This window comes from Microchirus variegatus (assembly GCF_963457635.1).
Source record: "Microchirus variegatus genome assembly, chromosome: 16".
NCBI lineage: Eukaryota > Metazoa > Chordata > Actinopteri > Pleuronectiformes > Soleidae > Microchirus > Microchirus variegatus.
The window spans coordinates 24474700-24618878 of record NC_139817.1 but is presented as its reverse complement, the minus strand read 5'-3'; the positions used below and the strand labels follow the sequence as shown (position 1 = coordinate 24618878).

At 42.4% G+C, this 144179-nt stretch overlaps 7 protein-coding genes across 8 annotated transcripts; 3 read left to right on the top strand and 4 right to left on the bottom strand.

Annotated features, from left to right (window-relative positions):
• Positions 1-8141: 8141 nt before the first annotated feature.
• klhl22 (kelch-like family member 22) lies at positions 8142-15873 on the top strand. 2 transcript variants are annotated; one of them, XM_083902543.1, is made up of 7 exons: positions 8142-8884; positions 10873-11038; positions 11132-11443; positions 12466-12875; positions 12970-13162; positions 13310-13543; positions 14171-15873. In XM_083902543.1, the coding sequence occupies exons 1-7, from the start codon at positions 8640-8642 to the stop codon at positions 14504-14506; spliced, it is 1896 nt and encodes a 631-aa protein (XP_083758669.1). In that variant the 5' UTR covers positions 8142-8639; the 3' UTR covers positions 14507-15873. The 2 variants fall into 2 exon arrangements, with proteins under 2 accessions (XP_083758669.1, XP_083758668.1); XM_083902542.1 differs by having other exon boundaries at positions 11132-11455.
• A 5638-nt stretch (positions 15874-21511) lies between these two features.
• tbx16 (T-box transcription factor 16) lies at positions 21512-23967 on the bottom strand (the record flags this gene model as incomplete). Its single annotated transcript, XM_083902142.1, has 8 exons — positions 23813-23967; positions 23615-23717; positions 23131-23295; positions 22872-23018; positions 22711-22781; positions 22550-22632; positions 22238-22457; positions 21512-21959 (listed from the first exon to the last, which is right to left on the bottom strand). Exons 1-8 carry the CDS (start codon positions 23929-23931, stop codon positions 21512-21514), a joined length of 1356 nt encoding a protein of 451 aa, XP_083758268.1. The 5' UTR covers positions 23932-23967.
• Positions 23968-29489: 5522 nt separating this feature from the next.
• cabin1 (calcineurin binding protein 1) lies at positions 29490-70880 on the bottom strand (the record flags this gene model as incomplete). The annotated part of the gene is made up of 39 exons (XM_083902408.1): positions 29490-31077; positions 32627-32829; positions 32925-33083; positions 34697-34958; positions 39185-39259; positions 43102-43782; positions 43856-43952; positions 44041-44204; positions 51764-51877; positions 53356-53756; positions 54153-54332; positions 55044-55109; positions 57262-57473; positions 57563-57723; positions 57838-57927; positions 58483-58653; positions 58872-59133; positions 59215-59360; positions 60147-60353; positions 60980-61141; positions 61515-61630; positions 61726-61879; positions 61968-62207; positions 62336-62524; positions 62665-62802; positions 62918-63105; positions 63290-63356; positions 63945-64162; positions 64251-64384; positions 64467-64644; positions 64754-65061; positions 65996-66145; positions 66258-66387; positions 66483-66663; positions 66773-66907; positions 67405-67518; positions 67734-67826; positions 67960-68017; positions 70813-70880. 39 exons carry the CDS (start codon positions 70878-70880, stop codon positions 30934-30936), a joined length of 6816 nt encoding a protein of 2271 aa, XP_083758534.1. The 3' UTR covers positions 29490-30933.
• A 57-nt stretch (positions 70881-70937) lies between these two features.
• On the top strand, positions 70938-73120 carry neflb (neurofilament light chain b; the record flags this gene model as incomplete). Its single annotated transcript, XM_083902407.1, is given in 5 exon segments — positions 70938-70961; positions 70963-72075; positions 72172-72296; positions 72387-72810; positions 72923-73120. Coding segments are annotated over 5 exon segments (1884 nt in total).
• An 8562-nt stretch (positions 73121-81682) lies between these two features.
• Positions 81683-113973, top strand: dock5 (dedicator of cytokinesis 5). The gene is made up of 51 exons (XM_083903296.1): positions 81683-81816; positions 89981-90064; positions 90277-90317; positions 91166-91221; positions 91441-91537; positions 91695-91843; positions 91986-92121; positions 92226-92383; positions 93581-93662; positions 94247-94376; positions 94999-95071; positions 96132-96274; positions 96438-96563; positions 96675-96799; positions 97476-97574; positions 97762-97834; positions 97962-98065; positions 98910-99090; positions 99426-99523; positions 99615-99704; positions 100914-101014; positions 101148-101282; positions 101374-101485; positions 101886-101956; positions 102149-102255; positions 102412-102548; positions 103832-103927; positions 104141-104239; positions 104544-104714; positions 104814-104914; positions 105003-105061; positions 105643-105797; positions 105894-105979; positions 106277-106433; positions 106525-106565; positions 106645-106735; positions 106824-106943; positions 107474-107563; positions 108050-108154; positions 108402-108543; positions 108948-109029; positions 109145-109229; positions 109370-109456; positions 109558-109734; positions 110044-110127; positions 110220-110357; positions 110594-110766; positions 110932-111055; positions 111263-111413; positions 111549-111667; positions 111789-113973. The coding sequence occupies exons 1-51, from the start codon at positions 81774-81776 to the stop codon at positions 111888-111890; spliced, it is 5586 nt and encodes a 1861-aa protein (XP_083759422.1). The 5' UTR covers positions 81683-81773; the 3' UTR covers positions 111891-113973.
• A 4005-nt stretch (positions 113974-117978) lies between these two features.
• tas2r202 (taste receptor, type 2, member 202) lies at positions 117979-118962 on the bottom strand (the record flags this gene model as incomplete). The annotated part of the gene is made up of 1 exon (XM_083902406.1): positions 117979-118962. The coding sequence occupies one exon, from the start codon at positions 118960-118962 to the stop codon at positions 117979-117981; it is 984 nt and encodes a 327-aa protein (XP_083758532.1).
• Positions 118963-123950: 4988 nt separating this feature from the next.
• On the bottom strand, positions 123951-128646 carry vsig8b (V-set and immunoglobulin domain containing 8b; the record flags this gene model as incomplete). The annotated part of the gene is made up of 7 exons (XM_083902405.1): positions 123951-124194; positions 125631-125769; positions 125853-125975; positions 126053-126205; positions 126418-126619; positions 126963-127132; positions 128574-128646. 7 exons carry the CDS (start codon positions 128644-128646, stop codon positions 123951-123953), a joined length of 1104 nt encoding a protein of 367 aa, XP_083758531.1.
• Positions 128647-144179: the final 15533 nt, after the last annotated feature.

Sequence of the window (144179 nt, the reverse complement as noted above, 5' to 3'; positions counted from 1 at the left end):
GCAGCCCCCCCACACACACACACACATATCCACTGTTTGACAGTGTTTGTGGAGCAATTTGTTGTGTGTATTTTTAAGTGCAAAGTCTGTCATGTGTATTATTTATTTGGTCTTGAAACTCTCCTTTGGACAGAATGCTCCCATCTATAAATATGGGCATATGAGGCCAAAAGGCTTATGCAACAGTAATTAATGTAAATAGGACAGAAACTCACCGACTTCTCACAGTGAGCACAACCAATGGGAGTCGTAAATATAATGGAAGTACATTGTACATAGATAATAATGACGATGCTGTATATTGATAGGAACAGTGTAGTAAATTACAGTACAGTTAAGTACATTTAACTAGTTCCTGTATTTGAGGTCAAGGTCCACCTCTGCTCGTACGGAGTAAAAAAGGTCCGTATGAAAAGATTTACAGCCGCTCACCACCGCGCCACGAACGTGATATTCTGTGCCAGCACACACACACACACACACACACAAGCATATGTCAGGCAGCGATAAGGAACATTGTGCACACATGTTTACCTGTATGTGCAAACTGTATTAAGCAGAGGACGTGATTAAGTGCACTAATCAATCAAAGAGGCTTCACATAATGTTCCTGTAGCTCAGGGGTTCTCAAAGTTCTGATACCTGAGGCCAATTTAGGAACCCAACACTGGACTGAGGGCCGTCAAAGGAAAAAAACTGAAATAAATCCCATTTGTAATAATTTTAAAGACCAGATTGCAGTTCTACAGTTTAGCGTTAAGTAATATAAGCGTTAATATAATGTCATTTATAATTTACTGGGTAATTACCCAGTATTTTGGCCATTGTTCTTACCTTCTAATTACAGGTTTATACCAAGTAACACATTTCTGTTACCATATATTTACTGGGTAAATAGCTAGTAATTGGGGGCTGTAGCAACCTGCTTATTACCAGCTTATAACACAATAATACACTAAAATTCACCATATAGAAACCAGGTAAATACCCAGTATTTTTGTTTACACTTATTGGTCTGTATCCAGTAATGAATTAACAATCTCCTGGATTAATACTGAGGGCCACCAGAAATGTTTCTGCGGGCCGCCATTGGCCCCCGGGCCGCACTTTGAGAACCAATGCTGTAGCTGATGCTGGTGCAGGAGTCTAATTATGTTTTTTGAGGACGGGTGACACATTCACATCTTTTGAAACTGCTGTGACTTCCTCTCCTGGGATGAGAATATGGAAAAAAGCTGTATTTATAATGAACGATCACGATGATGTGGTGCACTTGACATATTCTGTTTGGCACAATGATAATGAATGAAAGAAACGTCCTAAATCATTGCAAGTTAGAAGTTTGTAGGAAAACTCAACAGAAAGGTCAACAAAAGTGATCGATCCACCCTTCAGATTTTTAGGTCCATTATAAGCAAGCAGTGAAACCCATTGATCAAGTGTCTCATTTATACCTTGAACTAAATCCATACGCGCTGTGTTCACAGAGAAACTCAATGAGTGAAGGACAGCCCCCCCCCCCCCCCCTGCAGTATCTCTGTCCTCACTATGAGCCAAACTGAAGTGATCCTTGACACTGTCACAGAAACACAGGCCTATAAATCCCAGAGGCCTTAAATAACCCCGGCTGAGAACAAATGCCACGCCGCCTCAGGTAGTCGTGATGACAAACAACCCGCAGCAGTTGCACATATCACATCTGACGCAGGAGCTCGCCCTCGTGCTCTTCTGTCTGAATGTGAGTTTGGGGAGCGGCGAGCGCCGGCGACCGTTAAAGAACACAGTTCACGGAAAGGTGCAGCGAACATTTCTTACAACGTTGTGCTCGTTTTCTCTCAGCACTGTTTTGTTTTTGCTCAACGCGCGATAAGTTTGTGAGTCAATAGTCACCACTTAGGGAGACAAACAGGGTCATTCCTGAATGAGGACACCACAACGTCAATCACCGGACTCTGCACTTCCCTGCAGTTGAGAGCTTATTAGTGTCATTCAGTTCATTGTTTTTGGTTTATGGTGCACATTTTTACTGCAAAACCGCGTCGTCCTTGTATCAGTGGAACGCAGGGGAGATGCTGTGCTGCACCGACTACATTTGCACTGACAAAAGAAAGCAAATAACGTTGGCATTCGCTGCAGCAGAGCTAAAGATAGAAGTAGATCTTTACCTCATTTGGCTAATTAGTGGAGACTAATGATGGGAAATCAATAAATTCAGGTGGTAAACACAGCTTCGTGTCACTGGTGAAGTTAGTGATTGTAAGATTTCAGAGGCTAAGGGCGCTTTCACACCACTAGTTGGATTATCTGATCCGCACCAGACAATACAATTGTTATTATGTAACATATGACTCCAGTGTGGTCCACTTTCACACCAGCAAACCAACCAAAATTGGCCCGATTGATGTTTCATCAATGTGTTTATATCTTCCGGTAGAAAAGCGCCAATTTTGACTCACTATGGAGCAACACGTTCGCACATTGCTACTTGCTCTGATCTTCGTTTATTACATTCTCTGTATTGGCCATTTTTGGCAAAATATACAATTTGAGAATGAGTCGCGGCTGCGTCTGGAGAACAATCTGCTGATGCACTGGAGTCGGCGAAGACGTATAGCGCGTCATTTCGGGCAGAGGAGACGCGCTAGGTCTTCTTGCTGCAAAGGCAAGAGCGCTAACCACCAAACCAACCGTGTGGCCCTATATGTATTGTATTTTATTTTACTCTATTTTTACTCTTATCTTTATCTTTTTACTTATTATGGTGCACATTTCTGCACCTCTTCTCACTTTAACTGAGCTGTTGTTGTGTTATGATATAATTATTATATGCAATTAAAATTGGTTATTTACTGAACACAGTATGAAATATTAACCGAATAACCTATACAGCCAATAAGCATATAATATAGTTATTAATGGATGGGCGATGTCGTAATAGGGCAAAACCTTTCATCGATCACAAAAAGTGTGTTTGTCTCAGAAAGATATAATATAGATATAGCAAATTGATCTTTATTACCACTGAAGGAAATGATATTGCAAGAGGCTAATTATTGTTGTTGTTTTATTGCCAGACCTTAGATGAGATTAAACTCCTGTATGCATATTTCCCAAATGTCAAAACCATTTCTTTAAACCAAGTAAATGCCTGTATTTATACAACACTTGTATGATTTACACTACAGTTTTGTGCAGCAGATTTTTCTGGGGTTTAGTGTCTTGCCCTGGGAATCGCACCCGCAACCTTCAAGTTGAAAGATGACGACTCGCTCTCTAGCACTCAGTTACCGTCGTCACCTCCTCCCCCCGAGGTTCACTGGTGAAGTTATGGACCATAAATGTAAGTGCTACTTCAGAATGACGTGTAATAGAATAGACTTTCTGAGAAACGTCCAGAGAGAAGCCGAGCAGAGAGGAGCCCGAGTCTGTGGCGGTTTATTAAAACACAATCGCATTAGCAGCCCAAGTGGTAGAATCAATCCAGCGTGCATTAGAGCTGCTGAACCTTCTCTTTTCATTCTTATAAATGTTCCTCATGTCTGCGCTGCTTCGTCGAGCAGCATCTGTATTCTCCTCAGGCTGCAGCACCAGGCCACGCTGACTGAGGCAGACGATTCAGAGTTTACACTGACATTGTCACGGCGGATAAGACGGTGGATGTTTTTCATATTGATCCCCAGGAGCGTTGTTCAGTCAGAGTCCAGGTCCGCTGCTGACATCAAGGCAGAAAGGATCAATCATCCGAGCAGATTCTTGGCCTCTGTGACGTCATACAACTTGAAACGAGATCCACTATCGGCCCCATTCTGCAAGGGTGGCGGTTACCGTGGGTTACGATATTTGGCTATTTCTGAAACCTTGAAAATGAGCGCCGTCGTGGAGTGAGAAACGGTTTCATGCCGGCGTAAAAAAAACAAGAGAGAACAAGAGCAAAGTGCAGTCTAGAGGCTGCAGGTTTCATATTCCAACTAAACCTCTCCTTTGAGAGCAGCTGTCAAAGCACGGACCGGCCGAGCTATACTGTGCGTCAGGTCTCTGCATGCTCTCTTGTATAATAGTTTCCATGAGGCGATGGCAGGTTCCTACCATGTGGGGGGCATGTGAGAAAGTGATGTGCCTCCCTTTGTCCTCCGCCACAGTCTGGGGAACATCCACAAACAAACACATGTGGAACACACTGGTGGGAACACTTGAACACTGGGTTTGTTTCCTCAAAGTCCCCCAGAGAGGAGGGAAAATCTCTCAGACCATTTCCAAGGAAGGACTCTGATTGATCTATGAGACCAGGGACTCACACTTTCTCTCTCTTCGTTTAAACCGTGGAGTCCACGTTTATTTTCTCACAAAATGACTCACAATCACAACAAAACAAACGGAGGCAGTATATTTTATTAATCATCTTCAGCCATCCGTCATTGTGATACGGGGGTTTTGGTGCAGAGGGAAAATTGCGTCACAATCACCGAACGGTATAATTGCACCTGGCAGGACAGCGACTCAATGACTTTACCATCATCCATTCAACATGTGAATCACAGAGCAGACACAGGTTTTCAGCTCTTATGTCAATCAACGTTTTTCTTTACCAGTCAAATCTACTGTGCAACACTTTGGCAGTTAGTTGGCATGGAAACCATGTTAAATGGGGTATGAGCAGATTGAATGACACCGCTGGAGCTCTGCTGTCCCAAACTAATCAGACGTATTGTGCTTTCATTCTTTTCTTATCAGATCTACGATATGGGACCCGTGATTGCGGAGCGTTTACCCCTTTTTTTTCCCCGAGCAACAGGCTGCAACTGCACTCCTGAGCCTTAGAGCCACAATGCACACACAGCCTGTTTGTTTGCTCATACACTCATCATACAATGACCAGTTATACGAATGAAGGTGAAGAGTGTGACACTGTTTTATGTCCTGTATGTAATGGTCCCTTCTGTAAAGTGTGTTTCGTAGCACAGGTCTGACAGTTCATTTATTAAATGCAGTCCACTTTATTGTCATTTGTTGCCGTCGTGTCCCCTGATGAGAGGAGACGGTCCGAGGCTAAGGTGTCGAAATGCTCTCATCTCGCCCGAAACCCGCCCTACGTTCAGCCTTTCACACACACTGACAACACAACAGCAGCACTAACGCAATCGGCGCGTCTCCACGTCAAGGACCCTTCCTAAGTATAGAGGGGACTTCCAAGTCCGGTCCCACAGAGACAAAAGCAACGTTCATTTTACGAGCATTATGACAGCTTGAGTTAGAAGCTTTCAGCTGGGTATTCATGTAAAAGCTGTTTAAATGTAAACAAAGGTGCATTCAAGGTCAACTCAAATGAGATGAAACAGACTCTCAGGATTGTAGATGAGTGTTTAGATCAAAGTGATGCATTTTATATTAAGATGGAAGCAACAACAACAACAACAACAACACCAGAGTGAAGCGAGACGACACAAACATTTTGTCAACATAAAAACACAAACATGCACCAAGTAAATTATACTACTAAAAAAAACATATTCTCTTGTTTATGATGCCCAGCGAATAACGCTTTATTTTTATAATAAATATAAATAATTATAAGTTTATAGATTTTTCGATTATTTAAAGGTGCCATATGTAAGAATGTGGCCAAAAACAGTTACTACATTCAAATTCAAAATACCAAGGTCTTTTAGGTTTCGTTTTCTGACGTAACTGGCAACCCGTGGTTGCTCGGCAGCTGAGACTCTACTGACTGCAATGATTGGTAGACGGCGGTAGGTGGCGCCACATGACGCCAAAACATGATTTCAAAACATAAACATGATTTGCAGTCTGCAAAATATTGTTATATGAACATTATTCCTGAGTCTCTGTGACATATTAGGAGGATTTTATCATGTATTACATAATGCACCTTTAAGTGTTGTATTTATTGAGGTCATAATGCCTTCATGTCATTATTTTCTAAATCAGACGGGGCGCCGTTGTAATGCGTCTGCGTTGTCTGCAGTCACACAATAACGATAGAGAAGAATACTGTTAGAAAATAAAATAAAAAATAATAATGCATATACAGCACCAGCAGCTTTATTGTCCCTGGCTGATGAATAAATCTGCTTTATGTGTGTTGCTCGTTGTAACACAACCATAATATTCCTGTCATTGTGTGGTTATAAGTGCAAAATACAGCTTGTGCCGATCGGGTTGCAATCTGCGTACGGTCTGCACTCTACTCTCTATAACATTGGCAGAAGACGGAAGGTAAAAGTGGAGCTAAAACACTCTCAAACGTGTGATCAATTCATAAAATATTAGTGCTATGTCACTTGCTGAACATGATGTAGAGCAAACTAACTAAAAGACGCTGTAAACGATGATCTGTAAAGGTCAACCGGTCATCGATCACGACGCCCAACTTTCTTACTATCTTGGAAGGAGCAGGGAGTCGATATTAATGCAACGAATTATACAAGTCATGTAATATTTAGACATAACTGTGCATGTAGTGAAACAGCACGGTTTCTGTCACGGGGAGTGAAGGAAGGAGATTTCTGCAGCCACGTCAAAGTATAAACAAAAAAAGTGTCACAGCACAACTGGGGAAAAAAAGAAAAGAAAGTCATTTGGGGAGAAGAGAATTTTCTGCACCCAAAACAAAAACCCGCTGGGAATTTTCCCCTCATCAATTTCCCCAAAGCTTTCCACCGCAGTGTATATGAGAATAGAGAATACATCAAATGATGGATGATTCCAGGGCTGTTTTTGCAGGTGGAAAAATCTCTTCTCTTCATGTCAGGAAATTATATATGCAAATGGAATCCTTGGCATGAAGATGAATGGTCTTATAAAACCTGGGCAATAATATGGAAGCTTCAATTTGATTGAAAATCGAAAAAAAAAAGAAAAGAAATCATAACTGCCTGCCAGAAATCTAGCTGGGAAATCTATTTGGCAGCTTATGAAGTTATCAAGCTGGTCAAATCAATCTGGATTGTTTTTCACCAGGAGATGGTAGTGATATTATTATTATAACAATACTGTAGTAGTAATTATAATAATAATTTCAGACTGATTATAGACACCCCAAATTATTCTGATTAACTTTTTCTTACACAAATGTGTTAAATACAAAGATATTTCATAGATTTGTTTTAAATAAACACAGGTTTAAGTATTTAAAATAAAAACTACTTTTAATGTCACATGTTCAGCATGATGTTGGAGACCCTGACAAATGCAAAGAAGAAGTAAATTGTGTAATTATCAATTATCCAGTGAAGAGAAAAAAGAATATAGCGTTCGGTAAGTTACACGTTGAATCAAAGTACAGGTCTGTGGTACAAATGTAGAACAGAATATAAGTGATGTCGGTGTATTTTTAATGTACTTTGTGATATGCAGCGACTCAGCAGTCACAGGGAGAACTATGAGACGTGTCCCTGCAAACACAGGAAACAGGAAACAGCCTCCTCTTGTGTTAAAAAGAAAGAGTCGCAGCATCTAGAACATTTAACATTTTAAAAGACAAACTAAAGCTATTATGACAGTTTTAATCACACCTGGGTTTTATATAAACTCCCACTTTTTTTTTTTAGTTCAAAACTTTATTAGCTCATGTATTTCATTTATTATTTAAGAGATAACTTTCATCTTTAAGTTGTGGTTTTATTTTGAATGAATCATTTTTACAGATGTGGTGAATATTCACATTTTCATTTACACGTCGTATAAACTCAGTTCTGCATAATGTGGTCTCATGTCCTTAGTTTAGTTTTGTTGTCATTCAGGGGGTCAGAGGGCATGACTTTCTTTGCTTTGATGCCTTTTTATTTTTATATATTATAATTATATATAACATGTTACATATTGGATTGTAGTCCTGCGTGTAAGTCTAATTTATTGTCATTATTACGATTATATGTAGTAGTAGTATTATTCTTATCAATGAAAATACAAAATATAAAGGAATATTATTTTGTGTTATTATTGTATTGTTATTTCTGTTGTTATATGACGTCACCCCTCCTTTGACTCAAAGCAGCACGTGATTGGCTCGTTTTCCGATGTGGGCGGGTCAACGCGAGCACTTGGACCAATAGGATCGCAGGTCACCTGACTCCTGACGGCAGAGACGTAAACAGACTTGTTGTTTTGATCTGTCACAGAATCAGGCGCCTCGTGTTCGTCCGTGTCATTGTGACCAAACCTATTTGACCATGAATTCTGCTTTTGTTTGGGAAAAACGCAATTTGCTCGCTCATTGGAGCCGTTTCTGCCTTTAAAAACGTGTTTTTGAAGCGCATTACGTCAGCTAACACTGACGCGGTAACCGTGGGTAGCTAATGTTTCCGAGTAGTTAGACTCAACATTAGCTCGCGATTTAGCGGCGTTTCAGCGACTGACAGGACGTGACATTTCAGGGGTATAAATGCTAGTATATTGTTTCACGTCTGTTTAAAAGCTCCGTGTATTTAGTCGCGTTATAATTGTGTTATACGGAAGCTTATCTCCCTCAGGCAGCCGTAACTCTCCAGCGTTAGCCGTAACTCTCCAGCGTTAGCCGCTAGCTTGTCCCTGCTCCATCAGTGAGACCCGCAACTGCTCTTTAGATTGACGCACATGTGAAGAAGAGAGCCGATGTTTGCACTGGAGACGTAATCGCGATCATGCCTCAACACCAGTGTCTGTCCACGGCGGGCGGCGGAGAGCTGAGTCTCGCGGGAGGACGCGCCGCCTCCTCGGGCTGCCCGGGCCGGCAGACCTACCGAAGTTCCGCCCATTTCCGCAGCCTGCTGGACGGCCTGATGGCTCTCAGACAAGGGGGCATCCTGTTCGATGTGGTGCTGCTGGTGGAGGGGCGACCTATCCAAGCCCACCGTATACTGCTGGCAGCCTCCTGCGATTATTTTAGGTAAATAAATGAAACGGCACGATATGATGTTATCGCGCACGTCGATAACACACATTCCCAAATGTGACATAATCGGTATTATGATGACAGGAGGATCACAATACTTGAAAATACACTCCCTCTATGAATTTACACCACACTTCCTCCTTGTTTCCGTATGTTAAACTTACTTACAGTATACACAGACAGTTGGAAAATAATGACTTTAGCAGTCGAGCAGTTCAACATAAACTTTAATTTGATTCCTGTGGTCTATTTACACGCACACACTAAAGCATTGGTTCTCAAAGTGCGGCCCGGGGGCCAATGGCGGCCCGCAGAAACATTTCTGTCGGCCCCTCAATGAATAACAGTTGATAGTTTTAATCCAGGAGCGACTAAGCTTGTTAAATGTTTATTGGACATTACTGGATACAGACCAATAAGTGTAAACAAAAATACTGGGTATTTACCTGGTTTCTATATGTGAATTTTAGTGTATTATTATTGGGTTATAAGCTGGTAATAAGCAGGTAGCTACAGCCCCCAATTACTAGCTATTTACCCAGTAAATATATGGTAACAGAAATGTGTTACTTGGTATTAACCTGTAATTAGAAGGTAAGAACAATGGCCAAAACACTGGGTAATTACCCAGTAAATTATAAAGCGTTATTATATTAATGCTTAAATTACTTTATATTAACGCTTATATTACATAACGCTAAACTGTAGAACTGCAATCTGGTCATTAAAATGATTACAAATGGGATTTCTTTCTGTTTTTTTGTCCTGTGGCGGCCCTCAGTCCAATGTTGGGTTCCTAAATTGGCCTCAGGTATCAGAACTTTGAGAACCCCTGCACTAAAGCATAATCTAATCAGTGAGCTCATGTGTCTCTAACCCTGGTCACAAGGCTCAACCACAGCCTGGTGTCGAGTCCAGAAAGCCATTCATCCCCTTTTTTTTTTATCAACGTTGACACATGATCAGTGACCATTTTCAGTGATTTATGTTCTTGTGTTCCCTTGTATTGCCTGTGCCGTGACGTCAGTCAGCCTTTATCTTTTGTGTATAACATGAAATCTGGGTACAAACAGTATATATATATACAGGTGTACTGACTGTGGGATGTCAATAAACCTAGTATGCATACAATCGTGATGGACTGTAGCTCACAAAGTCGTGGGAAAAATGCTTCTCTTGTGTTCTGGTAAACCAGAGCTCCATGTGTGGCTGTGTTTGTGTTATGATGCTAAAAGTAGGTAAGGAAGAGGCACAATATGTTTTCTTTCCACCTATACCAACTAAAGTTAAAGGTGCATTATGTAATAAATGATAAAATCCTCCTAATATGTCACAGAGACTCAGGAATAATGTTCATATAACAAACTGAACTCACCAACAACAACAGTACAGACAAAATATTTGCATTAAAAACATATTTTGCAGACTGCAAATCATGTTTATGTTTTAAAAATCATGTTTTGGCGTCATGTGGCGCCACCTACCGCCGTCTACCAATCATTGCAGTCAGTAGAGTCTCAGCTACCGAGCAACCACGGTATTTTGAATTTGAATGTAGTAACCGTTTTTGGCCACATTCTTACATATGACACCTTTAATTACATTCAATACAGAGTTTGGTTCATTTATTTGTTTACTCAATGTTTCCATACAAACGTTTAATGGACAAACTTGTTTATGACCCGTTTCAAGTGTTGGAATTTAGTTTGTACATTTTTAGGGTTGTTCAAAATCTTTTCAAAAAAGTTTATGCAACCTCCTGTTTAAATAATTATGGATATTTTATGATGGGTACAGGAATCTTATCTTCAGAAGCAATTTGCATTTCTCTGGACAACATACAAGCTTTCCCATAGATGGACCCTCAAACCACGAGGAGACTCTTGCAGTAATACTTTAACTGCTGAAGAGAATGTTTGTCGTCGATATAATATATTGTATTGTTATTTGTATAAGCTAATATACTATCCTTTTCCCACCAGGGGAATGTTTGCTGGTGGCCTGCGGGAGACACAGGAAACGGAGATTCCAATTCTTGGTGTTTCCTACATGGCCATGAAAAAAATACTGGACTACATCTACACCTCTGAGATTGAATTAGACCTGGAAAATGTTCAGGAAGTCCTGACAGCTGCCACGCTGGTACAGGTAAGCATTCTTTTTGTTGTTTTTTTGCTTTAAGTGAAGCCGTTTAATGTTTTCTTTTTGTTCAGCTGCCTTTTGTCCCCGTGCGTTTTAAAGCTGGAGAACGTGATCGACTTCTGCTGTGACTTCGTCTTCTCCTGGCTCGATGACACCAACATCTTGGAGGTGCATCACCTGGCCCATCTGTACGAGCTGCAGCAGCTTAAAGACATGGTCCACGGCTACATGCTCACGAACATTCAGACTCTGTCTCAGACGGACGTTTACCGACAGCTCCCTCAAGACGAAGTCTTCAGAGCGCTGAGCAGTGACCAGCTGGCGGTGAACAGTGAGAATGAGGTGTATGAGGCGGCTCTTCACTACCACTACAGTCCTGAGCAGGTGGAAACTGATCAGGTGTACTTGCAGGTCAGTACCAAGGTGTGTACTCATCTCTCCATTTCCCTCACGTCCACAGCATTTGTTGAGAGTGAAAGGTGTCATTTGGGCCCTGTTCAAACCTGGTGTTGTGTACTTGTGGTCAGGTGCTGTCGGATCACAGAAACTCTTGAATACATCCTGAGGACAGATTGCGGTCATGCAGCTCAGGAATGTAGACACATGAATCCTCAAACCATCTAGTTGTGATGTGATCAGATCACAGATGACAGATGTTAAAACGGAACTCGACCGGAAGTTCCTATTAAGGCTGTTTTTTAGTGTGTATCTGCGTCATTACCTTGTTTATGAAGCCCTGAAGGTTCTAAACAAACAGTTCAGCCACTGCTGAGAACGCTGTGTTTAATCTCTGAAAAAACCCGGTCCGGTTACGTAAACAGTGGTTCTCCTGAACAGCAGATCCTCCTGCTCCGGGCACTAGTCCGGGCACATCCGGTTGCGTTTACATTGAACCGCAGAAGAAGAATAACGTCCGTTGTGGAGGTGTTTCACGAGCGACAGTGTCTTCTGACTCTGGGTCTGACTCCGGGTCAAAGGTCGTCAAAGGGACTGAGGCGGGGAGTCGTGAAGAAGCTATTTTTAAACACTGTTAAAACAATGTTTTGTTAATGAGGAGCAGTGCATCCACCGTCCCAGAGGGGGGAGCTGTGCTTCTGAGAGCTGGTGTGCTGAATATGTCACTTCCGGGTACTGGCCAATCACAAGACTCTGTCTTCTGGGGTTGAAAGTTCACTCTGAAACATCGCGGCTGACGAACAGTGTCAGAAAAGAGGATTTCAATCGGCTCATTTACAGCAACTAGGAGGTTTTTGAGCATAAAAACAAGTTAATGTATGGAAGTAGACGTCCATAATTAACATATATGTGCAACAGGACCACTCTATGTGAGCTTTAATACCAGGTGTGAACAGGGTCTGTTTATACCTGTTCAGATCCACTGTGCTGTAGCTTCTTCTACCCTCACCTCTCCCTTTATTTCTCTGACCTAAAAGGACAATCTCAAGATGTTGGATGCTGTGCGCTTCAGCCTGATTGAGAAACAAGTGTTGCAGAAACTGTGCGATCGCCTGGACCCGTGTCCGCTAAAGGACTCCGTGTCAGCTGCGCTGCGTTACCATGAGCAGGAGATCTGGCAGCCCGTCCTGCAGACTCCTCTCACCCAGCCGCGCTCCAACTTACACTGCCTCCTGGGCTTTGGTGGCATGTTCTCCTCCACCTCCCACACGGACAATGAGTACTTCTTTCAGGTGTTCCACCCGAGCTGGGACGAGTGGAGGACTCTCGACGCCACGTCCGCTCCCCGAATGTCCAACCAGGGCATTGCCGTGCTCAACAACTTTGTTTATCTCATCGGAGGAGACAAGAACACGAGTGGGTGTCGCGCCGAGACGCGATGCTGGAGGTGAGAACACAGACCCGACCTCTGCTGGTGCATGTGTAGGGAGCGTGAATGGTTTCTGGAGTATTTCTTCTTGACCGAGTCCTTCTCTTCTCAGGTACGACCCTCGCCGCAACGCCTGGTGTGCGATTCAGCCTCTGCAGCAGCAGCACGCCGACCACTGCGTGTGTGTGGTGGGAGGCCACATTTATGCCGTCGGAGGAAGAGACTACAGCACCGAACTGGACTCGGTGGAGCGCTACGACCCGCACACCAACACGTGGGAATTTGTATCGCCACTTAAAAGAGAGGTATGGGGCATACGAGTGGAAAGACATATGGGTGTAATACTGATACCGACCACACGGTGTTGCTACATGCTCACCTTCCTGCTTTTTATGACCAGGTAATCCCCATTCCATGGCATTTCTCTCATACTAGTCTAACCTTCTGTTCAGGTGTACGCACACGCTGGAGCTGTGACAGGTGGCAAGATTTATATCACGTGCGGCCGCAGAGGAAGGGCCTACCTCAGAGAGACCTACTGCTTTGACCCGGCGGCAAATCGCTGGACGGCGTGCGCCGATGGCCCGGTGGAGCGCGCCTGGCACGGCGCGGCAGGTGTTAACGGATGCGTCTATGTGATCGGGGGAAGCAAAGACGAGCGCGGGCATCGGCGCGATGTCCTGAAGGTACGAGGTCACGAGTCATCGGTGCCGCACAGCGTAGACTGATGTCGTTCAAATATGTTCTTTGTATAGTGACGTCTGTTCCATCGAAGCATATGTTCAGAAGCCTTAAGAAGCCACGCAGAGGATTTCACAAGCTTTAAGGCCCAGTGTGTAACATTTAGGACAGGATTAGCGGCAGAAATCGGATGTACAACCCATCCATGTGTAAATATACGAGTTTTGAGATTAAACATCTTTGAATAAGCCTTGTATGGAAGGACTTTGCGTTAAGAAGGCTTCCATCTTTCCCCCCCACTATGTTTCCACAACAGACCAGCCAGTGGGTAGTTCACATTGTGAGAAAATTGCAGTGAGATTGCACATTGTAGAAAATGGATGACTCCTGCTCACCCCCCTCTTGAGGACACTACTGTGGTCTCTGTGTACGAGGGAGGATTTTGTTCTTTTCATATGTGAACTAAGCAGAAAACAGCAGCCTCCATAAAGCAAGCTACATATGCAATACTTATTCTGAGGCTATGAAGACAAATAATCCATAAAATGTTACGCTCCAGACCTTTATAATCCAGTGGAGCAGCTGTTTAACAGGAGGTTTTCCTTCTCTTTTCTCTATTTGATTTTCTTCAGGTCGCCTGCTACGACCCATCCGCCAACTCTTGGTCTTTAGTGTCCCCGCTTCCCGGTGGACACGGAGAACCCGGCGTTGCCGTGCGGGACAATCGCATCTACGTCCTGGGCGGACGCTCTCACGACAAGGGCAACAGGATGAGACACGTCCACGCGTACAACGTCGACACGGACGACTGGGACAACGAGCCGGAGTTTAAGGAGCGCGTGTCGGGCCTGGCGGCCTGCGTGGTCCTCATGCCACGCGCGGTCGTCGCCCAGGCCAGGAGTTGGGAGTCGCGCGTCAAGGCCTCGTGGGAAGACATGGAAGACTCCGAGGACTCGAGTGACGACTGAAGAGGAATGGAATATATAAGCACCGGAGACTTTCACTGCACTTTGTAAAAAGCAGCATGTTAAATCTGTTGCAGAAGCACCAAAGTCTTTTTTTGTTTGCATGCCGATCACTTTGAGTGCCTCTGAGTGTCTTCAGAATCTTTGCACAGCTTTTTTCCTAGATACGAGACCACTGAACAACTCTTTGTTAATGCTCCTTCATTATTTGCTCTCACTGAGTCATTTGTAACAGACAGGAAACTAGTTCTTATCTTTAAGATTACTGGCTATGCAATAACACGGTGGTGTGGGCTACGTTTAGCTGCGTGTGTGTTTCATGACTTGGTGGGAAAATAACTGCGATCTTCTGGCAGCTCTCACACGTTTTATGTGATTCTCTATCGAAGTGAAGTGTCTTTCGTACCAGTTTGGTTTTCCCCCCTATTGTTATAGCGAGGAAGTCAACGTGTCATCTGTGAATGTTCTAGGTCAGGGGTCGGCAACCTTTAGAATGAAAAGAGCCATTTTTGTCCACTCTTCACCCAAATAAAATTAATCTGGAGCCACAAAACCTATTTGATCCTTAAAATGAAGATACAATGTAAAGTTACATAAATACATATATACTCTATTTAAAGAACTACAATTTTCTAGTTGATACCCAACCTCTAAAGTGTAGGAAAACGACTTTCAAATAAAATAAAAAGATTTCATGTCGTACTTTAATAGCTTTGGGGTAGGTTTTTCAACTAGATGTGACATAAAACGTCAAAACATTTTTATTTATGCCTTTATCTTGACAAAAAAGTGTAAAAAACACCGATAGTTTTTTCTTCAAAGTTAGATGGAGCCGCTACAGTGAGGCTGAAGAGCCACATGAGGCTCTAGAGCTGCAGGTTGCAGACCCCTGTTCTAGGTCACTGTAACCTCAGGATTATAAGGTATAAAATAATCCAGTTGATTTATTTATTCAATTCTAATCACATCACCCCAATCACTGAAAAACATTTGTGCCTTTTATTGTGTCTATGTGTGAATTTGAACGATGATTTTCTCTGTTCATTCTGTGCCTCTGATATTATTTTGTTCTTTGGTGATTTTCTGTATGTTTTAGGTTTGTTTTGTGGAAGTTGGCACACTGGTTTGACACCACGTCGATCCCAATTCACAATATGTTGCCATGTCTGCGTCTTCTAAACCAAACCATTGAGCCACGCAACCACGTGTAAAATACTGTGATTTGCCAATTCCAGCTATAAGCTTCTGTTTGACTTCTTCTCTCTTGATTCATTCACGTGACACAAATGAATTCTTGATTGTTTCAAGAAGGAACGTGTCGACACTCTGTTACACAAGAAACGCAAAAGTTTTCAAAAATAAATAACATCTCATAGTTGACGGATGTCGTCATGTTCACTGTTGCCGACCATCACACAGACACAAACAAAAGGGCTCCACACTGTGACTGCACTCACATTTATGACGTAGGTCACTCCTACTTGTCACATGTGCTGGTGATCAAGGTGATTAACCTGCACCTGTTGGGGAGCAGCAAACAATCAAGGCTGGTTTGGTAGTTTAACGTGTACAGAAACAGATGATAACAGCATAAAAAACATTTAGAAAATATTTAAAGACAAGGTTTTAACACGACTGAACTGTTTTAAAACATTACAGCGATACACCAAAGGACACAATGGCCAGTTAAAGGGATACTTCACCGATTTGAATGTGGCTTTGTTTTGCTAGAATAGCAGTAGTATTTTTTAGAAAATGTGCTTCACTCCCTCAGTTTTTCCCTGACTTGTAAAAAAATCTGTTTTCCATTTTCAAAATGTGCCCTACTGTGATGCAAAACGCGTCATTTGACTCACAGTAGGGCACATTTGGATAAGGGAAAACAGATTTTTTTACAAGTCAGGGAAAAACTGAGGGAGGGAAGCACATTTTCTAAAAAATACTACTGCTATTCTAGCAAAACAAAGCCACATTCAAATCAGTGAAGTATCCCTTTAAAGCCCAATTTATACTTCTGCGTAAAGTGCTCTGCGTAGGTTACGCAGAGTCCTCTGCGTCGTCTCCGACTGCACGAAATATTTTTTTAGTGTCCGTCACTCCGTCAAGAGACAACGGAGACGGCAAGAGCTGTGATTGGTCCTCAGGACAGGCCGAGATAACGCTGCTCTGTGCCGGCTCACAGTGAGCACCGAGCGTCCACAGAGGTGGAGCTGATCCCCGCCGACGACGTCGCTGCCAAACTATAAATACGTCATATCTTAACACACACAGCACATGTTTAGACTCTAAATGGACAATTTCTCGCCTCAAATTATCTTAAAACTGCGTTCAGTGACACAGAAAAGTGAGAAACGGCCACTGTTTCAACAACAACAGTCTTTCTCTCTCTTTCTCTCTCTCGGACGCCATTGCTCACTGTAGCCAGAAGCACAACAACCTTGCGCAGCGACCCCTACTGATCGGGCGGGAAATTGCAGCGCGTATCCGCCACGACGCAGAAGTATAAAGGCTCGAGGCGTCTCCGTGGTGATGCAGTCGGAGAAGTATAATGTGGCCTTTACAGATCATAGTGGATCTACACAGGCACAGGAAAAACCCATGGAAAAGACAGTGTTTTCATTTCCAGAACTTTCACAAATGCATCACACGGGCCGGGATTAGACCCTGTGGTGAGCTGATTCTGACCCTCGGGCCGTACGTTTGACACCCCTGATCAAAAGAGACTTAACATTGATCCCTGATGGAACTGTTGCTGCTGTAGATGTGAAGGAATAAGGAAAGAATGAGGATGTGAATGAGAACTTTGACCTGCATTAACTGTGATTACTGACTTTAACATGTGTGCAACAGACTCTACAACTGTGCAGGGAAGCATTTTACACCTCTCACTTTACACAAATGTAACTTTCAACTATTAATCTCCTAAAATACAAACACATGAATGATGTACATTTGTTTAAAAGGCTTGTCCAAATAAAGTTTCAAAATTGACAACTAGGCAGTTAAAATTAGTTAAAATAAATAAATAAACAAACCTTAATTATGTCAAAAAGTCAGGTTCCCTGTGCGTCTCGACTCAAACGTCCTCACAGACATTCCCACAAAAAGAATTCTGTCGTGTACGACATCAACAGAATGTCTGTCTGTTGTGTGTACTTATATTAAAACGTCCCTTTTTATTCTGCTTGAATGTGTTCACATCACCCTTGATTGTTTGCTGCCTCCCCACAGGTGCAGGTTAATCACTGTGATCAGCAGCACACGTGTGAAGAGGGAGTGACCTACGTTATAAATGTGAGTGAGTGTCAGTGAAGCTCCAGACGTCGTCGTTCTTGGTGAAAGAAATGTGTTTCACTGCACTGAGGTCATGCTGACCATATGTTATTATTATTATTATTGGCTTTATGTGGGAGCTTTAGCAACAAGGAGTCAGGAAGATGTTTTATAAAGATGATAATGTTGTCATTTTGTGGGTCCAGACTTCCTGCAAGTTATAACTAGTTCTGTGGAACTTATCTCTCTCCTTCACTTTATGAAAGTCTGTGTCGCTGTCTGGGACATAAGGGTTCAGAGTGAAACCTGAGGTTTAACATTCAGTGTTTTTTCTCTAAATGTTGTCTTCATGATTAATGAATTGATTGATGTGCAAAAGAAAAGACAAATCAAATATTATTCAGCTTTAAATCAGGTTAAATACTAAAGGTGCATTATGTAAAATCATAAATCATAAAATCCTCCTAATATGTCACAGAGACTCAGGAATAATATTCATATAACAAACTGAACTCACCAACAACAACAGTACAGACTAAATATTTGCGGTAAAAATTTTTGCCTACAGCCGTCTACCAATCATTGCAGTCAGTAGAGTCTCAGCTGCCGAGCAACCACATGTTGCCAGTTACGTCAGAAAACCAAACCTAAAAGACCTCGGTGTTTTGAATTTGAATGTAGTAACTGTTTTTGGCCACATTCTTACATATGGCGCCTTTCATACTGATTCAAATGTGTTTAAACACATTAGCATTAAACAAATGAAAGGTCGTATCATTTATAATCGTGGAGATTCAAACACGTTTCGCTCCCTGAAACACTTGTTGTGTTTGCAGACAAAAGGGCAAAATATTATTATATTATTATATATTATAAATATATGCCCTTTATTCCGCCCCATGTCTCCATCAGTTCCTCTCCATTTGGCCTCCACTCCATCAGCTTCATGAAGGCTGTTTCATCTGCATCTGTTACCCCCCCCCCCCCCTCCCACAGGCCCCTAAGTGAGCCCCCCCCCCTCCTCTCTCTGTTTCACACTATTGTGTCAGGCCCTGCCAGAGTCTGGACATAATCTGCTGACACCAGCACTGGACGTCCGAGCGTCGACAATCTGCCTCTGTGTTTATGCATCGGCCTTTTCATTCCAGAGCTGCACGACCACCGCGGGGATACTTAAGACATATGTGCCGGCACTTAACCCGACAGTCAGCTGCCCTTAACGAACATCTGAGTCCAGGTCGATGTTGCAGCTCTTTGCGGCTCCATTATCAGAGCAATTTAAAGGCCCGAATTACTCACTGACACTGAGCTATGAAGATTAAACCCAGTGGAGCTTGTGGCTGCGTGTAAGGGAAGTGCTTTAAGTGCACACTTTAGATTCTTCTTCCTCCTGCTGTGCAGAAGACCAGGAGGTCCAGAGGTGAGTCGGTGAAGAACAAAGAATGAACACCTGTGGATGAGAACAAGGTTCCTCCTGAAGGTGACACAGCAGCACATTTTAGGCGTTTAACACGTTTTAATCATAGCTGCTGTAGTCATTGGCTTCATTGGCGTAACTTCTATCATTTGAGCAGATGTTGACTTTCTAACATTGCAAAATACCAGCGAACAGCTGCTCACTGGAAATATTCAATCCAATCCACTTTATTTGTATAGCACATTTTTTATGAACAACACAGTTACCAAAGTGCTGCACAACAGATACCAGATGATACAATAAAGAACGTTAAAGGGACACTGTAGTATTTATGGGTTTATATAACCCAAAATCCACTTTTTTATACATATTATGTGCTCCTGCATTGTCTAGTCGCTGTATAATAAATAATTTTGGGGGAGGGGTGAGCAGAGGAGCAGTTCTTTGTTGTACATTTCAGCCTCTCCTCTAGATGGCACTATAAACTACTTACTTCACCTTTAAAAGTTAAAATACAATAAATTAAAAGCATATAAAAGGCAAAAACCATAATCATAAGATCAGATAAAACACTAAGAAATATAAAAATACAGTAAAAGACAGACAGAGATCACACAACTCTCACGCTGTATTAAAAGCCAAGGGGTAAAAATTACTTTTCAGGCGAGATTTAAAAGTATCCAGGGTGAGGGTCATTTTGACATGGGTGGGTTAGCTCATTCCATAACTTAGGAGCTACCACTTAAAAACCACGGTCCACCGTGGTTTTTTGGCTGCTTTTTGGCACAACAAATCATAAAATATTTGCATTTTAAACCTTTTAAATGCCACTGAAACTCAAAGTCCTGGGTCTGCACAGTACGGCTTTACCTCGTAATAGTCTGAATTATATAATATGATTGATCATTTAATGATGTAATCCAGTTTGTCTATGACATACTAATGTATCATGTTCATCAGAAAATAACAGTGACATATTCAGATTATTGTGAAAAGGAGTCACTGATCAGATTAGAGCAGCAAACTAAAGAAAAAAACAAAATACACTAAAACACTAACTGGACAAGATCAACCAAAACTTTAAATTAGGATCCAGGGACACATTCATTTATTTTAAAATATATAATAAAGAGATGAGATTTTTTTTTTTAAATGACAAATGGTGTCATTTTTGTTGCTTTACTAAAATAATCTGTAAAAAAAAAACTGTTTTCTACAGTACAGTAAAACGTTATAAACGAAATAAAACGACATCCTGTGTCAAACACTCTTTAATATCTTAAATAAGGTTTAATTCTCCCAGTTTCTTACACTGTGGTTTTATAGTTACTTTAAAAAAAAAACACAGGTGTATATATATGTATATACACCCATAGACACATTTTCACCAGCTCTAATTAAACCTCCCTGCTAATAAAAAAATAAAGGTTGTAAATGATTGAATAAAATCCACATCATGTCAGAAATGATCCTCAGGGATGTCCTTCCTCCTCCTCCTCCTCCTCCTCCTCTTACACCTCCTCCTCCTCTTACACCTCCCTCCCCCCGTGCACTTTTACAGCAGTCATTAGCGGCTCATATCCACCCAGGGTGGAGGAGATGGGCCCCCATTTACATGCTTTTTAAGGCTCTTTGAGATGGAGAATGAGAGTCGTGCAGGGCTTTACGACGTCGGTGGGTAAACCTCAGCAGGTGAGCCAGAGTCAGCGGCGTTACAGCGTCTTTAATGCATGCTGAGCCTGTCACAACTACACAGCGACACTCGTTAGATCAACAAAAGAGCAAATACAAACATTCGCCGACGACAGATGTGATCAGAGCAGAGTCTGCTGCAGAGCAGCGAGGACGTGGATTAGAGGAAGTTTGTGTAAAATGTTGTCTAATCGCGAGGGTAACTTATGTTTCATTTCAACTGTTTTTGAAAGTGTTAATTGTATATAATGACACTGGAGTCTGAGCTGATTTTAGCCTTTTATTTTCAGATCACGTCACAACTTGAAGAAGCACAGAAATTGCACACTTACATTTTCATCGTTTTGTTTCTTTTTATATACAAAAATAATATTTACACTTGAGCATGAGATGAAATACAAAATAAATAGACACTTAATTAATCAGTTCATTCATCGTTAGTTAATTCAGCATGATTAATCCCTCAGCCTGAATCCTGTCAGGACAGCGACAGTGGGTCTCTTCTGGTCTCGGGGCCCTCTGGGGCCCTCAGTCTTTTGTGGAAACATGCATTCTCAAAGCTGTGAACACCGACTCGGCACAGCAGCGTCATTCTGAAGTCACTCTCAGTCACACCGATGCGCACTTCACCAGCACGAGTAAGAGAACAGCGGGTACTGGCTCCACTCGGCCACGTTGCCGTGGTGATAGCCGTGGTGCACGGCCTGTGTGGCGTAGTCGGCGGTCAGGTGGTGAGGAGGCGGGTACTGGGCAGCAGCGGGGCCGCTCCACTGGCCCAGGGGCTGCTCGGAGTTGTAGGGGCTGTAGATGTGGTGGCCGATGACTCCCGGTTTCCCGGCCTGCACCGCGGTCATGTTGAGGACCCCGGGGTAGTCCTGGGGGCCCGGCGGGTGCTGCGGGGGGCCGCACGGCGAAGGGCCGACCTCGTGCGGCTTCGACGAGTCGTGGTCGGGGACGGTGGCGACGTCGGGGACCCTGGACTCGAAGCCGCCGCCGCCGCTGCGTTCCGAGCTGCCGTTGCTGCTGCTGCTGACGCTGGAGGACGGAGACGGAGACTTCCCGTAGTCGTGGAACCTGAGGGGGGGGAAAAGGAAGGGTGGTGGTCGGTGTTTGGGTCACAGAAATGATGTGGTATTACTTGTACGCTGCATCCGTCAAGCAATACTATCAGACCTGGCCGATATGGGGGAGTTTGAACTATGGAGCTTTGTGTTTTCAGTCAAACTCAAACCTGTTTGCAGCTGTCTCGCTTTACTAACACAATGTTGCTGTTGCCTCCACCTTTGCTGACATGAAACGAATCAGTTACACACTCCGGCTTTAACCGTGTGACAGGTTTGAGCAGATCGTACCTGTACAGCTGATAAGAAGCAGGAGCAGGGACGAGCTGCTCTGCGTTGTACAGATCCCTCGCCTCGACCCCGGCAGGAGACTCGGTCCTCGCCCTGTGCTCCCTCTCCGCCGTCCACGGGGAGTAACGCTCCTCTTTGACGTCCTCCGCCTCTTTCTTCTTCGCAGGCAGCTGCTCCGCTTCTTCTCCGTCGTAAGCCTCGTACGACGAGTGGAGGAAATCTGAACGAAGAAGAAGACGCCAGAGTCATTAAAAAACAAGTACAAGAAAAAAAGAGAGATGCATTAAAAGACAACACGAGAAGAGTTTGTACCTTGTGGATTTTCCTCCTCAGAATCCCTGACGTCTGACATCTTCTGTCTCTTCTCCAGGCTGGACGGGCTCTTGTTGGAACGCCTGGAGCAGAAGAACATTTATTTAATACTTTACTCTCGCTTTGATCCACTACATGTGAACGACTGGCGCGACGCATACCTTTTTTTATTGGTGCCTTCCTCACGAAAACCCTTCGCGAACGGGTTGTGATCGATCTTCAGTTTAGTGATCTGTAAACGAGGGAAAACATTCAGTTAGAATCTCATGTGTCGTGTGTGATGGTCCCACCTGCAGTGAGAAGTGGTTTGAGCTGAGCTGACCTTGGTGTTCTGGTAGGCGGTGACGGCTGTGAACGAGGTCTCGGGGAAGGTGAACGTCTGAAAAACACTCCAGCGGACGCTGAACAGGTCGTCGGCCTGGACGATGTGGAAGCGAGGGTGGTACCGGTGCATGGAGTGCAAGATAATCTGCACGGAAGAGGCAAAGAAAAATGAATTTTTTTTGGAATGTTTTACAGACACTTTGAGCTCCAGGGGGAGCATGTGAGACGTGTGATGGAAAACAATGAGCATTATTTACATGGCCGTGCTGATCCAGGGTGTTGTTGGTGAGCTTGAGCTTGAGGAAGGAGACGGACTGCTTCATCCAGTGGCTCCCCGGTGCCGGAGAGTCGGGGTGGAGGTAGGTCCTGCAGGGAGGCTGGGGCTCCGCTTTTCCTGCCACCTCCCATTTCTCTTTATTCCACTGTAAGGAAAAAAAACAAAAAAGGGCAGAGCACACACACAGTCAGCTAGTGTCAGGGGAAGAGGAAGGTGATTTACAGACTTTTCCCTTCACTTCCCACAGTGTGTGTGAGCGTGGAGTGGCGGCTGGCAGGTACCACCCACAGAGATAGGGGGGGCAGAGTCACTGGGCTCCCAGCAGGGGATAGAAAAACAGGAAGAGATAGCAGCCCTTTGATGTACCCTGTCACGGGGGGGGGGGGGTGATAAACACGGGGATGTGTTGTCTGAGGAGAGCGGTGACCGTTTTTTTAAGTGAAAAAGCTGCCGTCTTGTCTTACCTTGTACCTGAAGCCGTCCTCTGGCACCATGTCCACCAACAGGATGTACTTGGCACAGGGAATAAGGCCGGTGAGGTTCACTTTACAGTGTGGAAACATCCTCCTAAAGAACACACGGAGAACAATGAGCAAATGCAGACGTAGAGAACACCGTTTCCCAAATATTTCATATTTAGTCGTGCTTTTTTTTTCTCCTACCTTCCCGGTTTAGTGATGATCATCTCTGTCCCAATGCCATGGAAGGTCCTCCAGAGTTCAGGGTCCTCCAGAGTCATCCTGATGTTACCCTGGAGGTAAGCATCAGGCCCGGCAGCCATGGAGGACGGAGGAGGCGGGCAGTTGAAATTGGGCTTCAAGTCTAGAGGATGAAAGAGAAGTTTATCATAGCACAATGCTTCAGGATTAAGAGAAAAAAAAAAAAACTCCAGAAAAGTCTGCTCGTCACTCACCGATGATGGACTGCATGGTTCAGGTTCGGCACAAGAAAAGTTCACCCAAAAGATTCAGAGTCAGTAAAAATCCATGTATCAGTGAAATCCAAAGATATTCTTCAACTCTCTTCTCCCTTTTGTCAAGAGTTCCAACAAAAAACCAGAGGGAAAAATCAGAAATCCAGCAGCAGATCAGGGCGTCACAGGGTCACACAGGACTGAGTCGCTACAGCATCTCAGAGGTCTTGACTCCTGCAGGTCACAGAGACCAGGACTTTTAAGGGGAGACCTGGAGTGGGTGGGATCAAGAGAAGCATTCCCAGGCTTTGAAGTGACACAATCCTGAGTCAATGTCCCGCTGTGATTGGAGGGCACTGGAAATCAAAGAGACTTAACAGAGCATTGATACCATCCCCACAGGAAGGGCTGCGGAGGAAACGCTTCTTTATTAACTGCTAAGAGACTTTAAAACAAATACGGAGCGAGTTCTCTGCTGCAGAGCGGCTCCACGGTCTGTGCAAATATCATCCACGCCGATGGAACTACACTAAAAATGCTATTTAGTGCGTTTGTGCGACGCGATAAATGATAAATGATCCATTTGACGCGGCTGAGAGAAATGCAGTGGAATAAGCCACCATTTTTATCTCAGAAACAGAGTCAATACAGTGTTTGAATATTATTTCTGCCTCATCTTAAATCTTTATATATATATATATATATATATATATATATATATATATATATATATATATATATATAAAGACATATAAAGACATATAAAGACATATATATATATATATATAAAGACATATAAAGACATATAAAGACATATAAAGACATAAATAAGATATTTTTATATATATATATATAAAAATATCTTATTTATGTCTTTAAACTGTCTGTCAGAGACATGACATGGTGGGTGGGAGACGCTGTGTAAACCCATAATGGTGTGATGATAACATGAACTTCTTCTGCAGGTAACTTTTACCTGGGGGGCGTCTTCTGAAGGCAGAGGAGAGGGCGGTGGGTTGGGGGGGGGGGGGGGGGTGTTGTGTATTGGGGTGTCTAGACAGGCCCCTGCTCTGATAGATAATCTCATTAAGCTAGTTTCCCTTCAAGGAGCTGGTTTCTGCATGCAGAGAAAGCCCCCGTGTATAGAGAGGCAATTAACAGCCAGTTAGCACCACGGGTCCAAGTCAGCCGTGAATGGGACGGGAGGAGGAGGCGCGGAATAAAGACACGCAGGGACGTCCTGCATGCACCGTCCACACATGTCCAGCTACAATCCACTGAGTTTGACTTGGAAACATAGATTTAAACTGTGATATTCAAGCTTTCTTAAAAGCTCTGTTTACTTACAGACAATGAGACTACAGTGATTGTCTTTTCTTATCCTTTTATTATGAAACACACACACCATTTCTTTTAATGTGCGTTTAAAATAAGTGTATATGCTGAAAAACCCTGTCAATTACAAATATTCCTATTATATTTTTATAGTTTACATGCTGCTGAGCGGCTCAAGGACCCTTTCATGGATTATTGTGGACAGGATAGTAGTTTAAAAAAGTTTTTAGCATGATTTTCAGTCTGCAAAATATTTTTTTAATGCAAATATTTAGTCTGTACTGTTGTTGTTGGTGAGTTCAGTTTGTTATATGAACATTATTCCTGAGTCTCTGTGACATATTAGGAGGATTTTATCATTTATTACATAATGCACCTTTAAAATACAATATATAATAAATCAGTAATAAATCAATAATAAATAAAAACAATAAAGTAATAGTGAGAGCTCAATTTAAAACTAAAATTAGAATAAAAACAAATCAACTTTAAAGGTGCCATATGTAAGAATGTGGCCAAAAACAGTTACTACGTTCAAATTCAAAATACAGAGGTCTTTTAGGTTTCGTTTTCTGACGTAACTGGCAACCCGTGGTTGCTCGGCAGCTGAGACTCTACTGACTGCTATGAATTGTAGACTGCGGTAGGTGGCGCCACAACATGATTTCAAAACATAAACATGATTTGCAGTCTGCAAAATATATTTTTTAATGCAAATATTTTGTCTGTACTGTTGTTGTTGGTGAGTTCAGTTTGTTATATGAACATTATTCCTGAGTCTCTGTGACATATTAGGAGGATTTTATCATTTATTACATAATGCACCTTTAAAATACAATATAATCACACACAACATAATAATAAATAAAAACAATAAAGTAATAGTGAGAGCTCAATTTAAAACTAAAATTAGAATAAAAACAAATCAACTTTAAAGGTGCCATATGTAAGAATGTGGCCAAAAACAGTTACTACGTTCAAATTCAAAATACAGAGGTCTTTTAGGTTTTTCGTTTTCTGACGTAACTGGCAACCCGTGGTTGCTCGGCAGCTGAGACTCTACTGACTGCTATGACTGGTAGACTGCGGTAGGTGGCGCCACAACATGATTGTAAAACATAAACATGATTTGCAGTCTGCAAAATATATATTTTTTTAATGCAAATATTTTGTGTACTGTTGTTGTTGGTGAGTTCAGTTTGTTATATGAACATTATTCCTGAGTCTCTTGGGCAACAACAAACCTGGCAACCTTAACCTTAAAATATAGAATAATTTATAAAGGATATTTGCAGCGTTTATAGAAAAGAAAATGGGTCTATTTTAAACAAATATTTACAGTGTATAATAAAAAGTTGAGTTTATATCAGAGCACATTCTCGTGTTGTCTCCTTGTTTACTGCAGGCAAAACAAATGCTAAACACAGAGCGTTAGCATTGAGGGAGAAAAAAAGTTCCTGTTCTTGTTTCCACTGACGTGATCATTTGAATTGAGGCGATTTTTTTCACATCTCATTTAACCTCCTTCTTTCTTTCTTGCACGACAACACTTCCACTTTCACTGCTTTGCGGCGCGTGTGCTGCATACAGTCCACTCTGTGTGTGACTGTATGCGTGTGCGACGACAGAGAAGAACTCTGTGGAATCAGCAGTTAAATGGACATAAAGAGACGTTTTACTGCGAAAAAAAACAAAAGTCACTCCTGTGAAAATATTGACCGGCTTCTTGGAGGCTCTCTTGTTGTGGGTCGATGTGAAATAAAAAAAAAAGGACAATAACACCGTTGCTTTAATGATGCACTTAAGAACGCACTCCACTGTTAACTGCCCTGATGCCTGATGCCCTCACACTCCGGTCCTGCTCTAAATGCGTTGGTGCCACAAACATTGGCCTCGACGATGTTTTATATTCACCTTATGTGAAAAGCAGTTGTTGAGGAGGAGTTATTCACCACAGGTTGAGTGTGGTTCTCCTCACCAGCTCCACATGTTCACGAGAATTCATTCTGACGATGAATTCTCAAAGCGCAGTGTCAGTGTCAGAGCTGAGGTGAGGTGAGGAGGTGTATATTTCGGCAGCAGCCGCGTCAATCCCATTATGCACCGGGCTCTAAAGGTGAAAAAGGGCCTGAGGACAAAAGCAAGTCAGGGAATGACGGGGGGGAGAGAAGTCAGCGTGAGGGCGATCTGAGGTCTGCAAGACTGTGCAGCGTTTAATTCACAGACTTCATATGAAAAGTGATCCTTAGTAAGTGTAGAAAGTAGACTGGAAGTAGCAGTTAAACACCAGGGGGTGAACTCTTTCTATTTCTAAGTCTTCTTCACTAGAATATAATGTAGATCTTGTGAAAAGATGTCACACGAGCAGACACCAGTGTGACCAACGGCTTCCACAAAACTGACCTGGCATCAGTCAAACTCTCAAATCTCGAGGCTTCACAATGAGTTTGTTTTGCAACAACCAGAAGAGCACGTTGCCCACTTCTTATGTTGTTATTTGTTTTTTTTATGAACGGTCCAGTGTATGTAACAACTTCTGACACCCAAGAGTGAGACTTGAGATTGACTCGATCTGCCATGTCAGGTAAAGAACGTTGTTCTCTTCCATTTTGTGCAGCAACACTGTGGTCGCTGTAGAAAGACGGCAGCTTCTGTAAAGTAAGGCCCTCGCCTCCAGTACAGTAAGAAAAACCTAATTCTCTTTATTTTCCAAGTGATTCTACGCCCTAGCAACTGTTTTAAGATCCCAACGTGTTGTATGACATGGCTTTTGTCAGAACAAAATGACTCATCAGAGATCTCCTCGGTCGTTCCTGCCGATCCACCTTCAGCAGAGATGTTCCTCCTCTCAGGTGTCAGTCTTTTGGCCATTTGCTTTAACTGCACAGCTCCTTGTGCTCGACAGTTAACAGCTGCCAATATACAGCCAGGGCCCGGGGATCAGACGGCTCTGCGGCAGCCCAATAAAGAGCCCCCGGAGTGGGCTGACGAGAAATCTCACACCTTTCGCTCACATTAGCCATGCAGCATGCTCTTTTGATGCTTAATTGGCCACTCTGAGGTGGTTTGTGGAGAGATAGCAGCCCCACGGCTGCAAACAACATGGAGTCACAGGGGATTTAACAAAATCACATGGCAGGGGAAAATGAGGATATTAGGATATGACTTCGTCTGCTGGTCTTACACAAGGCACTAAAGCCAAAATATATTAGACTTCTCTCCAAACTTTTATTTGTCTGATTTCAATAAAACACGATGCATCATTTAATTTTTTAAAAGCTGCAAAGCAATAACATCCTCTGCTGCCAATGCCTCCGTCTCTGAATGCAGAGCGAGCGTGATCTCACGTGCACAGACGAGGGGGCCGGGCGCTTTCACATTTGGTCGACCGACCATAAGAAAACAAACCTCACGTCGAGCTTGCCTGGTAAAGGGGGCAAATGACAACTTCACAGCACTTCATAAGAAACTCCTGGAAGTTGCTAATGAAGCCTAATGACTTCCCTCGTGTCGGAGACTTCACACCAGAGTGTACAAGCCCTTTGACCACAGAGTCTGCGGTCAAAGGGTGGTCCTGGAGTCCAGAGCTCCAGCAGGAGCCTGGTGACTCGACACAGAGACTTTAATATCACTGTTATAAGACAGTTTTTTTTGTCTTATTTTGACACAAGAGTTGATGAGTTATTGTGTTTTGGTTGCACTTAAAAAGGGTCGGTAACATTTTACATTACTGGCAATAAACATGGAAAATGTGTGGGACATTTAAATTTAAATGAATTTCAGGTTAATGATGTGGTAGAAATGTATAGAACTCTCATCGACACTTTCTTACATCCTTATTAAATCACATTAATAACTTTGATCTATTTATCCACTCTCATTTTAAATGAAAACAGAGGTTTAGAGTTTTCGAAAATAACAAGAACAAACAAACAAAAAGTATCATGTTAAACCTGTGGTTCACACATTTATTCCTGTCGTCTGGAAACTCCCGATTTTTCAACTGAAATCTTATTCACGAGCCGTTAAACTGGCAGTTTTTTTTTCTTTTTAAATACAGTGATATAAAACATTTTGTAGTGTCTGCTCATGCATTACATCGACTTTCCTGGAACACTGTACAGGTAACAAGTGAGTGTGCTTCCATTTTTATAAATAATCCGGGGGGGGGGCTGCAAACACACAACCACCAATTGTACATTTTTCTGGTATATAAGTGGGAATTTCTGGCATCCGTGTGAATAAACGTGTTCTCAGGACTCAAAGTACAAATAATTCATACGTATAGCAGTAACAGACGGTTACCAGAGATGAGACCGGGTTCACAAACACAGTCTTATCTGATGTTCACACAGAACAAATGTGTGTTTTGGTTTGACATCTATAATATTGTGTTCAGTCCAACATAGAGAACAGTTCTCTTTAAGCAGTCTGAGTTAAACCCGCTCTCCTCTGAAAACATGGTTACATTCACTGAAGCTCTGCAGAAAACCTCTTTTAAATCAAGGGTGATGGTTGATGGGGTTTTTTTTGTTCTGTAAAAAACATTCTCTTGTTAAACTATGACAGATTCACCAAAGTGGTTGGAATGGAAAAGGCATCTATTTGTATCAGAGACTTTGGCCCAGCATGCATCTCATTTCCACCCAAGTCAGGAAAGATTGCGTAAAGTGTCTGTTAACGGCGAGTCGATTCCTGAGTTGACTGGAATCAAACGTGGCCCTGACCTTTAACCCTCTCACACATGCGCACACGCACCAATACTCAACCCTTTACAGCCCAAATATAGCGGGAAAGATATTTGTATCATGATTTGTACAAAAAGCCAATTTGAAATAAACAAAACTTATTTTCGTATATCATTCAGATCAGTGCTGGTGGCCCCGGTGAGAACTGTTGCACTTGGCTACTCAAAACAAGCAAAAGTGTGGAGAGGACAAATATTATTACAGGAAATACAGTCGGTACAAAAATAGCACACAATCAAGTGCCAACAGAAAATATCCCAAATATTGTGTAAACATTTCCAATCTGCTACAGGTCGTGTGGCTGCACAGTCCATATTTCACCTCTGTGTACATAGAAATATATCACTCTATTCATTAATTCAATACAATTTATGTTGTAAATAAAAATCTCATGCGAGTGACGTGGAGGAGAGCAGCTCGGTGCTGCTGAAGCTACACCGAGGCCTCACGTGGGTGAGATGTGAAGGATTTAGCCGCAGCTTGACAAACAACACGGATAAAGATGCATAAAGAGGCGAGCGAGCGCGAGCGGCTGCTTCTTTCCCGTCAGTCGACATGGCGCGTAATGTGCAGAGATGGCGCGTTAACAGACGTGCTCACCATGCACACCATCAGTGGTGACGAGCACAGCCGCACACAAACATGACGGCCAATGACAACACTGCTTTTATTTCAGTCACACGTGAGGATACAAAAGCATAGACGGAGAGAGCTGCGGGGACACAAGAGTCTGACGGAGTCAGGCCGGGTTGTGAAAGCGAGTTCAGTTCAGACGCTTAGCGGACGCTCAGATGTCCATGTAATCGTCCTCCTCGTCCGACTCGCTCTCCAGAGACGACTCCTGGCTGGACGTCTCCTGCACCTCCAGCGCTGGCTGACTCAGAGTGTCCTTTTTGACTGTGGCTGCTGACTGAGATGAGAGGATGACATTCTGTAAGGAGCAGACAGCAGGGGTCACTGTTGACACTCCACAGTTCAACAGCACTGTGTATATACTGTGTGCTTATTTACACACACACACACACGGACAATCACAAGTCACATTCAGACCTGGTATTCACATCCATCCTCAGTGATTCAGTCGTTCACATAGGTATTGTGGTGGTTGCGTCATGGTTGGTGTGCCATTTGTGTATTATATTTGTAACTTACCTTGATATGTTTCTTGAAATCCAAAGGTGAATTTGTGAAGGCCATTATTTCAGAATGATATGGGAGGCAGAGTAGGCATTTCCTTCGATATGAACGGTCTTTTACGCCCACAAATGAAACCATAGACTCTAAAGTCCACATTATACTTCTCCGACTGCGTAATGCGTTATCAGACTGCGTCACCACGGAGACGCCTCGAGCCTTCATACTTCTGCGTCGTGGTGACGGATAAGCGCTGCAATTTCCCGCCTGATCAGTAGGGGTCGCTGCGCAAGGTTGTTGTGCTTCTGGCTACAGTGAACAATGACGTCGAGAGAGAAAGACTGTTGTTGTTGAAACAGTGGCCGTTTCTCACTTTTCTGTGTCACGGAACGCAGTTTTAAGATAATTTGAGGCGAGAAATTGGCCATTTAGAGTCTAAACATGTGCTGTGTGTGTTAAGATATGACGTATTTATAGTTTGGCAGCGACGTTGTCGGCGGTGATCAGCTCCGCGTCTGTGGACGCTCGGTGCTCACTGTGAGCCGGCACAGAGCAGCTTAGCTCGGCCTGTCCTGAGGACCAATCACAGCTCTTGCCGTCTCCGTTGTCCCTTGACGGAGTGACGGACAACTAAAAAATATTTCGTGCAGTCGGAGACGACGCAGAGGCTCTGCGTAACCTACGCAGAGCACTTTACGCAGGAGTATAAATTGGGCTTTAGTAGGGCTAGGGGTGTATCGGAGTAAAAGTATCAAACTCATCGAAAATATGTAGTGAAGTAGAAGTGGAAGTAGGAGAAAAAAAAAATACTCTAGAAAAGTACAGATACAGCATTTAAGTACTTAGTTCTGCTTCGTTATTAGCCTGTTTGCAAGAACAAAATTATGTTTTTAATGGATCTGAATGTACCGATGTGTCTGATGGCAGCTTGTTTGTGTGTGTGTGTGTGTGTGTGTGTGTGTGTGTGAGTCCACGCAAGTGAAAGAGAAACAAAGAATGGAGAGAAGCTCCAGTGAATCAGGCGATACAGAAACCAAAAATGCATTTTCACCATTCCAAAAGCAAATGACACACAACAATCTGTGTTAATATTGTGGTAGCAGCAGCAAAGCAACAGACATACGAGCGCTGATTAGTGTAAAAATAAAAGTGCTGCGCCTCTAATCCATCCTGAGGACAGGATTGTGTTCATGCAGCTCAGAAACGAGGCCACATTTGAGTTCACACCATCTCTGTGATCAGGTCTCAGGATGCATTCAGACTGGATCGGGCCTGAACTTAGCACAACCTGCATGTGACGGGACCATTCAGAGGAAAGGTCAGTCACTCACAGGCAGATTACATACCTTCAGTCTTTGTTTGGTTTCCTCTGAGATGCTGCCTTTGGGGGAGAGAAGTGTGGGTGTCGGAGGCGTTACTGTGATTTCTGGCGGGAACTTGGTGACTGTGGAAGGGATGAAAAGCTTTGGCATGTTGGGCGGGACGCGGGAGCGAATTCGGCTGGGGTCTGGAAGCTTTGATGGATCACTCATAGAGTACTGCTGCTGGTCTGTGAAAGCAAAAAAAAGAGGGCATTTTTGATTTAATGACGAGTTTTGCAGGCATATGAAGCATTGTCACACTTTTCAGTCAAAAGTTGCAGACCTGGACAAGGCTGTGCGGTGCTACATGTGGCAGTTTCTTCCTGGAACCAGCCTGCTGCTGAGTCCTGCCCATGTGATACAGTGGCAAGTTTCATCTGCTGACAAAGGTGCGACTCCTGATGTCGGTAGGACAGTCCCTCTGGGAGCTCCTCCCGCTCTTCTGTAGGCAAAACCACCCAAAATAATAATTAAACTTCCTCATTTGCACAGACAACACTGCTATCTTGCTATTTATCTGCATTAATTTCTATGTAATCAAGATCTATGATTAGGGCTGATAACAAAACTGTTATCCAAATGAAAGGAAAATCAGTCAATATTGATATATTAACAATTCTATACTTTCTGACTCCTCCACTGAGGTTGCCTTGGAAACAAAGTATAGACTTTGATTGTTAATATCAATATTGACTGATTTTAACCATTCTTCCATTGAGGTTGCCTTGGAAACTGTTACATAACACATACATACACGTGCGTGTGTGTGTGTGTGTCTAAACCCAGGTATCTGCATAAACCAAACAAAAAAAATGTGTATTCTGCATCAACTTCATGATCTTTTCTCTCTCTCTCTTGATTACAGAATCAAAAAAGGGTTGCAGTCGGTGTTTCAGTGGGTGCAGCAGCTGAACACATCTGTTTTTGCACAGGTGTTCTTACTCAATTTTGCCCAGTCACACCTGTGTTTACTCTGCTACTGTTTTATGCTGTGACTAAGATTTATTTACTATAACAGTGAAGATGCAAGAGGTGATGAATGGACTTTCCTCAACATATGTTTCCAAGTCTTGTTTCTTTCCTTTCCTTTTGAAGAACAAAAAAACTATAGTGTGGTTATCAAATGTATCTTAAGATTAACATGACACTTTTTTTTTTTCAGTTTGAAGAGAGCAGACTCATACTCACAAATGTATAATATATCAAATGTGAAGACCATTTCTCCAAAATCAAAACATCAAGACATAATCTTGTTGGTTGCTTTAAATAAACAAGTTGACAGCAGGATAAACTGATCAGGAGGTACATGAGCAGGCTGGAGGACAGCGCTGGTTACCATGGAGATGACTAAAAACCTTCCTCCGGAGCATAAATTGACATCCTGCGACTCACTGTGTTCTGTCGAGCGACAAATATCAAAAGTGTCAAGTATAAACCAAGGCTTAGGTGGTGAACGTTTTCCCTGTGTCACAGAAGTGGCTTTTGAATATTTGGGGGTAAAATCCTCTGTCAAGTTTGAAACAACAAGCTCGGTGAAGATATCGATGAAATAAACTGCATTGAGATTGAAGTAAAACAGAAAAGACATCTGAATGAAGCCAAATCAATCGCTCCACTTACTGAGCACTTACTCCGTCTAAGAGAAAACGCATGCAAACAGCCTGCACAACAACAACATCGCTGAATCGGCTGTTGTTTACCACCCACTAATGGCCTCATACAAAAAAATAGCCCACAGTTATAAAAGCATGTAAACACCATTTAAATTGAACAATAAGAACATCACTAAAAAACTCCATCACAGGCTGATCTGGTGTCAATGTTTTTCCGGTTCAAACCTAAATGACAGAGCAAATCAGGAGGAAGACACTGATTTCTAAAAGGCAATTTATAACTAGGGCAGAGTCTGTTATTATGCAACAGGCCTGGTCTACAGGCGCCCCCTGCTGATCACTCCTGGTGCTGCAAAGCTCCACCTCAGCAATGGCACAGTAACTGTGGCAAAAACACTGAACAGCAGCCATAAAATAATGCAGAGGACGCCGGCGACTGTACCTGTGTGTGGGAGGAAGGCCATGGCGGCGGCAGCAGGGTGACCCGCTGCTCTCCTGTGTTGCTGCTGATCGTGGAAGCTCGAGGCCTGAGGTCTGGACATCTTGCTCAAGGGCTCATACACCACTTTGGCTTGGCCATCCTGGGCGGACAACGGGTGGCACGCGGAGTGGCTGAGCAGGACGGGCGTCGGCAGGGAAGCGGGGAAGAAGATGTCTCGGTGCTCCTTGGTGTACTTAGGAGTGGTCGGGGCATCGCCTGCAGACTGTTGGAAACGGAGGGAGAGAGAAGGTGGTTGGACTGACCTCAGAAATCCATCTGCAGCACTCACCGTCATCTGCTCAGGTGGATTTATGAGAAGCACGCATCCTCATCGCTGGAGCGTGAGCCTCCGTTGATAGCAAAGCATTTTTTTCAAACAACACACATTAGCGATATTAGTCTCGGCTGTTTTTCAAAAAGCACTGATATCCTTTAAAGGGGTGTGATGTCGCTCGTAGGCCGACTCTAAGTGATGGGCTCAGCTCTACACCACACTCATCCCCTCTGAGCCACTTTTCTGGATGTTGGTTTGAGGACCACTTATAAACACAAGAGCAGCACAAACAACCCGTGACAACAGCCGCCCTGCTCCCACGGCAGCTGTCATGGCAACACAGAGGAATGCAGTTAAGGCGAGTGAATATACCTTCACTGCTTTTCAGTGTTAAAATGAAAGTCTCCCCCAGACCAAATCAAACAAATAGAGAGGTAAAAACTAGCCTTTCTGTCCCCTAATAATACATTTGCTTTTTATGAATTTAGCAGCTCTATACTATTTTCTGAGAGGAGCACATGGAGACCGAGTGGCACATTCCCTCTCTGTGCTTTGAAGATGATCACATCAGTGCATGTGGATTCAATGTTTCGAGGCTCTTTTCACTGGTCTCATTCTCACCCAACTGTACAGGCAACACATTTGTCCACATACAGAGAGAAGGTGAGGTTTGTTTTGGTCTGCAGTGACGGTACTAGTGCTCCACCTAGTGGCAGTCAGTGTTTTATATCCAATGAACAGTATATGTTAACATTAACAGACTGGAGAAATAAATGACTTAATATCCAGTAAAATGCTTTAGAGAAACACACACTGCTGTGTTTTGTCAATATTTCCAAAGGTAATACAAGGGCGGCAGAAATAACAAAACCTGTGAAACTATAGTGTATAGAACTAAAATTTGCATTTAAAGTTTTGTTGAGGACTGCACCACTTCATCATTATTAACAGATAACTAAATTATTTTAGACTAGACGAGAGTCTTTGTTCAAAACAAGCCTTTCATCTTATGAAATATGAATATTTTCTGGTTTATTTCCTCCATATAAAACTACACTTTATATTTAAGGATAAGGAATATTCTAAGGAATTTGAATATCATCATTTTGAAATTTGGGAAACACCAGTCGACATTTTACAAACCAACCAAGTAATTATTTTAATTTAATTAATTAGTTTTGACCCCCAAAGGTTCTTCTTTGTTCTAAAATAACACATGGTTTATACTTTTGTCTAGTGTGACACACATGGACAGAAACACATGATTTCTTCTCATGTTGCACTCCTGTTGAACACAGCATTTCCCTCAGACTCAGCTGGGAGTAGAAGTCAAATTGTGCTCAGAATCAGAGCAGAGTATGATGCAGATCCCTGAGGGATTCACACAGCAGAGGCAACATAGGCAAAATCAAACAAACAAGAGCAGCCTCCAAAACCTGAAACTGCAACGGACCATTCTGCTCAACGTGGATCAACAAGGCAGCTTCAAGCATCGAGTAACTCCAATGGCTGCTTTGATGACATGATTCATATCATTAAACAGGAAACAGAAACAAAAAAAGATTAAAAATCAATCATATACATATATAAATATATACATATATACATGTATATGATTACGCCAGATTTATTCAAGACACACACGTTGCATGAGTTAAACTCATTGACAGCTCGCTAATATATAAGAGCAGCTTTAAGTCGCATCACTTCATTCCAAATTCACAAACAAACGAGATGTGCTTTAACTGCACACTTTCAGCTTTAATTTGAGCTTATTCACAGCCAAATCCGGTGAACGTGTAGGAATTACAACACTTTCTATATGTGCCTGCCACGTTTTAGGGGACCAAAAGCAATGGGACAATTGACTGAAAAGCAATTTCATGGACACGTGTGGGCTATTCCCTCATTATGTCATCTTCAATTAAGAAGGTAAAAGTTCTGGAGTTGATTCCAGGAGTGACATTTGCATTTTGAATCCGTTGAGGCTTACTTGTGACATGGGTATCTTATTGTATCGTGCCACCCCTACTCTGAGTGACAGAGTGAGAGAAGAGAGATGCAGTGGCTCCAGCTTCATGAGCCAAAGTGGTGTTAAACTTTTGAAAAATAAGTGAAAAACTGCTCAATATCAACTCTATTTTTGTTATTACAGAAATTGCTACAGAATTTAAGGTACCACTGTCAATGTATATGAGGTACCAAACCCTGGTTGCACTTTAGCACACACAGAAATCCAGGGTGTGCCTCTGCTACTTTGCCCACTGTCACCGTCTCCCCCCAGTCCTTCAAAGGATAAGTGCTACAAGACAGTGGATGAATATATTAACTGAAATTAAAACACAGTTTGACACTGAAGGATTTTAATTAAGTACCACAATCACGTCTACGTGTGACGCTATAACCCTCTCCCCGAGGAAAGCAGAGTCAAGCCAAAGAGAGTCAACAACATTACACACAAACACTCCTGGACAGTAACAATGAGCCCGATTATTAAGGAACATGAGAATGTGGAAGAAGATTGGCTAAAACATGTAATGTCCACTAACTCACCTACTCACATTTCCCACTACATACAAGTGCAACTAACCACAAACCCCAACATAAGCGGGTGACACTATAATTACACATAAACAGAGGTTCAATTAGAGTGCACTTGCACAAAGAGGTACCCTGTGTGCCTCATCTGCACCATTATCTCCGTGTCGTGGCTTTCTGCACCAAAACTTTGACAATGAAATGAAAAAAAAGAGAAGAAACCGATCTATTTAGCTCGCAGCCATTTCTCATGAGACGGAGGTTTTTGGGGAACATCACCGTGACAACAGGATGTGGGCAGAGAGACCCTTGATGACTGTGTGTGGGCACGAGGCAGGAGGAGGGATGTGAGGAGGGGGGAGAGGGGGGGGGGAGTCACGGAGAGGATGAGCAATTCATGTTTCAATAACAAATATGAAAACTAAAGACGGAGCATTAGCTTTACACATTTGCTGTAATTGGACAAACAGTGATCAGCCCAAACATGAAAACATCGGTGGTCTATTACACAATGTGCAATTTATTTTTGGTGGTTCAGATATTCTCCATGTTTTTATGGCTTGTACAAGCCAACGTTAGTCGAGTTACTGCATTTAATGTCATGGCTGATCAGCGTAGTTGTTTAATGTATAAATGCGTGTTGTTCTAAGCAATGCACAGACACCAATGCTCATTTAAAGATGATGACAAGCTAGGAAAGTAGCAAGTGAGGCTAAAGGGACAACAGGGACCCTTGTGGGCTATATTTAGTCCTGGCAGACTGGAGTAGGACAGACCAGAATAAGTCTGGGAATTACTGAGTTACTCATCAGTTTTGGCATATTTTACAACAGATGCTGCACGACGCTTCCATATTTAAACCAAACTGGCTATTATGAGCTCCACCAAAGACAACTTAGCATTTACTTCATTTTGACTGGCAGATGAGTGATGTGTAAATCAGGACAACTTGGGCAAATCATATCGTCTAGTCAATGATTGCAGCTCCGAAATATTGGCTTAGAAACATTTTTTGACCTGCTGCAATTCAAAATGATACGTTTGCCAAGATAAATACACAAAGTATTTGGCTATTTGTTCAAAGTCTACACAAGACGGTGTTTATCAAGTCACTTTAAGTGGATATACGTGTGTAAAATAGTGTTTAAAAAGGTTACTTAATGGTTATGTAATGTGGTTACCAACGTTTCCGGTAGACAGAAACATGACATTTACGGAAATGCAGAGCTGCACTTGTGTGCACTGTGTTCTTGCACATTCACATACAAAATCTGTACAACCGCCTATTTTATTCATTTATTCACTTGTGTTAATAGGTGGAATCTGGAAGTATCTGCTGCAGGCAGCACTGGAGAATTGTCACATGATAGTAAAAACATTATATACTTTAACCTATATACTATTATATAGTAGGTCAGGGAAGGGAGGGGGTGAGCAGAGGAGGAGGAGGTTTGTTGTTGTAAATTTCAGCCTCTCCTCTAGAGGTCACTATAAACCACTTACTTCACCTTTAATAACTGAAAGTTTACTGAAATTGAGAAATTTAAAGTGTTTGTATTTGTATAAACCAGGTGACGTGTGTCAGAGAAACACAAAGAGGAAAGGTGAGCATGCCGAGTCGCATGTTTTTTTTTTACCTGTCTTTGGGCAGAAGCGGCCAACTGTATCTGGCAGAACTTCACAGCTTGGTCCAGCGCTACATCCTCATCGACCTGAAGAGAGAACATGACAAACAAGGGCTTAAGAGGAGAGCGACATCATTTCACACGTGTGTGGTTCTCCTGTCCTGTGTACACATCAGGTTCATCTCCACAGTGACACTGAAATTACAGCACACACGATCCTGTTTCTATATTAGCTAGCAGGACTTTTCCTTGGAGCTTCTGCCTCTGATCAAAACACTGGTAAATACAGACTCACATTAGGGCTCAGTTGGGCGAGTTGGTGTGTGGGAGTTGGTGAGCTTAGCCACAGAACAACATCATACACTGAGCTGTAATCTTTTTCACACAAATGTTATGTTCCCTTTAGCAGCTTGTTGTATGCAGCCGTTTAGGGACCACCAAACAGATCTGCCTCGTTCCTGCTTCCAAATAATACTTCAAAAGGTACATGAGCCGAGTCAAGCTTCAGTGCTTCAGTTGCAGGACAGCCCTCTGCTTTCAATTAATTCTGGCTTGCAATAAAGTTTCCCTTTCAGACCACACACATTTTCCACTGATGACTTCTCAATACAGCACCGCTATTAAAATGAAACTTACATCACCCTTTTATTCCACAAAAGAGAGTTCCTCTGACTGTATCAGAGGGAGGGTTGAGACATTTGTCAGTAACAGACAGTGTTTGACGACACCCGCGAGCTGTCGTCTGAACACATTCCGAGGTTCAGCTCTGGGCTGGAAAATGTAGAGGATGCTGGCATGACACTTTGCAGCTCAACCTTTTTACGGCCCTAACGGAGCAGCATTTATGCTTTACTTAAAAAAGTTAAGAAACACGTTGACGGCGGCAAATGCTCTGACCATCTGTGTGGCTGGAACACACAACTTTGGCGTGGCTCTTTTATTTCATTTTACCAACATAATCGTGAGCTGAACGGAAAAACTCATCACCGGCAAACATAAACCAAAATGAATATAACGCGAGGTACACATTTACGTGGTGAATATGAGCAGCAGCAGCAGCAGCAGCAGTGCAATGCAGCGGACCATAAAAACCACAAAGCATCTGCTGTTTGTGCGAGTATGTGCATACTCAGTTTGTACTGGAAAACGTCCAGGCATTGAACTGCCAAACTCCTTTGGATATAGGAAACATGTCATGGCTGGTTCTGGTTACTCTCTCAGGGTGCGTCTTAGACGATATTATGAAGGTCTAACACCTGAACAGAAACGGCTGTCTCCCTCTTTTCTGTCCTACCAGTGCAGCTACAGCTCACCGACAATGACACGGCAGCTTCAGTAAGGCGAGCATTGATCCACATTTCAATGAGTCTATGTAAAAGTGATGTGAGCTGCTGTGCAACTCTATAAACAGTGTCATAAAAAAACCTGGTGGTCTTTCGACAACAGTGGAGCAATGAAATATATATAAATATCACTTATAATCATATGTATACATATAACAGCACTTTCCCTGCTTTTACTGTATACTAGTGTTCGTCATAATTTAGGACACAATTATAGTAATTTAAAGAGTAGGTGTGTTTGATGGAGCCCAAACAATAAAGGATTTGTTGGGTATGATGCTGATATTTTATATGATATTTGTACCAGTATATTTTCCTAAAATCTCAGTAACCTAACCTTCAGCTTCAGGTAGGTAGGTAGGTAGGTTTTTTTTGAAGGTTTGGGAAACAACAACAACCATATTGTCACCAGCCTGAGATCAGATCACAAGCAGACAACTCTAAGTTTGTCAATTCACACCTGGCATTCTCTAAACAGGTCTCCAGAGAACACTTGATCACACAGATGAACCTGGTGTCGTAGTGTTTGTGTCTGTGTGTCAGTGTGAGACAGCGGAGAACAAAGCCAGCATGGGTTGAGCAAATCAATGCACACTGCACATAGCTTTACAATGAAACAGGTTTTTAGCCATTTCAAAATAAAATAAAATCAATATGTGGTGGTCAGTGTTAATATTGCTGTCATGGCCACAAATAATTGGTGCATATCAAACATTTAGAAGTATAAAAATACTTTCAGGGCATTTTGAAACTTGCTATAATTCAGTCTAAGGGTCAATTGTGTAGTATTTACACACTTATTATTTAAAGGGTTGGAGGCTTCCTTTACACCTCTTCACATACACGTGGAGTCTTTTAGGAAACAGAAAATACCTGGTGTTTCTACATTTAGAGACAGTCGGTAACAAGTAGCAGTTGAAAGACCAAAGTCACAGACATAGAGCTTGAATTGGTAACTAAGAGTCAAAGTACAACCACACTTCATGAGCTGGATTTGCTGCACTGTTTGAAAATGGAACTGGGGGAAGCCCCTGCTCTAACATGTGTGTCGTGTTACTAATTCAGTTAGAAGAGGGGTTTCCCCAATCGTATCAAGCTCACTCTACTACGCAAAAATTGTAATAGTAAGTAATAGCAGTAGTAAACGCGAAGTTAACCAAAACATGACAAGGTCAAATACCTAGAATATGGCAACGTAATAGGAGCAAAGCGTTAAGTGAGGACATAGTTAAAAACCACAGCAATACAGTCAACATATTCATGATGTTATTGCAATGTATTTGCTGTCAGTCTGGCATTAGCATGTTTCAGCCTGGTATCTGTTTGTACATCAGCTCTGTCTGACATTACACAAACACTGTACTAGAGAGCTGGCAGGGTAAAGTCTGCTTAATGTCACGTTCAAGTGACGCGTTCACACATGCGGCTCCTCCTGTTAAAGTCTCAGGGTTGCAGATAGTCTACAGTCTGCATCTGCTGTAAATATACATCTACTTTGATGTATTATGTATAATATATCAATATAAATGTATCACGAACCATTCAATGTCCTGTCTTTTAATGTTATGAATTGGTTTGATGAAGCTGCTGTGCTGTTGCTTCCTCACAGTGTCTCTTTAAAATCTTTAAATGAGTTGATAACAACTACCGTGGGTGTTTCCTGGTCTTAGTTCCAGGACCGTGGTGAGGAAGCACAGGGGAGGTTGTTTCTCCAGGGCCACAGCTGTACCTACTTCAGGCTAACAGCAAATGGACTTGATCTGGAAAAGTACGGGCATTTATTTTGTCCCACTAGCACAGAACATTACACATTAGTGCCTTATTTTATCTCTGCTAAGGTAAAATCAGTGCAATACCCGGCTTCTCATGCTCTACACATACTGCTCCCTCGGTGCACAGCCTACCACATACACTTAGGTTGGTGCAGCTGTTCTTTTTAGGACACTGCATTAAATTCTATTTATTTGTAAATAGAAAAATAGATATCCATAATTATATCCAGACCTCAATTTAAATCTAAGCCATAAACTTAACCAGTTCCTCCTAATTTCTGCCATTATTGTAATTATTTTGTTCTCAGATAAGAGGCTTTTCAATGTGACATGACATTGCAATGTTGGGCTAAGAAGAGCAAAGGCTTTGGACTGTTTTTTCCTATTTCGCCACTTAATATTTACAATGTCAGGAATGTTTCATATATTAGGCCACGTGTTTCTGTCTGTGTCTCAGTGATAAACACAATGATGTGTGGGTAGTTCTAAAAATCATCGCCTCTAAATAAAAAAAATTGATTCTGGTTCTTTTATGAAATATCTGGCAGCGATAGGTTTAAATGTTTGGCTTCTCCCTAAGCAGAGCGTCGTGCCTCTGACGAGCTGGGCAGTTGGAGTGGTACTCGAGACTCTCTCTTTCTTCTGTGGAAAGCAGCTTAAGTTTGTCCAAAAAACGAACGATTGTTTTGTGTCAACTCTGGCAGCTTCAGCCACTCATGCAGCATTCATCACTCATTCAGTCACAAAAAGAGCTCTTGCTACTTGCAACAAAAATTCATTATACTTAAAACGTGAATCAAATATTTGTGTGTACCTGTTTTATGAGCATATACGTCTCTGACATGATCTTCTCAATCCGTCCCAGGTCGTAGGTCATGACTTTCTGGCCTTGCTGCCACACCCTATAGGCATCAAGAAGTAAAGTTTTTCCAGATTCCACATCCTCTAGAAGCTTCCTTTTCCTGTTTGGCCTTCGTATTAAGCCCTGATCGGTCCCACTGGCTGCCAAAGTGACCTTGGGTGCTGAGGCCTGTGGTTGCTGTTGCCTGGAACTGATACTCAGCTCCTCCAAAGACAGCTCTGTTGTCCGGTTGCTGTCAGTCACTCTCTGCTGAGGCTCAATGGTACTCTGGGATGTCCCAGCCTCCATTTTATTGCCCTGCGAATCCATGATGGCAGAGATCTTCCAGTGTCCAGTGTCCAGCTCCATGGGTTCCTCTGGTGCCGATTTGTGCTCTTCACTTCCAGCAGTCTCCACCTTCACAGGGAAGCTCTCCAGAACTGTACTCACTCTATCTGTGGATGATGGCGCAGGGGTGAGTTGTGCCTGTGAGGCATCCCTGGGCACTGTGTCATTGGCACTAGGTCCCTCTGTGAGCACTGCCGTCTTAGGCAGTGCATGCTTGCCGTCTTCTGAACTGGGCCTGTTGGATGTGTCTGTTGTGGTCATCTCCCCCATGGAGGGTACAGGCGCTTTGGGAAGCTGCTCAGATACCTGAAGGAGAACAGAACGTGTCAACAACTAAAGAGGTTGCAAGGCACGTGTACAATGAGTCGTGTTTTCTTACCCCAGTGAGACTGTTCAGAGTGTCCTCCAGGACTTTTACAGTTAGGAAAAATGCTTTCTTAGCCAAAACCTGGCGATCAACATCCCGTAAATACTTCCTTCATAGGAAAGAAAGAAGAGAGGAGAAATGTCACGGAAGAAAAACATTAAACACAGAAACAGAAACCACACACGGTTAGTCCTTACTTTCCCTGGTCAGGGGTTCTCTGCAGCATCAAGGAGACTTTCAGCAGAGTATCGTGGTCCTTCAGCTGAGACAGCACCTCCAGCAAGAGGACAATGGATCGGTTCATATGAGATGCAAAACTTCCTGGGCGATCAATCTCATCTACTGGGATACGCCAGATTCCCTGGAAGGGACAAAGGGAAAAAAATAAGGATATAACTGAAAATCTGCAACAAACAAGAAACCTTCTTTTTTTCCCTTTCAAATCACTGCTAATGAGACATGGTTCAGATTCTTTGACTTTAGATCATCACCAACCAGATTTCAAAGTTCAGTTGGAAAAGATTGTCACACACGGACACACATGACGTTGAGGAGAGTCCATCTCTCTGGTCTCCTACTAGACATTAATCAGCCGACAGGCTAAATCCTTAGTTTTTATAACTCATCTTTGCTGCTCCACCAGATGTTCAAAGGCTGATGGTGTGAATGACAAAGAAACAATAAACAGGGAGACATGGAAAAAGTGACACAAAAGCAAGTGACAATTAATGTGAGTTTAAAACATGGCATTCAAAGAAGAAAGTCTTAATGAGCAGAGAGGCTGCAGGAGAGATGTCGAGGACTGGCTGGAAGGCGGGGTGGGAGCTGTATCTGGACACGTAATAGTCAGCCTCATTAGTGTTCAGCTCTGTCCAAGCAATGCAACAGACCAGCAGCCTTGGCTACCAACAAACAGAGAGAATCAGGAGGTGTTTTCTGATGGGCAGATCCACCTTTTCCACAAGCACATGTCCTCTCAGCAGGTGAGGCGACGCTAGGCTCTGCACTCTGAAGTTACTGATGTGAGTGCAGATGGTGGCCAAGGCTGTGTACAGTCATACAGCACATGGCACAGTACGGCTAGCCTCAGAAAACATGCAAGACTAAATAGAGATGACCATATCAGGAAGGAAAAATACAAATGAGATGGCTCTGTCAGCTGCACACGAGCAGAGTGATTCTCCTTCTATACAAAACACATTCCTTAGGACATATTTAAAGCTTGATCGATGTGGCTACTCGTTTTAGTTTAAACCCATTTTAAGATAAATATACTCAGACTTTTCCATCAAATTGTCATGTTATATAGTCTAAGCTGGTGGAATGATTCCAGTTCACTAAGCCAGTGGTTATGAATAGTTCCAATGCTTGTATGAACAAGATTTATTATAATGTGATGCAATCAGACTGGGCTTCGGGGGTTTTAACCTTTCAATGCACATATTAACAAAAGCCTCAAACAGGTGTGGGTCAAGTCTGATGAGAGAGTGGGCTACACTAACTTAGGCAGATGTCCCTAATGGAAGAGCACCGTTCTTCTGCAAACAACAACTCAACCACAGCAAATCTGTTTAGGGAAAGCAGAGTGACAGCTTTACACAGATTATGTTGTAGCAAAACAGCTAAAGCAGATTTATGACTTTAACTTCAATGAATTTAAGCTCATGTTTCTGTACTTCCTTGTGTGCCAAAACAATGTTGCCCATTGTTTGCACCTCTGCAGGAAGGACCTTGTCAAATCTACTTCATCTACATATGAGTTAACGTGCATCAGTGGCAGGAAAGGCACAGGCCCAAAATATCAACTGGGGGAAGTTGCGCACTGTGTTAATATGTGTTGTAGTAAGCAGCACTCACTCCTGTAAACATCTGTACTGTAACTCACCACAACTAGACTATTTTATCAGCCAGCTACAACTTCACATTAACCATCTAACCAACAGAGATATCTGGTTCACTGCTAATGCTATGAGCATTTGGCAGGTGGGTGGTGTACACCCTACTACACTCTTCTCTACAGTAATGTCTCCAACATGTAGAGATGAAAAGACATTCAAGTCTACTCAAGACAATCAGAAATATGACACAGGAAATCTGCTCAGATAAAAATAAACACAAAACTTGTCTGATTCTGTAAAAGTCAGAAACATGAAGGAGACTCACCATCACCAAAGAAGGCTACTCCACAGCAACTGTGCTAGTATTCTTGTGGACACTTCCCTGCTGGTGGCAGCAGCACCAGCAGCCCAAGCAGCGCCTCCACCCTGAAAGAGGATCACGCTCTGAGAGCAAAGGGTGGGCTGCATTTGGCGGCTCGGGCAGCGAGAGTAGCAAGGGAGGAAAGGAGGGAATCACAACTGCACACAGCAGGACAGAAATAGAAGAAGCAGCAGAAGAACAGAACGACAGCTGCCTTGGGAAGAGGAAGAACGGCACTGGAGTTCGAGCCTGTAAGCTCAGTATGCCACTGATGGACAAACCGACGTGTTCTTCTCCTGCTTTCAAACACTGCCATCTCAAAACAAAAACACCCACACACTATCTCCGCTCTCTCTCCTGACCCCAGCTTGCCTGAGTTCTCCCCTCCTCCTCTGCTTTCTCTCCCACTATACACAACACACCAGCCCAACCCTCTTAGGCTTCTGCCAGCCAATCGGAGGCAAGCGGAGAAACTCCCGCCCATTAGTGCACACCCACACAATACACACACACAAACAGAAGTGTGAGAGAGAGTAATGAGGAAACCGAACAAATGCAACAGAGAGAGGAGATGAGCCGGGCGAATAAAAGCCAGGGGGAGGGGTAAAGCGTGATCACCTTGAAGACTGAGCAACAGGAAAAGTACATGAGCAAGAATTGGCTGAAAAAATTAACTCCGAGCAAGTCGATGTAGTGGGGTGCATCACGGTGAAGTAAGGAAATAACCATAACAACTCAGACAGGTTTGTACAAATAGTCTCCAATAATGACATAAAATGAGCAAAAGAAGAGTCAACAAAAAGGATTGTGTTTTCCCTTAGTTGTCAGAAAACTGATCTCTTCCAACTCCAGTCATGTCTGTTCCACTGGTCAACACTAAAAACACAATGAGAAAACACACCTCGTCTTTCCTGCTTCCTGTTGTGTGCGTAAGGGAAATTAAAAAAAAAAAAAACAGCTGAAAAATGTCAGGCCCGACCAAACACAGAGCAGGTAACAAGAAACACACTTGCCGCCAAGGTTACACTCCTCCAACATGCAAATCAAACTATCAACGTTTACTAAATATATTCATTGGACCAACACACCTCCCTTTAGAAAAAAAAAGAAAACATGGTTCTACTGAGTGTAGCTCCACCCACAGCAAACTGCACAGCTGAACACATGTGTTTCACAGTCATATTTTAAACTGAGGGAAGTATGCAAATCGAACAGTTCGCCAGAGGACCAGCTTATAACTTAAAAAAACAAGATGCCGAGGCATACGAATGAAGCAAACCTGCATTCAAGCAGTCAAACCGAGCATGAAAGCCTGTTCTAAACAGACCACATCGTTTAAAAACAGGTTCCATGCAAAGTTAAGACAGTTAAGTTGGACTTAAATGCATCAATAAAGACAACTACAGTATTTTCCACAAAGCTTTTCAGAGAGCGGACGCTTTAGTGGGTGGCAGAATATGAAAGCAAGAGTAATGGGGGTGGATTTGGTCTCACAAAGCCTGTGCCTGAGTGGATACATGGGAACTCCTCACCTTCACACAACACTAGTTTTGAACTGCTGCATGATCTGATTTAATGGCAACATTATAACTAATCATATTCATTCTTGACATTCAGTTACAAGGGGATAATTGTGATAATTAGAGCTGCACAATATACCAAATATATCAAATGTGTTTGTCTGCAGGGTCTATGCTACATCAGCTTTAAAGTTTCAGAGAAATAGATTCAATTGATTTAAAAAAAATACACAGCCAAGAAGCCCATCATGCAGTTTGTAAGTAATTACTGCATGAGGGTGCAGTGAGCACAGTTTGGACATTATATCCATTTTGAATCCATCAGAAAAATAAGACAATGCTGTTTACCTAAAAAATCACAAGGTGCCTCACGATACGATACATGGTCCATGACACCAATAAAGTCACGATACAACTACAAATCTGTGGTAATCAATATATTTGTGATGTAGCGATACATCACGATATACGTCTAACTGAAGAAAACAAAGACTGTCAAACACTGGACTTTCTATATTTATATTTATAACATAGAGAACAAAGTGTATAAAGTCTATGTATTGAACATGGATGGAGCATCTCTTAACGTAGCTTTCTCCGCCATTATCCTGCTGTATCCCTATTTTTCACTATAGATGAGAAAGTAAGCAACACATCTGCAGACTCAACTATTAGCTGAGTGAAGTGGAAAAGGCATTAGAGATGGGCAGCACAAAAAGGGATCAACCTTGCATGACTAATAGTAAGTGTAATACTAAATAATGTTATCATATTTGTGTGTGCAGGTGGGCAGGTGGGGAATATCCAAACATATAATAATGTCACGTAATATTGGTCTGAACTTGATTTCTGGAAAAAGTGACAGTCCGACTATGCGGGATTTATTTTCCACATCAGAACAAAACTACAACAACTACAGAGTCAAATTAGGAAATCATGTCTATAAGAAAACAAGGAAAGATATCAGCATTTATCTGACTGTAAGTATCAGCCACAGTTAATCTACATTACTTAAATGAGACACTGCATGACTATTATCAGTTTACGGCTGGTCCTACTGAAAAGTAGTTGTTCCAACAACCACGCTAATAAATTACATAATAGTTATGCCACATATTCCTTCATCTTGATTGTATTTTAACAGCAGTATATAGGTTGCTTAATTTAGGTCCTAGTTAAAGTAATGCAGCCAAAGCAAGACAGAAAAAGTAGGGCATCACGACCTAGATTAAGGGACACACTGTTCACCAACAGGCTCTATGAGGTGCACACTCAGCCAACAGTCAAGTCTCCTTGACATCAAGCGCCATGCATTGTGCTGTATGTCTGAAGTCATTGACAATGTGCTAATTAGCAGAAAATCATATGTACAAATTCTGTCAATAAAGAGACTCAATACATGTATAATTACACACACAGTTCATACAAATGAAGTTACAAAAAAAACCATATATATATATAGTGTTAGTCTGACTAAATTGATACAAAATACATGTTACTGAAACTGTACTAAATCAAACCCTAGCAGATAAAGCAGTTGGGTCAAATCACTATTGCATGTATACGTCCACCTGGACCCAAACTGGCTTGTGCATGCTCCACAGTTACCATCCCTGAGTTTTGACCCCGGAAATAATAGAATATAGAAGCCAGCGGTTACAGAGAAAAAGAAAACAATGGTGAGAAAACATGGCAAAATCCAGATCAGACTGACAAATACATCAAATTAGTGCTCTGTCAGTTTAAAGAATTAAATATTTTAAACGGATGGTAAATAGGATTTATTTTGGTCTGTGATGTAAATGGTCAATGCGAAAATGCCCAATACCAACAAGCTGAAAGTGGGTATATTGCCACCCAGTGTAACTGATGTGGCCACACATTAGTCCAATTAAATGGTGTAGTTGGGTTTTAAATGAGCACGGAAAGTACTGAGTGAGTGATTGTTCATGTTCAAATGCAATTATTGGCTTGAGAGTAAAGTTGGGGTCATGACCTGACAGCATGAAGGTTTAAATAATAATGAATTGGATGCACGATATTGGACTTTTTGCCTATATGCCAATATATTGGGATTGCTTGGGACTCCACTGAAGGGGCACTAGTACAGAAGTCAAGGAGGTAGCAGCTTTTGCAGCCTACTATTTTAGTCATTAGTCCTATCAGCGGATCTTGGCATGTTTGCCCATATCCAATAATACATCATAAAGCCAATAACTGCAGACACCAATATTGTGCATCCCTAGTTACTCTCTGTTCTATCATTCGGTATCTACCCCAATCTCATCTCTACTCCAAATTCAAGTCTAGGAAAACAGGCATGTTCAAATATTTTTTAAAAAGGTTTGATTTGTCCTATGGTGGAGAACAGTAAAGCTCCAACAGTTGGTATGGCAGGGTGGCAGGTTTGCCTCCAGAAGGGGCTCAGTGAGAACCCAGTGGGAGCCAGAGCGCTGCAGAGTTCTCCTCCAGCTCAGACCTGGCCCACCTCACTTCTACAGTCTGTTACAGGGAAGCCTGCTGGAGCTAGCTTTTGACTCTACTGCCTTTTTGACCATCAACATATGTTCCCTGACAAATGATACGACTTTCCGATTTGGTCTGACAATCAGCTTGTGCTTTGGTTTAGCCAATTCTGCCCTCGTTGAAAAAACATTATGCCAAAATGCAAGTGGAAAAAGGGAAATAAACCGACATGCAAAAGCTCACAGATGCAGAGTGTGATTTATTCCTCTGGAGAGGCAGATAATTCAACAATCTCACACTGTATGATTTAAATTATTGCAGCACGTACATCTCGTGATCCATATTCAAGACTGAATGTTGTGAATAATGTGTGGAAAGGTGTAAACCTAACGTAGTACACTTACAGTGAGCGTACAAACCGATGATTAGTCACTAATATGTGGACACTTTTCAGGGCCTCACAGCTTATATAAAGCTAAACTTTAAGATACAGAACACAACATAACAGTCCATCAACTCAAAACCTTCAACTAGAAATTATTCAATATCTGTTTTCTGATAGGCAGCAAGAGGTGGTCAACCAACGACTTAATTGTGGACACACACACTTACCCAGATAATCGCTATGTTTCTGTCATGTCTGCCCTGACACCAGAGTACAAAAAACATAAGCATTGTCAAGGAGACGTAGTTGAGAAAAAGCAGAGGGTGAAAAAGGTCAGAAGAACAACTGGGAACTAGTTTTGTGATCAGGGGGGTGGAGCTTATGAAAACCCAGTGAGTGGAGGGGTTTGCTGTTCAGTTCAAAATCCTTAATTACCGTCTCTCGGGCCCACGGTTGGGTGCAGTGGTTAGCGCTCTCGCCTTTGCAGCAACAAGACCCGGGTTCCCTGGGTTTGAGCCCCAGTTGGAACAAGGGCCTTTCTGCAAGGAGTGTGCATGTTCTCCCCGTGTGCGCGGGTTTTCTCCGACTTCCTCCCACAGTCCAAAAAACATGCAGATTTGGGGATTAGGTGAATTGGTCACTCTAAATTGACCGTAGGTGTGTGAGTGAATGGTTGTTTGTCTCTAAGTGTGGCCCTGCGATGGACTGGTGAGCTGTCCAGGGTGTATCGCGTATCGCCCTATATCAGCTGAGATAGGCACAGCACCCCCCGCGACCCTCCAGTGGAGGATAAAGAGCACTTGAAAAATAGCTGAATGTTGAGTTAAAATATTACCCGTTTGGAATTGCCTCTCTCTTATACAGTGGAACCCACTCTCTGAACTGCCCTGCGAGCTAAAAAGTTAAGGCCTTCAGTCAGAGTACAGATTTAGTTGTGAGGCTTTTAACAAAGCCCTGGGGAGGAGCAGAAGGGTGCTCTCTCAGATCACTTGATTTGCATTATGCTGAAATGTTATGACATCACTGACCAACAACACCAAAAACACCTACCTACTGATCCTTAAAAGTACTGTATCATGATTACAATTGAAAGAGTTAAAAATGAAGCATTCCTTCTAGAATATATGGAGGGAATTTTATTATGTCCGTTCCTGAATTTTCATGACCGTGCCATTTCTTTCACTCAATAAAACTGTAACAGAGGCCTTAAATTTCAGTAGTTATTATAATGTAATGCCAATAAACCCAAGGATGACAGGTGTCATTAAAATGTATGAAGCAAAAATATGGTGACATAATGATTTATGGAGAGCAGAAAAAGCGCCGTGGGTATAATGAACTCTGACTTACATTGAACAGGTTTGTCTTGTTTCTTTCACAGAAAAGTCCTTGTGCTGGCATGTGCTTCAGCTGTTGCCATGGGACACTGCTTCCTAGCAACACATCTCGGGCCCACTGTAGGTTCTGTGTCAGAAATAAATAAATAATTGAAGAAAAACCCCACATACATTTGTGCGTACATTTTTTTTATACAAAACAGAATGACTAATGGAAAAACCAAGGGGACATCCCTCCTCAATCTAAATAGATTGACAGTAAAGATAAACTAACAGCTCTGTGTTGGCTTATGGGCAGTATTTAATTTCTGCAAAACAGGAAGAGAAAATAATGCTCATTTTCAATCAGGAAAATGCAGAGCTCTCCTCACAGCACGATGACTCACAAATCCTTACTAGTGCTCACTCTTGAAAGATTCAGCAAGCTAACACCACTTGATTTTATCTTCACCAGGATTCCCAACAGCCTATCGCATGAGATTCCCGGCTCCTTCCACCTTCCATGATTGGTGTGGGAATGAAAAATGTCCAGTCATTGTGAGTGGGGTATTTATTCTAAAGAATAAAGTGGAAACTCAGGTTGTATGGAAGCACATTAAATGGCCCCGTCATCAAATCCCTAGCAGAATGCATTTGCTTAAATGCTGAAAGGCTGCTGGAAACACCACTGGAGGGTAAAACTTGAGAAACAATAGCAGCTGTGTAAGCCTCTAGAACATTTATTTCACTGAGTTTCAAGATGCTCATCATTCTGAAATTTAAGCCAGTGAACTCTAAGAGAAAATAACAGACAAATCTTTGCATGGGCCATTTTCCTCTGAGTTAAAGTGGAGACAAATGCTGGATTTTAAAGGTTGACAGAAGGACGCTACCACAGTTAAGCTCAACACACCCTCCCTGTGCCAAACTGGCGTAGAGAGAGCACTGCGCTACCACCCACACATACCTCTGCCCACTGAGCCTTATAGCCAACACAGGCTGTTTCAGAAACTCGTGTATCACTGCAGAGCACAGAGTTCTCCATGAGTGCCGGCTGTCTTGTCAGACGGCCAGAAATGACTTACTACTTTCTTACAATTTCGTCACATCACTGTCCCATTTCATAACCTCCTAACCTTTGAGCGGATAAAATATTTGATTCACTGAGGATCTGGATCTAAGGCTGACTTAACAATAACTCTCACAGCCCCCCTTGACTCCGAGTTTTCAAAATGATAATCATTTAGTTAGTGTTTTACTGGTATTTATTACTGGGTTTCCCAAAAATAAACAGCAACAAGTTTTTTGGGTTTTTTTTAACAATGAAGATGACAAATAATTAAAAAATAAACATTCTCAGACCTCACAGGTAAGAAACTTCAAGAGAAATTTATAAAAAAGGCCCTGATATGCTTGTCACTAAAATACAAAGACTCATGTGCCTTCCTGAGTAGGGAAGGGATTGTAGGGATGTTTTCGGACTCATCCTCTGTAAAAGTCACCATTAATGGCGGACAGCAGCAGATACTGATTGTAGAAGTTTGGCTTGGGTTTAATGGATGGCTTGACCTCCGAAATGCCACGAGAAAAAAGATTAAAACTATCAGTTAACAGGGGCAGACTGACCTGATGTATCTTGCTGTTGGTGTAGAAGTAGGCTAGTCGATAGAGACTCTTGTAGTGCTGAGGGAAGCGGCTGAGGCAAAGGAAGAGCGCACGGACACACATTTCCACCAGCATCTGCCTCTGGTCAGCACGTTCTGTGGGCAGGGCCTTGGGTACCTCAATCACCTCAGGGGGGGGCTCTGGCTTCCTCTTTCCTTCACTCGCCGGGGTCTGAGGTGTGGCCTGTTGAGAGGAGGCTGGCTTTGGAGGAGTGACTGGGACTGCAAGAGGATTAGCACCAGGTTCCCCTGAGACCTTGGGGGCTGAAGCCTCAGAAAGAGTCACCACCACAGCTTCCACTACTTCTAGTTCCTGGATAAGCCTCTCTTCGCCCTGGATGCCAGTATGCTCGCTATGTGATGCTGGAATTAGATACAAATTGAATGGGGTTGAAAGAGACGGCAATAAACATAACTTCTAAAAGTGAAACTACTGTAACTGGAGCTTGCACATGACGTGGTACACATAAGACCTAAGGAAAGAGTAGTACTGATCAATGAGGAGGTGGTGGTGCAAATGATGTCAGTTTTAAGCTCAGACAGATCATGAGAAAGAACTGAAATGAAGGTTTGTTTACTTTTGTTCCACTATGACACTTTGTTATTGACAGAATCAATTGTTATCTCTGTGAACATAAGTCACATTTAAAAAAATATTGCATTTGGACTCTGTGTTAGTGTTCGATCAAGACACCGATTTACTGCGTATGTCACTCCAGCCAGAATAAGGACTGTTCTACTACTAGCAGCTGTATGTACCTGTGTTCTCAGACGTGTGCTGCCCGTCCTTCACAGGAGTTGTACTTTCTGATGATATTGAGCTAACTTTACCAGAGGTGGGTTTGTGGCTGCTGTCTTGTGAGCTGGTGGGATCTGTGAAGGCGTCCTGAGTGGAGTTGGAGTCAGAGAGCATCACCACCTCGCTGTCCTGACTCCGCTCTGCCAAAACAAAGGACAACTTGGTGAAGCCGCCAATGTCATGGGCAAAAAAAGATATCACCAACACTGGAATTTAGGATATCAATGAATAAACACACACACAGATTACACATGACATTACAATAAAACGTAAAAAACATATTAAACTTCGGGATAACTTCTGTTTATCCAGTAAGTTGAGATTCCAGTTAAGTTACTGGGTAAATGCTAACCAGTTATTCAGGATGCGTAACTTCATACAGTATTCTGCGTCAGCCTTTTCTTTTTAAGGTGGTGACTTGTTTTTAAATGCCAAAACTCATGTTGTGTCTATGGTGGTTGGGTGGAGGAGGTGATACAATAGGTCATGAGCCACACATGAATACATTATGACTCTGTGTTATGAAGGAAAAGTGATTTGTTTTTGTATGCGGTCCAAATTGCCAACAATCTTTTGAATTGCCGTGTTACGCAGCATCAGCAGAAATAAATGGTCCTTGACAGGGAATTAAGAATTATAAAATAATGAGGACAAGGACATGGTTTTCTTTACAGAGAATAAAATAAAACACACACTTTTCAAAAAAAATCACAATCATGAGTTCACAGCAAAGTAACAACGGTGCTGGAAGATTTGTGTTAACTGTGTATTCAGTGCTTCCTATTAGAATACACAACCTTTGGATTAAAACATAGCCTCTTAAAGAGTCTGGTGGGTTTGAAGTTCAGTACCATTCAGGGAAGCCAGCCACATTGAAGACCTGGGCAGGCAGTAATCATGGTCAAACTCTGGTGAGGCTGTTGGAGATATGGGGAGCTGGTTTTAAAATATAATCAAGCACAACTGCACCTCCAAACGTATTCAAAAAATTTGCAATTGTCTTTAAAAAAATTATTGACTACTCTTGACAGAGGAATTAAGATTTATTGCCACTCCCTTAAAACTGCAGAACCTGATTGAGACAGACAATTATTTCTGTGAGAACATGATCATCTAAAGACTGAAAAGTAAGACTATACTGATATGATGTTCACTGAATAAAACAACAAGCTGCTTTTTCAGCAATGTGGCGCGTGAGACACACTGGCTACAGGTGTCCTGCCCAATGACTGATATTCTGTTGTGCTTTAAACACAGCAACAACTAGCAGGAAATCTATGATAACAGTCAAGAATAAATATCTCTATACATTTTCCCTCCTAACAAATACATGAAAAATGCATGTCTGAATCCGGTCCTGCAGTCTTGCCACCCTGATGTGCTTTAAGCAAGATTCAAGCCAGAGAGAGATTAGACACCAACAAGCAAATATGTGCATGGGGATTTTTCTTATTGCACTTGTACGCCAATAACAGGCAGCCACATTCCTCCTGACTTGACATTTTCTCACTAATTGCTCATAATTGGAAATTATGTTCAATTAGTGAAAAGTAGCAAACACAATTCAGGCGAGTTTTTGGTATATCTCCAGGGAGTTTGACTTTTTGTCAAATTAAGCCCACACCAGTCAAATAAAATGCGACCACATGATACACCAGACAATTTAGTGGATTGTGATTAAGGGCTGACTTTGTCCAGTCGTGAAGACATTCACCCCCTGTTAGAACTACATGCATATAAATGGCAAAGCAGGTGGTAAAAGCAAGCAGGCAAAGAGGTAGCAGGCAGGTAGGTAGGTAAGGTAGGGAGGAGTCTGGAAAGGGTGACAAAACTGGCAACATGGGCAATATGGCTGCGTTATTTGCACATTCAAGCTAAACATAAAAAAATGGGGTGTGTGAACAGAAGTCACTGTTTTTGACGTATGGAAACAACAGCCAGGACTGGTTTCTCTAAAAAGTGTGACGGCTATGTGAGGACAGTTATAACGGTCTTGAGCTCAAAGTAAAACAAAGACAGTTATGGCTGCAACACTGCAAAAACAATAGCTCACATAGAAAGAAAAAAAGAGAATACATCATTGTCTGGTGGTTTGTCAGACACAGATATTTTGTCAAATTATGAACTCAAACCTGTTCAAAACATACACATCCTACATGTGTCATAAAAGCTGCTTACAGATGAAACTACTTAGATCTCTTCCCCTGCAATTGTTGCTAAATTACGGACCAACTTTACTCTATATTAACGGAAAGAACTGAATAACAATTACTTCAAACCTCTAATTTGTGAGATCTGGGTCTGGGTTGTGTGTGATGCCTATGGTAGAATTTTATGAATTTGCCGTGTGTGTATGTGTGGCTTTACTCTGTCTTGTGTGTGTTGTTTTCTTTTACACCATACTCCAGGGTCTCTTGCAAGAAATCTGGATCTAAATAAATTACCTACTTAATTTAAGGTTGTAACAAGATGCTGGCTGATAAACAACAAATGGTTGTTATTATTGGAAAAACACTCCTGGATAGCACCTGGGATCCCTGAAATTATGTTAAACACTCACTGTAGCAACTGTACGTTCATCAAGAATTTGCTCTATTTTGGCCTGGTGCTAATCAACAACAGCTGATTAAAGCTAGAAATAAAACACACAAGCCAAACATATTGCACACACGTCCCCATGAGGTTATAAGGAATAAAAACATTAAGTGCAACATATAAGGAGCGGGAGAGGCAAGATGATTGGTAAGGAAAGGAAATAAGATCAGCAACAAAGCAGCAACAAGAAATGGATGTTAATAGAGCGCGCGCGCACACGCACACACAGGGCTCAGTGCACACAGCAAAACTTACATTTCTACTCAGGCATAGCACGTTAGTCAAATAATCAGTAGCCATATTGCCCATTTCACCACATCCCAATCACCCAGTGCACGGGGATCATTGGAACTAAACGGAAGCCATTAAGCATGGTGATTAGCATTTGGAACACTCCCCAGTGGGCTTTCTGTCCCAGTGCAAATAGATCAAAGAGCCCAACCCCAGAGACAGTGTCTAGGACTGGGACTGTACCATCAGCCTGCTGCTCCTCATGCCGCTGCTCCTGCCACTGCTGGCGTCGAAGTGTTTTGCGCTTGGCATAATCGTGGTCAAACGGCGTAGCCACATAAGTAGGGCATGCCAGACCTGGGGTGGTAACTGATGGAAGAGAGGAGCTGAGGATGTTCCCTATGCAGACTGACGCACAATTAAAGTCTTCATCCATCATGGAGGAGGGTTTATCCCTGCAACGAATCAAGAACATTTTGAATATGAATGCTTGGCCGCAAAGTGAAATGTTTCATAACTCTTTTTTTTTTTTTTCAAAACTTACTTTTCACTGGACCTTGGCATGCTTGGCATACTCTTCTCTTCCCCCCTCGCAAACGGTCCTGTAGCTGCCTCCACGAGCATAGTGAACAAAACCTCATGATCCAGATCAGGCTTCAAAGCCTCTAGAAGCTTTAGGATGGTGGCACTCAAACGGAAATGTAACTAGAAGAAAGAAAGAAGTTAGAGACAGGAGTTTAATGGTCCATAGGTGTGTGGATAATGGCACTTATCTTGCTAAACAAACAAAGTGAGAATCTTGCACTAGTTGTGTTTTACCTCCAGGGCCTCCATGGCCAAATCAGGGGGATTATGGTAATGAATTTTCCGGGGGTATCTGGCAGCTTCTTCGTGCAGATAGTGTGCTGCCTATAATTACAAAGAGAGTGGGATGAGGAGTACGGGGCATATATGCCGACATCAAGGATCCTACGTTCACACTGACTGAGGATCCCCCTCACTCTCTACTGACCTCCATGACACCGTGTTTCGTATGAGCTCATCCGCCTCCACTGATTAAATCAGAACAGATGAGCTATGATTCATTTATAGGGGGAAAAAAAAAGGCACTGAACTTTTTTCTGTAGATTATGGAACAGCTCCAGGTAGTGCAATCATCTGCAACCAATCCGATTACTCCAATTCATCCAGTGAAAGATAGATGGTCTAGTCTTATCAAGGAAAGTTCAGATAACTAAGAAGCATAGTGTTCAAAAAGCACATGAACTCAATTTTAATCAAGACGTCAACTATTAGGAAACTGACTCATTGGAAAGTCACCATGGGTATATCGTTGCATAATATGTTATATTGTATTTCAAGTGTGTAGTAAATCACCTGTTAAAACTTTATAACAGCATTTGTGGTCAGATTTTACCTGCGACCAGAGCAAACAGGACACCTGAACTCTCTGCCATTGTTTACCTTTTTGTAAAGCTGCATATATTCCACCGGAGGCTGTTTGCGTTTCTCTGCGATTTTCCCAAGCATATAGTGAATAAGCCACTCTTCTTCATCACTGTCACCCTCACAACGAGACGCACCCTGGAAACACTGGGACGCCGTCTCCAACATGGAGTCTCTCCTTTCTTCCATCTGAAACAATACACACAGTGGAGCCCTCATGAGTAATTTAGCTCACGGCAAACTGATTAATTGAGTCAACAACACATTTGCATGCGTTACAAGCTTAAGTGACAGAACGTGACATTTGTTTAGCTCACATGGAAACTGGAACATAAAAAAGCCAATTTCATGTAAACTGATGGAGAATATAGACAGGATAATTGTACTTGTGTTAAAATGTCTGTCACCTGTTTAACCACTTCTGGGGGGAGCTCACGGCGCCACTGCTTCAACTGCCGTGAAGCAAAGGAATGCAGAGAATACGATATGGTCCCGTACTCGATCCACAGAGACAGGTTGGAGACGTCAATCTCCAAGGCCCTCTTGAAACAGTTCAGTACAGCCTGGGAGTGCTTCCATATCGGAACGTCACTTTTCAGCTCGTTGGAATTGAGTTTGTCCTGTATACGGCTGGCCCTCGCTAAAGCCATGCCAGCCCAGGAGTCAAACCTGAGGAGAGACACGAGCATCAAGTAACACACTGCACTGCTACACAACATAAATTAAGTTAACGAATGTGGACTGATTTACCTGTTGGGACACACACAGATGTCATGCATGTAGAACTTGACGGCTTTGGACTGCTCTTTGTTCTTGAAGTGGTAATCAGCCAGCAGGTAGTAGATCTCATCAATGATTGGAGGTGCAGGAGAACTGCCCTCAGGAAGGCACGGGGCCTTAACAATAAAAATAAAAATTAAACTTTTATTTAATAGCCAACAAACCAGCAAATGAGGTTAGGCATCAAACAAGATGAGAAATCATAACATTTGATAACATTAGTGTTAGAGATGGAACAATACCCCTTTATTGTCTGATACCGATATCTCAAACTCAATATTAGTCAGATACAGTAATTTTAGACCATTTATGAACTATGAAGATATTAACAACACATTTGTGCCGAGGAGTCATTTCAAAGACAAATATTGTTTGCCTAAAAATAACAGGGAAAAAAAACAGCCCAAACATGACTGTGCTAGAACGCTGTATGTGCATAGCGAAGCATGCAATATTGAAATTTGCATCTGTCCGATATCTGATCCAGTGATTTTGACCAGTATTGGACCGATACCGATTCCCATCCCTAATGAGTGTACATCTGCCAACCATTCAAATTCACATCCATGTCCAGACTCATATAAAATGACTTCAAAAAGAAGGTGTTAGTACAGGTACTACTTTCATCCTAACAAGCGGACACATATTTCCAAAAAACATGTTTTGACACAGCGACACGAACATTCTTTGGCCACCGAATTCAATTCATTTAATCCTTAACTCCACATGAACATGTGCCAAATAAAAAAAAATGTTGGCCAAACCCAGATGGACTTAAGAGAAACCCAAGCACATAACGCCTCAAGCCGTTACTCTTTGCCAACGCAGAGGCAGAGAAAGAACATGGAATTAAATAAGCCGTTTAGCATGTCTGAGTCATCGGTGAGGCCCCAGTGACTGACCTTTTCTGACATGCCCTCAATGTAGGCTGCCACTTCATCCATGGTGAGCACAGGAGTGTCACTCGAGGGGGCAATGCCAGCAAACCTCCTCAGCAGATTGGCCAACTCTGCAGACACCGTGCTCGTCTTATAGCTGTCAAACTCAGGCAGCGACTTTGGTTTGAAATACTGGAACATGAAGAGAGCATCACTCCACAGCAGCTCGACCTGCAAAAACACAGTCATTCCACAGGAAACATGAGTGTTGTAGTACACTGTGTTGCGAGTGCAGCGGCGCCAGAACAAATTAGTGGTAACAAGGTCTCCTGAGGATTTTCCCCTTGCACCGTGGCGTTACATAATAACTCTGAAATCTAAATTCCACTCATCTAAGCGCATATGCACGCAGTACGTGTATGACTCCCACCTGCTGGATGGACACAAGCGTTACAGTTATATAAAAGACCAACAGCTGTAGGCACATGGCTTCACAGTACTATGAGTTGTTATCAGAGATTTTTTTTATACCAGTACAAATACTACATTAAAGAGAGTTAGGTGATGCTAAACCGTGTTTCAAGCTATTAATGGATAAAGTAGATGCATTGTGAAGTTGAATATGGGTTCACATGGGTTTCTATGAAACGTCATCCTGATCTTTTTGTTTTAATTCCAATGACATATTGGTTAGAATTATGCCAAGCAAACAGCCTTGATTAACCTTATTAACCTTTGTACTGTAAGACTAAATTATTCGATTTCTAATTGGCAGAGTCACTTCGAGTTCATGTAACAAATTATAATAAATGAAAGGAACGACAAGAGAGAGTTTTAGAAGCACTTGAGCATTTGACCTGTGGAGATGAGTGGTCCTCGAGGTAGCGGGCCTTGCTTTTCTTACTGGGGTAGCCATACAGACAGTAGAAGCACTGCTCCAGTGCCATTTCCAGCTCCTCTTTGTAGGGATGAGAGTCGGTACTGGAAAAGGCTGCAAACTCCTTTTCCAAAACTCGAACCTACACGAAAAATATAAAAATTAAGTTCTGTAAGTTCTGTAATTAATTTCCTCTCACTTGAAAAATTAATTCATGTCACGTCTACTGCTTCACATCTTCTATTTAAGACTGTAGTGGCCCACAGAATTTTAATTTGCACTACCACAGTCTCATAATGAAACAAAAATAAACATTACACTTCTTATAGAAGCAAGTGTTTTGCCTGTGTTGAATACAGGAATGGACAATGCAAACATGCAGGCCCAACTACACCAGAGAGTTCATTAATTCTGTGAGAAACACCATGAATTCACAATATATAGGACAACTAAAATATATCTAAAACGTATGCATTGGTCATTTAGCCACTGCGAAGAGAAGTATACGAACTTACAAAGAACTTGGGGAGTGCGCCGCCTGAGCTGCAGCACATGGAGCGACGGCCAAGATACTCGTGGGCTGTGTTCAGAAGCATCAGAGAAGAAGGCAGCATGGGAGTGTCTGAGTCATCTGAAAGTGAGGCATTATAGGGTCACTCACTGCAACAGCTACGCTGGCATAAATGCCAAAGGGAAAACAGAAGGCATGAATACAAGTCAACAAACCTTCATCGTCCCCAACAGACATATGCTGTCGAAGCATACAGTCAAAAGCAGCCTCCTCATGTTTGATAATGCGATAAAGCGTAATCCACGGCAGCACCGAGAAGAAATAAGGCTCCTTTGGATCGTCAGAAACCGACATGCTGAGATCGATCAGCTGCAAACACACAACATTTATTTTCCACATAGGTTTGTCAGTGTCATGCAATAGTTCATACATCAGTTGCCTCTAGCCCTCTCCTCACCTGAATTAGGTTGTTCGCCAGTCGAGCCATACTTGAAAAGTGCGGGACATTGCTTAGAAGTTTTGAGTCTTTGGTGAAGCAGACCTCGATGCCGTCCAGCAATGTTCCAATGGTGCTGACCCACTCCTCCTTACTGGGAGGAGAGCTGTTTGAAGAGTTGAGTTGCTGCAGGGCTTCATTCAGTGCCAGCTCACTGCACTCCACACACTGCTGATGGTCCTCTAGCCTCAACAGTGAATTCTAGGACAGATCATTAAAATTCAGGGAACAAGAAATCTCTACACTCGCACATTAAATGAGTAAATGTAAATGTAATACATTTTAAAAAGATACATTGGCTCAATCAGTATAAGTAAGACATATCTAACCTGAAGAAGCATTAGCTGAGCAGGCCGCTCTGGTGTTGAGCTCACAAACTCCAGGGGTTTAGTCCTGCTGCCATAATTAAGAGTGGGCTGCAGCAGACGCACAACAGACTCAAAGTCTGCAGATTCAAAGAGTCGCTGGATCTCCTCCAGAGACTGACAACGCTCCAGAGACTTCAACCTCTTATTGATCTGTTAGTGGGGACGGAGAAAACCCAAAATGAGACACAGGCTCAACATACACTCAGAATAGGGACTTGCTAATAGTTCATTTTTAAAAAATATATCATATCATAGAGCAATGGTAGTATTTATCTGTTGGTTGTTCTGACCTCCTCCACAGAGATCACTGCATCTGTTCGTAGGTTCGGCAGATTGATGGTGTAACATTTGCCTTCAGGTGACTTTGGTTTGCTCTGCAACAGACCTGTGCAGACATCATAGCTCTCCAGTGCCAAATCCATGTCACCCTGACAAAAGACAACAAAGACAAACGTTCAAGTCACACCGAGTGGTAAGATCTCAGGAAATAAAAAGGTTCACAAAAAAGAAAATAAAAATGGGAAAGGAAAAAAGACATCCTACCTGTAGGGCTAAGAATCGTGCTTTTAGCCAGTAGACACGCACCATTACATCCAGCCAGTCATCCTCAAAAAGGTCTCTTTGGGATGAACCCAGGGCCAGGAGTAATATATCACCCTGAAAGTTCTGCCCAGGGAATTCTGAGTCAGCTGCATCATTGCCAAGTCCAATGCTGCTTCTTCTTGGAGACACTAAACAACCCAAGTGTAAACATGCGTGACCTTTTATTATTGAACAAATCATTGTCTTTGCAACCGCATTACAACTGCTGTAATTACAGTGCACCTTTGAATTAATAATATAACAGTAACATGTTGAAAATTAACACATTGCCTCCATGAGCCAATCTTTTTCACTTAGATCTCTGATACTTACCATTCTTTTTGAGTAACCATTGCTCCAACTGCAGCTCCATACAGGCCAGACTCATTGCCAACATTTCCTGTACAAGTAGCAGATGAGCGGAAGATTTAACCTTTAACAAGTTTTCATGGATGTGCAAGACCAGCCTAAATTAGTCTAAAAGTATCAGAATTATCTGGAACAACATTGGAGTTATAATTTACAACATACAGAAAAACAGTTAATGGTACATTTCCAAAAACATATGCCAAAAGGCAGAAGCACATATAATAAATACATTTTAAAGCTAGAAACCCAGTGTCAATGCACTCAGGTGGTGATATTTATCAATACCAAAAATGTAATAATCTATTAGTAAGGCCATAACTACACATAACCTTCTTGACGGCAGTAATTAAACATTCATACAAAAATGTTTTTAAATGAAAATAAAACCCATATTAGCAATTAATATTGTGTTCAGAAATCAATAGTCTGAGTTGATTTAAGGCTATTTTGACCCAAAAAGGCAGGAATTCTTAGTCATGTCTCGAAGATCCAAGGGTCATCTGTGGCTCATCTGTACACAGTAAGTAATTTTTTACTGTCCAGGAAGTACATGTATGATGGGAAATCTATCTTAAACCATTAATATTTAACAAATAAATAAAGCTGCTATCTTATTTACCCTGATGTGCTGGTTGCTGCAGTCCCGAAGCAACGGGTTAGGAAGGCCACTGCTGTGCTTTCTCCAGGTCTGATGGACCTCCAGCACCACAGCAGTCAGCCCCCGGGGCCACTCCTTCATGAACTTCAGACCCACCGCTTTCAGGTAGCGCATCATCAGGTCCAGTATGCCACCATTAGTTATATTATTGAGCAGGAAAGTGTGCACATCCTGTTGCTCTGCAGATGAGAACACTTACTTTTTCAGCACAACAGGAACAGCAACATAGCACACACTGTACTGTAAATGAATAACCACGGTACGTACCAGACTCCATGTATTCAATTGAGTCTGCAGGCAAGAAACTCCCATGGAGAGGCAGTAAGTCCTCTTTCCCATCACACTGTGCCTCAAGATTACTCAGACTCTCATCATCATTGTCAGGATCAAACTTCCTGAGCCTAAGACATAACAGTAAAACAGCAATTAAAGCTAAATTACAACGTTAAAATTAAACTATTCTTTAGGTTTAATGTAAACTACCTGGAAGGTAGATATTTATAAAGCAGTTCCTGAAAATCAATCTTCTCCTCCTTCTTGCATTTTGTGTTCCGCACTCGTGCTGAACGTCGCTTGGCTGTCTCTCCACTGTCTTCTATGCAACGTTTCCTTTTCGGGGCTTTCTTCACTTTATCTGTCAGTGAAATGTCCATTGTTGTAGCTTTGAAAGAACATGTGAAATAATAAAGTTTAAAAAGTCATCATACAGCAGAAAAACGGCTTTTGAAAAGCAAGCAAATGAGAACTTCCTTTAAATGAACTCAACTCACCAACAGGGGGAGCAGAAGTGGTGATCTCCACAGTGGTCTGACTGGTGATGATCTGATGTTGCATGCCGGGCTGAGTCAAAATGACTGGCTCAGAGAGAACAACTGGCGGCAGGGATGAGCTGGGACTGCTGCTCAGCGTGGTTATCGGACCCACACTAACAGGACTGCTGGGTTGAGGGAGATTCTGGAGGAAGTTTGGGTCCGAGTACTCTGACAAGTCAATCCTGTGGCCAAGACTTGGGCGTGGTGGCTCACATGTGGTCTGATGTCTATACATTGCAAGAATGCACTCACCAACATGCTTCCATCTAAGAAAATAACACAATTGATTTATACCAGCTCAAACTGCAGAACAGAAACATATTACGGACAAGACAAAAAAAAGTGGTGAGCAAGCTGCATCAGAAGGTTACACTGGAATCAATGCATCAACCCCTGACCACTCCTCAAAACACATAAACAAACACTCCTTGACAACAGCATCTCGTTAGCTGCTCCTCTTAGCGCAACTAGCTGTGAACCCTGCATTACTTTCACTAACTCTCATGCTCTCAGGTACATCAGCTTACATTCAAATGAGATATTTCCGGCCACTATCCTCGGGCCGGGCCGGGTCGGGCCCTTGATCAAGCATTTGTGTTTTTTATCCCTTGTCGTGTTCGTGTGGTATGTTATAGCACGTCGTATTGTGTGAAGGTGTAAAAACCTGCAGCCGTGAACGCATCATTTAAAAACCAGGAAGTGTATCCTCATTAGCAACATATGCGTTCATGGAAGCGGACCTCAGCGCCTCTGTTATTGTTGTATATTAGACTGTGGCAGCAGGTACAACAAGCTCCCGCTGTCAGGAGGACGTGTATGTACGTGTACGGCTCACGCATTAAAAAATTGTCGGGCCTATCTGCAATTTATCCGGCTCGGGCTTATAATTACAGTTAATGTCTCAGGTGGGGCTTGATATTTTGGGCCCGATTTACGCTCTAGTGTAAATACACCTGAGACGCAGTGACGACGGATTGTTATCCGATCTACCAAACCACTTCAGGAGGTGGTCAGAGATGCATTGTGACCACATTCAACAGAAGTATAAATGCAATCAAGCTTTGCGTGCAAATTAATACACATTAATACAAACACAGTATGCTCAAATTGTTTGTCATGTTTTAATTAGAGTGAAAAACTAATTTAAATAAATAGTAAAAACCAAAACATTTGACAGAAGCATAAGAGCTCAGCACTCACGAGAGGCGGCGGATGGGTTTAACCAGGACCAGGTCAGGTTTTGGTTCACAGTGAGAAAGAGCCCTTCTGCGTTTCCGTATGTCCAAGGCCTCCTCTATGATAGATTTGCGCTCCTCTTCCTCCACGTCCACATAGTGAATAGACATATCACTGCAAACAACCCACATAACAACAACAAAGATTTGTCAGAGGTGTGAAAGTATGGACCTGCAGCTAGAAGACAGTAAACAGAGAGAAAGAATGAAAAGTGGGCTAGCTTCACCATTTCATGAACATCTGCATCGTGTCCCTCTTCAGACACGGCTGCTCATCAAAGATTTTCTCCTTCAGCACCAGACCTTTAGTGTAACAATGGTCCTTCTCTAGGGCTTTAGCAATGTAGTACAAACAGCCTAGAAAAATGTACACGGGACACAGTTAACTTAGCTCCCACACTGGTAACAACAGCGGACGCAGAGCAAAAAGCTCCTGATGACAAACAACATACATGTGTAGTCGCTGAGCGTGTAAAGAATTGTTATGAGGTTGTCCAGGCAGGGCCAGTGATCTGGATTACAATGCAATCCCTCCTCAAAGGCATGTCGGGCCAGAGGAATGCGCAGCAGTCGCACAGCCAACTGACCAATTTTGTACCACATGTTCACATCAGTGGAATCCAACATAACAGCCTGACAGAAGAAAAAAAAAAAAAAAAAAGCAGAACGTGAGAAAACCCACCACCATAGTTATAATTTAGTGATAATTAAATATTAACATGGTACTGCTTTGTTGTTTTACCTCCAAATAAAACTCCATCGCAGTCTCCAGATCATCCCGTGATGCAGCCATACTGGCCAGGTTTTTAAAAGTAGAGTATTTCAACATCAGCCCAGGATGCTTGAGGACCACTTTCTGATCATCCGACGGCATGGCCTAAAACATTAAAAGACATTAAAAACACATCAAACTGGACACTGTGGGCACCAGTGTGTAATGCAGATTCACCTTAGGAGTCTCTGTGACTAGGGAGGTTTTAAGCTTTTCCTCATCTAAATTTGACTTTTAAATTGAGGCGTGCGAACTTCAATTTGATCTTTAGTGAGCGAACTTTGGTGCAGCATTGTAAAACAGAACTTTAAGTCAATACTAATTAACCAAACAAGTGATTTAACATGTGTATAATTAATAATAATTAATAATAAACACCAGTTCCTGCAATAAATGCACATTCAAAAGTGTTAATGAGCATTTTTTTTAATGACAATTGTTTTCTTGAGTTGTCTGTCAAATGTTAAAACTGTCATTTTATTATCTATTTCTCATCATATTATGCACAATTAGATTTGCTCATTAGGCACAAATTGCATTTGCACAACAATATTAAATATATATGAATAACTATGAAATAAATCATCTGTGTGACAGTTTACCTCTTTGAGCAATGGAGTTTTGAGAAGCTTGTGATAAGCTTTGCTGGACTCCTCAAACTTGTCATGTTTTTGAAGATCTAAAGCTTTGTGATATAAAGCAAAAGCCTCAGCTTCCTGTGGACAAAAATACAAAATGACAATTAATTTTCTCAGGTAAAAAAATGATGATGCTATGATATGTTGCTGATTCATTACATTCAGATTTTTATTCAATATTTTAGGATTGTAGATCTCGATCCATAGGAGAAATTGTAAGATTTTGCTGGTGATCTAAAATATTTTAAACAATTGGAAATGGTGTGAGCTAGGGAAGTGCAGTGACTCTGTACCTGAGCCTCTTTAGTCTGACTCTTGCTACTTCTCAATGGGTCTTGGGATTCATCTGCAGCTGTCAGTGCAGCATTCAGTGCTGCTATTCGAATCTGCAAAGAAGACAGAAAAGGGAAGATCTCTTCAACAAGCAAGTACTTGCACATTCGTCTGCATCTGTACAATCACAAGCTGTAATAATACAAAAAGAACGAAAAAAACAAAAACACAGACATTGCCACTTACCATTTTGATATCAAACGACAAAGCTTCCACTCTCACGGTGTGAAGACTTTGACAGGACCTGTAGAAATGTAGAGAAACCAGACAGTGGCAGGTAAGACATCAATTCAGCAAACATAAATGACGGGTAAGTGGTTGTAATGATGGCCACACGGTCGGTGTGGTGGTTAGCACTCTTGCTTTTTGCAAGAAAACAACAGTACAGCCAAAATATTTGCATTTAAAAAAAATATTTTGCAGACTGCAAATCATGTTTATGTTTTGCAAATCATGATTTGACATGTGGCGCCACCTACCGCCGTCTACCAATCACTGCAGTCAGTAGAGTCTCAGCTCCCGAGCAACCACGGATTGCCAGTTACGTCACAAAACGAAACCTAAAAGACCAATTTGAATGTAGTAACTGTTTTTGGCCACATTCTTACGTATGGCACCTTTAAAATTGGGGAGACAGACCAAAAGTGTTTTTCAATGCATGTTAACTATATAAGTGTGTATATATATTACAAATTACTTAGTCAGCTTCTTATGGAAACCAAACTGTCTTCTGTGGTGTTTAACAGCAGCTTGTATTCATAATATTGCCTGACTGTCATTCTTTCTAACCATTTATTCCGTGTGTGTCTTACTCTGAGAATCTCGTGTTTAGCAAGACGCTAACTCAACAAAGCAACAAAGAGAAGTGACAGGTAACGCGGTGTAAGGAAGGATTTGGACGGACTAAATAAACTTGTCACGCAGAACTTAGCCCGTTAGCTTTGCTCTGGGAGTAAATAGCTTCGCCGCGAATGAACCGTTTCCACCACCGTAGCGAGCAGCGTGTGCTGACTGTATTTACCCGGCGAACGAGCACATTCGGCTCGTTAACAGCCTACGTTACAAGCCTCCGTTAGCTGCTTTTAGCTAACGTTAGCTACTGTTTCGCCGGGTGTCCATCACCTGTGAAAGCCGGACGACTTACCGTTCGTTCCCGCTACTGCTGCATCTGCTGCTCCTCCGCTGCGTTCTCTACCGCGCTGCGAGAGACTGACAACAACCTGCGGTCATTCGTGTAAAATAAAGCGCGGAGCAAGTTTGAAACTTCATTAATTCATTGCCCTTTGTTGTTGTCAACTCCAGCGACGTGTGTGTGTGTGTGTGCTTACGTCACAACATGACACTTTGGTCCCCGCCAAGCAGTAAGATCAACCCTCATTGGTCCAAATGTTACCATGTGACCAATGATGTATAAGGATGTTGGCTGATACCCACACTATTAATGTCACTGACCAACAGTTTTAACGTGAGTTTTAATACATGATTACATTATAAAAAGATTATTGTTTTCAACTGGTATCAACTCTGTCAGGATTATTTTAATTGTGAAATCATAACTTATTAAAAAACAGATAACAGCCTCCTTTGTTATGTATGCGCAATAGAATAAAATGCTAACTTAGCTACTTAAAATACATAAATATGTAATAATTATTAATTATTAAAGGTGCCATATGTAAGAATGTGGCCAAAAACGGTTTCTACATTCAAATTCAAAATACCGAGGTCTTTTAGGGTTCGTTTTCTGACGTAACTGGCAACCCGTGGTTGCTCGGCAGCTGAGACTCTACTGACTGCAATGATTGGTAGATGGCGGTAGGTGGCGCCACATGACGCCAAAACATGAACACGATTTGCAGTCTGCAAAGGATTTTTTGTAATGCAAATATTTTGTCTGTACTGTTGTTGTTGGTGAGTTCAGTTTGTTATATGAACACTATTCCTGAGTCTCTGTGACATATTAGGAGGATTTTATAGCCAGTTGCTTTAGATTTATTACATAATGCACCTTTAATTATAAATGTAATAGAAAATAAATATAATGTAATTATAAATACATGTAATATAATAAATAAATACAATACATTTGATTTGATGACATGAATTCTCCCTCAGTAATGCTCAGGGATTGGTCCACTATCATGCAGTTGTCTTTCTTTCACAGTTGGTCAGTGCAAAATGTCTCTAAAGATGCTTGTTTTGTCCCAGTCACATTCTGAGCTGTCATTATCACCCATTTCAGAGTCTGTCCTGTGCAGATGCCTCTTTGTGGTTAAGGTAGGTAACACGGTAGTATTAGTAAAGTAGTAGTAGTAGTAGTAATACACATTAAAGTTTCAATAGTGTCCTCACACTCACTGTGTGTAGTAATAATAATAATGAACTGCTTATAGCCAGTTTAAACCAGAAACATTTCTCTGTTGAGTGGGGGTTTGTACAGCAATTCACCATTTAATGAAATTAAATAGCTTTGGCCTTTTACTGTGATAAACTAATCAGGAAAACTATATCATGTATTGTAGATTGTCTAAAGATCCACCGTGTCTGTACACGAGAGACAATAGCACAGGACATAATGTAAATATACATTCATCAGAAATAATGTCGGAAAGGTTACAATAGTCTGAGCAAATTGCATGGAAAATATGTGACCACTAGAGGGCAAACTTTTATTATAATCACTACACTGTAGGTACAGTGTGATTCCACTTAGAGTGATGTGGTTGTTTTTATTCTCAGGATATTCTTCAGGATATCTTCATCTGATTTGCCAGAATTGGCAGCATGTGGGATATTTATCTATAATATTATCTTTATTATTCTTAAAAAGAGTAACACAAACACACACACACACACCACCATCATGCGGCAGAGACATTGTGTTTCCGTTGGGTTGTATAATGGCAGATTGCAACAACTTTCTGCAGTTTTCAGGAGTAACAGTATACTGTCTCACTGTTTCTGTCCTCAGTGACCCTGTCTGTTGCAGTCCCTCCACTGCTTATCCCCACCTCCTCCGCCTCGCACACTCCTTTTTACCACACCCCATCTTTCCCTTTGGCTGAGAGTGGCTGCCTGGCACCATTATCAATTCCATTTGTCAGCATGCCTGCAAAAAAACTGCTGACGTCACTGTCATTACTGGGTCTATAAAAGCCACAGTAATGCAGATTCTCTGTGCAGTCAACCCCAGCTACATTCCTCGACACAGAGCAGCCTGTTTCTGAAGTCATGACTTCCGCCGGCTTTGACCCTTACTTTCCCTCTTCTTACAAGAGGAGAGTGATGGTGCGCAATGCAGGATACGGAGCTGGTGGAGGAATAGCATCGAGGTCAGCCTACTCCAGCCACTCTGCCCCAATAACTTCCTATGCATCCTCACGCAGAAGTTATCCAGCATACTCACGGGCTTCCTCCGGCTACTCCTCCATGCTTTCTGCCCCCATGACTGCAGCTGCTCCCGAGCTACGCCTTGAACAAGCTGCCCAGGTTAGTTCTGAGTTCAAATCATTAAGGACCCAGGAGAAGGCTGAACTGCAGGGCCTGAATGATCGCTTTGCAAGCTTCATTGAGCGGGTCCATGAATTGGAACAGCAGAACAAGTTGCTGGAGACTGAACTTCTGCTGCTGAGGCAGAGGCAAACAGAGCCATCCAACCTGCGGGCCCTGTATGACCATGAGATCCGGCAGCTCCACGCTGCTGTAGAAGACGCTCGCCATGAGAAGCAAGCAGCCCAGGATCACAGGGATGAGATGGAGGATGTGCTGAATGACTTGCAGAAACGCTTTGAAGATGAAGTGCTCTGCAGAGCAGATGCAGAGGGCAGGCTCATCGATGCTAGGAAGGGAACAGATGATGCCGCACTGGGCCAGGCTGAGCTGGAGAAAAGAGTTGAGACTCTGCTGGATGAGCTGGCCTTCCTGAAGCGCCTCTGTGAGAGTGAGATTGCAGAGCTGCAGGCCCAAATACAATACAGCGCTGATGTGTCAGTGGAGATGGAGGTCATCAAACCTGACCTGTCTGCCGCTCTCCGCGACATCCGAGGGCAGTACGAAAAACTGGCACACCAAAATCTCAAGTCAGCCGAAGACTGGTTCTGCAACAAGATGAACGTGGTGACGGTCGGCACTGCGCGCAACACAGAGAGTGCAAGAAATGTCAAAGACGAGGCCGGAGAATACCGCCGACTCCTCAAAACCAGGACGCTGGAGATCGACGCTTGCCGTGAGATGAACCAAGCTCTGGAAAACCAACTGCAGGATGTGGAGGAAAAACAGAGTGCTGAGATCTCTGCACTGCAGGTGAGACACACAAAACACTGAAGTATCAGGGCTGAAAGTATTGTCTACTAAGTTCAAAGAATGAAGACATTTCTAACATGCCACTTTATCCTGCAGGATACGATAAGTCAACTGGAGGATGAGCTGAGGGCAAACAAGAATGACATGGCTCGCTACCTGAAAGATTATCAGGACCTTTTGAATGTGAAGATGGCTTTGGATATAGAAATAGCAGCCTACAGGTCAATAGTGGTTTGTCTGTTGTATCATCATTTTGGTATTTTATTGTCAACCAATCTCATGAAGGTTCCATGTGTGTTTTACTCCATCAGGAAGCTTCTCGAGGGAGAAGAGAACCGTATAAGTGTGGCAGGCCCAGCCTCTGTCACCTCTTACTCTCAAGCCATGTACGCTGCTCCACCTTACGGGAGAAGCCAGTTCTCCATGCAGTCTCAGCTGAGCTCTGCACCGCCCTATCTGCTGAGCTCCCGCTTCTATACTTCATCACTCTCTACTGAGGAGACAATATCTGCAAGCCAAGCACAGCAGGCAGAGGCAAGCCCTCCTCAAGAGGAGGAGGAGGAGGAGGAGGAAGAGGAGGAAGAGCAGGTGGAAGAGGAAGAGGAGAAGGAGGAGGAAGAAGAGGAGGTGGAGGAGGAACAGGTGGAAGAGGAAGAGGGAGAAGAGGAGCAGGAAAAAGAGGCAGAGGAAGAGCAGGAGGGTGAGGAGGAAAACCAGGAGGAGGGAGATGAAGAGGCAGATAGACAAGGTTAGTGCGTGACCATTGTGTTAAATTGACATATGTGTGTGTGTGTGTGTTGTACTGATCCTACTGTTTGTCCCCTCATCCGTTTGCCGTAAAGAAGAGGGCGAGGCAGAGGATGAAGGCAAAGAAGAAGGAGACGAGGAACAAGGAGAAGAGGAGAGTCAACCTCAGGAGGAGGGTGATGGGGAACAGGAAGAGAAAGGTGGTGATGAAGAGGGCGACAAAGTGGACGAGGAGGAAGAAACTGCAAAGGAAGAGAAGGTGGAGCCCGAGGAGAAAACCACAGATAAAAAAGCTTAAATCTACACGCTTAAAAAATAGCAGCTGCTAGCAGGTATAGCTAAAGGATCTGTGGTGCTGTTTGTCTCATTCAAACATAATGAGGATCTCTTGAAATCAGCATTATCTACCATGTGTATGATCAATGGGAGTAAAATATTGCATGTTTGCAAACATGCACACCAGCCAAGACAACCACTTAGAAGCGAAACTGATTCATTCATTGACAAAGATAGGATGTGTGTGGAGTAGAAATTCTGCTTTGTGTGCATTACTGCCACCAAAACATGCCTGTATCACTGTGTGTGTATGTGCAACACCCAGTTTGAAATGCCTTACGACAAATCCTCACTCTGTGCTTTCTGCCCTATTATATGCCTTGAACTCCAATAAAGCCTTGAAGCCTTGTGAACCTAATGCTGGTGCAGAGTCTTTCGTTCGCAGTCATGAAAACGTGTGTCTAGTCAATTATGATTAAGCAAAAATAAACAGGAAGTGTTAGTCAATGTCGAAGCTCTGCGACTCACGTTTGTCATTCAGGGCTCACGAAAACTTTTTTTTCCTTTCTCAACTAAATGTTAATGGGGGTTAATGGAATAATATTGTGGCAGCCAAAGTGCTTTTATGGTTCTATATCCGTATTGATGAATCAAAGTGGACGAGAGCTGCAGCAAAGTCAGCAAGTCTGGATTGGTTGAAATGGAAAACTTACCAAAGTGGTTATATTATACAACTGATAATGAAATATAATTTTGCCTATCAGAATGTGGCTTCTCATCGTCGGTATGCTCTGCCAATAAAGTCTCATTTTATTCCTCTCGACTTGGCCGAGCTGTCTGAAAGAAGTGATTTACGGCAGCGTTTTTGACTTTATTTAGAGTCAGCAGGTCATCACTGTCCTGATGTGCCGATACAGTCTCTGCGTGATGGGCGAGCTGACACTGGTGTTTTTCCCTGCACGTCTCAACCTTGCCCACATCACTGTCCATAAATCAGGAAGCGCTGAAACCTTTATGACTCAGCGAGTCTGCTGCGCCAAGGAATCTGGCCAAGTGTCAACTCATGCAGTAGGATAGGGAGAGAGAGAGAGAGAGAGAGAGAGAGAGAGAGAGAGAGAGAGAGAGAGAGAGAGAGAGAGAGAGAGAGCAATTTCATGATTATATTAGAGAGTTAAAGAGAGACTGAGGACAAATCAGGGGAAGGTGGTCTCAGTCTCAGCACTAAACCTTGAAAGAGGACAGACTATTTTTTACCTAACAAAGTGGTGGAGGGACTGCAGGCACACACACATGCACGCACACACACACACACACACACACACACACACACACACACACACACACACACACACACACACACACACACACACACACACACACACACTCAGACAATCTAAACAAAGCATTATTCCTAACCTTAGCCACAACCAGTTGCTGTCAATCCCTAACCTTCACCAACCACAGTTCAAATCTTAGTTACCACTTCCCCAGAAATGAAATTCTGCCTCATTAGGACCAGGTTTTGGTCTCCATGAGGATTACCGGATGTGACAATGTAAAGTATAAGTACACCTGTGCTTTTCCAGAGCCTCAGAAATGAGTTTTGTTTTGGTCCTTATGAGGATTATCGGTCCTGAATTTCACACACACAAACCTGTTAATGAATATATACTAATAACTGCATTTTTGGCACACAGTAAATGCTCTAGCCAATCTCACATGTGACAAGGAAATGCCCTGATGATTGCACACTGTGCAGCCTCCTCCTCTTCCTCCTCCAGTCCCTCTCCCTCCTCCTTGTCCTCAGTTCACCCCGCCCTGAGCTACCCTGTACATTATCCCCCCCCCCCCCCCCCATGCTGTTGCTTTCAGATGCTACAGTAAGAGTAGAGAGCCAGTCCAGCAGAGCACTCACTTTAATCATTAGACACGCAACCTTGCAGCGGACTTGGCTCCACTCACGCATACCTCTCACCACTCAAAGACAGAGAGCAATATTGTAAGATGTTTTCTTATTGATTGAAAGTGCACTAATGCAGGATTTAAATGCACAAACTGGCTGCAGAGAGAGCGCCGAAGCAGAGAAGGTGCTCCTCGCAGTGCATTTGTATATCACCAGCAGGATCTGTGGATACTCCCTCAGGTGCACGGAGCACTTGTGTCGCATACATTTAGAGGAATCTGCATTCTTTTGTGTGTGCGTGTGTCAGGGCACAGATCACCTGTAAACACTAAAGCAAAGCTGTATTTTTTTAATCTGGAGATATTGAGATTCATCTCCTGTTCACCTGTCACATTTACAGTGGTAACAGACTGGTATATAACTCTCTCTCCTCTCCTCACGTGGGCATAAACACCGTGTCAGAGAGAGCACTGAGACCCACTCAGCTCTCCCAGATGCATCCTTCTTCAGATGAAAAACAAAAAGCTGAGGGGAGGCAACTGCTGCAGCCTCCTGATTCCTGGGAAAAGATAACACAAACGAGTGTCTGTACTGTACACTCACACTAAAATAGCTGTGGTTATTTAAAGTGTAAAAGCTCCTGGGTTTGACTCCATACATCACAAGCTTGAACCACCTCACCTACATATGACACTATGTGTTCCAGCTATTTTTAACATTGTTAAAATAAGCTGACATTGAACTCGCTGTAGATATTACCAGCACACCTGAAGACTGGCATCTGGTCCCACAGTTATAAAGCACTGAGGAAGAGAATATCAGCTTTACATTACATTTCAGGTGGATATACAGAATACGCTGTAACACGGCAATTATGGCTGTGTCAGAGGAAGAAGAATTCATTTTTACTGCAGACAAGATATTCAGGATGTTGTGGTTTAATGTATATGCGTATACCAGCACAAGAAATACTATACATTCATGATATTCATTCATAAATGTCCTCATTGTTGGATTAATAAAGCACTATGTTATGTTATCTTATGTTATCTTATTATCACTGCAGCCCTTAAATATCCTGATGAGGTTTTTTTTTACACTGAAGGTGGAGTGTCCTGCTCGGGCTGTGGTCCAGACTGCAGATTGGGTGGTCACGATGCAGCAGTTTGCCTCTCTGGTTGTCACACAGCCGCGCTTTGTCTCCACGGAGAAAAGGCAGCCTCTCAGACAAGAGTTGTGGCTCCCTCTGCTGATTTCAGAGCGCCACCTAATTAAAAGCCTCTGTCAAATGAGCCTCTGCATTGGCCCACAAGACAAAAGACATCAGATGGTTTCATTTAAAGATGTGGCACTCTCCTGCTAAAAATAGATAATTGCTTTTCCTGGGGTCCATACACACACACACACGGTGTAACATAGGATGCTTTACCGCATTAGATGGAGACAAATGGAGGTAGAGGCTCCTCAGGGCACATCCTTTCTCATGCATCACAACCTACAAATTGGATGTTAGACGTGAGGATATAAATATGGTAACCCTGACTTACCTGCAGGATACTTCTCTGATCACATTAAACGTGTCAAGCCGTCTGTGTTTCTGCAGGCTGCACGTGAAAACTTTCTCTGAAGAGATTACGCAAACAAACCACAACCGACAATGCAACGTGAGATAAGTAAACTCACTATAGGGGTGTTGATATAACATTTGCAGACACAGCAGAAAAAAACATAATATTCTGTGAAAATACAAAGGTATACATGTGATTTCCTGCACCAGTAATCAACTGCAAAACAACCTCTGCCGTGGCATACTGAGTGTTTGTGCAGTGACCTTTGAGAACAGCATCACCTCACTGTTTTTTACCTGGTTCTACTGTCAGACAGCCAGGTGGACGCTGAGGCGCACTATGCCGCTGGCATTATGTGGTGCTGGCAGACAACTCATAAATCCATTAGGCCTTTTGTCTGCTTTTATTGTAACAAACTGAAAACCTCAGTGGGGGCTAGAACATCCCACCACTCAAACGTCTTTGAAGAGGCTCCGATATGTTGATGGCTTTGGCTCAGGAGCAGGATGTTCACCAATCAGAAGGTCGGTTGTTTGATCCCTGGCTCCTTCTCTGCCGCCGCCAGTGTGAGCAAGAGTGCCGGACTCTAAATGACTCCCCAGCTCCTCAATGTGCGGATGTGATTTGTGGCGTGAAGATGGTTGTTAAGACTATAGAGCAGTTGTATAAAGATGCAGTCCATTTACCTTTACAGTCCACTGACTTTACAAATGTTAGCCACAGAATAACGGCGGAGCCGGGTCAAGTTTTATTTATGTGGTGCATTTCATGAATATGGAATGCGTGCTGTGCTTCATCTTTTGTGTCTCCCATAAAAATAAAACAAACAGAGAGAAGCACATGCAGTCAAGCCTGCACACACACACACACACACACACACACACACACACACACACACACACACAGTAAACAAATGCTTTTGAGTGCAGGATGGCAGGTGGACTTTACTCTTTTCTTTTCCTTTTCATATTGCTATTCATTATTACTACGCCTCACCAGGGAGATTGAATGAACAGTGTCTGATATGATATGACAATCAATCTGACACGAGGACTGGGCATTTCGTGATAGCATGCTGAGATGGACTATACTTATATTGCTTATGGAGCATTCAACTCCAAAATGAATAGGAGCTCCACTTTGCTAGTTAAGCTGTCTGTCACACACTTAATCCAAGGCAAACAAACACAAACCACAATCACGACGCTATCATGTGATACTTCTATAGCTGGGTTTTTCAATCCTGGTCCTGGGGAACCACTGCCCTGCATGTTTTAGATCAGGGGTCACTAACGTGGTGCCCGCAGGCACCTGGTAGCCTGCAGGCAGCCAATATGGTGCACCTTACTTATTATATCCATATGATCACTCAGTAAAATATCATTGATATTGTTAGGAGTAAGCACTGGAATTAATGTGTATGCAATCGAATGCATAATATGAATCATTTAAATGGTAAAAAAAAAAAATGGTGCATAAAATGTTTATATGGTAGCCCTCCATATTATTCTTTACCCTTCAGGTAGCTCTCGGTCTCAAAAAGGTTGGCGACCCCTGTTTTGCTCCACAACACCTGATTTAAATGGTCAGCTCATCAGCAAGCATTGCAGACACCCGATAACGAGCCATTTATATGAACCAGGTGTGTTCTAAAAAACGTGCAGGGCAGTATTGAGAAATGCTGTTCTATGGAGAGAAGAGTCAAGTGTGAAGTTATTGAAACATTTTAAAAAAAATCTATGGCATAAAAACAATAACAGTCCTCTGTATGCAATAGCACTATGCAGTCAGATGATGGCAATATTGTCTTAGAGATTTGACTTTTGTGTTGTTGTTTTTTTTTTTACTTTGGACAGCTCAAATCTGAGATCTGAGAGGGGTGAATGGGTATGAGCAGATCTGAGCCCCCTTAAAATAAAATAAAATGAAATATTCACCACTGACAAGAACCTACAGCTCCTGCAGAAATACATGTGGTTAACTAAATGCCTAATTCTGAAAATTCTACACATATTATCAAAATGCATATCTTGCTGATTTATGAGACACACTCTGAAATGCTTCAGTCATTTAGCTGTGCACAGTTTGTCAAAAATATGCTGCATCAAATTTCTGTGTTTTATTTTTGTGATGGGGAAGAAGCGCAGTGTCATTATCTGCAAGCAGAAGTTTGGAAGTTTTGCCCTTACTTTTATTTTTAGCCAGAAACAAAAAGCCTCTCGTGATGCTCTTTTGCGATGGCCATATGCTCAATAGATCTATGCTGCAAAACAGCACAACAGTATCAGCTTCCAGTCAGACTGATGTGTCGTGCATGTACTAATTCACCACGTACTGTGTTTTGAAGCAGCCAAAAACACAATAGATGGGAGGAAAACATTGGACATCCTCCCCTCAAAGGCAACAACAGTAAGCGTCGGATGGCTGCACGTTATTGACAGCACCATTTGGCCGACCAGTGGCAGCAGAAGACGCTTACATGCATACACCACGGGCAAACGCGAAGCTAAGTGGGTTACCAGATCTCAGCCAGCAGCTGTAAATTACTTTACTGGGCAGAGAAGGAAGGTGGCGAGCTCAAATTATGATATACCGACCATGATTAAGTGACGTTTAAATTAAAGCCAACACCCGCATTGATGAATCTGGACACAGTTGTTTTGGCCATATGTTTTTTTCTCAGTAAACAATAATTTGTGTTGCTTGCATAACACGAGTCTGAAATCATCATCTTTTCTGGATGATATGTCCCACTCACAGCCAGGTCCAGTCCATTTGTACTCCCCGAGGCTACAGTGCAGGGGCCCAGTAAATCAGTCAGTGTGAGAGGCAGCGGTGGAGTTTGCAATTCAATCTCATTTTAAATTAAAAACAATAACCTGGTGATCATTTATTTATGACACATGTGTGATTTATAACCCCGGTTTGGAATAATTATACCCTGCTCCCTCTGTCCATGTCTGTGTCAGGAGTGGTGCAAGTGAAGTGAATGCCATCAGGAGTCCTTGAAGCAGAACGAGGACTAGTTCAGTCACTCGCACTATAATTTCTCTGAATTCAATTTAAGCTCATTGGAGGATTTATGGGGAATTATTACAGGTATCGATTGACTGGTGTCTAGGGCAGAATAAGCTTCTCGGAGACAATCCCTTGATGAAATGAGTGTAGTGTGTGTGTGTGTGTGTGTGTGTGTGTGTGTGTTGTGTGGACATGTTTCAAGCTTGAAAGCATCTTTGTAAGGACAGGTTGACATTGTGAGGACACTTTTTTTTTGCATGTCCTCACAACTTCACAGGGGGTTTATGAGGGTTAAGACTTGGGAAGGAGCCATTTTGACATGTTTTAACAGGTGTTACTCACCACATAAACTATTGCTCTGGTCAGGACAGTGAGACAGTGAACCAGTGTGAAACTGAAGAAGCTCAACACAACTCAGAACCATTAAATCGATCACTTACACCTGTGATTTGTCTACTGTGACCTGTCAAAATGGCTGCAGTGGGTTAAATGTGGTTAGTTGAGATAGTTGAGGGGCTAGGAAATACAGTAGTGTCCTCACAATTATAGAGAGACGTTGTGTGTGTTTCTATGTGAGGACAGGTTGACATTACGAGGACATTTTTAGCAGGTCCTCACAACTTTATGAGGGTTAAGGCGCAGGCTGGAGCCATTTTGACATGTTTTAACAGGAAAAGGTATATTATTAGCATAGTAGTTTTGAAAAATGTGAAAAATGCTTCACCATTCTCAGTCGAGAAATATTGTCATTCTTTTTTTTTTGTTACATGCCCACCAGTGACACTTCCGAGGCTTGAAGCGGCAATGCTAATTCCGCACTTTTTTAGGCCTGGCACCTCATTCCCAGAATGTAAACAATGTCCGCCATCTTTGCTAGCATTTATGCTAACAGTACCAAGTGTCACTGGTGGGCACATAGCAACAAACAAAAACAGAATGAAGATATTTCTCAGCTCAGGAGAAACTGAGGTTGGGAAAAACAAACATTTTACAAAAAAAGTATACCGCTATCCTAGCAATACAAAGATAAATGCAAATCGGTGAAGTATTCCTTTATATTGATTATTTACACCTGTGATTTTTCTACTGCGACCTGTCAAAGTGGCTGTAGTCAGTGGGTTGAATGTGGTTAGGCATTTAGTTGAGATTAGGGTTAGAGTTGAGGGGTTAAGGGGCGAGGAAATACAGTGAGTAGTGTCCTCACAATTATAGAGAGACACGTGTGTGTGTGTGTGTGTGTGTGTGTGTGTGTGTGTGTGTGTGTGTGTGTGTGTGTGTGTGTGTGTGTGTGTGTGTGTGTTTTAGCTCGAAGCCATCTTTGTAAGGACAGGTTGACATTATGAGGACATTTTTAGCAGGTCCTCACAACTTCACAGGGGGTTTATGAGGGTTAAGGCATAGGCTGGAGCAATGTTGACATGTTTTAACAGGAAAAAGTATATTATTATCATAGTAGTTTTGAAAAATTTGAAAAATGCTTCCCAATCTCAGTCGAAAAATATTGTCATTATTGTCAATTCCGCACTTTTTTAGGCCTGGCACCTCATTCCCAGAATGTAAACAATGTCCGCCATCTTTGCTAGCATTTATGCTAACAGGACCAGGTGGGCACATAGCAACAAAAAAAAAGAATGAAGATATTTCTCAGCTCAGGAGAAACTGAGGTTGGGAAAAACAAAACATTTTCAAAAAAAAGTCTACCGCTATCGTAGTAATACAAAGATAAATGCAAATCGGTGAAGTATTCCTTTATATTGATTATTTACACCTGTGATTTTTCTACTGCGACCTGTCAAAGTGGCTGTAGTCAGTGGGTTGAATGTGGTTAGGCATTTAGTTTTTACAGTGAGTAGTGTCCTCACAATTATAGAGAGACACGTGTGTGTGTGTGTGTGGTGGGGGTAGTCGAACCTGCGAAGCTTGTGGTTCACGCCTATCCTCCTTTCCCAACCGTGTGTGTGTGTGTGTGTGCGTGCGTGCGTGCGTGCGTGCGTGTGTGTGTGTGTGTGTGTGTGTGTGTGTGTGTGTGTTGTCCTCCTCCTCCTCCCCTCCCCTCCCCGTTTACAAGTCATGATGGCGGAACTGTAGACCTCGGATCGCCGGAGTGCACCACCGCCCGTCCTCGTCCAGCATTTGTACATACTTTATTTATTGAATACCGCCAGTTCCACACCCTAACCCCCGCAATGACCCGTTGGATTCCTACTAAAAAGGAGAAGTACGGAGTCGGTAAGTTGTTACAAACACACACACAAACACACACACACACACACACGGTTGTTAAGCTGCGTGCGTTTTGCCTGGTAGTGGCGGTGGAGAACTCTCCGAGTCAACTCCCAGAAACTACACCCACTAACTTCAAGGAAAAGCGGGACTAAAGTTTAAAGTCCACGGTGTTGTTGTTGTTGTTGTTGTTGTTGTTGTTGTTGTTGTTGGAGGTGGTGTGTGTGCCTGTGTGTGTGTCCACACACTTGTCCAACTCACTTTATGGAACTTGCTTTTCCTTGTTGTGTCGGGAATGTTATATATATTTTATATATGTGTACTAAGATGACTGGCCGTGTGTCCACAATGAGATAAATACAGCGTCAAAGACCCGACGACTTCAATAGCCATAGCAGTCTTTGCTGTTCTTGTTAAAGTTACGCTGGACTTTTAAATCGTCACTGTGCTGGAAGGTCCCTTCAAACCCCCTCCAGGTCTCCTGCAGGCTCCACATGGCAGACACTGCTGCCCTCAGTGTTTACACAAGTGCTGACGAACTTTATACTCGGGGCGAAGGATGGGCCAATAACACACACACCACCAGTTAAAATAAGGTGAATTTCCATGATCAGGATGAGAGAAAACGTAGGAAAACTTTCCAGAATAAGATAAATTACATGATGGCTTGACACCACCTTCTCTTGGCAGATACTGATGTACAGTATATCCCGTGGGAGAGTTTCTCCTGATACCAGTCCTGTGCTATGTTGACCATGTCATTCCAGTACCTCATGAATCAGATCTCACTTAAAGGGACACTGTGTAGTATTTATGGGTTTATATGACCCAAAATCCACTTTTTTATACATATTATGTGCTCCTGCATTGTCTAGTCGCTGTATAATAGTTTTTGTTTCATTTTCGTAGTGTTTCAAAAAGTCATGTAAAATAACACGGTCGCGGGCCACGGTTGCATAGCCACTGTTAGCAGCGAGACGCCATGTTTCTACGGGAGCCTGTAAGGACAAACGCGAGAAAAACAAATCAAGCGTCGCTTTACTTGTAGCGGAAGTCCCGCCTCCACTCTCTCCGCTTCGTCTGCTACGGCCGCGGTAACTCGCCCTCTCAAGCTGACACGGAGAAAGACGACGAGGACGACATTTGACCTGCTGAGGACACCGTAGCGCTCAGGGAAGGGAGGGGGTGAGCAGAGGAGCAGTTCTTTGTTGTAAATTTCAGCTAGCTCTCCTCTAGATGGCACTATAAACTACTTACTTCACCTTTAAGATTCTTTTATTTTCCATCCATATTCTACCACTTTATCCTCTGCATGAGGATAGTGGGGGGCGCTGGGGCCAAAGCCAGCTGGTATAGGGCGAAAGGCGAGGGGGGGGGGGTCACGCTCTGAACAGGTCCAGTCCATCCATCACAGGTCAACATAGAGACAAACAAACATTCTAGACAGTCAATTTAGAGTGTACAATGTTGTGTTTTTGGAACCAAAATAGTCAGAAGGCCCCTGCTAGTGTGTTTAAAAACATGGTTTTATAATTATGGCAGTATCACTGAGAATCACAATTGCGTATTACCCTTAGCGACACGTATTTCTGTGTTCTGCCGTACACTCAGGTGTGGCTCAGCCACCTTTCTGTATCTTGTAAACCACAGTGAATACATGTTCAGGTAGACCTCCACACCCTCAAGGTAAATGAAGCAGTGCTGTTCGCTCAATCCTTTCCTGGTTTACTGCAACACTTTTACGGCCAAGCGCAGACTGGCTGCTCATCAGTTATCGTTCTGACTCACCTTTGTGCTTAAAGCTACAGACAATGTGTCCAGCAGTCGTGGTACACTTCAGAGTGAATGCACCTAGTGTACAGTTTTCCTGGGTGTGAATCTCAGGTCACAGCTGAAAATACCTCAGCTGTTTGTTCAAACCTGTATCCCTCAACTATCTCTTTTTATAATCTATAATCTATAAAATCTGAAACAATCAACCAATCACATGGCAGCCGCTGGATATATTAGGCATGCAGACGATCGACCTGCCGAAGCTCAAAGCGAGCATCAGAATGAGGAAGAAAGGTGATTTTTGGATGTGTCATGGTTGCTGGTGCCAGGCAGACACTGCCTGCACGAGCATTTCAGAAACTGCTGACCCACTGGGATTGTCGCGCAAAAACCTTCTCCAGGGTTTACAGTCAAATATCCCGTAAGCAGCAGCTCTCTGGCTGCAAATTCCTTGTTGGTGCCAGAGGTCAGAGGAAATGGCCAGACTGAGATATATATATATATGGCTGCACGCTTGTATGTTGCAATGTATGCACATTAAAACGTTAAACGTGGCAGATGGGCCACTGCAGCATACGACCTCTGGCACTTTATTAGGTGTCCTATGTACCTAATAAAGAGGTCGGTTAGTGTATTGCTGCTTGTATTGTGCTCTGTTACTGTTATGATTGACGACTGTGCACAGATTCAGGTTGATATGTACTGGTATGCACTGCAGCACAGTGAGTCACCATTTCGGTCTAGTTTATTTTCGAAACTGAGGTTGAGGATTTTTTTTTCTGGTATTAATCCTTTTAGTTCCCAGTATGTTTTTCAAAACTCTGGCTCTGTTGGAGTCAGAAGACTGAGCTATTGGCCTCAGAAACAGGGCAGGAGTCACTAACACTGTACTTAATCCCTAAGATGCCATCAGACCCTGTATGAGGTCTTATATTTTTAATCCGATTAGTCAGCCCAGGCTGTGCTCAAACACAGACGACTATATAGACGAGATCTCAGGGTTTCTGATTATATCACTTATATCGTGTTGGGAGATGTGGATGTGGGGCTTAAGCTATCCCAATCTTTTACAGTGAATTTGTGACACCATTATAATAGGATAGCCTCTTAATTTCCAAGTACTGCACTAGAAGTTAAAATGATTCACTAAAATCATTAGATGAAGAATATGTGCAGCTCCTGGTTAGTTAACTTCATTGCATGTTTAAATTATTTGTGTCCTGGGGCTTTGTTTGCTTTTAGGGCAAGGTTGTTTTAATTACCACTCATGTTAATGCTCTCGTGATTTTGCAACAAAAGTGAGATAAAGCGACAACTTACATGACCGACATTACACATTTGTTGCTCCCTCGCCAAAGAACTACCTATTTTATACATCTAGTTTTTGGAGGAGAAGGTGAAACGGGAAGCTGAAGCAGGGACAGAGAGCTCTGTGTAGTCTAAGTGATGTTGAAAAGATGATATATCTGTTTCTGCTCAGTCAAATTTTCATAACCTATACCAAGTCTGAGTTAAATAGAGAATGTGCATTGTCAAATAAGCATTTTTTTAGCAGACTCAAAATGTGTGTGTGTGTATATAACATGTACATAATAAGTGTTTGCAGTGTCTCAATCGCCATTTTAAGAGTTTAAAGCAGATTCATTTAATTATTACATTAATATCATGAATCACAATTTTTGGGACAAATCTTGCATAGTTTCAAATAATAGTGTCAGGATATTAGAGTATTAAAAACAACCTTGACCCTGTGGGTGCACTGGAGGCATCAGGTTGCAAATTGGCCCAGGTTCGACCACCAAACTAGATGTAGGTGATGTAGTAAATCCCACTCATGCGTAAACACCGTACGCTCAGATTTAAGGTGATAGCCGATGAAGGTGAAAGTGTTCTCTTATCATTCATCACTCTGCAGAATGAATCCTCAAACATTCTAAGGGAAGGACGGACACTGTAGTGTATAGTTGTTAAAGTTATTACATTCAATTTAGAGTGCCAAATATTGTCTTGGATTGTTTATATATTGTATTGTTCTGCGCGTCTAATAATGATATTTACAACCCGTTCAAATCGTACTGCGACTTAAAACCCTTCTCGTGTCGGTTATGTGAACTGGTTTTAAATACTCGGCCACAACTTCCACCTGGTGATATTATGCAATGTATAGCAAACAAGTTTCCTTAAAAAGAAGAGCTGCTTAAAGCAGGTGTTCCATGCTGTATGGGCGTGCTTGTTAGCAAAACAAACCCATAGCTGCTGAGACTTTGTGGCCTTCGTGGATTGCAATCAGCACAATCCCTGTTGCCTGCAGCCAACACTAATCTTCTCTGTTGAGGTGGGACTCGGCACAGGATTGGCCAGTCGTGTCTTTAAAAACTTAATTTCAGAATAATTATTTTTGCTGCATTAAGCCAAAATGCAGTTTTCCCCCTTTCAGATAATACAGTTGTAATTGTCTGTCTGTAAATTGTAGCAGCAGGTTTTTTTTAATTCAGGCTTTAAAGATGATGAGCCCACACTGGTCTCATGTTATCCCCTTCTTTACAATTAGCTGGAAATCTCAGAATTACCTCTCTGATTTATGGATAACCTATGAGGTCTTATCAACTGGGGCACTGTTTTAAGGGCTGCAGATCATTCCAGCTGTCCAGACAATAGACACCAGACAAGACGGCCACAAGAGGCTTTTCTACCAAGGTCTTTATGGTTTTTAAAATGTCCTGCCTGGGGAGAATTGGCTGAAAAACAAACTTTAATAGACTTGCTTTTACCTAATGATTTTTTTGTAGAGATACAGTCCCTATCCTTGCTTTGGTAGCACTTGAAATTAGTTGGCTGGTACACAAATGTGCAGCCCATCACTGAATAATCACTATAGTGGCTGTAACATATTCATAGCATACATCTTTTTTTTATCATTCAATATTGGTCTTCATTTTTCTATGAGGTGGTGTAACCCTTCTCCATTCAATGGTGTTTTTTAGTTTGTAAAATGATTTTTTGTCCTGAAGTGTGTTACATCAAGTGTGTAGGCATGGCACATGTCCCATTATACATTATTTCATTCTTTCTTTCATTAGATTAAAGGTTCTTCAGCTTAGAATCGTAGTCCTACCATTTTTAATTTTTCTATTCTAAAAGTCTCAGGTCATTTTTATGTCAAAATATTAAATTCTATCATTGTGGTGTTTGGATTTGAATGATGTGACTGAAAGTTTCTCTTATATATTAGCAAACTGTCACTGAATTTGATTCATACAACATGAGTATGTAATGTTTAAGCATGTCTTGAATAAATCTGATATAATAGAGATTTTTCACACCAGATATTTGTGAGAGACAGGGTCATGCTATTATTGTTATTGTACCTCCTCAACGTCATCACTGCACAGCGGCTTGAAACTGCCATGACTTTGTTTTACACGCAAACTAGTGACTTGTAAAACAGTTGTTTTCAGTGTAACAACCATTAGAATCGGTTAATTAAAAATATTTCTTCAGTAATTACTCCATGACCGGTGCACAGACTTTGTCTGACACAGTAGCTGCACTGAAATACAGCGCCAGGGTTTGTGATGCAAACAATTACTTGTGATTGTGAATTAATCACCAATAAAACGGTTCCAAAAGGATGCGTCTCTTTACGCAAAAGCTAAACTTGGCTGCATACGGCACAGATTATGAACTCCCTGCGACATTCACTTCACACCAGAGAACATTCTCTCTCTTTGAGCAGTGAACTAAAGAGATCAGCTCATCTGATGCATCTGTTATTCCCTTAACTAAAGCGTCTTCTACAAAAAGATTGAGACCACGGAGTGAAAACAATGAAAAGTGTCACCATGTTTTACTAAGATCTACTCGGATCACCTGCACTTCATCACAACTGTACTCGATTCTCGTCATAAAGATGATTATTTGGATGTAAAGATAAAACCGTGTGTAGAGAAATGATCCAGTCTGCGTTGGATACGGAGAGTCTGCTTGGAGACGGTGAAGCACACAACGCAGGAGAGTAAGAAAAGGGCCCTCTATTTGCACCAGATGAGGGGGCACTACCACTCTTTTATACATGTTGATTTATTTTACTTTTAAATGTGACCAGCGTTGCATAGCTTGTTTTAAGATTCACTGGGCGATTAATTAATTAGGATTTAACTTAAGTGAAAACTATGTTATTTATCTTAATTAAGATTCTAGTAGGTGTTGGTAACGTATTGTCAATACATGTCTTACAATAGTCATACTTTCAAATTTCCTTTTCAAGCAGGTTTTCCGGGGGAAACCCTGCAATTGTATCGTGGTCACAATCAAATATTTGTTTGTGTTCTGCTTTTCACACTCAGTGAATGATGGGAACAGGAGAGTCTCTTTGCGTTGTGCTCGCACTGATGAGCTGCCAGCAACTGCTCAAACAGCTCAGCCGCGCTGCTCTTAAATTGTTTAATTTAATTTAATCCACTTCTATGATAAATCATTCAGAGGGTATTGGAGAGGCTTTGATTTAGCATTAGTATGCACATTAGCTTAAACCTGAGCAGATAAGGGCTTTATTGGAATCTATAACAGCAGCTCCTACCACAGTGTTTCAAGTTATAGAGGATGATAGTGTGTCTCAGTTGTACAGACGAGTGATGCTGCCGAGGCCCAGACTGTTGGCTTTAGCTGAGGCAGTGTGCCATCACAACGTGCTTAACTGGGCTCCTGTCACTGGCATATTTCCAGGCTGTTGCCAGGCCCCGAACACTGTGTCAACTTAGTGAATGCACCATTGTCACTCTCTGCATGACTACTGGCAAATGTCTTTTCTTCAGTGCATGTTTCTGTTAATATTGCTCCTGCTGCTGCTGGTGAGGCCATTTGTGCAGTATGCTATTTAAAAAAAGAAAGAAAATAACTTCACAAGTTGAGAGAACTGAACTGGAAAAAGAGAAGAAGACATATTTAGTTTTGAGGTTTTTGGTTATTAGTGTCTCTTTAGATGACCGGAAAAATGGATCTAGACAGTTTGCATATGAAGAGTGCAGTGTGGGATCTTCTCTGGATGAGATGTTTCCACAACAAGAGGAACATTTCTGGAAAATTCATGTCAGGGGTGGGGCCGGGGGTTGATCACGCGGGAGGCAAGGTGATTTTCTGTAGATTCTCCTGCTGTATTTTCACATTTCAGGCATTTTGACATGTGTTCTCACACACAGGTGACATTTTCAGGAAAGTGCATTTCCAAAACAACATGATACAAAACGGTGTTTCATAACTGACTCATCAGTGAGTTGTTTCCATTTAAACCTCAAAATGATGCTGTTCTCAAATTTTGTCCAAAATGTAAAAGCCAACATTATTACATGAATGATTTCTCTGTTATATGGACCAAAACAAATCACTCAATTTTTTTTATTGATTATCACAATTAATTTAGTAATCGATTAATGATAATTAAAGCATTGTTACAGCCCTAATATAACATTTTAACTTCCCCTAAAAACATGATGAATTGTGCTGTTCTCTGCCACTGCATATTACTGTATGTCAATGAGAAGTACATGAAGGAGTGAGAGGCCTAGTCACAATCGGTGTTAAGTCAAGTTTTGGTATTCAGATAAGCAGAGCCAGTTGAAACGTGCTGTGAAATCTGGCCTCGGGCAACAGGCATTATCATGATGCAAGTCCGGGCAGAGTTAGGTTCATAGTTCCTCCTTCTTGCTGAGAGTGTGAGTGGCTGTGCACTGTTGCAGCTCCCTCAAGTTGTGACAAAGACCCTTGCCTAGAGTATTTCTTTGGAGAGGTTTCTCTTTTGCAACATCTGAGTGGTGTTGCATATGTGTTTGTGTGAACTGTCCCATATGTAGCCTGGTTAAGCAGTTAGGTTAATACATTGAACGATAGGTCGGTGTGTGTGTGTCAGAGTGTGACCAAAGGCCACTGTGGTATGATTGTGATACCACTGCCGTTTAAGCTCTGCCCCTCACTGTTGACACCGAGGATACCTGCTTCAGAACAGTCCATTTACTGGGACGTTAAACACGGCCTCAGGGCATCCGTTTCAATTAGGAGTCATCAAAAATGCTTTAGTGGTTTGACTCGCACAGTCCTACTGCACAAACACACACTGCTGTTAAGTTGGGACTAAATCAAAGATCCAGATCCGGTCCAAGTTCTGCGACAAGGAGGGCAAATTGGTTTCCTTTCCCAGGGAGAGACGACAAAAAACCTCTGATCCAAATCTTTTTAAAAAACATGCTCTTTCTTATGTGAGTTATAGAAAAGGGACTTATTTTATTTCACTGGACCTTGAGAAGGAATAAACCAGGGTACAAAACCTCTTTCTTTCTTTGTAGTAGTTGCTGAATATTCTGCTTCTTCTTTCATAATGAGACAGTCCTGCTTTGTCCTTCAGCAATCTACAATTATGATCCCAGTGGTGAGCAGGAGCTGTGTCTGCAGGTGGGCGACACGGTGCACATACTTGAGAAATTGGAAGGTGAGTGGAGCTGCGTACACAACATGCCCCGACACATCTGCATGATATCCGACACATCCTTTACTGTGCAATATCACCCAGGATCTCTCGTGAAATGTAAACTAGCCCATGCTCTATACAGCTGAGCATATAATTATGTAAATGAGACAGTTACATTGTCCTCGGACATCACCTCCCTGACTGCAGTGTGTTTCTCTTTAATGTCTTCTCAGGCTGGTATCGGGGCTACACGCTACGCAAGAAATCACACAAGGTGAGGATGTTGTTAGTGCTCTATTATATTCAGTGTTGTCATATACAGTATACAGTTCTGTGCCAGCTCGGTTGTTTTTTTCTGTCTGTCAAATTCAGTGATCGTATGAATTTGGAATGACATGATGCTGCTCTTATATATTAGCGAGCTGTCAATGAGTTTAACTCATGCAACGTGTGTATGTATTAATGCTCAAGCATGTCTTGAATAACCCTGGTGTAATAGACGTTTTTTTACTTTATTTAAATGAAATAGTAGGACAAACACAGGATTTGCCAGTATCATTAATTAAGGTTCCACTCCAGTATGAACAGAGCTGTGTTATTGTTCAAGTGTAAGGGTAGATCACGCTAAATACTTGACACCTATAGAGGGTTTTTTTTTCTGAAATAAAAAACAACAACAAAAAAAACTGCATACATATTTTCTGGATGTGTTCCAGTAAAGTGAAATAAATTTCCTCTATTGTCAACAAATCTAATGGTGGCCTAAGACTTCTACACAATACTGTAGTACTGTGCATTCGTTTTGTTATCACCATACAGTATACTTATTTATCAATCGCTGGGAAACATGTATGCATCTATGTTTTATGTGCCTATGTTTATCCTATTATTTCATGTTTTCATGACAAATATCCGTCTATTACACCAGGTGTATTCAAGACATGCTTGACCAACTAGTTTCTAGTAATTGAGTAATTGTTTCAGCTCTAATATCAATGATCTCAGAATTTGACAGACATAAAAGAAACAAAGCTAGTGGTGTTGAGATTTTTGTACTGTGTACACACACACACACACACACACACACACACACACACTGATGTTACCTCTTTGTTTCCTCAGGGCATTTTTCCAGCTTCCTACATCCACTTAAAGGAGGCTACAGTTGAGGGAGTAGGGTGAGATCACATATCAGTGAACTTGATGATAATCCAGTTTGATTTTTGCCTTGTAACCAAAAGCATTGCAGCACCTGTGTTGTTGTTATTATCATTAGTGAAGATGTGGTAATGCTTTCCTTGGCTGTGTAGGGAAAACCCAGATCCAAACAATTGATCATGTAATGATCACTTCACTTTTTTCACCTTTTCTTACTGTTCTTCTCTTGGGGCTGGTAGCCAGCAGGAAATCATTATTCCAGCAGATTTACCCCTGGTCCAGGAGCTTGGGGCGACTCTGAGAGAATGGGCACAAATATGGCACAATCTCTTTGTGGTATGTGAATGTTGCCTCTTTTTGTAATCCTGTTCCTCTCACAGTACACACAGTGCTGTACTCCTCTCTGTTTCTTATCACTTTTACAAATGATTGTGTTATGTTTCATTCCAGCGCTGGTTGTACTACTATAATCATATTCCTGTTTATCTGACAGGCGAACAAGACGACTCTGTTCAGGAGTGTTCAGCAGATGGCCTACAGCCTCATGGAGTATCGATCTCAGATAGTGTCAGGAACGCTGCCCAAGGATGACCTTGTGGAGCTGAAGAAGAAAGTAACGGCGAAGATTGATTATGGAAACCGGTGAGTGCGCTGCTGCCTGCTTGTGCTGCAATGAAAAGACTCCCGACACATAAACGCCGCTGTAAAGTTTTATGTACTTGGGTCACAGCGCGGAGATTGTTTCCTTAAACTCATTTGACGCCGTCTCATCCCTGGTGCTCAGGATTCTGGGCTTGGACCTGGTGGTGAGGGATGAGGAGGGAAACACTCTGGATCCTGATCAGACCAGTACTGTCAGTCTGTTCCGGGCACACGAGATAGCCTCCCGCAGCGTTGATGACAGGATACAAGAAGAGAAGGCAGGGTTCTGATTTATTGATACGGTTAGCTGCTGTCCCTCACAGTGGCTGTCCACTTTGTTTAATGTGTGTCATGTACTGCCCGGGGCCTTGTTTTTATGCAGACGCGACTACAAAACCTGGAAACGAGGCGCCAGACCCTGTTCAGTACCGTGCACACCTACAGTTTACTCATGAACCTGAAGAACTTTGTGTGCAACATCGGAGAAGACGCTGAGCTGCTCATGTCCCTGTACGACCCTGACCAGTCCGAGTTCATCAGGTCAGCGCCTCACTTTTCTCCTCATTTATATGGGTTAGGGTTAGATTTTTTATATGATTTATATTTATAATGAGCAGCTCCTGTGGTTTACTGTCACCGTCGGTTCTGCTGAGTTGGTCTTTTCATCCAGAAGCTGTTAAACTTCAGAATTGGATTCTGAAAATATTTATGTTAAAGGTGCCATATGTAAGAATGTGGCCAAAAACGGCTACAACATTCAAATTCAAAATACAGAGGTCTTTTAGGTTTGGTTTTCTGACGTAACTGGCAACCCGTGGTTGCTCGGCAGCTGAGACTCTACTGACTGTAATGATTGGTAGACGGCGGTAGGTGGCGCCACATGACGCCAAAACATGATTTCAAAGCATAAACATGATTTGCAGTCTCCAAAATATTTTTTTAATGCAAATATTTTGTCTGCGCTGTTGTTGTTGGTGAGTTCAGTTTGTTATATAAACATTATTCCTGAGTCTCTGTGACATATTAGGAGGATTTTATTGCCAGTTGATTTAGATTTATTACATAATGCACCTTTAATAATATGTTATGTTATGTGACATGAAATACAAAGAAAAAAAAACACACCTTCAGATCTTGCAAACCAATGACAGCTGGTTGAAGATAAATGCATGGGTTATGTAATAGGTAATGTGGATGTGATTCAAAATTCTGGAATACTCAGCAACTCTACCACAGCATTGTGTGAACCTTGTTGGTGAAAGCCTGAATGTATCAGATATTCATTAATATTTATATGTGTAAAACCTGGAAAATGCCCAAAAGCTCAGTGCGTGCTGTTGTGTAGCTGATCTCTGACTTTCCTGCAGGGGTTGAAGGGTGAAGACGCACTAGACGTGAATGTTCAAACTGTGCAGAAATGGTGCAAATTAAACTGATGCCTAGATTATACAATTAATAATGGTGTTGTTCCTATAAACCATGGCAATAATCCAGGCCTCTCAGCTGTAATCTGTGGCAATTCAAATAAATCGGCTTTGACAAACATCCATAGGATCATTAGACATTGTTTCCATGTATGCAATCAGCTTGGAGTCTTCCTGACATTTTGGATTGTATCTAATGAAACTGCTAAAGCACGGCATGGTTTTCACTTTAGTTACTTCCATATTCTTCTATTTCTCCTGATACCTCTGATAATGGGTTTTCTAACTGTGATTCTTATTTAAATTCATGCAGTGAGAACTTCTTGGTGCGCTGGGACAGTATGGGGATGCCTAAAGAAATTGAAAAACTCAACAACCTGCCAGCGCTGTTCACGGTAACTGAATCCCAACCCTCTGACTATATTCCCCCTTCTCTGGATTTAAACAATCCAACCGTTCCCGGAAATCTGAGACAAAGAAGACAATTTGCCCCTGGATCGCTCCTAATTTTCCAAAAGTTTGAATGAATGGCTCACATTCACAGCACATCTTTGAAAATTTAAATACATTTGGCTCAATTATTTGCCGCTGGTTGTGTTAATGACACAGGCAGCAGTTGCCACGCAAACATCGTTTCACCCTGCATGGCTGCCACTGATAATTAGTGACACATAATGCAATAAAACTACCCTAATCAAAGCCAAGAGCTAGAATATCATAGTTCTATTTGCTTCCTCAAAGCACTCCACATTCCACTGACTCGAAACAGTCCCAGAAAAATGAACACATAGCTATTGGAAAGGTGATATGTTTCCCTTAAATTTCTTGAATGCCTTTACTCTAATATTTGCCATCTGCTCTGCAGCTACAGCCACAGCCTTGTGACGAGCGAGTAGTGGATTCACTGCACTGTCTTTTGTGTCCACCTTCTCACTCAACGTCCCACAAATAAATTATCCTTGTGTGTCCTTGCGTCCAGGACCTGAGCAGCGGCGACTTAATGAGGCAGCGACTCTTCCTCGTGTGTCAGATCATCAGAGTAGGCAGCATGGAGCTGAAGGAGGGCAAGAAACACACCAGCGGACTGAGGAGGCCCTTTGGCGTCGCAGGTGAGTTGATTCACCAATGTCCCGGTATTTGTATGAAGTGATACAAAAGTAAAATCAACCCCAAAAAAAAAAGCCATTTCTCTCGGATGGTTTTGTTGCATGAATAATTCTGAGGATTCTCGTGCCGAGTGAAATGGGAACACCTGCTTTCTGCCCCAGAAAATACTTCCATTCTATTGGCACAAGAAGTCAGTGGAAATTGGTTTAGCAATGGTCTTTTTGTTTTTTGGCGAGATGATGAGTGGGTTTTATGAGAAATGGTTTCCTCTGGTGTTGGAGCAGATGGACTGAAACCAGAGTCAAAAAGAGTGTAAAACTCAGAAGTCAAATTATTCTTAGCTGGGGGAGGAAAAAAAAACAGTTTCGGAAAGAGTTGGGTGGAATTAACGAATCAAAGGCCTGAGATCGAGAATCCTAAATGTGTTTTATTTTGCTGGCTGTCGCTGATGCCGGGCAACAGGTAAGTGAGATCCAACGCTTTGGCTCTGCTGCTGTTTCCAAAGTGGAACATACAACAATGTCCAGAGCTGCAAGTTTGTTAAATTGTATGAAAACCAGATGGTTCTGGTTTTTTTTCTCCAGTAGTTTAAGTGTTGTTTAACTAATGTCTTTGTGATTGCAGTGATGGACGTGACAGATGTTGCCCATGGCAAAACAGACGATGAAGACAAACAGCATTTCATCCCATTTCAGCAGTGAGTCTCTCGGTGTTGTCACACTTCTCCCACTGGTGACAGACTCGGCCTTGTTTTATAACACACGTCGCAGTTCAGCACATTTGATTGAAAATACAGAGTCGACTAGGACTTCAGTTTCATCATATCCTTTTGAAGACTAGCTCAATGTTTAAATGTATATTTCAAGGACAAACACAAAACTTGAGTGTTTACTCTTTTCAAAAATGAGCTTTAAGGTCATCTTTTCAGTGCAGTGTGATGAGCTTGTTGAAGCACAATATAGAAAAATCCTAAATAGAGGAGCTCCAAAAATATCTTGACTACATACCCTGACAACCAATCCAAATTTTACAGAGGCTTATCCTCTTTTTTTCTCTCCGCTCACTATGTCACAGTTCCTCGCTTCTCTAAGAGGTAGAGAACAGGAAAAAAAAAGCACACACAAATGTGGATATTTGTGGCATATTCCTGACATGAAAGACGAGGCTGCTCTTCAGTTAATGCCTGGTACCTGAGTGTCTTTCTTACGAGAGACAGACTCTAACACAGCCTTGAGTAGTGAATTCAGATTTCATTCACACTGACACAGTCACTAGTATTTGCTTATTTAAAGGTGTTTGCATGTTAGCACACTGAACGGAGACGATGAACACATTATACCTTTGTAATGTTAGCATTTTGTTATTTCTGTAGGTGACCCATTTCTAAAGTTAAAAGGTTACTCTTACCAATATTAGAAACATAAATATTTGCACAAAGCGCATCTTAGTGCAAATTGAAGGTGAATGTATGCACCACTGGGCCAATTTTAATTGTGCCTAATTGTGTTTTAGTAATTTTCAAATGCTACTAAGAATGTATTCAACACCTGCAGTCTCACTCTTAACATTGTGTAGTACAAGTTCTCTGTGTTACTTAGTTCTACAATAGTCACTCGGGCGAAGGGAAGGATAATGGTGCATTTTGTCAGGAGAGCGAGGAAGCTTCACCTATTTGCAGCTCCTCGGTCCATGTGTTTGTCACCTGTCAGAGATGCTGGCATCTGACTGCTCCTATTCTCCTGATACCTCTCACTCAGGATAGCTATGGAAACCTACATCCGTCAGAGGCAGCTCATCATGTCGCCGCTCATTCCATCTCGAGTCATAGGAGAGAATGAGCCGCTCACCGCCGTCTTCAACAAAGTCATTGCCACGCGGGAGGTCAATCACAAAGGCCAGGGTAAAATGAAGTGCTCACAGACAGTGTGTCCCCATGTGATTTTAGAGGGTCGCTTTAAATTGACCTTTTTGTTTTGAGGAGAATAAATGATGTGTGAGGGGTCTACAGGGTTTATGCTCACAGTGTCTGCCTCATTGAATTTCTTTACATGTTTGGCTGCCAGGGCTGTTTGTGACCCTGAAGCTTCTCCCGGGGGATCTTGCCCAAGTCAGGAAAGACTATCCACACTTTGTGGACCGCAGCACGGCTATCGTCAGGAAAATGGGCTTCCCAGAAATCATCCTCCCAGGTGGATTAAGGTCTTTTCTGCATATGTCACGGTCATACTCATCAGTTGTGAGCAGGGCTCTTACATTTTTTTAGCACATCTACCCAATTATCTGTTGTTCCTCTCTTTTAGGAAATGTAAGGAATGATATTTACGTAACACTGCTGCAGGGAGAGTTTGACCGAGGCAAAAAGAAGACCCCCAAAAATGTAGAGGTCATACTGACTGTGCACGATGAAGAAGGCAATCCCATGGAGGTAAAAGAGACCAGTGAATGCAGCACATTATTTTTAGTTAGGCTTTCTTCTTAGACATTTTGCAGCAATTGTTTATTGTACGTTGTAGCTTTGTTTGCAGCATAGGTTGATGCTACACAGCTGGATAAGTTTCAGTTAAGTGTAGCTCAAGGTTTCACATAAAAAGTCATCATTCAAAAGAAGAAAAGTACCTGGAATTGTTTTGTTTTCTAGCACACTTTAAAATGCATTCCATTTTTTTACTAACAATTTATATATTGACAAAAAGAAGCATTTACCAGATAGATATTTATGTGTCCAACGTGATAAATGTTCAACTGAAGAAAATGACGCAAATCAAATAGCTAACAGTATACGTCATATGTCATATGCCAGTATATAGCTCTGTTAATCAGAGATATTTCATAAATTGGAGACAAAGCATTTTATAGTCATTATGTTTCTCCAAATGTGTTTGCACAGGGTGTAAACATTATTATATTAGTGATATGTAGTAAACCTTTTTATTGTCGAACCTGATATTTGTTGCCTGACACATATCACGTCATTCCCCTATGTCTTTGCATGCAATAAGTAGAGCTCATTCCATCCTCCCACAGCTGCTCGTTAATATTCGTAAACGTTGCATGGCTTATTCCTATCATGTGATAACATCATTGTCCTTAAACCTATGCAGAAAGCCATATTTCCTGGAGCCGGTTATGAGGGTGTCACAGAATACCACTCTGTCATCTACTACCAGGTGAAGCAGCCGTGTTGGAATGAAACTGTGAAGGTAAGTTAACATCAAGGACCCTGCATGTGCAGCTCTGACCTTCCCACATTGCTATGACTCAATATATTTAAAACAATATTTGTGTGGAAGACACTGGCTCAGAATGTGCCACTCACACAAATCTCCTTCTTTAATCCTGCATTCACACTCTCATTTAATCTGGTGTGTTTTCTCCACTTCCTGTAAGGTGACGATTCCAATCGAGGACGTGTGCCGCTGTCACCTCAGGGTGATGTTTCGACACAGGTCTTCGCAGGACTGTGAGTGACTGTGCTTTGTTTGTGCGGTAAACACCCACATGTTAAACTAGCCCCCATGTTGAACACAACCAGACTGACTTACTGTCGGTGAACCCGCTCCTCTCTTATGCTCCTGTGCATCCCTCAGCAAGAGACAAATCGGAGAAGCCCTTTGGAATGGCCTTCGTCCGGCTCATGAAAGGAGATGGCACCACACTGAAAGATGGCAGACATGACCTTATTGTCTACAAGGTAATGTTGCAGCCAATATATTTTAACCCATTAAGCTTCAATGTCGACTAAATGACTAAATTTCTCAGCCTCTGCAGCAGATATAGGAACACAATTCAAGAAGTATTTGAGAGCTCACACCTGTGGCTTTCCTGTGAAATTTAGTTTATTTAGATACAAAAATTAAAGTGAATAACTATTTTCAATTAAAAAACAGTAAGAAAATAAAGTAATATCAACTTGATTTAGTCCTGATGTGAAGAACAAGAACAGCATGTAATGACTGTAACAGTCTGCTTCACATGTGACGGTGATGATGCTTACAGCGCTGTGGCATCTGCGCGGTTGTAAACACTCCGTCGATTACGGTGGTACTTCGTCATTATCGTCGTTATCGCCTACCTGGTCGTCTTCAAACATAATTATGTCTTAACCATAAATCCAGGTCGATTTGTTCAGCGCGTTCGAAGTTATCGGCGATGACTTCATCGAAGACGAGAAACTCACTTCCTTCAGAAATCTCTCCGCTGTCAAAGTCCTCCGTGTTCACTCGAAGTAATTTCAAAACGATGTCGCGGGAAACCCTTATACCCCCGAAAATAGACGTATCCACTTTACCGGCGTCTATGGTAGGAGTGCGGCAATGCTTTCAATGGGTTAAAGTGGTATGAATCGGAATTGATTGGACTAATGTCAACATGAGCAGGAGGTTGCTGTTATTGCATTTCTCTAATCACACCAACATATGTGTCTTGATGAGCTGATTGTCAGTACATGGATTAGGCACGAATCCCTCCACAGACAAAAAAATGAAATGTCCATCTATCAATATGCCTCATCACCCCGATTTTCTGAATGTTTTTAGGTTGATGTGAAAAAGACAGAGGATGCAAAGGTTTATCTCACCTTACCAGCCACCTGGGATGAGGTGGAGGAGAAGGAGAAGCAGACTGGGAAGCAGTTCCACCATTCAGGAGTGATTCCTGTGACTAAAGACAGCTTCCAGCTTGCGACGCTGACCTGCTCCACTAAACTCACACAGAACGGTACTGCGGGGAATACTTTCTTATATTTCCCTCCTCACTCTTTGATAATTAAAATATGTTCTTTCTAGATCTGTAGGAATTGAAACTGAGTCTGCAGCAGTGGCTAGAGGTGCAGTGCCACCACTGTTTATTTCCCCTCAAATTGCCTTTTTAAAATAATGAAGCCCTTCTGTGACGCTAATATTCTGCTCATGTGTGGATGTTGATTGATGCAGCTCTAATTAATTTTATATTGAAATGGTAGGGTTTTAACACAATTATACTGACTGATGTAACCCAGGAGATGTTACTTCTGCTGTGTTTATTGTCATTTGTTGTTGTTGCTTTTTTTCCAGTTGATCTGCTCGGACTGTTAAACTGGAGGTCTAACCCCGAAGATCTGGACCAGATTCTTCAGAGACTGATGGAGGTTGAGGGTGGGGAGATTGTTAAAGTGAGTTTGCGTGATGTCACTAATGTTGCACCATGTCACAGTAAATCCTCTTTAATGGGACTTGAGTTACAGTTTTATGTTTTATGCACAGTTTCTCCAGGACACTCTTGATGCTCTGTTCAACATTATGATGGAGACATCAGAAAAGGACACCTACGATACCCTGGTCTTCAATGCCTTGGTTAGTTTTCGGCGACACAATGGTTCACTCCATACGGGGGCCAAAAGGTTTAGGGGGGGTTCATGGGGTAAAGGGTTATTGTAATTAATGCAATCAGCAATACAACCTTGAAACAAATGCACACTTCCATATGCTATGTTTTTGGCTTTGACCAGTATCATGCATGGAGCTTATCAGGTAACTTAACAGCTCCAGTTATTCAATGTGTTGGCAAGCAACATTTTCTAGTTGCAAGGCAGCTTTTTTTCCAGGCGATTTGCCAGGTGATATGCCAGTTTTCTTGCAACTTTGTGAGGTTTGTCATTCGAGACAATATACTTTTTCAATGTTCAATGTCTTTTATTTTTATGCTTCGTGCTCGACGAGCAACGCGGAGCATATAGCGTTCGCACCGTTCCGTCATTCCGTCCGTCCGGACTAAAATGAATACTTCCTGTGCACGTCCTTCACATTTTGCAGGATTGTTTAGTGGGTGAATATCTCCAGGCGTTTTTTTCGTTTTGTCGATAAATTGACAAATATTTATTGTATTGCTGCCAAACCGGCACTGTGGATGCCTCTTACAAGTATCTTGGATAGGTTTGAAGATGGGTGACCTTGACCTACTTTTCAAGGTCACAGCTGCACTTGTAACTTGGAAAATAGCCAAAAAACGGCACTTTTCAACCTTGTCAACGCGATAACTTGACTAATATTTATTGTATTGCTGCCAAACTGGCACTGTGGATGCCTCTTACAAGTATCTTGAACAAGTTTGAAGATCGGTGACCTTGACCTACTTTCCAAGGTCACCGCTGCACACCACAGTGGCCTTCATTGCCTATGCAAATTTTGCTTTAAAATTGGCATAAAAATGTGGGCGCGTGGACCCCTCTAGTTATAGTCCCTTTCTGTGCAGAGTTTGTGTGTGCGGCGAGGGAATCTCTTTTGCCAAAAGAGATTCTAATCTCAGTGTGACTCTTCAGTAAAATAAAGGTTAAAAAAGCAATTGCACATTGACACTGTCTCAATGCCAGTGCAGGTAACATTTGGTGAGAACTGAACTAGACAAACCATTACTAAGATTATGATTGTAGATGCTTAATGAATTCTTATTTTGTGAGTAACACCAGAGGAATGTAGAATTCAATGATGGATTTGGACGTGTGTTTTTTTTTACCACATGTTTCTAATGTAATCTTCTTTCCTCCTTTTTAAAAAAAAAAACAGGTGTTTATAATCACACTCATTGGCGACATAAAATTCCAGCACTTCAACCCAGTCCTGGAAACTTACATCAACAAGCACTTCAGTGCCACTTTGGCTTATATGTGAGTCTCGGTTCTGCATCTTCCATCTCTAACGGTTCATGCTGTTCTATTTTTAGTGTTTTCCTGTTACTTGTCTTCTCCACTCGCACCTTAATCACCTTAAGACCGTCAATTTGTACATTGTTTTTCTCAGGAAGCTAACCAAGGTGCTTAACTACTACGTGAGCCATGCCGAGGAGCCCAACCTGACTGAGAGGCTCTACGTAGCACTCAAAGCCCTGAAATACCTCTTCAGGTTTATTGTCCAGTCCCGCGTGCTGTATCTCAGGTATCAGGCTTGCTTCCTTACAAGAATCCGCTTGACACGCTCATATTTCAAGGATGCTTCGTGTTGTTTAATGCCTGGCCTTGATCCTCAGATTCTATGGGAACAGTGAAGATGGCGATGCTTTCTTCAACTCCATCCGCACTCTTTTCTTATCGTTCAACACGCTCATGGACAGGCCGCTCGATGAGGGAGTAAAGATAAAGGTGAGCTGAAGAAGAACTGCATTCTTTACGTTTCCAGCAGCTGCTTCTTTGTTGCATTGGTTTTATTGTTGGATTATGTGTTTCAACATTTCAGTAATATAACTTCTTTCTTTTTTTCCAAACTATACCTTAATAAAACTAAATTGCAGCCCAGTTATATGGAGATGTGCTTGCATATTTCATGTCATGGTGTTCATTAGTCTAGCTGTGAAAATGTTTCACACACTTTTATGGACAAATTATTGAAAAGTTTTTACAAATTAACTGCAAAATGGTTGGGCTCCCTGTTGGCTTTTTTAGTGAGGCGAGGAAATAATGTGGTAAAAGCTTGTTTACAAGAAAATGAATAAATGTCCTCATGTTCCAGTGTATAAGAGCTGAATCTCTCCTTTTTTTTTAGGGGGCGATATTGAAATACCTCCCCAGCATCATTAATGACACGCAGTCTGTGTTTGATCCCGTGGAGCTCAGGTAACTTTCCCAAGGTTTTTAACAGAAATAAATAATAATTGCCTGTGTCAGTGCTTATAATCAACCTTTTTATGCTCAGTAAAATTACCACGTGTGCTACTCGTTAGAACCCTTTAGATGTGAATAATTATAGAATAAAGATAAAGATTGTCACGCTGCACTTCAGGCTCTTTTCTTTCACTCCCTTGTCAGTGTTCTCCTCACAAAGTTCATTGAGAGCATTCCCGACTCTCAGCTTGTGCGTCAGAAGCTGGGCTGCATGTGCAAAATGGTGGAGAGTGACCTTTTCCGGCAGCCAGGTAGGAGTCGTCGAGGCTCACAAACCACAGAGTGACATTTCACACAAGATGAAGGAAACAAAACTTCACACCACATCACTCCTGCAAATTTGTCAGATCGGATCCGTTAAAAGAAAGCGTTACATTTGATTTCTTTCTCCCCGTTTATTGCCACAGATTGTCGAGACGCGCTGCTGCCACTTGTCACCGATCAGCTGAGTGGGCAGCTGGACGACCACTCCAGTAAACCTGACCACGAGGGTTGTGTCCAACTGCTGAGTACAGTGTTAGACAACTTGGACCGCAACGATGTGGTGAGTGAATTCACATTCAGACACATAACATCACACGTTACAAGGTTAATTTCAATGGGAGTATAGACTACAATTTACAATGAGATAGTGGGTATAAGGCCCAATTTATACTCCTGCGTGAAGTGCTCTACGTCGACGCAGAGACTCTGCGTCGACGTAGAACCTGTCGAAGAGCCTCATGCGTCGTCTCCGACTGCACGAAATATTTCTTAAGTGTCCGTCACTCCGTCAAGGGACAACGGAGACGGCAAGAGCTGCGATTGGTCCTCAGGACAGGCCGAGATAGCGCTGCTCTGTGCCGGCTCACAGTGAGCACCGAGCGTCCACAGAGGCGGAGCTGATCACCGCCAACAACGTCGCTGCCAAACTATAAATACGTCATATCTTAACACACACAGCACATGTTTAGACTCTAAATGGCCAATTTCTCGCCTCAAATTATCTTAAAACTGCGTTCAGTGACACAGAAAAGTGAGAAACGGCCACTGTTTCAACAACAACAGTCTTTCTCTCTCTTTCTCTCTCGGACGCCATTGCTCACTGTAGCCAGAAGCACAACAACCTTGCGCAGCGACCCCTACTGATCGGGCGGGAAATTGCAGCGCGTGTCCGTCACCACGACGCAGAAGTATGAAGGCTCGAGTCGTCTCCGTGGTGACGCAGTCGGATAACGCATTACGCAGTCGGAGAAGTATAATGTGGCCTTAAGTGGGTATACGTTTCCCTTACAAGCCAAGTCATACCGTTGCCATTTTGCACCCAAAGGAGTCAGTTGAAGTTGAAGTGACCCACTGGGTCTGACCCAGAACGTTCCCGTTCATATTCATTCAGTGTTATAAAACTGATGGGATTCATTCATGTTCCATATTCCACAGGTTTCCAAGGTAATTGTCTCACCACCCTTATGCAATGAAGGCTTGTGACATTTGAGTGGTCCACCAACCTTGACCTGAAAACAGATTTTATTAGTAATTAGTAACCCTAACCCAAACATGAGAACTGTCACAATTTTCTTTTCTTCTTCTCTTGGAAGATGTTCTGCTGCTTAATTCCTTTTGAAATATAATTGTTCAGTACAGTGAGCTGTACAAAGGAACACATTCTGTTCTCTTGATGTACATTATTTATGGCGACCTTGGCAAATAAAGCCAGTGCTACAAATAATGGGGAAAATTTATTTTATGTCATTTGTCTGAAATCGGGCCTTTAATAGTGACAGCATTGCTTAACATTGTTTTGAGGGTTTTTTTTAAGCTGTACCTGGGTCTGTTCTGTCTTCACAGGGTCCAACCAGAGGACACGTTCAGCTAATAATGGAGCGGCTTCTTCGCAGGGTTAACCGCACTGTCATCAGCATGGACAGATCCTCCCCTCTTATTGTAAGACGCTGTGTGATTTACTGCTAGAAAATAAGTCTCCGACAGCTTCATTTTTAACTTTCATTTTAATATTAATGATGCTGATGTAAGCAGCAGATAACTTTGATAATGTACTAATGCGACAATGGAGCGTGTGCTTGGGAGTGCAGTGTTTTTTTTTCTTTTTTTAAGGGCTATTTTACTTGTGAATAATAGTGGACTCTCCCATGGCAGGGTCACTATCTTGCTTGCATGACGGCCGTCCTGCAGCAAATGGACGACATGCATTACGCCCACTACATCGGCACCTTCAAGACAAGACAGGATATCATTGTAAGTGTCCCCGTTTGCCTCCACGCTGCCTACATCCTCCTCTGAAAGAATCTCATCAATAACGGACATTAAACTAGCCAAGTCACTTAGTGCTCCTAAAGAGAATATTGATTATAGACATTTAATGCAATGGATTGGAATGACACGATGAGGGTGTCAGAAGGTCTCCATTAAGCGGTGAGGGCATTAAGAGGGCCCGACATGTAGCTGCTCTGCTGTGGATTTGCTTAGTTTTTGCTTAGATTTCTTTAAAGACACAACATGGGCACGCTTGCAATAAAGCTCCTTCTTTTTCCCCCCGAAGGACTTCCTCATGGAAACATTCATCATGTTTAAGGACCTCATGGGAAACGTCTTCCCCATAGACTGGATGATCATGAACTTGGTGCAGATGCAGGTCTTTCTGAGGGCCATCAATCAGTACTCTGATGTCCTCAACATGTATTTCTTGGACCAGGCACATTTTGAACTACAGGTTCGTCTTACCTCTGCCACCTTCCCCTCTTTCCTATTGTTGTGTGAAACGGTAATTATGGCATTAATATTTTACAAACCCTGCTTCCCCCCTTTGCAGCTTTGGAATCACTACTTTCATTTAACCGTGGCTTTCCTCACGCACAAGACTCTACAGCTGGAATCCTTCTCTCAAGAGAAACGGAATAAGATACTGAACAAGTGCGAGTAACTCCTAGTTCATCAGGAAACTGATTTAAATTGTAACAAAGGTTTCATTGAGCGGCTCTTTTGTTTAAATCTGCCACAGATATGGAGACATGAGGAAGAGTGTTGGGTTTAAGATCAGAGACATGTGGTACAATCTCGGTGAGTGTTTTGCATCATCTGATAATGCCGCTGTAATCATAAAGTTTGTGGATTTGTTTATTCATGACCTGCCGGTACTGCAAGTGGAATAACAAAAGTGTGTGTGTGTGTGTGTGTGTGTGTGTGTGTGTGTGTGTGTGTGTGTGTGTGTGTGTGTGTGTGTGTGTGTGTGTGTGTGTGTGTGTGTGTGTGTGTGTGTGTGTGTGTGTGTGTGTGTGTGTGTGTGTGTGTGTGTGTGTGTGTGTGTGTGTGTGTGTGTGTGTGTGTGTGTGTGTGTGTGTGTGTGTGTGTGTGTGTGTGTGTGTGTGTGTGTGTGTGTGTGTGTGTGTGTGTGTGTGTGTGTGTGTGTGTGTGTGTGTGTGTGTGTGTGTGTGTGTGTGTGTGTGTGTGTGTGTGTGTGTGTGTGTGTGTGTGTGTGTGTGTGTGTGTGTTTTTACGGTGTGGTTTCACCGTGAATAGTTGTTTTGTTTACTACAATATTAGATTTGGCCTCTGTTTGTTGAAAAATGAAGATGCAGCTTATTGCTTTCTCAGATCACGCGATTGTTATTTCTTTATGATAATGGTGTGTTGTCCCTCAGGGCCTCACAAAATGAAGTTCATCCCAGCCATGGTTGGGCCCATTCTGGAGGCCACACTGGTACCTGAGCCTGAACTGAGGAAAGCCACCATACCAATCTTCTTTGATATGATGCAGTGCGAACACAACTTCAGCCCCGGACGAACCTTTGAAACGGTGAAAACGAGATGCAGCCACTGGCTCTGGTGTGACATTTCTGTTTATGATGGTGTGGTTTTTATTTTATTTATTTTTTTATTCTGCCCTTTGCAGTTTGAGAATGAACTGATAACAAAATTGGATCAAGCGGTAGAGGGAGGACGAGGGGACGAGCAATACAAAGTCCTGCTGGAGAAAACGTAAGACGAATAATCACATCAATATATCAATTGTATGTATTAGGAAATTCACACAAGATTACTCAAACAATGCATGCTTTTTTTTTTTTGAAGGACATGAAGGCCTTTTAGAATTGTAAACAACCTCTGATCAGTAGGAAACACTTGAGGCAGTAATGTACAATCTCAGGCAACAGCGAAAAACAGATTTATTGTGCCCCTCGGGAGAAACGGCTGGCTTTTGGGACTGATAAACTAGAAATAGGCCATTACAGCTGAAGACTAGTCTGTGAAGGACATATCTGTGTGTATGTGCAGGTTACTGGAGCACTGCAGACGTCACCGATACCTGTCCCAGTCAGGAGAGGAGCTGGCTCTGCTGCTGAGCAGCCTGCTGGAAAATCTCCTCGCATACCGCACCATCACCCACGACGAAAGTCCAGAGCACAGAATGAGCTGCACCGTCAACGTGCTGGTACGCCGAGAGCCTAAGGGGTTAAAACGATGCGTTCGTGTACATTAAGCAGTTACCTGACCACTTGTTTCGAATGTGTGTTTCCCTGCAGAACTTCTACAAAGAAAAGAAGAGGGAAGACATTTATATCCGGTGAGTGAGAGATGAAGACGTTATGGTTTTCGGACCTAATTGACGACTCTCTATCTAACTGATGTTCTCGTGCAACCAGGTACTTGTACAAGCTGCGAGATTTGCACCTGGACTGTGAGAACTACACGGAGGCGTCCTACACTCTGCTGCTCCACGCTGAATTACTGGAGGTCTCTTACACATCGGCGTTGTTTAACCGCGTCGCTCACTGTTCACTCACCTGTTTAATATTAAATATTTCATTAATCTGTTCCTCAGTGGTCTGAAAAAACCTGTGCACCTCACCTGATACCACGAGATGGGGATCATGTGTGGAGTCAGCAGGAGCTGAAAGAGAGGCTCTTCCAGGAGATCATCTGTTATTTGGACAAAGGCAAGGTGAGTAACTGCTGTCTCCTCTCAGTGAGCTGGATTTTATATATTTACACCCAAAAATATCAAACATTTACCCCATGAGTTACTTACCATTATGTAGTTTCTGATTCCTTGCTTTATGGTCAGCGCTTCAGTGGCATAAATCAACGAGTAGTGGTGACAAATGCACGCAATAAAAGGAAAACGCAAACGACAACACACTAACTAGTAGTACACAGTATTTCCTTTTTGCTCTGGAGGTTATAACAAAGATTGGGTGAAGCTGATGATGTCATTAAAGGCAAACACATTGAAAAAACATCTATTTCCATGGATTTAAAGAGCATTGGAAACATTCTGGCTAAAGTAAGGATGTCACTCAACAACGTTTACCACATTTTGATGAAGAAATGTTACATATTGCGACTTTAACACTGCTGCTACTCGCAGAGAGGAAACGCCACACATGGCAGAGTTGAGGTCGCGCTCCTGTGTTTTGATGTTTTATTTGATGTCCCGTCGTAACTGAGTAGCACACGCATGTGTCTCGTCAGATGTGGGAGAAAGCCATTGAGCTGTGCAAGCAGCTGGCCAAGATGCACGAGACCCACATGTTTGACTTCATGGAGCTCAGCCAACTTCTGGTAAGAGGACGCACTATCATTCATAGAGATACATAACAACAGAGCAGACCACAAGGAATTCAATGGACATGGTAGAAGACTAGAGTTTTAATGTTTGCTTCTGTCCACCTTGCCTTGTAAACACTGTTGAAATGAGTAGAAATGAACTGTGTGCAGTGTGCAGAGAAGGGGAGAAGTTAAACAAAAAAAAAAAAGAGCATTTGTCTGTTTTTTTGTAACTAATTTCTGCATCAATATTGGGCAGCTTGAATGTGTAATGAAAAATCTATTTATAGAGTTTGTCTTTGTAACACATTTTTTCATGACTGTGCTCCAATAATCTGTTCTCAAAAATGACACAAAAACATGTTTTGTCTTATTGTAATTAATTTATAATGAAAATGGCATCACATAACCAGTAACAGGCTAATTACAACAGACTGTGTGTGTGTGTGTGTGTGTGTGTTGCACTGTAACCTTCCCATCTTCTCTTTCCCTCCGTCATAGATAAAACAAGCCCAGTTCTATGAAAATATAATGCATGCGATGCGTCCACAGCCAGAGTACTTTGCTGTAGGATATTATGGCCTTGGATTCCCTTCATTCCTCCGGGTAAGAAAACCATTACCTGCTGTATTACAATAAACAGAGACTTAGACAAAGTCTGATGTGTCCTCGCTCCAGCAGTGAGCTGGAGCTTTTTCAGAACTTTTCTCAGAACGGTGGGCAATAATGCAGTTAAAGGTTGTAGGCATTTTAATGGCCCAAGAGGACTGTCGTAAAGGAATGTCAACGTGTTGCACTGTTGACGCAAAGACGCATATACTATGGTTTGGTTTTGCCGTGTACACCACTGCAGAACAAGATGTTCATCTACCGAGGCAAAGAGTACGAGTGGTTGGAGGACTTCAGCTTAAAGCTGCTCTCCCAGTTTCCTAATGCAGCGAGGATGACCAGCACGGCGCCCCCTGGAGACAACATCTGCAACTCCACTGGACAGTGTATCCTTAAATAATGGAACCAAACTATTCAATATTCAATTTCTTTAGTCCAGGGTTGAAGCAAAGCCTGCTGACTTTAGCATTAAGCCTTACGGGGTCGTACCTATGTTCCACGGGTCCTATGTTCCCCGTTTTTCCAAAAAAGGTCCTATGTTCCCCACTTTGTATGTGACAGGGGAACATAGGACCCTTTTTTGAAAAAGGGTAGGGTTAGGGTTGGAGAAAGGGTCCTATGTTCCCCGGTCACATACAAAGCGGGGAACATAGGACCCGGGGAACATAGGTACGGTCCCAGCCTTACAACTTCACAGCCCTACAAAACTGCTTTGTTTTGTTTACGTGTATTTAAAGAAAGTCTAAACTCGTCTTATTCCCGACTCTCTTCCTTAGCTGAAACACAACAGACATCCAGTGCTTCACTGTCAAGCCCGTGCTCACAGTGCCGCAGCAGTTCAAAGACAAGGGGGTTCCTGAGCAGATATTAAAGTGTGTAACAGAACACACACTTAAAGGCTCATTTATTTTCCTGTTGATACGCGGGGACTCGGAGGTCACTGGTCAAACCACTTACTCATCAAGGTTCCTCCCTGTTCTCTTGCAGCTATTACAGAACCAATGAAGTGGACAAGTTCCAGTATTCAAGGCCTTTCAGGAAAGGTGAAAAGGACCCTGATAATGAGTTTGCGGTGAGCGGTCATTTAGTTGAAAAAGCATAAAAGCATCATAACCTTTGTGTTTGTGCATGCCTCACTCTTTTAATAATTTCATTAATAATTTAGACATTTAATGTCGGCCTTCATAGTTGTATTGATATTCTGTCCTACAGACCATGTGGATTGAGAGAACAACGTACATAACAGCGTATCACTTTCCAGGGATTCTGAAATGGTTTGAAGTCAAATCCGTCTCGGTGGTAAGACGCAGCCTCGGTTTGTTTTCTGTTTTTATCGTTTCCCTCGCTTTAAACATTCCTCTATTTCACATGATTCTTTCTGCTATCGTCCCCGTGGGCAGGAAGAGATCAGTCCTTTGGCGAACGCCGTAGAAACGATGGAGATGGCCAACGAAAAGCTGAGCAACCTTGTGCAGCAGCAAGCGTGCGACCGCTCTCTCTCCATCAATCCACTGTCCATGATGCTCAGTGGCATCGTCGACCCAGCGGTCATGGGCGGCTTCTCAAACTATGAAAAGGTCTGACAAATAAGAACAAGTAGAGACAAAATAATCCCCATCACTGTCTCACTATTTAGTGAGGATTGTCATATTGTTTATATTTTGTGTTCAAACACTGCCACACTTGACTCACTAAATAAATGTGTCTTTCATGACTTCTACCTGGCCTTGGGCCTGTCACGAGCTATAAACTTTTATTCATTAGGGAACCGCTGTGGCCTTTGTTGTGCTGTAAAAATCTGTTCATTCTTGTTTGCATCCATAATTTTATGGACGTGTGATTAAAAACCCTGTGCCCACCTTCCATCCTTCTTTGCGTCTTTGCAGGCGTTCTTCACAGACGCCTACATGCACGAGCATCCCGAGGACCACGAGCGCATCGAGGTCCTTAAACAACTCATTGCTCTGCAGGTAAACTCTTTTCACCATCACGGACAATGGCTTCAAAAGCAGAAGGCATTTTATGACACTCAAGTGTGGCTATACCCCCCCCCCCCACCCAGGTCCCTCTCTTGGCAGACGGAATTCGCATTCATGGGGAGAAGACGACGGACCAGCTGAAACCCTTACACAACCGAATGGTCACTTGTTTCCAAGACCTTCGAGAAAAAGTGGAGAAACATTATGGCGTCATAACCTTGGTGCGTTGCCGACCGCAAACTCAATTTAATGTAACGAGGGCTTAAGCTGTCGGTCCTCTCGCCTTCCAAATCAAACATGTCTCATTCAAAGTGCTGCATAATAATATGTTATATTAGTGCAGGACCATCAATCTTCCTCCCAGTCGGCAGTCCAGCACAACCTGGGTTGTGCCTGTCGCCGTGCTCTCCCGATGCCAATCTTCCTGATGATACTTAATCCTGTTTGTGTGTCCCAGCCGTGCTCTCTCGCTGAGAAGAAGAAGAGTCGCGTGGGCTCAGTGGTGATGCCCTACATCCTGTCCTCCACCCTGCGCCGCATGTCCACCGTCTCGACCCTCTCCAATGCGTCCTCGGGCCTCTCCAGTGGCTCCGCCTCCTCAGACGGACCCTCCTGCATTTCCTCCCAAGAGTCAGTCCCTGCTTTGTTTTTGTCTTTTGTCTTCCTGCACTATAACAGACTTGATTTTTGTGTCTTTGCTCAAATCAAAAACAGTTTTTCTGACCGAACGTCTCTCTGTATCTCTTATGTCCACCTCTATATATTTACAAGCAGTTCCTTGTTGTCCCACCCCAGCGATCGCAGGGTCTCTGTGCTCTCTCGCTCAGAGGAGGACAACAGGATTGCTAGAAAGAACAGGAAGGAGTGGAGCGTGAGCAAATCCCAGGTCTTACTGGAGAGGCAGTCAGACACTGATGAGGTACAACCTTAAGTGCAGGAGCTATTTTTGTTGCAGCTCTCAAGCTTTTTTCTTACTGTGCTTTCACTCAGATTATGTCATAGGTTGTGTGCGAGTTCTGGGAGATGATTGTGTCCTGATGCCAAGTTTGAGTTTTTCCTGTTGTGAACTGGGAATAGCTTGGATGCCCATATCTCTGTTGTCGTTTTGTTTCCGTTGTTTCTCCAGTTGCCTCCAGAGAAGCAGCAGAGGCCCAAGAGTTTGCAATTAGGAGACAGGCGGCTCACACTCTCGTTGTTCCAGGGTGTTTCGTCCCAGCTCAGCCTCTCTAACCCTCTGAGTCCGCTACCAGCCTCTCCACACACACCACGCAGCTCCAGTGTGTAACAAATGACACCCCACTCACACCACTGCATGTTATTATATCGTCTTCTCTTAAAAACATGCATTAAATGCTGTGACACAGAGGAGCATGGAGTCTGAAAAGCCTTTGTTTCCCTCCCTTGTGGTGTAGGTTATTCATCACTATTCAGTGACAATGATGCCAGTACCATTGACACTCCAGGGACCCCTCCACCCATGCCTCCGAAGAAACACCCACATGAGAGTGACATTGCCAGGTTCTCGTCTGAGGTACGTCTTCTGAAAATAGCACCCCCCAACACTAATGCATATTTAATGGAGGGTAATGTTAAAATATTCTGTTTTTTATTTGAAGTCCTAACTTGAACTCTTCTTCTCCCCTTCCCCTCAGTTTACTCCTCCGCTGCCAGTGAAAATAGAGAGTAAGCCCCCTCCACCGCCTCCGAAAACACGCAAGTCGATGTTCCCTTCCTACGAGCACTCTCCCCAGTAAAGCTCCTCCGCTGCCTTCCAGCATAAGAGTTGGCAGTGATAAATGTGTGGCTTTGTGCTAACTCAAACATCAGTGTACGGATGCAGATCCATGTCCGCGGGATGTTACATTTGCAGGATTTCCAGCAGAAATTTGTTCTGTCTGATGCAAGATGGTGATAGTTCCAAGTATTCCTTTGTCCTGGAGTTTCAGCTGCCTCATTTTTAAAGTTACAAGGAAGGAATTATTGTCATCATATCAGTTTCTTTTCTTTCTTTTTTTCCTGTTTGCATCGTTGTAGACGCTACAGCGATGCAAACACAGGAAAGGGGATGATTTGAGTGCACAAGTTCACTGTAGTCTCAGATTTCATGCTCTTTGAGAGATAGTGAAACCTTAAGTAGATGCTTTATTTTTTACAAGAAAAGTTGCTTCAGCGTTTTTTTATCACTTGCAGGGAAAAGGAACGACCAATGTTGCTATGTCATTTTTATTTTGTATGTATTGGAATGACACTGGAGACCTTTTTTTTTACCATTGCTGTTCACTGGCATTCCATTTTTGAACAGGATAAAGCCGCATTATACTCAAAACTTGATCAAAAGCAGGGAATACAATGCACAGAATCATTTGAAAAAGCAGTCGTGTCGAGTCTTGTCGTGATCAAACCACGATGTTTCAGAAACACTGGATGGCGTTATTGAATGTGGCACAGATGATCCTTTATGTACGGATGTTTATGATGAACTAAATACTGTAACTGACGCTTCCTGACTGCATCACACTGATGCTCGTGTTCAGTGGAAGTGCATTTCCTCTTCTTAAAGGAGTTGTACATTTTGGGGGGGGTTACAAAGAGTCAGATGTGAAAATAAAAAAAGGTACTACCATGATACATACATGCATAGAGATAGAGCTGCAGGTTATGGCGCTTTTTCCATTACTTTGTAATACCTCCTCAACTAGTGATGGGCAAAGAAGTTCTTCTCAGTGTAACTGAATCATTAGAATCAGTTGATTGAAAAGATTCGTTCACAGAGTCGATCACATGAACTGAAATACTCTCTGACTGAACGGGTCGTGATTGGGCTCACGATCACCGGCTTTCAGCAAATACACCAGACTGAGATTTTAGACATTTCCTTTGCTAAATGTTGAAGATTAACATTTCATATTTTCAGGATTTTTAAGTCTTTTTAACCGATCGACAGTTCGGCGTTGTTCGCTTTGATTCTTTTGTCGGACGTCACTCACTGACCAATCGGTGGTCTGTGTTGATGTCACATTTCACTTGTAAACCTCGCCGAAGCAGGTACTTAAAAAAAAAAAAGCTCCAGGTACGAGGTACCATCCCTAATGGAAAAGGGCGGAAAAAAAACTGAGCAGAGTATAGTGCTGCAACTGTATAATGGAAAAGCGCCATTAGCTTAGCATAAAGACTGGGAGGCAAATAAACAAACCCTGCTATTTTAGACCCATAGGTTCAACAATTCAAAATATGAGCTGTTATTTCATCAATTCGAGTTGATTTTGTTACCTGTGCATGGAAACAGCTTCCCGTTTTAAAGCTAAGCTAAGCTACGTATATATCTACATATACAGTAGAACTCTGGTCACAGAGCAATATTTCAAACGGGCCCTTGAAAGAACATCAGTCACTGTAAGAATAAATGTCTTTGAAGTTCACATTAGTTTTGTATTTCAGGAGTTGATGGATGTTCTTTTTATTTTTATCACTTCATATTATTGAAATTTAAGTTATTGCCTTTCATTGAATTTGAATGTGTCCGCTGTTCTTCACACACCGTGTCTTTGCATGCAGAGCAGTTTGGATCTCATTTTGGCAAAAGTGCACCAGTGTGCACCGTTTAAGTTTTAAAAAAAAGTTCATGTGCCTTCAGAGTGCCAAATCTATGCATCTATGATAAGAGTTTTATTTTTAGATTTTTAATTGTCATGCGAGGGATTAACTTAGTTAATTTTGTACAGGATCTAAGAAAACATTAGACGAACAATGCCTCAAGAGATTGAGTATATATTATGATCTTTTTTTTTATGAACAAACGGTTGTTGACTGAACAAAAATAAAGACGTATTGAAAGACCCGCGAGTGTGGTTTATCTTCCTCTATCGTCGTTTACGTTGATCCAGTCGACGCAGTGAAAGAGAGTAATTGCAGACGGCCGTTTGAACGCTGTTGATGGTGAAGAAATTAGAATTTCAAATTAAAAAAGCCATGAAACGGGTCATTTAGTTTGGGTGAAAACGACGGCCTTCCAGCTCGCGGTGATGCACGTGTTAAAGAGGTGTTATCTGGGGACCGCGTCTGCGGGACACCAGCTGATGTGATGTTTATAGGAGTGTTTTTTTTGACGGCTGCTGGTCTCGCTAACCTGGATTGTTAATGACCTGTTCCTTCCTGTCAGATAGCGAAGGTACAGGATATCGCTCTCCCCTCCGTGAGTCTCAGGAGAAATAACTTTTCTTTGAAGTGATGTTCACCCGTGCAGTGAGATGCTCTGGAACGTCTCCATGGAAACGATCCCCATACTTAAGATGTTTACAGCTGTATAGAATGTGAACACATCAATCACCCGCAGCTTCCTCTTCCCCTCCGTTTTATTCCTGCCTCCGCTTTCCTGACAGTAAGACAGTGACACGTCTACTGACACTGAAATATTACACATACACAGTGTCGCTGCAACAAGGGAGACTCAAATACAGACTGATTCAGTTAATCAACATTAAAGGGACAGTTCGGAATTTTGAACATAAGACCTATTTTCCAACTCAGCCGGTGTGATGGAGACATTTTCAAGAAATTTCATTCAGTTCTTCTAGTTGCCGAGTTTGCTGATGCTATGGCTAGCGCAAGTCAATGATACAAGTTAGCATGGCATTAAAAACACTCATACAGACTGAATTTTTTTGCATTGAAATTAGACTTTGAATTTTAAAAACCATCAAATTTCAAGCACTGTTTTTTTTCCATTGATCTTTTTTCAACGTTGAAATAAATTCAGTATAAAAAAATTTGACGCCTCAAAAAATTCAGTTGCAAAAAATTAAATGTCTCAAAAAATTCAGTCGCAAAAAATTCACTTGCAAAAATGTCAGTTAATATCCGGGTCACCAGACAGAAGCAATCGATCCCTGTATCAATTCATCCAACACCAATCAACGTACGCTCCACTGGCCATACATGAATTACAGTTACAGTTAGTTTTGTTTCAAATATCATTCTATCAACACAGATATGTACATCGATAGTCTGCCGTTACAATTGATTTGCCTCTGGTGCACTGTGGAGTCGGTATGAGTGTTTCTAACGCCATGCTAACTTGTATCATTGACTCGCGCTAGCCATAGCATCAGCGAACTCGGCAACTAGAAGAACTGAAAGAAATTTCTTGAAAACGTCTCCAGACGTCTCCATCACACAGTTGGAAAATAGGTCTTATGTCCAAAATTCCGAAACTATCATTTGCTTTGTGAGTTTAATTCAGGGCCCCCCGGCCCCCGCAGTCTCTTGAAATGCCCCTGCACACAGATTACCTCACCTAAAGATGGCAACGAACAGAGAGCAGTTGGCAGACGTGTTTCAAACGCTCATATTCTAAAGTGCAGTTTTTATATATCTGTGTTGTTAACCCATTAGATTTCAGCGGTTTTCGCTACAGTGCGTTCATTTATCTGGCATCTATCTACTTCTCCCAGATTAAGATTTCACATAAAGACATGAAATACGGTCACAATAACACACTGCACTTGTGCTTCCAAGCATTTTTTTGGACGAGGTTTCTGACTCCTTATCATATCGCAGATGTCCGTGAGCGGAGAGAGATATTCACTCTCAGCTTTGCAGATGGTTTAGTTTAAGCAAACAAGTTAAATCAGCCCAGTATGGCAGCAAAAAAAAGACGAGACGGGAGAAAAGCAAATAAGTAAATAAATGTCCTGCTTTCTTTCACTGTTAATCCTTAATCCACTGTTGTAAAGATTCTCCTCGTGGAGAAGCCTGACGGTGATGGAAACCGCTTTGTTTCATCTCAAACAGCAAAATAAACCAAAATGTGTCATGTGTTGAGTCACTTGAGCATTTATTTAATTGATAAAAGTAGAAAGTAAAAGATTTCTCATACTCCTTCATGTTAATGTATTTTGCAAATTCATTAAAAAAAAAATCAAGGTATTCAAATTCTTTTGTTTTTTCACAATCTACAGATAGATTTAGCTTTTAACATTTACAGTTATATCTCGTCACACGTTTGAAAAGCAGTAAACCGCTCAGACAAAGTTTATACATGACTACTTTATCCCAGAGAAAACTCAGACGGCACAGATTTACTTCCATACCGAACACCTCTCCCTCCTCACTGTAGATGTACAGACAGAAGGAGTCGTAGACTTGCTGTGACTTACTTCCCCTGCATCAAAGGAAAAAGATGCCTTTTTCTTATTTTGTCCACTTGGCTGCTGGAGGGACCCTGATCCTCCATGTGGCCTGGGATTAGCTGCACTATTGTATCTTTGCTTTGAACCTCACTAGGTGGTGCCAGAGGGCGTGAACTGATGCACCACTGCAAAGAAGTCTATTGCATTCTTATTTTTTTTTTTTAAACCTCTATTTACTCAGGGTAGGGTGGTTTCCGGCGATGACTTCACTTTTTGGAACACACGGCTTCACGCCCACACACACACTGACGTACGTCACACACACACACACCTGAGGTAACAACAGTCAACAGCCGCACGAGGAAAAGCTGGTGATTTTAATATCATTATAGTATGAATATTTCAAAATGAGAATAAAATTACTCATGTATTCTCCTGGTTTATGCCCCCCCCCTCCTCTCTCTCTACAAACCCTGTCCCAGTTGTGAAGCCCAAACCGCCTGAAACCTGACTGAGGAAAAACTCAGAAGCTTTTGTGACAAAAAAAAAAAAAAAATCAGGTTGTGCATACTTTCCTGTTTTATTTATAGATACACTTCTCACCACAGTCACATGTACAGTATTCTTTAAAATGTACAGAGGGGGCACATGGTTACAGTACGTTACCAAGGCCTAATTTATGCCATCTATACATCATCGTTATCTGTTTCAGGGAAAAAATCTGTGTCTGATAAATCTTTGATTTGAACGTTAAAGGTGCATCATTTAATAAATGATCAAATCCTCCTAATATGTCACAGAGACTCAGGAATAATGTTCATAACAAACTGAACTCACCAACAACAACAGTACAGACTAAATATTTGCATAAAAAAATATATATTTTGCAGACTGCAATAATCATGTTTATGTTTTGAAATCATGTTTTGGCGTCATGTGGCGCCACCTACCGCCGTCTACCGATCATTGCAGTCAGTAGAGTCTCAGCTGCCGAGCAACCACAGGTTGAACCAGTTACGTCAGAAAACGAAACCTTAAAGACCTCGATATTTTAAATTTGAATGTAGTAACCGTTTTTGTCCACATTCTTACATATGGCACCTTTAAAACTGCAGTGTTTTCCTATTTTTCCCCTGCGTTTATGAGCCAAACAGAGTCAAAGTCAGCCCTGCACACACTGGTGCCTTTCACCTGTTAACAGACACACTTGTTGTTTGTAATTTAAGTCAGTGTCAATGCTGATGAAGCCAATCATCTCCACACAGCTGTCTCTCCCTCTCTCTCTCTCTGTGTCTCAGTGTTTATATCTCACGTCGCTTCACAAGTGAATTCCGCTTGTTGTGCAGCAGTTTTGACGTCTGGATAAACGCTCGTCGCCTCCTCTTCCCGCCTCCTGCGCTGCCGTCGCACACAGACACACAAACGCGCGCTTGACGGCGACGTTTTTCACATGAAAGATGCAGCGTACAAACAACGTCGTTGTCGTCTCTGTTCACAGAGACTGAAAACAGAGGCACAATCTATGCACTGCAGCTTCAAGGTAGGTTTTCAAGTGAATTATTGATCGAAGAAAATAATATATATAATTATACATATACAGCATCTACCTCTCTGTGTATACATATACAGTATATACACACACACACAGACAGAACTAGAGCTTTAAAAATGCTCGATGATTTCTGCTTAAAGACTTAAATTGCAGAGCGATTTTTCACTTGTTGCCTTTTATTTTTGCAGGAATGCTGGGTTTGGTCTTTTGCTCTGGCACCTTCAAGCAACTCAAACACGGATATTCGTCCAAGAAGATGTTGAAGTCGCGCAGGAGCAACTTCCACTGAGTCCGTTTGCCGTAGATGAGCACCACGGCCACGCCGGTCGTGTACATGGACGTGAAGAGGAACGTGAGGTTGATGGCGTTCTCGTGGTTCACCACGATCTCGTAGTTCACGTATACGTCCACCGCGAAGAAGAGGGCGAAGATGAAGACGATGGACAGCGCCATCTGGATCACTCTCATCTGCGAGCCCAGCTTCGGGCGGCGGGCGCCGTTGGTGCTGGCCTTCATGTGGCGCAGGTGCACGGCCAGGTTGACAGAAATGGAGATGCAGGATTTGGCCATGAGCACCCCCGGCAGGAGATCGGCGAGGACCAGGTAGATGACTTCGTAGACGTTGCCCGCGAGCGTGTCGGGCACCAGGACGCCGCAGTCCACGTTCCCGCTCGTGCGGTTGTCGGCGTGGAACACCGCGAGCATCGGTACGCAGGTGCCCAGGCCGCACAGGGGGATGAGAAGAGCCACCGCGGTCACGTGTTTGAGGATGAGGCTCTGGATCTGCGTGTAGCAGGCGTTGGGCGCCGTCACCAGCTTCACGCTGTAGTAGAAGGTGAGGAAGCCCGTGTCCCACATGATGGCGAACTTGAGGCTGAAGATGGTGACGAGGATGGCGGTGTAGGCTGCCTGCACGACGTGGCACTCGGCGTCCGCCTCGTCCATCGTCATCCAGAAGTAACAGAGCAGCTGGTGGAGCACGTTGGCCGCCGCCAGAGCCGTGATGATGGTTTCGCTGGGACTCCACTTCTTCTCCTTCTTGTATTTCATCAGGTTCATTAAGAAAACGCAGGTGTTGAAGAAAACGGTTGTGACGGCGAACGCTCCCGTACACACCCACAGCGCCAATTTATTTGTCCCCAGCATAACGGCAACGGCTTTGACTCCAAACACATCAGCGGTGTCAACGTCGTAAGGGAATAATTTGATCTTTAAGTGTTTTGTTTTCGTCGTGGGTTAAAGACAGAGAATGACAGGAAGGCCAGGAATTATGCGCACACACTCCAAACCAGAGGATTATTCACTTCTTTGCCCACAGAATGGAATCAATCACACTTTGTCTCCAGGGTTTCTCTGAGGGGGAAAAGAGAGTCACACGTTGAGCTTTTGAAAAACATTCAGCAAAAAGCAAACGGGCACAAATAAAATCTGCCACGGTGAGCGAGCGGGAGGAAGAAAAGAGTGAAAGCTGCTGTTTCGGGTGGTCGAGGGTTAGAGGAGTTACAGTGGGGAAGATTCTTTACCTCAAACAAAGCTCCCTTGGGTCAGATGAGGAATGTTATTACCCAGAATCCTCCTCAAGGTTCCCGCTCACATTCTTCTTTCCTGCCTGTCGTCACTATATTTTATCCGACTTAATATCTTTGGCTTGAGCTGAAGAATCCTTTTGTTTTGTTGATCCAGGTGTTATTAAGTCTAACCCCGCAGTCATCTGTAGGATGCACACGAAAGCAAGGTCGGATTAGCGCGTTTTTTCGGGGACTGGGATTTATACAGAAGAGCGAGGCGCGATTTTGCATCGGTGAAGACCACAGGCTGTGGCCGACGTGGGATTTGCATTGACGTGGTTCGGGACGGGATGTCAGCGCCCGCTGTGGATGTGCAGTCACTTTACTGTGCAGCATAAACACATGCAAAATAATCATTCCTGCAGCATGGCCACATATTTACAAGCACCAAAACCACACACACACACACACACACACACACACACACACACACACACACACACACACACACACACACACACACACACACACACACCTATTTACCTGATAAGAAAAGGAAATCACCTTTAAATAACCTTCATGAGCTGTTGCTAATGCAACGCTTTATCACTGCTGTTTATGCTGGAGAGGAGTTTTGCAGAGTGACCTTTGACACTATGTCAACTTAAATTATCTTATAGTTGTATCTACATATATATATATGTATATTAGGGCTGTCAAAATGAACGCGTTAACGCAGGATGATTCATCTGTGGAATTAACGCGTTCATTTTTTTTAACGCATTAACGCACTTTCATCGCGCTACGGGCAGACGTGCAGTTTATGAACAGGCAAGGCGGCGGGCAACTGCTTGGGGTCCCACGTCCCCTCACGTTAACCTGTGTGAAGCTGAAGGAAAATGAAGTTAGCAATAATGAGTTATCAATCAGGAAGTTAGAGGAAGAAAAAAGAAAGAAAGACACACAGTTGTAAGTGGCGCTACTGGCGCAGATAATGATATAATCATAACATTAACAGTCACTGTCTAACTAACGGGGACACAGACAGCAGCTAACATTAGCGTCAGAATGCTAGCTAACGCTAATGCTAATGCTAACTAGTAGAAGCAGTGCTTCAAAGTGCTGATGAGGAATTTCCTGCTGTGAGTTTAGTAAGAAAACTATTTAACTTCTATACTTTATATTTTGTTTATAATGTGAGTTATTTACCGTGCAATGTATAGTGTTTTTTTTTTACAGTTAATTTATTTACAGCATTTTATTTTTTCTATTTATTTATATTGTCTTATAATGTGTTACTTATTTTTTTTACAATGGAATGTTTATTTTTTACTAAGTTTGTATAGGTTTTTACAAGTTAATTACAGTATTTTATTGTTCTTTACATTTATATTTTCACATACTTTATTTATCTCTCCGTTCCTACAACAACATAAAGAGAAATTTTTTTTGGCATATTTACGAACGGTAATTAATCGTGATTAATCCACAGCTACCCTGTGATTAATCAGATTAAAAATGGTAATCTTTTGACAGCCCTTATATATATATATATATATATATATATATATATATATATATATATATATATATATATATATATAAATATATATTTCAAGAATTTCAAGGCTCAACCTTTTTTGCAAAACAGCATAAGCACTTGAAACGCGTTTTTTTCTCCCCTCAAGTAAATGAAACCTTTGCTTTTCAAAGAAGTGTACGTTACGTCTAGGGCTTGTTCTCCGTGCTTCAAAGTCGTTCGTACAAAAAAAGTCGGTCCTTCAATCCGTGCATTACCAGGAAACTATAGATGATACAATAATAAATGACAATGATTCCTTTAGTAATCCTCTTTTCTGAATAATAGCCCCTTTTCCACCTATGGTCCCAGCTCGCCTCGCCTCAGCATGGCACGGTTTAGGTTGGTTTTTCCACTAAAGAACAGTACCTACTCACGGCACACACAAACGAGTGACTAGTGACTTGTAAAGCAGTTGTTTTCAGTCAAAGTGAATCATTAGAATCGGTTCATTACAAAGATTTGTTCAGCACAGACTGAAATACAGCAGCGCTGTTGCTAAATACACCAAAGTCCTCTGTTAAATATTGAGATTATAGACATTTCCCTGGTAATTGTTAGAGATTAACCCACGTTTTTAGGATTGTTAAGTCTTTTTAAACTGATCTACAGTTCGGCATTGTTCAGCTTGATTCTCGTGTCTCTTCCTCAGACACCAAACACTCTGACCAATCAGTGACCGGCACTATGCTAGTGGAAATGAAATTTAAAGGTGCATTATGTAATAAATGATAAAATCCTCCTAATATGTCACAGAGACTCAGGAATAATGTTCATATAACAAACTGAACTCACCAACAACAACAGTACAGACAAAATATTTGCATTAAAAAAAAATATTTTGCAGACTGCAAATCATGTTTTGGCATCATGTGGCGCCACCTACCGCTGTCTACCAATCATTGCAGTCAGTAGAGTCTCAGCTGCCGAGCAACCACGGGTTGCCAGTTACGTCTGAGCTACAATGGAAACGAAAACCTAAAAGACCTCTGTATTTTGAATTTGAATGTAGTAACCGTTTTTGGCCACATTCTTAAATATGGCGCCTTTAACCGTGCTGTGCAGAAGCGAGAATACTATGCACATATTGTTTCACAAAATACACAGCTTTTTCTTTTTTAATTGCACAGTTATACTTTTAATGTTGAACATCTACATTTATAAAAATATATGTAAACATGAGGTAAAAAACCTCAAGAATAAAAAAAATGTTTTATTATATTCTTTCATACAGAGCCCCCGAAGTTACATGAGAAAAAAAAAAAAAAAAGGAAATCCCGAGTTTCAAAGTCGAGATCTCGAGTTTCACAAAAAATATAAATAATATTTTTTAAAAATGGATAAAAAATACTTCCAAAAAAGAGATTTTTTTTTCCATTTTTAAAACTCGAGATCTCGACTTTGAATATCGAGTTTCCAAAAAAATTTGCATTTTTTATTTTTTTTCAAATTTTTGAGGACACTCGAGATTTCAAATTTGTTTTTAAAAATTTTTTTTTTTTCTCATGTCACTTCGGGGGCTCCGTACTTTCACATCAATTGAAGAAAAACAGAAAGTCAGAACAAACATTTCCATTTTCAAACAGAGCAAACAGAAGGATATGTACACATCTGTATGTGTGTGTGTGGGTGTGGGAGGGGGGGGGGGGGGTTGGGGGGTTTAGTTCAGCATGCAAATGAAGCAAAAGTCAAACTTTTAACAACTTTTAAAGTCTGATAAAGACACTTCTTATTTCTAATCCCTATGTAAACGTTAACACTGCTTCTAGAACAAAAATGCCCAACCTTGACAGTCGTCTGTCCTGAGTGGTTCGCCCCGGGCAGAATTCATTAGTGGGTGCCCCCACCAGCTCAAAACACTTCTAGCAGCTCTTATGAATTCAACATGGAGTTTTCAGATGGTCTCAGGCCACTACGGGCTCTTTTGAAGAGAGGTGGGACTGCAGGCACAGAGCTGCTGACTCTGCCTGCTGATGGTGGAAGCTTCAGGCCGGGGACTCGACTACAACTGTTCCTCTAATTACTCATTCACTCGCTGCTCTGCTCCGCTCTGCGCAGACAAACTGGCTGAAACACACACACATAACTCCAGCAGTAATTAAACAGTGTTTTGTTCTGGCAAAAAAAAAAAAAAAAAAAAAGAGAGAAAATATCCCAAAGGCAAATTCACGCCAGAGGATCGCATGAAAAAAAAAGTTGACTTTTTTCGTCTGCCAGTGTTCACACTCACCAGCAGCTCGCTTTAAAATCCTGTTTCCTCGCTGCCCGATTTTCAACTATCTCACCACACGACGATCCACTGAGACACACTTCAACTGCTTTCATGTCCAACATCATACCAACCGTATGATAAACAAAGACTTTCCCTGATGATGCTACAAAATACAGCTCTCTTAACTCAAGTTGACCTTTTTTTTTTTTTTTTTTTGAAAGATAACAACTGTATCATCCTGAGAGACGTGCATTTCGTTTTAAAATAACTAAGAAAACCCTTTTAATTTTAAAACTTTGTACATTTAAAAGAGTTAAAGGTGCATTATGTAATAAATCATAAAATCCTCATATGTCACAGAGACTCAGGAATAATGTTCATATACCAACAACAACAGTACAGACAAAATATTAGCATTAAAAAAAAAAGTATTTTGCAGACTGCAAATCTTGTTTATGTTTTTGGCATGTGGCGCCACCTACTGCTGTCTCAGCTGCCGAACAACCACGGGTTGCCAGTTATGTCAGAAAAACGAAGCCTAAAAGACCTCGGCGTTTCAAATTTGAATGTAGTAACCGTTTTTGGCCACATTCTTACATATGGCACCTTTAAATCTGTGTAAAAGTGACTGTGATTATAAGGATAAAGAGCGCTACCTCTCGCACGTTTATGTTTGGCTGAGGTCCCTGAAGTTCTCCATTTAAATATATATATCGTATTGCACCGTTTGTCACAAACATACTGTACATAAGATGATTATTTACACGACTCTTACATCATCTCTATAATCGTCTCTCCTTCATGTTTCATACTCATGGCACAGTCCTGACTGCAGCTACACCGGGTATCCGTACTGATGGTCATAGTTGAGGGCGGCGGCTCTGGTTCCTGCGTTGGTCGACGTGCCGTTCTTCGCTCCACCCCCCGTGTAGATGACGCTGCCTCCAGACTCGCTGACACTGGGCAGCGGCTTCCTCACAGAGCTGTAGAGGACGCCGTGGTGCGTGCGGTAGCCCAGCACCGAGCGGATGCTGGAGTTTCTGCTGGCGGGTCGGCTCTCTGGGGCCGCGATGTCCTCTCTGCGGACGTGGGTCACAAAAAAGGTTTCAGGTGATTCACTTTCACTTTCAGTAGGTTTTAAATAGGCTATGATTTTCACATGTAGACGAACAGCGTTCAAAACACCAGGGACAATCGAAGGGTCCAACCAACAATGCAGAAAATGGAATATAACAATATATGCTGAGCTGATTTTTGTGTTGTTTGTGCCGTTTCTGTGCCTCAGTGTTTTGCTGCCTCTTGACCAGGTTGTCACTGTAAATGAGAACTGGTTCTTGATTGACTCACCTGGTTAAATAAAGGTTAAATAAAATTTGTTAATATTAAAGGCGCCATATGTAAGAATGTGGCCAGAACTGTTACTACACTCAAATTGTCACTAACGCAGGTTTCGTTTCGTTTCCATTGTAGCTCAGACGTAACTGGCAACCCGTGGTCGCTCGGCAGCCGCGACTCTACTGACTGCAATGATTGGTAGACGGAGGTAGGTGGCGCCACATGACGCCAAAACATGCGCAAAATATATTTTTTTAATGCAAATATTTTGTCTGTACTGTTGTTGTGGTTGTTGGTGAGTTCAGTTTGTTATATGAACATTATTCCTGAGTCTCTGTGACATATTAGGATAATTTTATGGCCATGACTCGGCACAAATGTGTTGTGAACAGCGTCATACGTTCATAAATGGTCTAAAATGACTGTATCAGACTGATATCTGTATCCTGAGTGTGTGATGTCAGTGTTATGGTGGTATGTTCCCATCCCCATATTCCATGCACAGTTAAATCGAGCTGTGGTTTTAGCTCAGGTCCTAGTAAACCAGCACTGATAAGGACATGATTAACTGAATGAAGAGCGTCCTCCTCACCAGCTCCTCTAGGGTTTTCAGGTTTAGCTTGAAGCGTGTTGTAAACACATCAAGCACCATTCACAGTCTTCTATTAACTCCCGCCCGAGTTTGGCTTTGTTTTTGTCGCCGTTTTTTTCCTTCTCCTCTGATTTTCATGGTGTTGGAACTGTGCACAGACTCTGTGCCACAGAGCGCTCAGGCCCAGATTAAGTCTGACTCTGCTGTGACAGAACAAATATGTGCAGTAGTCGCTCGACTCCCTGTCACCTTATCTGGGTGTGTTAGTCTGACTTGATATAAGACAATTTCAGTCAGACTAACACATATTAAAAGTCTGTAAAATAGAGAATAGTGTATTGGACGCCTCAGGCACGGCAACTAACAAAGATTCATTATATATCATAAACACTTTTTTATTTTGAGTTATATTGTTCCATATTACACTTGAAAAATATTGTTATCGGTATACGTTAGCTGAACTATAGTCTAAAACAGGTAAAAACATATTGGAGAGCATTTGACTCATCAGAAACTTGAACATATGTTTAGAACTTGACTCGTTTCTTACACACTTTCAAACACTCTCTGATTGTGGGCGTCCGTTACCTTATTTCGTTGGAGATCTCCTTCTCGTAGCGGCGCTTGTGGCAGCAGCAGATCAGGAGCCAGATGAGGAACAGCAGGAGGAGCAGGAGCAGCAGAGCGCCGATCACCGCCCCGACGATCACACCCACCTTATTTGTCGCTGGAAGAGAGGAAGAGATATACTGGCAGTTGAAAAACAAAGACGAGAAGTTCCTTTAGGCTGTAGAATGTAAAAAGACTTACGGTTGTATGCGTGCAGCTCATATTTACACTGAGCTTTGCCAACAGCATTTTTCACTTCACACACATAACTTCCAGAGTTGCTGTCTGTGTGATTCTTTATCAACAGAACGCCAGACTGTGGGTCTTAATGGAAGAGGGAGAGAATTCAGTACACTATGCAAATGAATGTGTAGATTCTGCTTTTCTCTCTCTTCCCTCACCTTGGGTTGCTGTGGGTGATATGACACCTCCGCTTACTCTCGTCCACACATAAGACAGAGGCGTGGATCCTCGGGAGGACTCGCAGTGGAGGGAGATGGTGGAGCCCTTTTCCTCGCCACCTTCAACCCAACACTTTGGCACCGACGGGGGAACTAAAATGGAAACAAACGCATGGTAAAGAAAGCTTTTGTTTTGTTTTGTTTGGGATAATTAAACGTGTGAGACGGCAGAACAGAGAAAGGTGTGATCGCCGGCCGAGAGAGAGCATCGACATTCCACACGAATGAGTGCGACGTCTGAAAGGAGAAAAGGAGCACTGAGCAAATCAACAGGTAAAACCGGAAAAAAGGAATTTTCTCCTCACCCATCACCACCAGAGTGACTTTTCTCATGTCGACACCCGGTGCTTTCTTGACTTTGCACTGGTATGTGTCCGTGTCTGAGATCTTCAGGTCTGACAGAGAGATGGAGGCGTCGCCCTGCTTGGGGTCGCCGATGAATTTCATTCTCTTGGAGACGCTGGCATCTCCATACTGGTGGACCTGTCCGCCTGAATAGGATAACATCTGAGATGCAAAGACTTTATTCAGCAGGTTTCTCCTCTTACTCACCCCTAAAGGGAAAGGATTGCTTGTTTTAAAGGTGCATTATGTAATAAATCAAAAGCAAATGGCCATAAAATCCTCCTAATATGTCACAGAGACTCAGGAATAATGTTCATATAACAAACTGAACTCGCCAACAATTAGAGTCTCAGCTTCCCGAGCAACCACGGGTTGCCAGTTACGTCAGAAAACGAAACCCTAAAAGACCTCTGTGTTTCGGATTTGAGTGTAGTAACCGTTTTTGGCCACATTCTTACATGTGGCGCCTTTAAGTACGTGATCCTTCACTGCTCTGTGCACTCACCAGTTTGTCCTTCTGGGTCATGTCAGGGCTGAGGTCGACCCACTCGATGTCCAGCTCGCCCGTGTCCTGAGGGCTGGGCGTGTACGTGCACCCCAGGTTGACCGTCACCCCCACCGGTTTCTGAATGGTCTGCGGCCCCGTGGACGTTATCTGCATCGCCTCGTTCACGTCTAATAATGACACGGAAACATTTTGGTTCAGATATTTGCATATCGTAGTATGAGCAGCTCTTCTGCTCCCCCGTGGTTTCCCCGTGGTTTCCCCCTAAATCTAAAACACAAACAACGACTCATTTCTCTCCCAAACACATTAATATTTCCCTGACTTAATGCCATTCACGCTCTGGGCCTGTGCTCAGCGTGGCACACACGTCCTGATTCGAGTCTAATCAGCCTTTTAAGTCAAACTGAGGATTTAAATTTGAGCTGGAGTTCAAATTATATATATATATATATGAAAATGAGCGTGATGCTTATTAACTGTAGGGAATGAATGATGATGAAGGTAAACATGGAGATGAAGATGTCTCAGGGTTGACAGCCTTACAGTCTGACATTTGGAGAAAGAACTCTGTGCCGATTGTTAGAACATTTTAACGGATCTGAGCCATTTACTCGGGTAATAATGTCCTTCATCGTCTGAGAAAAGGTCTTTTCGTTCAAATCGAGATGATTTACCTCCGGCGAATATCTAAATGGAGCGCGATCATTTAAAAGATGAGATGTGCTCATCGCGGAATCCACGGCATTTTCTGGAAGCACTTTAATGGCACACGGTGTTAAAGGTGTTTATGAAACGCTGGAAGCGGCCGATGTGATGAAGGAGAGTGGAAAAAAAAAGCTCAGGTCAGTCAAATCTCAGCTCCCTGGAGTAAAACACTACCATCTAAATAATGAGCGTTTGACAGAGAGGCAGCTCGGCCGAGTTGTCGGTTACGGAGAGGAAATTCAAATCCTTAGCACCTCCTCGTTAGCTCGGAAACATAACAGGTTTGACCTCACGTTACCATTCTGGGAAGCAACACGCAGCGAATTAAGGAATCAGAGCTTGGAAAACACAGAATGAGGTGGAGCAAAATTAGGGTTTAGCCGGTTTTTTTGTGGGAACATGATGAGGGTTTAGTTTCACTCTGCTGCATTCATTTGATCTGATTTTTGCTTTTGTTTTTTATGTCGTTCGTATATTAAACCTCGGCAGCTTGGATCGAGGCCCGAGACTCATTTCTCCGCTGGGGATTGTAAAAGCCTCCGAGGATCTGACTTCACAAAATCACTCAGCTCAGCTTGACCCTCAGCAGCAGCAGCAGCAGCAGCTGAGGTATGAATGTTGTGCAGTGCACCTGCCAAGCCACACACATTATTTATTAAGAGCATGTCAGACCACTGTGTTGCACGATTCTCTGATCACACACACACACACACACACACACACAGAGAAACACCTGTTCTGTGAGCGATTGTAACTTCTTTATCCTCCATGTTCAGAATATTTAAGTGTTGCCGATGAAAGCAGTCAACAAGCTGATCAAAGACACGGCAGATGCAATGTTTACTTTGGCTTCTCTTATTATGCAACTAAAATGCACTCCCGGGAAAATGATATCACACTCACCTGTCCTCAGCTGAATGGTGAGCACAAACAGCAGAGCCACCTTTAGCCTCGTGGCTGTGAACGCCAGCTCCATTTTGACCCTGAGAGCAAATCAAACATCACATCCACTAATTATTCAGAGCGTATCCCGACACAGTGACCGCCGAACTATTTTAGATCCAATTTAATACGTTGAACTTTTCATTTACCTCTGTGTTGCAGTTGTGGAAACACTGGAAAAGAGGAATTGCTGCCTTTTTAAAAAAACAAACAAAAACAAACAAACAAACAAAACAAACCGTAGAGAAAGTGAACATTTTGAATATTGATGGGTAAAACAGAGACAGAGAGAAGTGCTTTGTTCTATGCTGGAGTCATTTGAAGGGTTGTGACGTACCTTAAACTGAAGAAAACAATCCAAAGTTTGACAAAAGTATGGCCGTCCGGGCCCGTCAGTGCTGCAGGACTGGAGTACCTGCTTATTTTGCTCTCAGGTGAAACCCAGCAGCAGTTACTATGGCCACACCCTCTCTGTCCATAGTGCATAGTCTTGGCCACTCCTTAGGATTGGAACACAGCCAACTTCCCACTGTGTTGAACAACAAGCTCTAATTTAGGACACATTTATATGTGGATTGGAAACACAGTGATTAAAAAAAAAAAAAAAAAATTCAAATAAAAAAAAAAAGAATTTAAAATGAGTTTATTTCATTATATTCTAATATCTTCCAATCATAACACGGATAACATTTTTATTGACAGACGTGCCTCAACACGTCGTCATGTGTTTGTTAAAAAATAAAAAATAATGACGTTGTTTTTTTCCTTTTTTTTTTTGAACAAACACTAGTGTAACTGACTTAACATGTAAAGTTGTTACTATTTTTCTCCTACCACTCCCTCCTGACACGCCCATGAAGAACAAACAGGGCTGCTGATGCTCGCAGGCACGCAGCTACACACACAGTAGTACACACACACACACACACACACACACACACAGAACGTCAATAATGTGTTAATTTATACTTGAGGGCCAACGGTGCTGCAAAGAAGTGCGATGCAACCCCTTGCAGCTGCTGCAGCGTTTGTTAGGGCTGTAAATACGGTGTTTTTATTGGACCTATAATATATTTTTACACTTATTATTAGGCCACACGTGATTTACAAAACACGAGATTTGAGCTTTAACTGCTCCGCGTGATTGACCTGTGTGGTTTAAATCGTGCGGCTGCCTTTTTCAAAGATGAGGAGACAGACAAAAGTTACACGAGCCGCTGAAATTATTCAGTATCGACTTGAGTGGAAGAGCACAGAGTATGGAGTGTGAGCGCTGAGCATGACGCGATCGCCATTAGAGAGACTTAAGTGCTGGGTTAATGTAATCCTGCCAATAATGTTCATTAAGGAAATTAATTCATCTGTAACGCTCGGAGTGAAACGTGATCAGAAGCAACATTTAAAATCAGTGTGCTCCTCCCCCTCCAACACCTCACAGTCTGTGGCTTCTGTGGCATCGATCGCAGACTATAAATCCGTGTGACAACTTAGTTCAACGCTCGTGCTCGGGGTTATGTGCTGCGGGCTGCTCCAGCAGCAGGTGGTTAACTGCCTCACTCCTTCCCCTCTGGTGTGACAGCGTTTTTCTGGCACCGGGGGGAGTTGTTGCCGAAAACAGACGGTGTGAAAAGGAAAAGGCGGAACTAGACAGACGGTGAGCGACCATTTTAGCTGAGGGCAGACAGAGGGAGAGAGTGAACAAAAGTGTTGATCGATACGTTTCTGATCACTGACCTCAACGTGTTGCACTTGTTGCCTCCCTCTCACGCAGACACCATTTTCACCGCTTTCTTAATCATCCTCCTCGTCCGGGACCGTATCTATGTTCCCCGGGTCCTATGTTCCCCGCTTTGTATGAGACCGGAGAACATAGGACCCTTTCTCTAAAAAATGTGTTCTATGTTCCCCGCTGTTCACCCAAAGTGTCCTATGTTCCCCACTGTTCACCCAAAGTGTCCTATGTTCCCCACTGTTCACCCAAAGGGTTCTATGTTCCCCGCTGTTCACCCAAAGGGTCCTATGTTCCCCGCTGTTCACCCAAAGGGTTCTATGTTCCCCGCTGTTCACCCAAAGGGTCCTATGTTCCCCGCTTTGTATGAGACCGGGGAACATAGGACCCTTTCCCTAAAAAATGGGTTCTATGTTCCCCGCTGTTCACCCAAAGGGTCCTATGTTCCCCGCTTTGTATGAGACCGGGGACCATAGGAACCATTCTCTAAAAAATGGGTTCTATGTTCCCCGCTGTTCACCCAAAAGGACCCGGGGAACATAGGACCCTACCCCTTACCCTAACCCCAACCCTAACCCTTAACTCTGGAGCTCCACACCCAGGCTTCCACAAAGTGGGGAACATAGGACCCTTTTTTAAAAAAAAGGTCCGATGCTCCCCGATCGGGGAACATAGGACCCGGGGAACATAGGTACGACCCCCCCCCCCCTCGTCCTGGCAACACGAGAAGAAGCCAAACTGCAGCCAAGACTTGTTACTGTAGCCCCGTCTACCTTCCCAGATTTGGCTAAAGTAGCCTAATCACACCACCAGGGGGCTGGCAAACAGACAACCTTGACAGATTGTCCAAATTTACAAATAAACAACCCAGCGTGGTAGACAAACAAATGATCAGAGCGAGGGAAGCTGAGGAGAGGCTGGGCTTTTTCCGGCGAGCGCCCTGAAATAGCTCGGCAAGCGTGAGTCACGGCGTGTCAATGTCACAGAGACAGTTAGGCGCGTATATTCATCGTTTTAAGGTGGAGCGCCACCGGGACTAGGATGGTGCTTTTGGCAGAAGGAGGCAGTCACTCAGCCCTTCAAAGAGCTATACGTGCCTGGAATACAGGCAGCACGCTGTGGGCCACACACTGTATTCATGACCCCCCTGAATCTCTGCAATTAAATGCCTACTCTGACGGTGAAATGGATTTTTTTCGTCTCCTGTACAACAATCACTCGTTATTCACAGATGTCCTTCCCGTCATAAACATAAACTCTGCAGCCGCGTGCGGCGTTACGTACGCCAGGCAATAATGAGAACAGATGCACTATCCTTTACGTTTTTTTTGGCTGTTTTTCTTATTCTGTGAAAATGGCAGCATTTCTTTCCTCTCTTTGTGTGCATTTCCAGTCACTCGGGCTCCAGCTATGTTTTCCATGTGCAATGCTGCAGAATAAATAATAAAGAGACGGAAAAGCAGGGATTCCTCTCACAGCATCTGTGATTCTTTATCTCAGTATGTAACCCACTAAGAAAAGGGCATCAAGCATCAAAGTGTGCTGGAATGATGCTGGACACAGCGGGACAAAATCCCACTGGTAGCCTACTATGTCTCTATTCTCTGGCATTAATGATTTTGAAACTAGTGCAGCTAGAGACGGAATAATAACACACTTGTATTGTATTTTCCCTCAAAGAGAGACACAGAACACAAAGAAAGAGAGTGATTAAGATGAAATGTGGCCGGAAAATTAAAAAACTACCACACTACCTGGACCGAACCAGGTTACTGCGTCGTGTTCTCGTGCCAGTAAATCACTTTCACTGTAAATCTGTGCACTTTTATAGTCTTATATCGTCAGCACAGGGTCCACCCTCGGCCAAGACTCTGCGCCGGCGTGCCAGCGCCTTATCCCCTCCGTGCAGACAAAACACTTTCTGAGGATTGGAAATGAAACAGGTGCCGTTTAAAATCCACGCGAAACGAGGCTCGGCAGTGCTGCTCCTCGGGCCCGCGTCAACTCCTAACCTCTGAACATGAAAACACCAGGCGGCCGCATGGAATTATTTTACATAAAAAAAGGAAACATAAATAGGAATTTATTGTGTCGTTAGCACTCAACACCCCGCACAGCTGCACACCCACACATCCCTCACACACGCACACGCGCTCACATATCCTACGGCAAAATGAGCATAGACATTGGATCCGCTAATCCAATAAGTTGTGCTTCTTGTGCTAAACCCAGTGAAGTCTGGCACACACAGAGAATCCGTGGGGAGACGTGTCCCTGAGGCCATGCTCGCAGGAGTGGGGATGGATATTCACTGATAAAGAACTTCAGATCTCTCTCTCTCTGCTACTATGGAAGATCATATTTTCCACTCAACCACTGGGGATAAAATGATGTAAATTATTGCTGATTACTCCACTTTAAAAAAAAACACGAGAAAGAAAAATATAGAGAGATAAAATACAAGTATTTTTTAAAAGAAATCTGTGCAGTTGGGCAGCTGTGGAGGTCAGGAGGTGTGGGGGTCAGGAGGTGTGGAGGTCAGGAGGTGGGGAGGTCAGGAGGTGGGGAGGTCAGGAGGTGTTGGAGGTCAGGAGGTGGGGAGGTCAGGAGGTGTGGAGGTCAGGAGGTGGGGAGGTGTGGGGGTCAGGAGGTGTGGAGGTCAGGAGGTGGGGAGGTCAGGAGGTGTGGAGGTCAGGAGGTGTGGAGGTCAGGAGGTGTGGCGGTCAGGAGGTGTGGGGGTCAGGAGGTGTGGGGGTCAGGAGGTGTGGGAGTCAGGAGGTCAGGAGGTGTGGAGGGTCATTGTCTTTAATCAGGAGGTTAATTGTTTAAACCACAGCTCCACTGTGTTGAAGTGTCCTCGTGCTGAACCCGCGCTGATGTTCACTTAGTGTGCAGAAGTGTGTTTGTGTTAGTGAAGCACTCACTGGATAGAGCAAGTGCCCCGTGTGTGTGTGCGTGTGTGACGTGTCGTGAAAAGCAATTAGAACGGTCATTACGATATGTAAATGCAGACATTTATGGAAAAAGACTGAAAATGAGCACGATCGCCATGTTCTTCTATCTCCTAAACCCTGAGTCTATAAGAAAAAAGCAAGCGGCCATTTGGAAAAGAAAATGATGTCTGCACAACTGAAGCCACTTGAATGGACTCTCATACATGCTTTGGCCATGCTTGACAACAACATAATGCTTTGAAGAATAATGGCATTTGTGGAGATGCTTTTGATGCCGTTTTTTTTCTCTGCCACAGAGACAAATTAATAAACACAACTTGTGCTGTGTGCGGGTGGCAATAAAAGCACAACACTCTGGCTGCAGAAGCAATTAGTCGTGTGCTCATATATATTTGTGTTGCATGTTTAGGGAGGACTCTCCAGCCACTGCGGTTCTTTCTAAACACATTTACGACAGCGCTTCACCATATTGACTATAACCTAAAACTAATGCTAAACAAAAACATTAACTCAAAACCGAAACACAAATCACACAACGCAAACACAAAAGCAGAAAACACAAAAACATTAACTCACAACGCAAACACAAAAGCATTTAACACAAAAACATTATCTCACAACGGAAACGCAAATCATAAAACGCAAACAAAAAAGCAGACAACACAACGGAAATGCATCTTATAAAAAACAACAACGAAAAACGTTGTTTCCCGCGATCGACCAGTGTCGTCGCTCATTGCACAAAACAGACTGTTGTGTTGACTTGTGTGTTTTTTTTCTGATTTTGTGTTTGCGTTGTGAGTTAATATTTTTGTGTTTTCTGCTTTTGTGTTTGGCGTTGTGGGATTTGTGTTTCCGTTTTGTTAATGTTTGTCTGTTTTTTGATTTGCATTTGTGTTTTGTGATTTGCGTTTGTGTTTTGCACCTCAGGGCCACCGCAGTTTTGTCAAGATTTGTTCCCAACCGTCCATTTCAGTCAGCTGCTCGTCAACGGCGTCACATCCAATCTGTTCAAAGCGTCAGTGTTGGCCCCGTTCATCTGTAAACACTGACTTTTACCCAGGTTTGAGCCAAAGCTATTTAGACATTGGTGATTTGATACAGATTAAAGATGTAGTAATCATTGCAGATCTGCCAAACACACTGCGTTATCTATATCCACCAAAGAAACAGTGATATTTATTGTGAAACTACTGTTTTTCCTGGATTTAATCACCTGGTGCTGTTGTTTTGCAGCAACAGAAACTTAGCACCTAAAGCTCCTGAATAATTAACTCTGCAGCAATCCTCACAAGGAGCTGGCTTGCAGTAATGGCAACGTTGGTAAAGACAACTACTCCCACGCTGCTGCACAGTAAACTCTGCTACTGTTGCTATTGACCTGAAAAAGAAGAGAAAACACTTGAAAATGAAAATGACACATCTCATTAAAATGTATAAACTATAGGCAATGGTTTCTCAATCTCAATCCCACTGTTTCAACTTCTGCTTAATGACTCACTCATTTGAATGAGGTGTGCTGGAGCAGGGCAGCACCTAAAACATGCAGGGTAATGGGTCCCCAGGACCAGGACTGAGAAGGTGAACATTTAGGGCGCTTTCACACCAACAGCAGTTGGTGCGCACCAAACGATCCATTCGGACCAAAAACTCTAGTTGGTTTCGTTTTCGTTGGTGTGAAAGCATCAATCGCACTCGGGTCCGCACCAAATCAAGCGGACACAGACCGCCAAAAAGAGGTGGTCTCGGTCCGCTTGACTCCGCAGCAAATGTCAGACTCTGGTGCGGTCCCTCTGGTGAGAACGCCAACTCTGGTCCAAACCATATTCTGCAGTAAATGCCATGGACATAGTCTACCTTGTAGGTCTTTGGTGCAATCTTCGTCTCATAGTTAGCACGACCACATTCATGAAAATAGCGCGTCTCCTCTGCCTGAAATGACGCGCTATACGTCTTCGCCGACTCCAGTGCATCAGCAGATTGTTCTCCAGACGCAGCCGCTACTCATTCTCAAATTGGATATTTTACTCCAATTTAATTTTTCTCTGCCAATACAGAGAATGTAATAAACGAAGATCAGAGCAAGTAGAAATGTGCCAACATGTTGCTCCATAGTGAGTCAAAATTGGCGCTTTTCTACCGGAAGATATAAACACATTGATGAAACGTGTGAAAGCGGACCACACTGGAGTCATATGTTACATAATAACAATTGTATTGCCTGGTGCGAAATATGGATCAAATAATCCAACTAGTGGTGTGAAAGCGCCCTTAGACAAATAAATAATATCACCATCTCCTGCTTGGACGTGTACAGTTCAGGAGCAGATCTCACGTTTGAAATTGTGCGTATGAGCAGCAGAGACCGCATCACTGCACAGGGAGAGACGGGAAAATCCTGCAGCTTAGAATATCTGCCAGACTACGACGGTGTCCGTCAGTGGGGATGTGGAGTGTGAGGTTTGTCATGGCGACAGAACCACCTCGCAGGTGTCACTCTATTTATCCATAACATTCCTGTTATTGATGTAACTGCAGTCTAATCCTTTAACTTTAACTCGTGTGTAACTTGTTGTCATGTTATCATTCTGCCTCTGTTTGGTCTTAGTGAATAGAAAGAGTGTTATAGTATGAAATAGTTTGCTGCATCTTTCGTCCGTCAGCCTATGGTATCAGATTCTGTGTGTACACCAGGGGCAGACAGTGGCAAAGAAGCACTTATCATCTAAACAAACAAAAAAAGAAAAATCAGAGAATCCAAGTTCCAACTGGAAATGGATCACACCAATATACAAACCTGAATACTGAGATGTTTCAAAAATGTCCTCATGATCCCTTAAGGCCACGTTATACTTCTCCGACTGCGTAACCATGGAGACCCCTCGAGCCTTCATAGTTCTCCGTCGTGGTGCCGGATACGCGCTGCAATTTCCTGCCCGATCAGTAGGGGTCGCTACGTAAGGTTGTTGTGCTTTTGGCTACAGTGAGCAATGGTGTCCGAGAGAGAAAGACTGTTGTTGTTGTTGTTGTTGCAGCGGAATAACATTGAAACAGTTGCCTTTTCTCACCTGAAACAAATATTTTTCTGTGTCTTGGAACGTCGTTTTAAGAACATTTGAGGCGAGAAATTAGCCATTTAGAGTCTAAACATGTGGTTTGTGTATTAAGATGTGACGTATTTATAGTTTGGCAGCGACGTTGTCGGCGGTGATCAGCCTTTTTTTTGCAATGATTGGAATATTGTTTGCTACGACTGTGTTTTTTTTTCTTTATGATTCTGAGCATGGGCGGGGCTTAGGAAGCTGCCTGCTGATTGGCTACCGAGTTTTGGAAGCGACAGCTCGATGGACCAGAGGTCGTCACAGGCCTCTAGTCGCTGTATCTAACGTAACGTAAGCGTTTGATTGTTAAATTGTGTTGATTGAAAATATTGATACACACAGAAAATCTCTGTAACCAACATGTGATATAAATATTGCTAGTTTGATCACGACCAGGTGCGGTAGTGGTAAAAGTGACCTTGTTTTCTATTTTACCTGTGGAATTTACAATCAAGAAGACCTGAAACACACTCTAAGAACACATGGATCTGGAGGAGCATGACACCTTTTCTCACTGTTTTCAGCAGGTGAAATCAAGGCCATACTGACACTCACACACAAACACAGTGAGGTTGAGCTGCCAGTCTGAGCCTTCACGAGCTTTGACGTAAATCATCAGAGAAACACGGAATATCTCTCACAAAAAGCTCTATATTTCTGTCTATATGTATATATATTTTTTTGACTGAATTTCAGACAGAAAGTCTCCTTTATTGTACTGCGGACACACACAGGTGTTGAATATCACACAGTTCAGAGGGATCAGGGATTGTGGCTTTGTGCATTCCTGTCTCCATTGTTCAGATGAATAGTTCAGTGATGACATGACACAGCTGAATATTACACTGAATTGTTTCAAAAATGAATGAATGGAATATCCTCACGATAGATGTGTGTGGTTAGATTTTGTGATCATGTTTTTTCCCTCCTGCACAGCAGGTTACCTGGAGGGCGGAGCTTGTGTGATTGGAAACACCTGGGCTCAGTGTGTCGTTATCCAGCTGTAAAGAAATCTCTCTCTCACACACACACACACACACATTCTTGTACTAGCTGCATACTGAGGACCAGCATTTACACTTTATAAATCAATACAATTACAAATATCTACTTCATGAATGACATCTACAAAGAACTACTGGTTTCAGTACCATAAAATGTCTGCAGGTGGAGCCCCAGAGCAGAAAGGGCTGGAATTTTTTGGGGATTTTTTATGTTTTTTCTCGGTCCAAAATTTGACAAAACCATCATCTGACAGTATGTCGTTCAACATTTTTTTTAAACATTTTTTTACCCAAAATTTTTGGTCCTAAATTTGACAAAAAACTCATACTATACTATGTCGTCCAAAATTAGAAGAAAAAAAAATGTACCCAAAATTTACCCAAAACGTCATACTATGTCGTCCAAAATTCGATTTTTTTTTTTTTTTTGACAAATTGAGTATAGCACGTTATAGCAACCTAAGGAAGTGAGGACCGGCCAAAATGTCCTCACTTTGTTGGTTAAAAACCCTCATTGGTCCTCAGTATGCCGCAAGTACAAGAAACACACACTCACACACACACACACAAACACACACACACACACACACACACACACACACACACACACACACACACACACACACACACACACACACACACACACACACACACAGCTCCACAGTTTGCTTTCTGCACCATTTCCGATGTCACATACATGCCACTCATCCATTCAGTCACATTCACGACTGATCTCACAGACAATTTCACTTCAGCTATTCAGTCCAGGTTGTTTTTTTTCTGCTTTATTTGATTTTCAATATCAAGCAAAATACCTTTGTTTACTCAAAACAAAGCAGTTTTCCCTCCTTTATTGTCACGGCCTTGAGTCTCGTCATGATGCCGTCGTTTTCCAGCAAAACAGCAAATCCGGTGTCTAATGAGCCGAATCAAATGGCAGCAACTCAAAGTATGAAGACGTGTGATGGACTCAACCTACTGGAGTTCAAACAGTGGGTGAAAAATATCACAAATATCATCAGGGTTTACAAGTAGACTCTAAAAATAATGGGAAACTAACCAGAGAGCAGCAGTTATGTGGGAGGGAAATGCTTTGTTCATGCCAGAGGTCAGAGAATAATGGACAGGCTGGTTCAAAACGATGTGAAATGAAGTTTTCAGCAAACCCTGAAGCAGAAGAACAACAGCAGCAGCAGAACGTCACGTCGACTGCCACTCCTGCTGATTTATTAGGTGCCTAAATAACTTCAATAAAGTGACGGGTGCCTGTAAAACCCCTTTAACATCATTATCATACATTATCTCAGCAATCGCACTTCAAATATGTCTTTGTTTAACGTGATTATTTATGCTCGCGTCTAAACAAACGCACCAGGATTCCAGAAGAGCGCGGTCTCGTTTGTTACGTTGCTGCTCAAACACCCTGTTGTAGAACAGTTCAGTATGCTGAGTGTGTGTGTTGCGCGCTCGCTTGAGCAGATGCACAGGTCAATCCTCATCGAGATGTTTAATAAGTGTTTTAATGAAACGCTGCACAAAAAGTGTTTGTGCCCCGAGGCTCTGTTGAAGGTACAGAGATCTTCACTTGTTTCAATCTGCATGTTTCACTGATCTCTGATTCATTTTTTTTTCAATCTCTGGCATTCAAAATGTTATCAATATTGATTAGATTTTTTCCTACGTTGCATTAAATATTTATCCAGGTGCACGAGTACTTACAATATGGCCCAGGATTGTCGTGCATCATTTATGCAAATAAATAGTACATGCCACTCTCCATATTTAAATTAAATGTAATGTGTCGGTGTAGTGGTTAGCGCTCTTGCCTTTGCCCTTACTTCTCTTCTGCTGCTTGTGTTTAGCATTGTCGTTATGCACATAATAGTGGTTTTCACGCTAAATTTGACTGACTGTACTTATTTTATAGAGGGCACATTTTCCTGTGCGGGAGTTTCTTTTATTTGTCACAAATAAACGGATACGCACTGCAATTCCCCGCCCGATCAGTAGGGGTCGCCACGCAAGGCTGTTGTGCTGTTGTGCTACAGTGAGCAATATATTTCTTTTCTGCAGTTTTAAGATCATTTGAGGCGAGAAATTGGCCATTTAGAGTCTAAACATGTGGTTTGTGTGTTAAGATGTGACGTATTTATAGTTTGGCAGCGACGTTGTTGGCGGTGATCAGCTTTTTTTTGCAATGATCGGGATTTTGTTTGCTACGACTGTGTTTTTTTGTTTATGATTCTGAGCGTGGACGAGTTTTGGGGCGACAGCTCGATGGTCCAGAGGTCGTCACGGGCCTCTAGTCGCTGTAACGTAACGTAAGTGTTTGATTCTTAAATTGTGTTGATATCCAAAAGATATGCACCTGATGCAGTTTATTCTTTTGTGCTGTTGGTCCACAAACACATCGCTGTTGTGATATTTAGTAGAGCATATGGGCACGGTTCCAAATCCGCAGCAAAAAAAAATGCTCATCGTAAATGCATTCTTTTCTCTTGTGTCGTAGAGAAAAGAAAATAGAGAACAATTCCCAGCAGTTTTGAGTTAATTATTTAGTCATATTAAGATATCTTGGCAATAACGTAGCGAGGTGTTACTGTCAGTGGATGAATCCTGTGAGATTCCCATACAGCGTCACAGTTATCATCTATGGTGGCGTCTCAACAGCACACTCAGGGTGAACCAAAACAATACTGTATCTTTATTGAAATGTTCACCCGATCTATGAGCAAATACCTGCACGTCTTCCGTTCCCATCAGTCTCAGTGGGGAACACTGCGGCGTGAACTGAGGTAATAAACATAACACAGACTGGCATCCGCATATAGCTCACAGCAGTACAGTGAGCCCGGCCTCACAGAGGTGTGTGCGCGTGGCTGTAAACCTTTGGTCTTGTTTAAAAAAATTTAAGTATAATTTACTGAGATGTACAGTATATCTGGGCTGGAGGATTGTTGCCACAGAAACACTGGGAGAACCAGTAGGTCTTCATTGTGCTGAATCTTTAACAGATAGGATTTATAAAGTAACTAAGTACAATACTTGAGTCAATACGTACTCAAGTAAAATACAAAATACACACAAAAAAAGTATTCAAAATCATTTGGACGCAGATCAAATTTAGCTCCACAACAACACATTCAAACTGTGGAAAAAAAATGCACGATATATATACGCTATACTCTAAGTGTTGTGATACAAACAAACACTGTGTTTAGGAGAAGAGGCACACACACGCCCTGCCATTATAAGCAGCAGTAAAGTATTGCTCTTATTATGTTTTTTTGCCGCTTAGAACCTCGTTTTGACAGAAGTCCCTCAGGCTCGATGCTGTGAGCCTTCGCTGCTGTAGAGCATGAATGATGACGGCATTAGTGCAGCAGAGGCACACGATGCCACGACACACTCTGAAAACCGCCTAATAAAGACAGAAAGTACCAAACCCATCGTTATTACTACAGAGACCCTTCATTGAAGGTAGTTATGGGGCATGGGAACGAATGTGAGGTGGATTGCACTCGGATCTCTAAGCGTTGAGGTTTGTACGGCGCGTATATTAAGTCGCACTTAGAGTTTGCCCGTGCCATCTTTCTGACCTTTACTGGCTGTGGCAACATCGGCTGCATCACTCCGGCACGATCTGTGGCATAAATAAATAATAAAAACTACATTTTCAGCAGCAGAGCAGAAATCGTTGAATGTTATTCAGAGTTTACAAAAACTCTGTATCTGAGGGCGCTTTCACACCACTAGTTGGATTATTTGATCCGCACCAGACAATACAATTGTTATTATGTAACATATGACTCCAGTGTGGTCCACTTTCACACAAGCAAACCAACCAAAATTGGCCCGATTGACGTTTCATCAATGTGTTTATATCTTCCGGTAGAAAAGCGCCAATTTTGACTCACTATGGAGCAACACGTTCACACATTGCTACTTGCTCTGATCTTCGTTTATTACATTCTCTGTATTGGCCATTTTTGGCAAAATATCCAATTTACGCGCTATTTTCATGAATGTGGTCGTGCTAACTATGAGACGAAGATTGCTCCAAAGACCTACAAGGTAGACTATGTCCATGGCATTTACTGCAGAATATGGTTTGGACCCGAGTTGGCGTTCTCACCAGAGGGACCGCACCAGAGTCTGACATTTGGTGCGGAGTCAAGCGGACCGAGACCACCTCTTTTTGGCGGTCTCGGTCCGCTTGATTTGGTGCGGACCCGAGTGCGATTGATGCTTTCACACCAACGAAAACCAAACCAACTAGAGTTTTTGGTCCGAATGGATCGTTTGGTGCGCACAAACTGCTGTTGGTGTGAAAGCGCCCTTATACATCCTGCTATAGAGAAATGTGAAGCTCCATCATCGCACTGGCGTCTGCACTGATGGGAACAATTCATCATTTTTGTTTGGATGCTTTTTTTGTGAATTTTGAATAACCTCTCATTTTTATACTCCATGAGCACAGGATTTCAACTAATGTTTTTATATATAAAAATAATCCTTTTTTTTTGTCATCAGACTTTTTCCTTGGCTTGAGAATCATGGTCTGACCCTCATGAATACCATTTTGTCCACTCTGGCTCAGAGGATAGTAAAACTCTCTCCTGTTGGCAAATCATTCCACTTTGACAAACAGCACAATCGTGTACATGATGAAGGTCTGAGGTGTGACAGTCCGAGCGCTGACGATCATCATTCATCACAGCTGTCGTTATCACACTTCTTCTTCTTGTTGTTGTCAGGTTGTAACAGCACAACCTGTTTCAAACATCGATCTTTTTAAAAAGCTGTCACCGTGTTTGTTTGCTGCTTTAGTGTCACTTGTGTTTTGCATGTTTCAGAACATCGAGCCTGAGTAAGAAATGCCGTTTATACTTTGTGTCAGAACCACACTCGGGTGTTTTTATTTTTAATCCTGTGATTATTGGAATTCGGATTGGAACAATGTGACGGAGAGATGGTCTTATATATATATATTATGAAACTGTCAATGAGTTTTAATTCATACATGAGTTTAATTCATACATGTGCATGTAATGCTCAAGCATCACTCTCTTAAACCTGGAGTAGCAGCAGATATTTGTCATTTTTCAAACAAACACCAGTAACATCCATTAAGAATCCAAGATCGTGCTGATGTTGTCGGTGTCACTAAATACTAAATCAGTTTCAGGAGCATCTGAAAATTGTCTTATTGTAAAACGGCATCCATTTTTCCATATTTTCACGGATTATACTGTAGACGTTTGCACGTTACCTGTAAATCTGTGAGATAATCAGCTGAAGTAAAGATTGTATCTGTGTTTAAATGGTCTATAGTCAAACTCTATGATGTATATGAATGACGTCTTTACTGTAAAGTAATATATATATATATATAGTATATATATATATGATATATAGTAAATAGTAAAGACAGACGTGAGCTCCTGCTCTGGCTAAAGATGAAGAAGATCATTTCTTTTTGGTGAAGCCAAAGCCTCCATGGATCTTTCCCCCGGCGTGTGTCAACTAGTGAATAATTTTTTTTGATCTCCATTTTAATGTCTTATGAAATATGTAACTATTTTTATTTAAAAAAAAAAACATTGCTGTAATATTCATGCTGTCATCTCATAAATGTTATAGTTTGTGTGGTGATGTGCGATGAGTGTAGTCAGGGACTCTCAAAGGATGTTTTAAGGTTTGATGCAACGTGTTTTTATTTCAACAAAATAACTATAGAATCTACACTCACGCCCCAATTTATTAGGTACTTATATGAGAGAGTGTTAGGGCCACACATGAAGCAAAAACATGTTTTAATCTAGGGAATCTACAGACCGTGCAGAACTCAAAACCGAGACACCCAGAAGCAAAGAACATATCAGGAAGGGCAAAGAACAAATGTACTTTCAAACAATGAAATAATAGATTTTTGAATGATTAAATTAATATTTTTTTTTTGCTTTTGAAAAAGTGTTGCTTGTTGCTTCGTGAAAAGTGTTGTTTGAAAATATTGACACAATTCAAAAGTCTGTCGCTTCACTAAAGAGAGAGAGACGTTATTGATATTTGAATTGACCTCTTCCAGTCAACAAATGTGACGCGGTTTGCAATCGATAGTTTATGTATAAAGTCACATCAAGTTCATGTCACTTTTTGATGTTGGGTTTGATTTTTACTTCCCCTTTTATTTTGGTAAACGTTCATGTCTTCCTGTCGCTCTGGTTACCTCATTTGTCTTGACACACACTCTCCTAATTCCCTCATGCACTTCACCTGGTCATCCTTAAAGGGATAGTTCGGAATTTTGATCATAAGACCTATTTTCCAACTCAGCCGGTGTGATGGAGACGTCTGGAGACGTTTTCAAGAAATGTCATTCAGTTCTTCTAGTTGCAGAGTTCGCTGATGCTATGGCTAGCGCAAGTCAATGATACAAGTTAGCATGGCATTAAAAACACTCATACTGACTCCACAGTGCACCTGAGGCAAATTGGTAAGTAGTATTTTGGTGACTTGTGAGCAGAGGTGGAAAAAGTACTAAAATATTGTACTCGAGCAGAAGTACCAATACTCTGATGAAATATTACTCAAGTAGAAGAAAAAAGTAGTTCATTTGAAATGTACTTTAAAGGGACACTGTGTAGTGTTTATGGGTTTATATAACACACATACTTACCAATCGATTGTAACGGCAGACTATCGATGTACATATCTGTGTTGATAGAATAATATTTGAAACAAAACGAACGTCGCATCGCATGGATTTTTGAGGGACT

What these genes read in the sequence shown, in the direction of transcription:
- dock5 (XM_083903296.1), top strand. Translation starts at nt 81,774, where the DNA reads ATGACCCGTTGGATTCCTACTAAAAAGGAGAAGTACGGAGTCG. An exon ending in ACAGATCCTCCCCTCTTATT is followed by an intron (nt 103,928 to 104,140) that starts GTAAGACGCTGT and finishes CTCCCATGGCAG; the next exon opens with GGTCACTATCTTGCTTGCAT. An exon ending in AAAGTCCTGCTGGAGAAAAC is followed by an intron (nt 105,980 to 106,276) that starts GTAAGACGAATA and finishes GTGTATGTGCAG; the next exon opens with GTTACTGGAGCACTGCAGAC.
- klhl22 (XM_083902542.1), top strand. Translation starts at nt 8,640, where the DNA reads ATGCCTCAACACCAGTGTCTGTCCACGGCGGGCGGCGGAGAGCTGAGT. An exon ending in GCCTCCTGCGATTATTTTAG is followed by an intron (nt 8,885 to 10,872) that starts GTAAATAAATGA and finishes TTTTCCCACCAG; the next exon opens with GGGAATGTTTGCTGGTGGCC. An exon ending in ACTTGCAGGTCAGTACCAAG is followed by an intron (nt 11,456 to 12,465) that starts GTGTGTACTCAT and finishes CTGACCTAAAAG; the next exon opens with GACAATCTCAAGATGTTGGA.